The sequence below is a fragment of the Lepeophtheirus salmonis genome, chromosome 6 (assembly GCF_016086655.4).
Source record: "Lepeophtheirus salmonis chromosome 6, UVic_Lsal_1.4, whole genome shotgun sequence".
Lineage (NCBI taxonomy): Eukaryota > Metazoa > Arthropoda > Copepoda > Siphonostomatoida > Caligidae > Lepeophtheirus > Lepeophtheirus salmonis.
The window spans coordinates 22,260,023-22,368,519 of record NC_052136.2 but is presented as its reverse complement, the minus strand read 5'-3'; the positions used below and the strand labels follow the sequence as shown (position 1 = coordinate 22,368,519).

Below are 108,497 nucleotides of genomic sequence, written 5' to 3'. Positions count from 1 at the left end.
AATCATACAGCAGTGTTAGCTCCCTAAGGGTTAACACCATCAAGAAATGAAGGATAATCTCTGCTGATCATGTAATCAAGGCTGAAGCACGATATAAGGCAAGGATCACAAAGGTTATTGAAATTGGAAGAGGTCTCATCAAAAGAATTAAAATACAAGATCACTAGAAACAACTTTACAAATTTTCATTAGATTTGATAAATGGCCATGCTATAAATGTTATAATTTGCGGAGAGTAAGTGCCCTGTAGTCCTGTTAAAAGAAATCATAACTGCTACATAAAGACTTGAATTGATCATGACTAAGTGGAGAACTGGAAAAACAACATTGTTCTTTTGTTTTTTTAAAGAAGTAGTAAGCTGTAATGTATGTAGTTACTTTGGTTTTGGGCTTGACACCAAACGGAACGATGGTCCTCTTGTAAATGTAAGCCCCAAACAAATAAACATTTTACCCTTTAAGACTTTCAAAGACTGGACTTGAGAGTCAGATCACTAACTAAAATGTGTTTCTCAAGTAATTAATTCACATTGCACAAACATAATGCAAATAACACATAAATGTTTGAGTATATATTAATGAGCTTAAGTTTATAGGGTTTTTAAAATTAAATAATTTATACGTAATTTATGAGGCGTTTGTATACTGATAATTAATCACTAATCTCCTGAAATAACGAATGCATCCAATTAACATCTTTTCTAAAAATGAAAAACAACAATATTTGGTTAATTACATCATTCTCACGTATTGGAGTATAATTATTTACTTCTCATGTGGTTGGCTTTATTGTTACTTACAACTTTTGTGGAAGACACTGCTTATACATATTTATATTGATTATTATCATTGAGGATTACCAACTCAAACCTAAGGGCCCATAAAATGGTTTAGAATATGTAATCTTTCAATTATGAAAGTCCCGTTTTCAACTCTCTTTTGAAACCTAACACTTGATTTCCACCAAAAGCTATTAAATCTTGGCATTTCTGAGAACCTTATCAAAATTATTCTTAGTATTTTGATGTTCCTTTAATTGGTCGGATGAAGTCGCATTAATTAAGTACATTTAGTGAACATTATGTTATTATATTTACTCTATCTGACTTAGGAATTGTCTTTGAAACTTATGAATATAAATTATATATTCTTCCCTAGGAACGATTGAGACGCGAACCTACGCATATTGAGCCCGAGAGAATAATTTCTCCAGTTGTATTTTCTCCATTGAGCTACGTAAATTCAAAATTTTATTCTCAGAGAAATAGAAAAAAATATTAAAAGAAGGAAAATAAATCCCCATGGAGGACTCAGGTTCTTGTAACTACAAATGATCGTCATAAAAAGCTACTTGTTACAGATTATTCCGAAACAATTAATAAATATACTTTACTAGATGCATATCCACTCCCCAGAATTGATTATCTGTTAAATATGATTGTCAGTCATTTGGTGTCAAGGCAATTGACCAGAATAGTTCCTATCATCAGATAAACATTGAAAAAGGAGAAAAAATTTACAGCATGAAGTATGAAGCAAATTCTACTAATTGACGAGAATTTCTTTTGGCGTTACCAATGGAGTGTTTGGTTTCCAAAGGCGATCGATTACATATATCATGTCTACTAAAGAAATGATTTGCATATATATGTATATATCGATAATTTAACTGCATATGGGAATTCTGAGGAAGAACATGACAATAACCTAATCAAATTTAGACAAGCTGTCAAATAGTATGGTTTGGTAATTAATGAAGAAAAAAGTAAATGGCAACTATCAAAAATAGCTTTGCAGGGATGTTTAATCGAAGATCAATCTATTCTGCCGGATCCCGTTAGAATACGTCTGGTACACTACTGTCCTCGAAAATATGTCTATTTACATTAAGACATATAAATACATATAAATTTTTAGTTTCAGTAGTTATGAATATTTTTTATCAGTGTTCATAAAAATAATCACCCTGGCGCATCTACAATCTCTCTCATTTAATTTAAAAGACTTTACCTCTACTGTTAATGCACTGCCCAATGTAAAAATTGGATTGAAGATAGATGTGTTTGTGTATGTTACTTTTCATTAATCTTATAGACAGAACTTTGCTGATTTAAAAGTAATGCCGTCATTCTAAAGACAAAAAATGAAACTACACAGAACTAAACAAATTATTTATTCATTATGGCAAAAAGTTGAAACATAGAATTTGGATTGAAAAACTGATATACTTTAATATATTGAAACCTTATATAAAATGTAGTTTATTATTTATAGAGATATGAGAAAGTAAATACATTGACGACATTCAGGTACTTGAAATATAAAAAAGGAAAAAGCTATTTAAATTGTTTTCCTTCTATTTATAACTATATTAATAATTCAATACTTCAAATTTTATTTAAAAAAAAAACAAAAACAATAGTTTCTCAGGTATTTTTAGTATTTTTACTTTAATTAACAATTTTTACATTTTTGAATAAATCATATATATTTTCGATTTTATGCTTCTATTCAAAATAATAAGCCAAACTAATAAAAAAATCAAGGTCATCAATGAAATTGTCCTCAGCCTCTGAATGTCTCGTTAGTGATAAATTTAATTCAAATTCAATGCACTTGCAAAAAGATTGGACAAATTTTTGAGGAGGGCTCTGTATGGTATTCAAAGAACTCTCATCTTAGAAAATCTTTAAAATTTACAATTCTACTTTAACTCCCCGACAAATCATCATTGTTGATATCATTCATAGGTTTGAACAAACACACACCTCATATACTTATGGTTATATGTTCTTCTCTCAGAAATGTAAAAATAATGGAAACAGCTTTCGAAAATAAAAATAAAACACTAACCAGGTTACTAACAACAATTTTTTTGTTCACGATTAAATTCATATTTTTTACAGTTCAAAAGATTAAGTATTTTAGTACAAAGAATGTTTACTATAGCTTAAGAAAAGCTTTATTTGACAGATTTTTACCTATTTATGGTATATACAATACATATTTACTTGTAAATATATAAAAATTTTAAATACACTCAATATTACTGATATACGTACACTTGTAAAAAATATGTATGAAGGTATATAATACATTGAGAAAGTTTGAGGTTCTTCATCCATTTTATACTTTTATCAACCGGTAAGTATATTCCATCACTTTTTTATGGACACACATACCATAAAATAACAGGCATCTCAATATTATCTGGAAAGAATGATGCTTTATTATATGAAATTGTATTTTTCCAAGTTTTTAATATAGTGTTAATAAAACTTTTATTACATGCATTACAAAACACAATGTACGGTAACATGTGTGGGTGAAAAACCCAAAAATAGTGAGATTTTCATAACCATTTAGTAAATTTGTACTTTTTGTTCATAAGTATATTTTTATTTGATAGAATTGAATTTCATGTAATGAAAATATAGTTTTAGGACATTTGCGCCGGGAGAACTCTCCCTGATCTTCACTTTCGCAGAAATCTATGGTTTTTAATTAGGGTGCAGGATTATAGAATGATGAAGTTTGTTTTAGGGGAAGTTGGGTAATGGTGTGGTTTAATTAGTATTCCCCCCCTCCCCCCACAGTTACTTAGATATACTTTGGTAATTTTGCTTGTAACGGAGCTAAGTAAAGTTTAATAACTTATTACTTCATTTATTTAACAAAAAGAATAAATTATGAAATAGTCAAGTGAGAGAAGGAATTAATGGCTGAAACAAAACACGGATTCATTTTTTATGCTGGTTAGGTAACACCCCGTGATAATTATATATTCCTATTGGTGAGCGTCATGTACAATTTGTATGTGCACGTTAATTTTTATATGTTTCATATTAGTAGAGAAGTGAAAATGCACGTATTTTTAAACGTGCAATATTACAATTGCACAACTTACATGTACAAGTAAATTGTACAGCTGTCACTTCGTTACTATTATTGTATCATGCAACATTTCCTCCGAAAAGAAAAAAAAGGTCAAAAAACAGTTGTTAGTCTATTATTACTCATTTATTGTTGGAAATTGTTCATAGCTTAAAAGGAGCTAAATCTACTAATCAACGTTCAGCTCACTAATTAGGATAAGAGAAGAAGAAAAATAGACAACTGACAGCAAAATACGTTTTATATTTTTGTGTTAACGAGGTAACACTGTTTTATATTCTTGCTCACTTAAAAATCAGCCCATTTTCAACTCTCTATTTATAGTATATTTGACCAGTGTTAAATTTTACATGAAACTCATCAATGAGTTAAGTTAGGGTTCATGATTGGCTAATATATATTTTCCGTAAATAATGAAAACTGTGAAGTTTAAGTATATAGTTTTTAATTTGAAGAAAAATTAGTACCTTTTACTCTTTAGCTAGCTTTATCTAATTATTCACAGTTATCCTGTTTTTCATTTTTATCAATACCACTAATAGTGCAAGGGTTGTTTTTTTAGAATCCGTAGGGTTTCCACTATTTAGATTTAGTAACCCGAAGAAAACCTTTAATAGTAAATGATACCAGGGATAATTTTTGGCAAAGCTGGGGGCTGTATATATAACTGTGCAATATAAAACCCGACCCACGGGCTAAAAGACAACTCCCGCATAACTAAGGAGAAAATTGTTTTTGTCAGAAGTTAAAGATAAAAAAGAATTTTAACTATCCTCCTTTATTTTTAACCAAACACTATTTAAAAATAATGGAATTAAAATAATAATATTGTAAATTAGGCCTTTTAGTGATTTAAGTAAATAAAGCACATACATTTAAAAAAGAAATTAATTGTCTGTAAGACAAAAATATGTTGATTACAAGTAATTTCAAGAGTTACATAGGTTTAGTTATAAATAACTTTGTATGTTCAAAGCGAACTAAAAATTAGATTTTGCCTTGGTCAATTATGTTTTGGGCAATTTTTCTCTTCGGACAATTTTCCGCCTTGATTATTTTTCCATTTAAAAGTTATATTTATTTTACAGAAAATTTATATAAATTCTAAAAATATATTCAAATTCCAAGCAAGGATAATAAAGGACTTCTTTTTTACTATTGTTCTTGTGTTAGGATATATACAACATTCTCACTACCAGCTTTTGAGCTTATAAGTTACCACGAAAAAAAACACCAAATTGACAAGTTTAACATCTTGAATATCTGACCTTGAGCTTTATTAATACTCATAGCAAAACTTAATATCACGGGAAACTGAAATCTCTCAAAGTTAATCATCCTCAAACATTTTTCCGCTGGTCATTTTGCCTCGAGGCGATTTAGCTGCATGACATATTCGCCGTCTTCTTATTTATATATATATATATATTTATATATTTTTTATCTTTTTTTTTTCTTTTTCTCCTACCTATATAATTAATCGGATCGAGATACAACATAAAGTTCGAACTGATAATAAAAAACCGGCAAGTATTTCATGCAGCAAAATCTCCTCAAGGGAAAATTACCGCCTGCGAAAAAAATCACGGCAAAATTACTGGTCACGGTATTTTACATTTAATTTTATGAGTTATGTATATAATTAAATAATTTTATGAACTAATTAAATGCTGAATGTCTCGGGAGATTTCTGTAGGTTTAAAACCTTAATAAAATCCTGTAAAATGGAATCCGGGGAGAACAGACCTAGTGTGAATCCACCTTTAGACATAATTATTCTAATATTGGTATTATTATAAATACTTGTATAGTTTTTCTAACTTTAAAATATACCATACTATTATATCTGATTATGAAACATATAAATGCCTTTCTAAATAATTAAGTATAATAAACATGTAAATGCATTGAAATTTAATAGTATCTATTGAGTAGCATTTTGCAAATTAAATTTACAAATAACTGTTTTTTAGAGAATAATTATTTGCAAATTTTTACATTGTTTTTTTTCTTTTAATTAATTAAAGAATATGCAAAAAATGATTAAAAAAAAGGTACATCCATCTAAATAATTAGAGCAATAACGATATTTGTATAACCCACCAAGGAGTGGATTAAATTTGGTTTAAATAAATCCTTGAGACATTATAGAATTTATCACATTTTTTTGGTTCGTAGTATTTGATTATGATGAAGTAATTTGGTATATAAGGAACTTTTTTATGTTTCTTTCCTTTGGTGTTTATTCCACCCACCATTTGAAATATGATTGAAATATTTTGTGTGTATTAATTTTTGTTCCACATTCTATGCAAAGTCTAAAATTATCATATACTTTTAATTTTAGAATACTACTTTATTACTGATTAATTAATTGTAAAATTAATCATCAACAATAACAATAAATAGAGCATGATAATGGAGGTTGAGTAGGAGTTGTCTTATTCTATATACATAGATCATGTCTTGTTTGATATTAATTATTTAATATATAGTAAATAATTATTCTCTTGGCCGTGGAAAAATGTTGGCGACTATAATGAACGAATTGAACAATCATGTATAACTTTTTATACATTTTATATCCAAAACCAAATTATTAATACAATAAGTAAAAATGATGTTAAAGATTATTAATCTTTAATATGACCACCGAAAAAAGCTTCCAGGCGGCGGTGGAATTTGTGGTATTTATGTATTTTTATCTCTGAAATGGCAACCCATTGCTAATAGACAGAGACCTTTAAGGCCTAAATATTTGGTTGTCAGTTCTGCAGACCTGGAACACTACTTGCCACCAGATACTATAATCTTGGGGACTCAAATATGGTGATTGAGTTTGCCAAAACTGAAATTGAACAGATAGTTTTCTTTTGACCATCTCTCTGTCAGGAGTGGTACTTTTTGGGCCTGTAGAGAGACACCACCATCCTCTTTGATCCACTTTGATAAAGTGGACCTTGGGACATTCATGTTCATGTAGAGATCCGGCTGCATTTTAAAGGCTTTAAGGAGTAAATTAGTTTAGACAACTACTTTTGGGGGTTTCCCGAAGATCCTCACATTAATCTACATTTGGCTGTAATAACTGATTTTGGGGACATTCCGGCGGCACACAAGGTTGCAATATACCGGCTTTGTTGTTTTTGTGAAATGGTAATAAACCAAATGTGTTAACTTAACGTAAGCAAAAAGATGATGCTTAGGGCTCTCTGTTGCAAGAAAAATTAATCAAATTATTGTAGTATACACTAAGTTATTAGCATTTAAAAGTTGTCGCTAAATTTTTGCACAACCTGGTCTTCTCTATAGTATACAAAATAATATGATTTTATTCCAATTACTACTTTATGTAGATTAGAAATTCAAAGAGTATAAAATAAAATTGTAAGAAACTTTTCAATTTGTTTACACTGATGCTTATATTATCAAATATAATAATTAATCAAGACAAGAAAAGTTTTATATTTCTAAAGCATCCACTTTAATGCTGGGGTTGATAAACGCCATTAGTTAGTACTCGTGATAGTAATGATGATCTTTACTTGCTGATGTCTAGAGTTATAAGTCCTAAGAACTTTCGTTATTTAAAAAAAAAAAAAAATAGTGAAAATTTACATAATAACCATTCGAATTGGAATAAGGCTTGTGAAAAGACGAAGACCATTGTTCTCATAGTTATATTTTGATTCCAGATTACTCCAACTGTACTGAGCTCTCTCATTTCTTCGTGCTCCTGTAACATGAGCTTAGAGTGACTCTCCAAATATTCTAAGTTGTTTGCCTTACCATAGCCAACTGTCTCTTCTTCTGATACATCCTGTGAAGACGGAATTACTACTTTTGCTTTATTATACGTTTGTTCTTCGATCCATAAGTTTTTTTCCATAATGAATAAGTAATCATGTCCAATTATAATTTTTAACAAATAAGTCATTAGCCCTTCTTCCATTAGAATCACTGTCGTGTTTGTTTATTTTTCTTTTATATTATAATATTAATTATATTATCTACTTTGTCTCTGGTTCAAACTCATTACCTAACTGACCTTTCGATAGTATGCATTAAAATTTGTGGTCATAATTCAAAATCCAACAGAAAACAACTATTCAGGCTTTTTATTGCAATAAATAATATGAACTTAGTTTGATTAAAAAATTCAAAGGGAAGATCAACTTCAAACAAAAATAAAAAACAATAAAACAAAACCGAATAGACCTTATTCATTTATATATTAAGTCGAAATATTCTTTCGGCAAAATGCATTTAAGCAAAATGTGCTGAAGCAAATTAAAGGCAGGACACAAAATCAAGAAATATAACTCTTATTAAATCTTAATTTCTTAACATATATTTCAAATTTGGTGAAATAATTGAATTTTGTGTGTTGAAAAAAATTCAAAATTGAGAACAACCACAGTTGGGAATTGTAAGCCAATCAGAGTGTAGAAAAAAAAAATCATGACAATTGTATTTTATAATATTTCATGTCCACTCTTTCCCAAGAGTTTATTATTTCTACTCTCTCAACGACTTTTGTAATAATTTAACTCTTATATAGACGCTTTCATGGATTGTTCCAGTGTTACAATTTTAAAACAAACGTAGAGGGACTGGATGCCATGGAGTCAAAATATTGAAAGCGTTAAAATCAGCGTTGTTGAATCCCAAAGCTCTTATTTGCCAGCAAAATTACCAATTGTAATTACAGAATGTATTGTTTTGATGTAAGAACACAAGAATTCTGCGTCCTTAATCAAAATTATTTTGCATAAGATATAAGTGTTTCAATGAGTGATAAAGTATTTTAAGATCTTTAGTAAACAGAGTGTTACGACTTACCATCTCAAGAGTGGTGATTGTGTCATCGACAACCCTCTTTTTTGGAGGAGCTTTTCCCATGAAAGAAGGATCGTGTTTGGAAGGTTGAGTGAGCATTGGTAAGGAAAAACTGACGATATTTTTTATATCATGAGTCTGTCATCTGGTGGAAATCCTCCTTGCCCAAGGATACACTGGTATTTAAGTCTTCGGGAACTTCTAAAAGCATTAAGTAATATTCCAATAATAGTGATTGGCGTAAGATTATGTTATATCCAGCCGACTCGGAATTATATATTTTAAAAACCTATTGTCCTAATGAAAAGTCGTTCCTGTTTTTTCAATCCATTATTAATAGACAGAAGACAGACAAACACCCTTTGATTCTGATTGGTGATTTAAATGTAGACCTTGATAAACAGAAAAATTTCTAACCAAATGTAACCATAATTAAGAAATTAATCCATGAACTTAACTTTGTCTGTTTGTAAACTCCAATATGAATGATAATGTTTCTTGCAGGTTGGGAAAAAATTCGTCAAGAATTGATCCTGCCCTAGTCTCGTAAAGTATTCTACATTACCACAAAAAAGGGATCTATAGATTTGAACTTTCATCTGATCACAAATTGATACACTTGGAATTTTGTAGCAATCCTTCTAAAAAAAAATTCAGAATCCCTAATTGGGTAATTGACTCTGATTATTATAAATTAAAATTAAAAAAATAGATTAAGGGATTCTTTTGACTCTACACTGTCCTCCGAGAAACTATATAGAGTATTTACAAAAATTATTCGAGATCCATCATTTACCTTGATCAATAAGAAGAGGAAAGCAGAGATTCAGTTAAAGGAGGATGTTGAAAACATAATGAAGAAAATTTCCTTGTTTATTCGAGGCGAGGGACTTTTTAAACATTATAGGAATTTCTGATATATTTCTGAAGAAGAAATGAGGAAAAAAGTTGTGATAAAAAGAAATCCTAACAAAAGATGTAAAAGTGTGTCGTCAACAAATGAACTATCTACTTGAGGAATTAATAAAATAGTTACTGAAAAGGAAGTGCTAACTGAACTAAAGTCTATGCTCAAATATTTTCATGAGTTTTACAAAAATATTGTTGGGGGCCTAGGAAGGGATTTCCTATACCAAAGAGGGTGAGCAATTGTTCTGTATATACGGAGGAGAATATACTCTACTATATTAATCACCATTATAAAGATTATAAAACATTAGGCCCAGATAGCATCAGAGGGAAGATATACACTTTATGCCCTGAGGACACTACTCCATACCTATTGAGATTGGGAACCAGTATGGAGACAAAAGGGAAGCTTCCTGCTGTTCTTCCACAGGGTAGAATATCTGTGATTCCTAAGAAAGGTTATGGGATAAAAATAAACCATTGGAGGCCATTAACAATTCTAAACAAATCATATAGAATATTGGCCGGGGTATTGGCTAAGCAAATCGAACCTTTATTAAATCGGAAGATAGGTCAGCAACAGAAAGGATTTCTAAAAAATACACACTTTGCTGACGTTTCCAGGAATATAAATTACTTGAATCGTAAATACAGGGGTTTCTGGGTTCGTTTTGTTGATATATGCAATTTGGTCGATTTATACGCAGGTGACATTACGCTTATGATAGAAGGAAATTTGAGTAAAGAATTGGAAAAGAGAGTTAAAATTATACTTTCTGCTTTCGAAAAGCTCACTTAGGTTTCAGGAATTAGTGTGAATTTCAACAAAACTTATATCCTCTCTATAGGTCACTGGCATCCTTCTTTGGATTTGAAGATGGGTGGCTGTGCGGTAGTTAACACAGTTAATATACTGAGCGTTGAATGGAAAAGGGATGGACCCGCTACTTCTAATTGGATAAAAGTCAACTCGAATGCCTGTAAGTGGTGTCTTCAGTGGAGGATATTTAATCTTCAAAAGATAATTGATTTATATAATACCAAATTGATTCCTAAGATTATGAGTAGTCATTAATGGAGGAAGATAAATGGCTTGTTACATTGTTCGATAAAAGGTATATCCTCACCCCCTCCCCTCTAAAGAGACCATAGTCTCAATTAGGAGGAGGACTGGTCTTAGTAGCTAATTTTTTATCTAAAATCTATCTCAAAATTGTAGATAAATATAATTGCAATGCCTCACTAGAAATGGATACATTTTTTATACGCTTCCAATGCTTTTATTTATTTAATGTTTGGCACGGACCTTTCAAATAGTCGCATTCTCTATCTTTCAAAGGAATGGACAGCTGCTCAAAGAATCGTATGGGAAAATGTTCCTTATTTTAATTCAAATAACACGATCGACATCATTTGCCAAAACCTAAACAAAAACCCTTTTTTTAAGAATCTTCGAGACACAAATGAGTCTTGAAAAAACCGTAATGAACGAAAACGTCCTTACTTTCCATGACCTAAAATGCAACCCAATTATTGATACAGGTAAATTCTTCTGGCTGTTTATCATCTTCCACTAGCCTTGGTGCCTAAAATTAGTCATCAGAATTTCTCTTTTCAAAAAGACTAAGGAAATACTCGTTCATTTAATATCTGTTCTCAACCTTGATAAATCCTGGGAAATGAAAATTGTACACTCTTTGAAGATAAATGATGGGAGGAAATTTACAACTCGATTCTTGATAACAGCAAAGCTGCTAAAGTTTTCAAGTCCTTGCAAGACTGTTGGCGAATTTTTAATAATAGTATCCACGCTTTTGTTGTCTGTTCAGTTCTTTCAATAATTAAGCAGTTTATTGTGCTTAATCAAAAATTTATAGAGAACTTTAAAGAAGAGGCAATTAAATATTCTGTTTGGTGTTTCCTCTCGAAGAACTGACATTTCTTAAGAACAAAAGGCAATAAACGCGTCTCATAGTAATTATAAGTCATTTATAGCACAGAAAATAACTTTATACCGGGTTGTTAATCTTAATGATATAAGATCTATACTTATAGCTGCTTCAGCAAGGTACGCTACTTTTTCTTTGAAGATACCTACCTCCGATGGGGCTACGTGGAATTATGCATCTGATTTTATAAAATACTTCTCATAGATTTCCGTACTATATGAAATTACTCTTCAGTTAACTATTCGTCAATATAAATATTAGTGGATGATGTTATCCTTTAGAGCAGTGGGTCCCAACGGGGGGGGCACGCCCCTCCAGTGGGACATGGCAATGTTTTGGTGGGGCATGCGCAGGACATGTTTTTTGAGATTAATATACTAAACCACATAAATAAATAAACAGACAAAAACGATAATGTGAACTTTAGTTTTGATTATCATATTTTTCAGAGAAAAGTTCAGATGGCTTCAATAAATTTCGGTGCAGTTATTGGGCTAATAGATTTATCTACGTAATATTTGTTTAATTGCTACATAATTTTACTCTGCAGTGGCGCCATCACTACGATAACATAATATATACAAAGTGTAAAACATTCCGGGAATCATTATTATCAGAGTTTTTGTATTATTATAAATATACCAATCCAACTCGGCAATTATGTAAATTCAATTATAACTATGAATAGCCTACTTTGTTAATTAATAAATAATTTTATTCATATCAGTAACAAATCCTATGCATAAAATGAGTAGTGCAAGTAACAAAAAAGTTCGTCAATATTCAGAAGAATATTTAAAATTTGGATTCATCCCTTCTATATATGATGAACAGTCACCTTTCTGCCTCTTATGCCAACAATGTTTGATCAACTAATCAATGAAACAAGGTCGTCTTGAGTTGCATTTGAAGGCAAAACATAGTGGGCATGTAAATTCAGATTTAAATTACTTTAAGTCTTTATAGGAGAAGTTTACAAAAAGATCGACAATAAAGTCTCTGTTTACTAAACAAACTGTTAGCGTCGGTCGTACTCTTGAGGCTAGTTATGACATATCTTTACTCATTGTTAAATGTGGAAAAAATCATAGTATAGGAGAGGATTTAATAAAACCATCAATATCAGTATTTCTCAAAACAGTCATGGAAAAAGATGATAACGTTGTTACAGCCATGCCCACTAAGTAACAATACTGTTACTAGAAGAATATATGAAATGGGCGAAAATATTGAAACACAACTTGTCGAAAAGTGAAAATCTAGAAAATTCTCACTGCAAATGGATGAATCTACCCTGAGAGACAGTCAAGTTGTATTGTTAGTCTATACAAGATATATTGATAAAGACGAACATGCTGAATAAATGCTATTCTGCAAATAATTAGAAACCACCACTTCTGCTGCTGATATATATGGTAAATTAAGTAATTACTTACACGTCAATAATATACCTATGGAAAACATAATATCTTATGCGGCAGATGGTACTCCTGTTATGATGGGCAAGAAAAAAGGCTGCCTTAAATTGATGAAAGATGAGAATCCAGAAATGATTCTTGTGCACTGTGTTATTCATAGAGATAACAAAGTGGCGAAAAATATTACTCATCCTCTTAATGAGGTACTACGCTCAGTTATAAAATGTATTAATACTATCAAAGCTAATACAAAATGTGAGCCTCTATTAGAGCAATTTTGTGAAAATGCAGACTATGTGAGACTTTTACTTCACACTGATGTATTGTGGCATTCAAAGGGGAATTGCTTGAAAAGATTCATGGTTTTATATGATATTCTTAGTGTTTTTTTAAGTGACAATCCTAAAATGAACAACCTGCAAACCCTTGATGGTAAATCTTTTGTGAGTTATTTGACTGATATTTTTGAGAAATGGAATATGTTGAATAAACAACTTCAAGGATCAAATAAAACTCTTGTGGATGGGGAAAAATATATTCGGGTTTGTTACATTTATGGAGGTATGTCAAGAAAACATTTCTCACAAACTTTTGGACCAGTTTCATTGGCTAAAAAAATGTAAGGTGCCTGATAATACTGTACTTGTCATTGTGGATCATTTGAGAATAATTGCCTCTGATTTTAAAGAAAGATTTTCTGATTTAAAATAAATTGAATTTCCAACATGGATGATGCAGCCAATGCTGGTGAATATATCTGATGTTTCGATGTAGTACCAAGAAGAACACTCGGAAATGCAGAATGACGAGTCAGTTAAAACTTTATTTAATATAAAAGGGGAGATGACATGGCTTTGTGATGAGACAGAAACCAAATACCCACATTCAACCAACTTTGCAAGAAAATTGTTGTTAACCTTTCCATCTTCATATTTAGCTGAATGTGGCTTTAGTGCTGTCAATGATTTGCTATTGAAAAAAATAAATCAACTGGATATCACTAAACGAGGAGACTTGAGAATTAAGTTGACTAAATTGGAGCCTGATATAAAATCTCTCTGTCATAGATATAATGCACAAGGATCTCACTAACCTACATCTTTAGGTGGGCTCAATTTTTATTTTTTATTAGTTCAATAATTAAAATGATCAAAGTATTATAGAATAAATTTCAGTCAAATATTTATAATTCTGATTTCAGTTCTTTATTATATGTTTGGAATCTTTATTTATTTAACTGTTCTATCGTTTTATATTTTTCTCTTCATGGATGCTATGTTCTTTGGAATTTTCTTTAGAGACAAGTTAATGGTTTTTTAAGGTTCCTTACCGTGAATAACCGTTAATTTTTATACACCGTAAATCAAATATCCCGGAGCATCAACATTTCAGAAATGCATTGGTTGGGCATTGGTTAAAATCGGTAGGGAATCACTGCTTTAGAGATTTTTTTAGGCTATTCTGTATTATTTTATGTTGAAGTTTTAATTTTTTTTTTTTTTAATGAGCATTTTCCTTAATTTTTGTTATGAATAATGAGGTTACATTTAAGGATATTAATTTTAAATTATTATGTTTAATTAAGTTTTTTTTTTATTTAAACGCAAATATTCTTGAAATAAAAACCTTGCTGGTGAGGAAACAAATAAATAACCAATTAAGAACCCTTAGCTGCTGGAGAGATAATAGCTGTTATCATCTCAGCTATTGCTGCCTTCTCTTTGGTGATTCTGGACACATCTGGATTGACATATGATGCTGATGTTATTTGGTGTTACTCCTCTCCTATATGTCAGAAAAATATTTGTACTTTTGAAAGTGAATTGTAAGGTCTTACATAGCTTTTAAAAAGTAATGATTTTACTATGGGGGACTACTAGTACTTTTAATGGTGAATTACTTATTGTATTTTATTTTTATTCGTTTGTATCGATTTATGTTATATATCTGTATGTGTCTTCCAAATTCTGTATATTGACTGATTTATATTCCTTGTTTTTGCTTTGTGATATATGTTGAATGATTTTACAGGTCTTTAGAAAAGGTATAATTATAAACTAAAATGTTAATTCATGTTCAATTTTGTGCGTGGTCCTTCCTCTTTCAATTATTTCTTATATCGTTTGTACATATAAAATAATATCCACAATAACTAAGAATAATAAAAAAATCAATTTTTTTTTGTCATCTTTTCTTCGAGATATTAGATAAAAACTGAACGTAGATTTTTGAAGACTAAAGCTTTTGTAATAATGCAATCAGTGTATCATGATTTTTTTCTACAACAGACATCATTTGATTATTTAACTTATTTTGCCATCAGTTCATATAATTTTATCAAATTAAAAAAAGGAAAACTACATGTAATCATTCCTTTAATAATATCCACCAGGTGGTTCATAGAAATCTGAGCAGTTACTAATTCAATAATGAATGAATGTTGAGCGGTTTAAATTAATTCATATTTCGATATGAATTAAAGTCTAATCAATTAGTAACAAAACAAAACAAATCTGACCTCTCTGGCATACGTACAAGTTGAGAAAATGTCACTTGAACGGTATTGACAAATTTCCATTCTCACACTCAAAGCAGTTGGGCGTCTCCAGGACCACCGTCTACGCTGTTAGTAAGTCCGAAACGTTGGAAAGGAACAAGGGTTCTGTCAAAAAGGCAAAACTGGAATGAAAGAAAACAACCAAGGCTAATTCCCTCAAGATCATGAGGCTCCATGCAAAAGATCTCGGGATTTAACTCCAGATTGTCCATAGAGCTATCAAAAATGTGGGTGTAAAGAACATTGTGAGGGTGGAGAGGCCATTTTTGATTTGTTAATATGCCACTTGGTAGTGTTGTGAGAAATGTTTAGGTAGAGTTGAAGGAAATAAAGACAAAATAACATTTGGTACAAGTACTTTGATCATTCTATCAGTATTGTTTGCAAATTATAATTTATCGTCAATAACATGGAAATGTGGAAATAGTAGAAAGGACTCTGGGAGAAATCATTCAGATGGCAATTGTCAAATCTACTCCCACTGCAACGAAGATATAACTGATGATCCACCAACAAATCCTCAGTTTTACGCTCAGCCATTCGGGAACACACGGAAAAATATATTACTATATTTAGTATTACTTTAACTTCTAAAACGTTTGAATAAAAAAAAAAAAAGGAAAGAACAATAATTATTAATAGCAATAATAATTAGAGTTGTATATTCTAACATTTACTCGACAATAGATATTTTTTGTAGTTGACAATCTCGACAGTGTTTTTATTTTATTTTCCAAAGCTATTACAACTACTATTTGATTCTAGAGTAGAAGGCATCTCAGTATAAAGTAACCAATTGTGCAGTTGCTCATGAATGACACAGAGTAAGACGAATAGAGAATCTACATCAAAGTATTTATTCCAGCGTATCTCCTTCCAAAATTCAGAGTGGGATTGGTATTAATATTTTCTTCCTCTTATCACTGCTTATAGCTAATCTAATGAAGCATCATGACGACTTAGATGCTTTTCTCTGTTAATATATCTTTTAGGTACCAACAAGGAAATACGCTCGCCAGGATTTCAATTTTTTTCACATCACTACAAATTATACAAGTACTGATGCCTACAAGATAGTTAGATTAATGAATATGAATTTTAATATTTTAATTTATTTGTCAATTAATTTTTATGGAAAATAAATTATATCAATAAGTAGAAGACTAAATCTACATAGACAAGAACATACCAATATTTTATAATATTAAAGAACCTCAATAACAAAAAAAAAAAAAAAAAAAAAAAAATAGCATCTGGCTATAGGAATACGAATATATTCATATAAAGCATATTTATAATAGTAAAAAAACTTTGAAATAGAAATAAATTTAAATAAGCATAATTTATAGCACAAAAATACAATTATGTGCATATATATGCTGAATTTCAAATGATTGACGGTGTACACTTATACTTGACAAGTATGACAGCTTTCACTCATAATTATGACATCTTTCACTCATAACTATGACATTAAACTACAACTACTCTGCATATAAAAGTTTAATTAGAACTTTATATTGTATCACCGTTTACATATAACATATATATTTAGTTAGTTATTGCTAATAGTTCTTCGCAATATTTAAAGTAAATTCAACGTTATATCTAGAGTAGTAAATCGTAAGGACTTTGGATATGTAAAATATAAACTGGAAATAAATATATGACAGTTTGAATAACGATTGGAAGAAGAGCAGCACACACATACAAAAAATTATGTACTTATCTCCTCAAAAATAAAATAATGATAATAACAGTATTGAAAACAAAACAAAACAGTGTTTATATGGTCATTTACAAAAACACTCGCACTCTATAAAATGCTGATGATTTACAAACCTAGTTTTGTCTTACAAATACTTTTAGTGTAAAGAAAAATTATACGATTCCGATAATAAAATATAACACAACTTGAATACATGCCCCATGGCTCCATCGTGACCAAACTCTCCAAAAACGTTTTTCTTAGTCAAAATACTGTTGTTTATTGAAGTTATTTTCCATCTTCGATGATTGGCTTTGTGGTCTTCTGTAAGAAGGTGAGGAACCCAAAGTGCTGACCCAGGGATAAACTGTATTATACAGTATTGCGTTGATTTTTTACATAAATAAGGCTATGTGTCTAATAATATCAAAGTGAAATTATATACTTTTCCCTTTATGAAATGAAGTAAATAATCCTTGATGAATATTTAAATAAATATATTTATCATTAGTTAACTATATAAATACTAATCAATAAACAAAGTAAATATAAGAAAAATTAATAATGCAAATATACCTTGATACAATTAGATATAAAAAACGAAATAAATATCAAGACAGAAACAAAAGTTTTTTTAGTTTATTTTGAAGATGATACGGATTGAGATTTCCTTTTTCTGTTTTTGTAGATTTTATTATTACACTCAGCAACAAATATCTTAGCAAAAAGATTGAAGAAATGGAACATTTTTGAATAAAAAAGTTCCTATCGAATGGTTATGATGACAACATACCTTACTTAGCCAAGCCATATCTGGGAAACAAAAAACATTTCTTTGTCAACCTCTAAAAACACAGATCTTTGTTCCGGCACAGATAGTAAAGAATTGAATGTATCTTCACTTCGAAATACATAAAAAATCAGTTCATACATCAATTAAGACTTAAGGACTGCAACAAATACTTCATTTAATCCACAAAACGACAACATTATTGATCCGAGGTCGGCTATTTTGACATTGTTGATCCCCAAGGTCTTTTCTTGCAAAAGACGTCATTTTATTACATAAAAATTGATTTATACATTTCATTCTTTATAAAATTTCCTACACTTAGCCCTTGGCCTGCAGCATTTCTGTGATAACATTGCAAATTTCGTTTGGCGTCTCAAAAATACATTGGGAAATTAGAACTTTTATTTTACGAATACATAAAACAACAACAGCTGAATAATTTTTATTGGCAAAATGTAAATTCGGTAATTTCGTTGGATTGAGCTAAATTAAACTGGAATTCAATTATATATTGGTACATTAATCTGACATACTTATATAGGATTTTCGTTTAAAGAATTTTTCTTGCCAAGACTTAGAAGCATTTAGTCTTTTCATTAGTTCATTTTTTCCCATAAAAATATCGCAGCTAAGTTATTAGTAGTGTTGTGTCGACTCAAGCAATTATTAAAATTTTATCTCGACTTGAGTCTATGATTTTTCACCCTACTCAAATGGTTAGTCCATTTCCAAATTTAAAAAAAAAAGAAGAGTATATTTCATATTTTATTGAGAAGCCTTGATTTTTATAACCTAAGTTTATAAATGTTTTGAGTTTTGTGTCACTATCCCTAAATAGCAGACTTAGGATTTGTGAGTGATCGCTCAATTGCTCAAAAACTGCTCATTTTGGAGAAAATCGCTTTTTTTGTGTGAAAATGACTCATTTTTCTTGTTTGGTATCAAATAAATAAATAAAATTTGGATTCTATTTAGATTACACAACAGATTATTTGATAATTTTTTTGGAGAGATTTTGGAGAGAAAAAAAGAAAAAGTCTCTAAAACCCTTCTTGATTACGTTGGAAAACAATAGAAGGAAAATTATGTAAATGATGAAATGAGGCTTATGATCAGATATGTGAAGGAAAGAGATTCCGACAAACCCTAATGAGAATAAAGGCAAATTTGGCAAAAAATTACTGCTGAATAATCTCCCCCTTGAATCTCACAACAAAATAAATATATTTTTGTGCCAAATTTTTCCATACTGGGATTGGATGTTGTAAAATTTATATTGAATCTGTTAAGGGTCATTGGTCAAAGCTGCCATGTACAATGCAACCTATTTTGAAGAAATACAGAAAATTCTATGTTAATTGAATAAAAAATATAGCCTGATTATTGAAAATTGCTTGCTAGTTTTTGAAGATCCAGCAGCCCTTGGAAGACATTTGTCTTTCGTCCAAGCTAATTTAACATTTTTACTGGAAACTATTACAAATCTTAAAACAGAAAGAATTCTCATTTACGATTCTTTGAATATACTTTCTGAAGCACAAAAAAAGATCAAAACAATTTATTAAAAAAAGGGGAAATACTTCAAAGGAAAATAAGTTCTTTCATTCACAGAAATCCTGATTTCCCATTAATATAAAAAGTTTTATTCTAACTACTAATGTCGACGTTCAATGGTACTTAAGAATCTTTAAAACTACTAATTCTGATCGAATGCAAGAATTAACGGAAGAAAATCTTTATAAATTCTTGATTTGTCGATATAATATTGCAAAATGTATCAATTAATTATGGTAAATTTATAAAACAACACAAATTAGTTTGAAATATTCTTACAAAACTGTATTTTGCTTTAAATACAATTTGCTCAATTTTATTGTTTTTGGTGCTTATTTTTCAAAATTTTAGCGCTCTTTATTTGCTAATTTTGGCTAAAAAAATTGCTCAAAAATCTTAGGTCGACTAATTAGTTTTGTAATCAATTAAAATTTCTAATGAGGTTATTTCAATCACTGACGGGGTAAAACTAAAAATATTTTACATAATTGTAACGAATGGAACTGTTTAACAGTTTCTAAAAATAAGTGAAAAAAAAAAAAATCACCAATAAAATAAATGAACTGTGAGAATACATAGATACTTAAAATTTACTACTTTTTATTATATTCATTTTGAATTTATATACTATTTTCCCCTTAATTTGTCAGATAGAGTTGCACTGGTTAAGTATAAATAAACGTTATAGTATTGCAATTACTCTATTTGATCTAGAAATTGTCTTCAAAGTCAGTATACATTATGTATATTTACGTCTCTAGGAGCAATCTAGAATAAAACCTATGGGGATTGAGTAATTATGTTACAAAAAAGTTCAAATTCTATTTTTTCCTTTTAAACCTGTTTTATCTAATAGATAATGGTAAAAAATACATTTTGATACCAAAATCATGTCTTCAGCTTCAATGTTAAGGAAGTTTGAAATTTTATACCCTTTTTTCGTAGTGCTTATGTTATAACCTACATCAAAATCTGTGATCTAACTAAATATGATATTCCTATAAAACAACACAACTTTCTTAAATATTGAATGAAATTTTCTTGAATTACAGAGTAAAGATTATATTTTTAAATATCTGCAATTGAATTGCATTATATGAAATTTGAGCATAGAAATATCTGCCCACGCTCTCCAGACAATTAAGAATAGTTATTAAAAAAAAGGAGAGGTTAAAAATTAAGACAAAATACTCATACTAATACAGATTGAAGCTGCTAGTGTCGGGTCAAAATTGATGTACGTCGCATAAACAATATTTTTTTAAATTTACAAAATACTTGATGAATTAATGTTTTAAAGTCCGTGATATCTTTTTTTTAATCAATTACACTTTATTTGTAATTTTATAGGTTATCTTGAGATAACTTATTTTCCAAAAAATGGTGCAATTAAATGCAGTAACAGATTGAAAAAAATGATAATAATAAACTGAGTGAGAGATTAAGAATTTATCTACATTTAATATAAATTGAATTCGCCAATTTAAGTAATAAACATCCAGCATTTTGCAGGAATCCCCAAACAACCTTCTAGACTTCTGCGCATGCCTCCTGCAAAATTTTTCCTGTCTTACATTTTGTAACATAACTACATTGAGTTCAAGATAATAATTTATCACAAGCGCACTCACCGTATACACATTGTTACTTGTATTGTATCACATATTAAAAAAAAAAAAAAGTTAAGCCATTTTGTGCCAATTCTTCTGAATTGTGGAATTATTATTCAATAGATGTTAAGAAGTGTTGACAGCTAAACAAAAGCAAAATCTAATTCAACTAATCCACTTTCAAAACACCGATTATGGGGAAAGAAAAAAAAACCCACATATTTTTGTGTTAGTGAGGTACTGCCGTGTCCATTGAGCTATTTTGCTACATTCTTTTCTAATTTATCGATTTGGTTCGTATGATTTATTCAATCCACTCAAGTTAATAGAACACTAGTTATCAGTGTGTTATATTCGTCTAATATTTTTTCGTTGAAAATATACTCTGTTCATGGAAAGTTGATATTTTCACTTTGGTATTCTTTAATTTATGGATAAACTGTACTCGTATGTGGAATAATACATTTTTCACCATAAAAGAATGCCTATTTTTAGCCGTCATATTTAATATAATATACCTACAAACAATGAACGCTAAGGATCATATATCAATTATTTATATTTTCTTCCTCTCACACTTCTAATGGCTTTCTCGTTTTTTAATGTAAATTTATGTATGTACATATCTATGTAGAAATTAAGGGCTCTTATAGTGTGTTTAAAATGACAATATTTTCAAAAATAAACTAGTAAATTTTAAAAATGACAATACCTGAATATTTATAGATAAATGGTCTATAAAAACTGGTCACAAAAAGCTATAAATGATTTTAGTGTTGTCACGATACTAATAATGTTGTACAGGTTCAGGTATCAAAATAGACATCGGTATTTCCGTACTTTTTCGACAACAAATTTAAAATTTCCAAAAGGTAATTCATAAACCCCTACAGGAGTGTACATGGGACTTTTGTTTGTATTGGAGACTAAATCAAGTTAAAATATTAATGAAACAAATATGTTCACTCATTCACACACCCTCATTCCAAAATGACTAGGGATTTTCAGTATATTCATTCATGCACTACAATGGCAAAAAGAAAGACATCTGGCTTAAAGTTGGTGTGTGTTCTTCCAAGAGATGCTATTAACTAAGCATAACCTCGATACGCATCCGTAGTGCATCTCTCGCACTTTGCATTGATTTTTGAAACGACCCTCGATGTATGTCCCGCCGCTTTATAAAAATAAGATAAACAGAAAATTAACATGGCCATCCTGACAGTTTGAATTTTTTTTAAGGAGAAAAACAGTTTAGTTGTCATGTCGTTTTATTAGATCAGTTGCAACCAGCCGTGAAACGAAGAAAATAAACATAAATAGGTCTCAATTCTAATCCTTGTCCGCTTATGTTTAACTCCCCAGCAAACCCTCATTGTTATTCTTCGCCTTTCATGAGCACAAGCACAAGTTATTACTTTATACTTAGATGTTCTGTCTTCAAGAATTATAATAACGACAACAGCTTTGGAAAATTAAAAAAAAATCCTATTCAGATTATCAACTAGAAGAAGCTTCTCCCGCTTTTTGAGAAATATATTATACACCTTTAGACATATTTTTAGAATGTGGGGAGCATAAAACTATAATATTTATCTACAGAAATCCCACTCCTGACAATAAAGAAAGTATAACGATTTTTATGGTGCATGTAGACAATTTTAGGCCTTTTATTATTTAAAACGAGAATTATGAATTTCCATTGATATATTTGTCGCCCCTTTCGCTAATCTCTTATGTAGTGACTATCTCAGAAATTTGAGAACTTTTTTTAAAGAAGAGTAGTTGTATTTGTTTTAAGGGGGATCGACGACCCAATTTTTAAATGACGTAGTAAAGGCCATCCATATACCGAATCCAATAAAGCTACGGACGTGAAAAAATACAGCGAGTGGAGTATCACTGAATTTTTTAAATTAATTTTACAGTAAATATTCTTACAAAATCATGAAATAGAGCAAACAAATACGCCTTTTTAATTGTGTTGAAAGACAAAAATAATAAACAAATTCGGAGGAATAGGGCAGTAGAAGGGAAAAAATCACATACAGAGATGGTAATTTTTGTTTTTGTTTACTAGACTAGGTCTCTCTAGAAGCTAAACTTGCTTTCTCCGCCAAAACTGTTTTGAAACTTCTGCACACATAGCGTATCGTTGTCCTAAAGTAACGCCATTAGTACATCTCTGTAGTTTAAAAATAGAAGAAAGCCAAGATAATAAAAGTTGACTGTGTCATAGGGATCGGTATCAATTCTACAAATATTTTCAAAGTAGAAGCGATTCTAAGCAAAATTGAAGAAATAATTGACATTGCCATCTATTTCTGATTCTAATACATTCATAAAAAGTTGTAATAAGGGAACTCGATATTTTGGGAACCTTTGCTGAATAAGGAGAACTTTTACTTCTTACCTAAGATTTTCCATAACCAAAAATCAAGAAATAGAATGAAGAATTCCAATTTTTTTTAAATAATTCAATCTTATAATCGGTAAGTTAACACTTTATTTTTTCCATTGATCTCAATGTCTGGATATAAATGACATTTATAATTTTTTTAATGGCAATTTGTAATATCACGTAAATTATATTTAGTTGTAATAAGTTAGAAAAATTTGTATTCCTGTTCGACTTTGCAATGTAGATTATGTTCGAGTGAGATTTCTTTGCAGTTTTTTCTCTTCCTCCTTATATATTTAGAAAAGCTGCATTTTACATGGATAAAATAAAATTTTAGTTTAAAATTACTTTTCTAAAAAAAAAGAGAAAAAGTTCAACAATATAATTATACAAACACGATAAAAACGATGGAAAAATTACAAGCAGATAAAAACAAAAAAAGACTTATTAATTCTTCCACTTTTATGGGTTTTAAATGTAAATTTCTCTACGATAAGAGTCTTACAATTTAAAATGATATAATCTATAGCTTTACTTTTATCTTTTCTGGAGCCTTAACTTTTCTTATCAATATTCCAAAGAGTAAAATTGGAGAGTCTGTTTTTTACGTAACTTCCTTCAAATTGATTAGATGAAATTATAAGCCACTGTTGTTATGTGGAGTACTCATTTTTGAGCGTGTTTTTAAAATTTAGTACTACATAACTATTTAATCCAAGAAATTACAATTTAACAACAAGCGTACGTAGTTGAAGCTCTGTACGTGATTTAAAAAAAGAAAAATATATATTTTCAGTTTGTTCATAGACGCCTAATAACTCCAAGAAATGTCTGGTACTCCTGTTATCAATAATAGCATTAATATTTTGTCTTACCAACCTATACTTTTTTTAAACATTTACGGTTACCACCATTTAGGTAATATTCCCTAAATCCCTAATCATGTAATAACAGGGACCTCCAGTTAAACTTCGTCAGTATATATGTCATCTATGATAGTAAATTGCATTATTTTTCAACAATTTTTTGTTTAATTAGAAAACCCTTTTTTTAAACTTTTCATATATTTGAATGAAAATATCCATATTTTGATGTTAATTATAATACCTCACGCTAATCTGCAAATAAACACATACTTCTAGTATATGACCCTATAGTGTAAGTTAATGAAAAATTGTTAAAAATATGCGTATACAATTTATTTTTTAAAATTATAACATGTCTTTAGATTAACCTAGAAAGTTTTTATACTTTTATTTTGTACTAAAGAATATTCGTGTGTATAAGTTCATTAGACGGCTTCAAAATGCATTCATTGGGAAATTTTAATTAGAAAATAGTTTTTTCGGTATTGGGATCAGTTTAAAATAATTTAGATAAGTTAGGGATGTTGATATTGACATAACTGCATTGCGGTTAAATATTAAGGAATTTTTTGTTATAAAAACGACATTTCAGCGTTTTTATACAGGGTTCGGAAGCAAAACGTGGACTGAATGACTGATTTTTAGAAAAATGTCAATAATTTTGTTTTTTGATAAATAATTTTTAATTTTTTTAACAAAACTTTGAGACACGACCATTCTGAACATGTTCACTCAATATGGCCGCCCTCAGTAGCAATCACAGTCTCAACACGGTGGCGGAAAGCCTTGCAGGAGTTGATGATGCACTTCTGAGATAAGTTGCTCCACCTCTTCACAATGGCGGACTTCAGGTAGTCCACGTTCGGATGAGATGTCTGGTATGTCTTCCTCTCCAAAGTGCCTCACACAGAAAACTCCAACGGGTTCAAATCCGGCGAAGATGATGGCCACATGTCCTTGGGCCAAAAATTAGCCATGTTGTCGGCGCAGAACTTCTGGTATTTGGCCGATGTGTGTGAGGTTGCACCATCTTGGGTCCACACTTAGCTGTCATCTGGGTAAGTGGCTTTGAGCCATAACAGTATGATGAACTTCAGCACCTTGTAGTAGGCCTCCTGGCCAATTTTCTCCCCGTTGGATGCAACGAACCCCAGGACCATTGTTTGGGCTGGATGTTTTGCACGGAACACCCTCTTGACATCCTCTGGTGATCTCCCAAGCCAACAGTCGTTCCCACGGTTGTAGACCTGGTCCAAGGTGAAAATTTTCTCGTGAGAGATTTTTTTTTACTGTGGATCCATTTGCCTTGATCCATGCACGAACTTTCTTGCACCTCTGCAGTCTCCTGTTCTTCAGAGTGTCCGTCAATAGGTTGCGTAGGGTCCTTGTGTAAGAGGACAACCCTAAGTCTTCCTTCACAGTACTTCTCATTGTCCCCTCATTGGTCTTCTTCTTCAGGTACCACGAAACTCAGAATCCCTTTTCAACTTGTCTTCCCACTTCCTTCTTTCCTTGAGATGTCTTTTTCATCTTTTTTCATGTTGGCCACCTTGAGAATGAGGCTCCTGGAACACTTCACAAGGTCTATAATCTCTGCCATCTCAATTTTGGCATCTAGAAGGTCTGAGATCCTCTGCCATTTTGCTTCTTGCTCACTCATGATGAAAGATTTGAGAATTGTTTATTATTGTTTACTTATGTACAAAAGACGGGAGATTCGGAATATACAGGAAAAATTACAAAACCTCCCTACTTTAATTACATAAAGGGCATTTATTAACAGTCCACCTTTTGCTTCCGAATCTTGTATGGCTCAGGTTTTCTTTTATTCGTTGACCTAATTTTAAAATTTAAAATAAATTATAAGGTTTTAATGAAATTGATAATTGTGTTCTATTAAAAAAAAAAACAATAGCCCGAGTATTTCTATAGTGTGGAGACAAAAATTTCAGTAGCATAATTAAATTACGAAAAGCATTATTTTTATACAGTATTTCTTTTCATAAGCAATCAACACGCCGGTCAAGAGATTGGTTGATTCTTGACAATAAAGGCAGTGTCCATGGCGTACCACACAGTCATTATGACAGTTTGGAGCTAATCCAAATTTGGATGAGAGGTGCGGCAGTCATTCTTCTTCAAGTCTATCTAAGCAACTTTAGGTCAGGGCCGAGTGAGAGCTACATGAAAGAAGGCCAGAAGTCAGACTTGTTAATTGCCCACGAAGTTTAACTACTTTTTAGATTCATGAGGTTGAAAGGAACTTCATGATATCTTAGGCACTCTGGATATAGATGCCAACGGTGTCTGATGCCTTCTTGGCGCGGAGGAAATCGCAGACGTGTCCCTATTTTTAATATTGCTCCGAAAATTTTACACTTAGAGGCAGGGGATATGAACAAAACTTGTTTATTTTGTTTCAGCAGTCGTTTGGTTGCGTAATAAAACTTCGTTTTAAAAATAACAGGAATAAAAACGTGATTAAATGATAATGCAAGTTTTGGATCCCCCACTCTGTATACTAATATGCCAATAAATTTCAGATGTAAGTAAATCCCTGACTTTATATGACCATTTAAGTTGGTTTTGTATTTATCAGATTAATTTTTAAGTCAAATAACAATTATTCAGTTTTAATCAACGCATTTGTTGAATTTTAATCATCAAACGACAAATAAAGGAAATATGAATACACTACGATTTGGCATTAAAAAATACCCAGTTATGACTTTATTGATATATTGACAAATAACTTTATGGGCAGTTCCGTTGTCAATGGACTTGTCTAATTACATTGCTTTATTAAATAGCAATTATTCAATTGCCCAAAACTCTTATAAGATTTTGAATTTTAATAATCCATCAACAAATAAAATAAATCTGTAAGATTTAACATTGCTAAAATGTTGCCTTCATATTCAACAATGTCTCTGATACTTATCCCCAATTGTGTGATGTGAATGTCAACATATCATAAATTTTATTTATCTGCTTGATCTTAGACTGTTCTTAATACGAAGGAAAGGCTGTGTTCAATTTAAAATACCATTATGACTCCATTTTGAAACAGTCTAGTACACATTGAAATATTGTAGAAAGGAATTCATGTACAAAATAAACTAATAAAAGTTTATGGAAACATAAAGTTGTTTGCTCGAAAATATATGTATAGGATTGAATAAATACACAAACATAAATGAAACAATGCTGTTGAAAGATTAGAGTTTGCTCGAGTAGCTTATATAAAGTATATATAATATACAAGGCTTTAGGAACAAAAAAAGAAAGTGCATTGGAGAGACAAGTTGAGGAATGCAACTAACTTACATCAAAAGTTAACAAAGGAAAAATCCGAATGAACTCCTAAGAGTTTTATCATTAGACCAGTTGTTTTAAAACTTTTTAATATGTGTTTAGTAGGTCTCTGAGTATCTCGGTTTCACAGGATTTCTGGAGATATTACGGCTAAGAAAATCCCCAAGTGTTCATGCATTTATATGTTGTAATTGAATACAAATTTTCGGATCCGGTTGTTTATTTTATGATTATAATTGATAGGACGATTCCAAAAATTTCCTGATGCCGATTAATGTAAAAATCCCCCAAGTCTGATTCTTCTTTCCATTTCTATTGCCACATATAAAAGTAAGTTTGGTCCAACCTAGGCTTCACAACGTTCTTTGTCTTTTGCCTTTGATATCGTCCTGGTTTTTTTTTTTCAATTTTTTATATAATTATCTTATTTTGGCTTGATTTTAATACTGCAATATGCAAATAATGGACTCATCTTATAAGCTTTCGTATTTTGTACTGTCTAAAAAAATGGAGAAATGTTACAAACACAGTTTTGGTTAGTAAAATTATATATAGATTCTACTTGCTCAGACATAATTTCACTCCACCGAATTTTTCAGGATAAAATAAATACAAAATAATATAATCTCGTCTTATTGAACCAAGAATGCATCGTACACAGACTCTGTACAAAAAAAGTTGCACATTGGTTTTATAAAAAAAAGGAAGGTTTGTTTCTTATTAAAATGTTTGTTAAATATATGTAGTTGCATCTCAAATTTTAATATGTTTTTAGGAAATACATACTAATTTGCAACAACTCATAGGCAAGGGAAGCACTTGGCAACTCGTGGTAATATTTTTGGTAGTTACACGGTCTTGAAAGCACCCATGCATTTGCAACTGGGTGATTGTTAAAGACTTTCACGGCTATTTAATATGTATAGTTTCCAACAAAATTGTGTCAAATTTCAACTTATTTTACATCTGCAATGAACAAGTTGAAGAGTGTATGTAAGTATTAGTATGATGTTGAATCAACACACCCGACAAATGGGTATTCAGTATCTTCAATGTCACGACGAATTCAGGGTAGGGCGGTTGTTTGTTTCAAGGGTCTAGAATGTTATAATCTAGTAATTATAATGGTACCTAAAAGATATCTTAATATTGTATTAAAATAAGTTAAATAATGTAGTGTTTTGTTATATCCATAAAATTTTATGGGCCTTCTTTCTTTTGTTGCCAATGTGAAACAAAATCAATTATGTGTAATATTTCAAACCTTTCATAATTTTTCAAAATTCATTTATTCTAACTTGTGAAACGTTTTTCAATTGATAAACTTTTTTCCAAAACAAAAAAAAAAGAAGAAAATTAAAACTTAATTCCCTTAATCCATCAACATCCTGATTTTCATGAATATATACCTATGTTTTGATTCTGCAAAAACCAATAATTTATTATACTTAATATGGTACAGCATGACAACGAAAACCATCAAGTTATAAAAAATTGTTAATGAGTATAAGAACATAAATAAATCAGTCTAATTATTGTGATGGTATTTGACTTGATGACGCAAATAAAAGTACTTTTCTTCCTAGAGGCATATATACTTTTGTATACCTAATACTTTGATCACTAACTGATTAACAAAATACATAAATTATATAGTAACTACGTTACAATAATTGTAATACTAAAAAAAATGTCAAGGCATATCGAGCTCAGACGAATTCTGTTCTTTTTGGATTTTCTTATCAATACATTCATATATTTATTACTGTAAGGAACATAGGAGACAGTTGCAACAGATCCCAGTTCACAAAAATCAAAAAAGCTGCAGTCATAAAATTGACATTACAATTATACAATACACTTGTGCAGAAAAATCAATAATTTTTGTATTTTTTTCTTTGAGATATTGGATAGAAACTGATTTTGAGGAGTAGATATAGTTTTGGAGTAGCAATATTTTTGTAATGATGCAGTTAGCTCTTTATTGTTTTTGCGGTAATTTATAGGGTTGTGTTGGTTCTTAATTTGGATCAAGGACCGCGGTTCAGTTTGGAACTGTATCCAGTACATTTCTATTTATCGGTCCTTAAAGAATGTAAAATGGATCAATTGTTACGTCATTGAGGTTTTCCCCCTTTTTTAATGATTAAATTATATAAAAGAATAAATTATATAACTAGTGAAAAATATACAAATATGTTCGTATTATAATGAAAATATAAATATATTTTTTTGCAAAATATGTGCCATGATCTTAATACATATCTCATATATCTTATTTGCTTTAATAAAGCATTAATATTTTTAGGTAAAAATCCAAGGACAATCTCAAAGACCGACAGTCCTAAGACAGCACTGAAATAGACCGAATAAATAAGGACTGACACTTTACTATTAGTTTATATCATTTGAATTATTCATTATTTTGCATAAGTTGAAATGATTTTATCGAAGCTTACTCAGGTAGGATAAATTTTAGATATTGTGTTACGATGTGCAAAGGGCTACGCTGCAAAAAGTTTAACAACTTACTTCACATTTTTTTTAAATATTTATATTGAAGCTTCCTATAAATTATATTTATAAGCCATAATAGGGTACGAAGAATGGTTAGAAATTGAATGTATCAGATCTATAGTACTGATCATATTTTCATTTTATGCATTTTCTTTTAAATCCAAGGAATAATGGTTAAACTTATCTCCCTTATAAATTTGTTAATTAAAGTAAAGATGAGATTGTTTTTATCAAAGGTTAAAGATAAATATGAATTTTAATCATCCTACTTGATTTTCAATAAAGCGCTATTCAAAAAAGGGGAAAAAATATACAAATGAAAGCATAATATTGCAAATTAAGGCTTTTAATGATAAAAGTAAACGAAGCAAATACATTTTCGAAAAACTAAATTGCCTTTTTAATTGTTTTTGATTTAAGACAATATCAAGAGTTACCTGGGCTAAGTTAAAGTAATCTTATTTCCAAAAATAATCGCCTTTGCTTACCATATCCTATTAAAACATTCCATCACCATCTGGAAAACGACTTTGATGAGTATAAACCAAAAAAATAAAAAAATGCAAATATGACATGAAGAATCTTCGATTAATATCCTTGGGTGGTTATTAAAATATGTTATCAAGATGATGATTTCAATAAAATGTACCCAACATGTTTAATTCAATGCCGGATCTAGTTAAAATGGTCATAAATGCAAAGGTCGGACATATTGACTACTATTATATGTTATATTTTTACATTGACAAGTTGATTTTTAAACAACAAAATATATTAAAATCTATTTTCTCTTTTTTCCCCTTGTTCCAACTAATGCACACAAGAATATAGATGACATTGTTATAGCTTTTGTAAATAAATGTTTTACATTTTTCCTTCAGAATTATATAAACAAGGTGACTATATATAAGATGTGTCTATAAGAAACTTGTAACACAATTTGGTTGACGTTAGCGGACCACTTTTTGAGGGCTTCACAACGGAGCCAAGTTCAGTTTTACTGACTAGTGTCAAGTGTTAACCCATATCTTTCCAAGAATAATATTTTCTTCTAGAGGTAGTAGTCGTATTTGTCATGTGGCAACCTTTGAAAATCAATCAGATGTGTACTATTTTTGTTTCCCAAAACAAGGTTTGAGGCTCCAGGGACGTAGGGTTTCTAAGCGTAAGAGGTCTGACAATGTCAATATAAAAAATGCTCGTGTTTGTGAACAAAACTTTTCTCCTTAGAATTTCTGAAGAAATCTCAAAGTGGAGCTCTTAAAATTGAAATGCAGGAAAAAATCGAAAAAGGGTGCATTCCCATCGTCCAATATTCCAGGGAATAAATGTATTCCCCCAGAGATCGACATACAAAAAAAATAATGAAATAAAGTTTTTAGTAGCAGAAATATTAAAGTCAAGATTGTCTGGAGAATATTTTCTCTCGATTTCGTACTTTGACAGGAAGTAATGAGCACCCGTCTTCGGTTGAGGCCCTTAGAAGATTAAAAGTTATCATGATTGGCAAAAATCATAACTTAATCCTGAGAAACCCAACAGTTGAGGAAGAAGCTAATAAAAATGATCAAACAGCTTTAAGACATGATGTCCAAATTGTAACAAAATTTTTGACTCATGACTTCCCTGAATGCACAATTAATCAGGCTAATAAATCATATGAAGAAATATTAGATGGAATTAAAAGTGAAAAAGTTTCGGAACATTCTGAAAATTTAAAGACATTTAGCATTCACAAAGACGTCCATAGAAATGAAATGCTCCAGTAAGAATGTTTCAAAAGCTTTCAGAATTCAAAATTCGCTCAGGCCAGGATCTTGCCTACATTCCCGGATTTTTAGCAAAAAAAAAATCAAATATTTTTATCTACATCTTGGACAGAAGCAAGTGTTACAGAACTTTACGCACAAACATCTAATTCTTGGATTATGCTTGTTTCTTAGGGAGGCCTTACCGTAGTTTGATTAACGTACATATTTTAGCATTAGTTAATAGATTTAACGTTAATTATTATGTAAATTCTCTTTAGTAACTATATTTTGAGTTAATAAGCAAGAAAAATTAATCATAAGAAGATAATGATATCTCAGAGAAACTAATAGCAACATAATATAATTTTGAAAAGAGTACAAATATTTTAATATATACAGGTATATATTTATTTCATAATTTAAGGTAATAATTTTTTTTTATATTTTGTTTGTTTGTTCATCTTCACTACATTCTCTTTAAATACTCCAGCTCATCCTATCTTCCTTCATAGCGTTTTTCTATGACCATTAAATCTTGCTGAAATCTTTCCCGTTATCAGGAAAGTTTGTAAGATGAACTTTGATACTCATCTAACATCCAATAGCTATTCATAGCTATCTCTTTACTAACTCTGTATAGTTATTTGCTTTGTGATTCACCAGCAAATTATCAACTACATCTTTTTAAAAAAACCAAGCATTATTTCTTTTTTTCTCATTTTATTGACCAAATCTTCATCCCTGATGAGAATTCGTATTTTTGATCAATCATCTACACTTTTCTTTATTTTGGCTGTGTAAGGTTTATAAATTTTAAAGTGATGTAATTTAAGCATTCTCTATTAAAGGATACAGTTTTGATAAATTGTTTAATGAGCCCTAGTTTTATGTGAAGAGATGAGACAGTAATTTTATCCCTGTGAAATAGTGGCCCAATAATGATTTTTTTTAATCTCCAGGGTTTAAATTTTTGTATTTAATACCAATTAGTTCTAACCCAATGTTGGTTTGTAGCTCTGCTGTCCAATAAACATTGAAAACAGGGATGTTTTGTTAATCCACGTTGTTGGCCAAGAAGAAAACACAGCATTTTGAGACCAAAAAAAATGCCCAATTGTGTATATCATATTGAATTATTTATAAAATATTTTTAATGTTTCCATACACTTTTCGTATATTCATAAATTAAACTATCCAATAAAATTGAGCTGTGATATAAAGTGAGTTATATTTACATCATTAATCGATCCTAAATGTCTTTCATTTAAAAAAAGTTAGAATAGTGTCATAAAAAATATATTTTTTTAACCTTTTTATAGACTGCAAATATTTTATAAAAATTAGAACTATCTTCAATTCTCTGGTGTACAAAAATATTATTTAACATTATAGTTTAAAATTTCTTTATCAGATAAAGGATTACAAATATAAAATATTCATATGTCTAATCTAATAACATTATTATCTAAAATCAATAAAATACAAACCCATAACATTAAGAGCAAATTTGCTTTTAAACTAACAACTGGCTCGTTTTTTTGCTCTTTCTAAAAACTTTGAGTATTTTCTGCAAAGTCCGAAAATATTTTGATGTATTTGATGAATAATATCTAATGATATCTGAGGCCCAGTCCCAAGCTTACCGAATCGTACTAGGGATCTTCAATTCGAACGCACCATATCTTGTGACCGCCGAAATGGTAAAAAAACACGAATATCCTCCGCAACCACAGGTTATTTTACAGTTATATTCTTAGAGACTAATTAGAATGTTAATCTATATAGGCTTGGTTTCATAACTTTTAATAATTATATTTTATCTGTTCTTGAAACTTTCTCATTCAAGTGGTAATCTATGTGATGGTAAAACGAAACAAGTCAATGCTTTTGTCGACATTTTTGGAATTTAGGGGCAGAATGAGTTATGTTGAATTTATTTTAAGAAGTTGTATCCATTAATTGATAATTTTTGTAACCTTAATCTCAAGCTAAAAAAAAGACTTTTCAACAGGAAATGGTTATTATAAAGTTCCTAAGAGTTTGAGAATGATCAAGGTGACCTTTTTATTTATTGATTGTGTTGAACTATTAGGCATAGCCTTTCATACCTTTCCAACTAAAACACAGAAAAATATGATTGTATTATCACGACTGGGCATGGAACCAAAGGAATTTTACATTATTCACAATAATATTTCTGACCACAATATAAGACAGAAAATGAGATAGTTATTTAATTCATTAGTTCTACATGATAAAAAAAGCTATAAAAAAATGAGAACAGTGATTTCCAATATCATAGTTTTTAAAGATATGGGAAATAAGCGTTGGATGTAGCTAAAAATATGGAGTTGTGATGAAAAAAAAAAAAAAAGATTTAAAATACGACTTTAGGAATGTGATGAAGAAAAAAACAAGATAATGGAAGGGAGAAATAGTCTCTTAAATAAAAATTATTGTGAAACAAAATCTGAAGTTAAAAAGAAGTCGATCGAACAATTTAGGAAATGATTTTATTAGATGATAAAGTCCCTTAGCTTTCGTCACATTTCAGGATATTATATGAGTGGCTATGACTCCTATAAAAATGGTTAGTTATGACTTAAATTGTACAGATACAGAAACTGTGGATTAGCTATTAAGTGTACAAAGTGTATGCTAGATATTACCAGCTTGCCGATTGCATTCGAGAATGCATACCATCGTTCGTTAGAGAAACTAAGAAACACTTCTCAAAGAAATAAATTGTACATGCAATAAGAAGATGTGATAAAAAGGGACAATCTTCTGGCAAATTGCACTTATCCTACAAATAACTATTTTATTGCATCCTTATGATGGTTCACTTTCCGTTGTATATAAATGACAGTTTGCTTATCACTATACCCAAACAAGGAAAGGTTAAGAGATTCAAAAGTAATTTGAGACCAAAATACTCTCTAAAACATTTTGTAATTTAAAAAAAAAATACAATTGTTGAAATAATCAATAAAACTCTACAGGATATGGTGAAAAACTTTAAGTGAAGATTTATAGCCAATCAACGATTTCAAGACATAATTGCAAACTTACAAACAGCTTTGGGAAATTTTCTATAATTTTATTTGGAGAAGGCGTTCGACTCTGTCTCCCATCTTCACATTATAAAAACCCTGAAAGGCAAAATATTTTGAAAGATTTATTATGATAACTGTTGCTACAATGCTTGTTAGCTCCAATACATGTAGTGATTCAAGAAACACAGTAAACATACAAGTTTTTCTAGAATTCAAAACATACGACATAGACATACTTACGCTTTTACATCGGAGAGTGAATTAAAAGAAAAGCTCGCTGAGACAAAAGTCGTATCTATAATAATAATGTGATGTGAATTATCACTAACCAAGATTAAAAATATTTTGTAGTTATACAGTAAACTAGTAATAGTTATGCATTTCTAAGGTATTCAGCATTGATTCAAAATTTCATCCTTTACAGTCTAACAGAAATACATACTAGTGGGAGTACTAGTCATTGCCTGGAGTTATTAAGTGTTGAGGAACTTTGTTTTAATAATGTGGATATGTACCCTACTTTCATGTTTTTTTTATAAATTTTGGTCGAAATTTTATTTCCACATGATTTAAATCACCTATTTTTCGACTCAACTCAAATTTAAAAGATCCAAAATTGATTCCATAGTATGTGTAGCCTGTTTGATTTTTAATCACTCACCCTTTAAAAAAATAATAATATAGACGCATTATAGTTTAAGTTATAAAACTTTTGTTTAAAAATGATATCCAATATAATATTTTCTGAACTTTTAGAACTCGTTTAATATTAAGATCAGACTTCATTTGTTTTCTTAAAATGGTGAATATTTAATTGTTTAACATGTTGTATTCATCGAAAGGTTATAAAACGTTGAAGGCGATAAATGGTGATATACATTGTCAATATAATAGGCTCTACCATGTGTAAATCGTTGCCATCATAAAAAAAAACAATTAACTCTAGAAGGCCGAAAAAAATGGTCCGAGATGAACGAAAATTTTACGTATTGCATAATTAATACTCCTAAACACTTTATTCTAAATTTTGAGTGAAATGGAATCATAACTTTCCAAAATATTGGCACGTAGATATATCTACGCATTGGTCGTATAGACATAAAAAAACACACTAATCTAGGTAAAACAAATGTTTAAGCTTTCTGTAATGCAGTACAAACTACACTTTCATATACAGATACAGATATCTGTATCTAAATTAAATACCCCAAATATTAAAACAAATTTATATAAGTTTTTTTATATTATTTTTTTATTGAATCTAATATTTTTAAAGCATTTTTGATACAGATCAACTTCACATTCATCACAAATAAGTGGAGTTATCTCTTTGCATTCTTTGCAAACTTTTGCTTTCTGTGTGTGAATTATCCACTAATCTTTTCTGTCAAATCTTGAAAGACCAGTCTGTTTTGATGGTAGTTGCTTCTCTTTCAAATTTGATGTTCGTTAACTTTTGCAATAATTAATGGCTAATATTTGAATAAATTCATTTAATTAATTATTTCATTTATTATTTTTATTCCTTTTATTTTTATTAATTAATATGCTTCATTTACTGTCGATGACACTATATAGGAAAATATTGGTCCCTACAATTTTTTTTTTTTTGAGAAGCATTCTTATTTGATATGTTCCCACATCCTGATCCAGTGTATCAAAATAACTCCTATGGTCGTTATAGTTTTTGATACAATAAGGTTCAGAGATATTATGTATTACTTTTTATCTGTCCCATCTTCGTTTCTTTGTAGACAAATCTCCGAAATGTGTGGCAATATGGAACTCTTTGTCATCATTCCAACGAAGAAGAAAAATGGTGCCTGATGAACGAAAATCATATTCTTTCTTTCTTTTTTATGTGATTATGTGTGCCAGCAGTGGCACGCGTGCCATAGATTACCTACCCCTTCTTTAGATAATAGTAATTCCAGTAAATAATTGATAGTTTAGTGGTTGTCAAAAATAATTTTATATATTCTATTTCGTTGAAGTTTTACTTTCTCAATCAATTTTAAAACAACTTTTCCTCTCATATAAATTTTTGAGACATTCTTCTGTACACTTTGTGGTTCCTTAACTAGATATAAATAAAAAGAATGAAGATACCCACCCCTCAAACACATTGCCCGGTTAAAACCAAATCCTACCGCTACCACATATATATTGCTTGGCATAATGTTTTCAAAAATATGGGATCATACTTTCGTCAATTGAGACATATTAGGGTATTTTTGCATATTTTAAATATTTTTGTGCTAAGTCTACCAGTTAAAAATAAATAAAGTTATAACATTTTATATATTTTTCAACATAGTATTATATTTTCACAAATTGTACTTTTTTTAAGGAACAAACAGCCGAAGCGTAGATATATCTACGTGAAAAATACTTTGGAATAAATGAAAGAAGAAAACAAATCAAAACAAAAAAAAATCTTTAATTGTTGTATTATGATTAAAATTTAAAATGACAGATTTATTCCTATAAGTTGTAAAAAAATATATAAATTATATTTATGCTTTTGATAGAGACGTACAAGCACTAAATATTTGTAAAGATGACATTTGTGTAAAAGCACGAGGGAAAGACTGAAGTAATACATATGGTATTACTGAAATTAAGACCATGGTTAAAATTAGCTACCTGTTAAATGATTTTGATAGGAAAAATGAATTACTACTATAAAGAGGAGAACCTTCCACATTTAAAATAGCATTAGTGCAAGGAAAATATTATAGTTATATTTAAATTCATGAATATTTTTTTTTTATACGTTTACTAGCCTTCGTTAGTCAATATCCGTTTTTAAGTAGTTAGTAAACATAGACTAAAATGATTAAAAAATATAAGTTTTTTAAATTACTTTAATAACAAGATTAAATTTGTGATTATTAAAGTTAAGCTATTCTAATTAAAAGATTGATGAAAATCTTAAAAAAAAAAAATTATTTTAAACAAATTTTAAGAATCGAAAAAGTATTAATTAATTTTAATATATGATAAGAGTTCATATTACATACGTATATCTTAAATTGAAAAAAAAGAAAGGAAATTTACCATTCCTATATTAAAATTGCAAAATTTAATTGTAATTTGTTAAGAAATACCTTTATACTACAACATATAGTTACATTTATTTTAAAGCATGTTTAAGGAGCATACTAAAATGTTCCGCAATAAATTCTGTTTAATAGAGATTTGAAGCAATTTTATATAAAATGGGGCTCAGAAAATTTAAGTTCACTAACAAATAGTTGAAACTGTTAACAACAAAGATACCCAATAATTTTTTTGTACATCCAAAAAACAAAAAAAAGTTATAGAAAAGGCTACAGTCTAAAATTTTATGTACAAAATTCATTGTTTTGTGGCATTTCTTCTTAAAAATGGATGTTTCTTGAAAAAATTTGAAAAATTATTCAAAAAATGATAGGTATTTCAGTAAAACATTAACTTTTATGAATCAAATTGCAAATATGCAAACGAATGTCCCAAAAATTATTGTATCTAAGAATTTCATATACACTGAAAGAAAATAAAAAAAGAGAAGAAAAAAAAAAAAAAGTAGATTCAATATTGAATGAGCGTTATTTACTTTTATTAGTTTGTCAGGGCTTCAAAGATGGCGCTGTGTCGCGAGGAAATAATACAACTCCAAGAAGCATAAGAGCCAATAGCGTATGAGTTTTGTTTACTGAATTGTAGCTTGACACCCACCTCTTGAATATTCATGAATCCTCATCCCCCCCGTTATGTTATTATATAATAGAAAAATACATAAGAAAGAGAAACCTACCTCATAAGCTTCATAACTCAATAAGCTCATAACCTTTAATTGGTTAGATGGAGTTGCACTGATAAAGTATAAGTAAACCTACAGTATTACATTTACTCTAGATAACCTAAAAGTATTGTGTGACGTCCATATACATAAGGCTATTTCTTTCTCTAGGGATGACCAGGACGCAAACCTACGCACACTGAGTTCAAGAGAATTATTTCTCCCGAGCACCGTGTCCATGTTTTTGCTAAAAAAAAAATCAAAAGTTAATAGCAGGTGTTACCCGGCGTTGTTCGGACCAAGGAGGAAGAGGGGAATCACATTGAAAATACTTCTATATAACACATAGACTAATAACTATAATATGAATGTTTTGTTGTTGTCGAAAAAGATTTTGAAAATTATAATTATCTTGGATTCTTCACACTATATCAATCGGGTTAAATAAGTTTATATACAAAGCCTTATCATAGCCCCCCAAAAAAAAACTCTTATTAGAATGCGAAAATTCAAAAATTCAGACAAGTTCAAACCAGGATTTTTAACTTCGGGCGTTATTTGAATCATGTATCTTAATTTCGGACACCATGAAGTAGCAAAAATATAAAAGAAAAATATACATACGAGTGCAAGTACTGTTTGAATATTTATCTCATGGGGGATAAAATTCAAAATACAACGTACCTACTCTTGTACCTAGGGGAATTTCTGATTATTTGGCAATCCTTGAGATAAAGGATCTCATATTATTTTATGAGAACGAATAGAAGGAGAAACAGACACACGGTACATAAATTAGAAGAAGAAATTATGAAAGAAGAATCCTCTCTGCTCCTTTTGTCGTATTTATTTAAATTTATAAAAAGATCATATTCATATACGTGTTTCCAATACGCCTCGAGAAGGAATATAATGTACCCAGTTCTGCGATATAATAAATCTATTACATGAATACCTCCAATATGCGATTCGATATTAAATATCTACTCATATTCAATCTCTTGCCAAGTATCATATGGAGTCTCTTCGAGTCTGAGTAGCTTCTCTTCACCTCATGGAACCTTAGAAAATTATCAACTTTTCAAAGATGTGCTATATTTCTCAGGTCTTGTGTACACCTATCGTCAACTCTAAAAAGTTAAATCCTCATTTTTAATACGTGTCTAGATTCTTTTATGTCAAAATTTATATTATCCTTATAATATATTGGATCAATTATGAAGAGGGATTGTCTAACTCTAAATCCTTCATATACTTCAACAATCAAGAGTATTTGTAATCATTTGTATTCCAAAAGATGATGTTGATGTATTATCCTTTTACGTTCTTTGTTTTCATTAATCAATAACTAAAAAATACTTAATAAAGCACTTTCTCAATTGGATATCTTTGCATTACCATTCTTCTAAATCCAATTTATCCTCTTTGTTGAGACAGGCTTCATTAACTAACTTGGAGTATTCATGTTCGATTTGGTTTGACTTATTAATAAGTAAAAATTCGTTGGACTACCTTGGAATAAGTGATTGCGTCTCTATAACTCAATGTTTTTAAGAGTACAAAACGTTTGGCTCTTCCATGATTAAGGAACTGACAACTAAGAGTTTACCACTTCGTTATTGCAAAATTCAATTTTTCATTGATTCAATTATTAAAGATTTCATTTCTAATTGTCTATTTATAGTTTTATTAATCAATTAAATTAATATTATATTGTACAATTCATAAATGAATTGGGAGAGATGGAACATAATATAAAATAAAGAATCTTTTGCCGTCTTTCATATCTGTCCCTCAATAAAAGGTCTTCATCAAAATGACTTCAAGATTCAAACTCTCCACTTTGACAATGCTCCAAGTAAAATTGTTACGTTAATCCAGTTAAACTTAATGTTAGTATGAGCACCTATTAGGGGGTTCAGAACAATTATTTATGCTTGAACACGAAACGCTGATAATTTCCCAATGTTATGAGTTGGACTGAAATTACTCGAACTCTTAGAGACTCCATACGATACTTGGCTAGTTTTAATTCAGACAGAGATTTAACCGTCAATCAAATATGTATTGGAGGTATCCATGGAATAAATGACATTATCTCGCCGAATTGGATCCATTATATTCCTTCCCGAGACAGAGTTGAATGCACACATATAAATATTAATTTATCTCTTTTATTAATTATTTATATAATTGAAGGTAAGGCGTAACTGAGTTTTATGTAGCGTGAGTTTGTTCCTCCTTTTCTTCTTGCTGATCAACATTTGAATATATTTGAATGATTTTCTTTCTGGTATGTAGCTATTTAGAGAACTATTTTTTATTTTATTTAATATAAAACAGTGTCCAATAATGTGAATTTGTCAATTATTTGGTTCATATTATCAGATAGTGATTATTTCGCAAAAAATATGCCAAAAAGCAGCAAATAAATAAAATACTTATGTCAAAACTCCTATTGAATTCGAACCTGACAATTTTGTTCTCTTATAATCAAAGATAAATGAAATTTATTCACCTTATGACACTCGAGAAAATACTGCACATTATTAGAGCCTCGAACTTTAAACTTTTGTTTCTCATTTTTTATTGGAAATGACGATGGAACATTCAAAAATCACTGGTCTTGAGTACAAAAAATAGGAGTAGACAGTAGCAGATAGTCAAAGCTATTCTTTGGAAAGATAATTGGGTTGAGTTCCTCGGACTCAGAGAGACTCCGTAAATCCTTTGTTGGAGTTAGAATCCGCAGAAGGGAATAAACTATGAATGCAATATTGAAGAAATCCTAGGAATTGGTATACTATAATGAATTGGATGCAATCTATTCCTTCCTAAGGTAGAGTGGTAGTATGGATTATAGATAAGAATCTAGAATTTGTGTTCCCATATTATGAACGAGGTTTCTCTTCATAATTTATTTTTCTATTGGTTAATGCCAAAGAGTTTGTTGTCGGGGGTAGTTGTTTATATGAATATTGTCACGACACTTTCCTGATAAAATATATTTTTAGCTTCCTTATGCCCTATTAATTAGTTGATTTGTTACGTATATGTATTCTGTGTGTGGATTTTAAACCCTAAAAAATGAAGGATAATTAATATTACAATTTATTTTCCAAAATTGATTAAGTTTTTCACAAATCTATAGTGAAGTCAATTACTCTGAAAACGAATCACCTGCAGCTTCAACTACAACAAGTCTCCAACTTGGCCCTGAACCTGGAACTGTCCTTGATGATGTGTTGGGCAATACTTCGAGAATGGAAGCCCAGAAAGAATCAACAATTTTATATATAAATTTATTGGATTATCTCTCCAAGACGCCCCAGACTTTGTAGTCCAAGGTGCTCAGATCCTGCGAGCTAATAGACCACATTTCCTTTTCGCTTTTGCCTTAGTAGGTATAGATTGAGTTTTTTGTGTTTTTATCAAACACAGGCTCTAATAAAAATTACTACAACATTGGTTACAGGTTTATAAAACTTAAATGAAATATATAATTGTAAAAAAAAGATGAACGTAATAAATGTCTTACGAAATTATAATAATTATTTATTTATTTATATGGTATTATCGGATTATTAATAAATTAATAAAGTTCTTTTAATACCTGAAGACATTCATTTTATGAATAAATTATATAAAATACTTTTGGGATTACTCATAGAGATAAAAAAAAAATATTTTTTTTGCGATAAACTAATATTAATTAATTATAAGTTACATGTAAACTCTAAAAAGAGGAAGGTCCTTGGGCTTGCTAGCCTCCTTGTTGTGCAGCCCTAGCTTTAAGAGATGTATAAAATTCTAATTTTCTGTAATGTGCTCGTCTAATTGAAAATCATTTAGTACATATTAATTTTAAACATAGAGTTAAATTATATGATGTATTTTCAATTCTCAGAAAAAAAAAATTACTGAAAAAAAATCTGCAGGTAGGGATATATCAGAAGAACAATCTTCGATAAATAACGTAATCATATATATCTACCAATGCCATTATCATAAATCAATCTGCTATAATTTAAAATATAAATAAAAACTGAGATATTCTATCAAAATATTAATGAAAATGATGCACTTTAAAATTTGGAAAGTTTTTCAAGGACCGAAATTATTGACGAGACGGGAATGGAAAGCATGGGACGTGTGACGTGATTAATTTTAAGTCTGATATTAACGACGGATGCCAACTTCAATAGAGGCATATCTGCACTAATCAAGTATCAAAGTCTACTTTGCTGTTGCTTTTATCTACTCGTCTTATAATTTCATTAAATTTTGATTAATTGCTTATAATATGCATCAGTATTAAATTAATTAATTATCTACCTACATCAGGTTATCATATAAAAAGTTATTATTAAATTCCTTTTATAGTGTTTCAAGGAATATGAAACTTTCTTTTAAAATAAAAATATCCACTTATTTCAAGATGCTGTGAAGATTTTTCACTTTTTTCCTTAGAAACAAGAAAAATAAACTTTAATCAGATAGAAGATATATTTTTCCATTAAAAAATACTTTATATATTCATATTTAAAGTAAATATAAATCGCATTAGAAGATTAAATGACTGAAACTATTTCTTTGCCATAAAAACCTAAGTTGGAAATTTCGATGTCCAAGTACGTGAGGAGTAGACATAGGGACTCGAATAACTTTTTATGACTTTTATCTTCACTTGAATTAAACTTAACTTTCTTGAGAATTAAACTTAATATTGTAAAAACTGTACTTGACTTGGGACGTAGCTAAATGGAATAGCTGGAAATTCTACATCTTATAATAATGAATTGAAACTTACTTGTGACTTGGTTCTATGTCTGATGAGGATAATTCGATTTTTGACGATACATTTCCTCCACAAAAATATCTGTTTTCTATTAGAAATTATCTTTTCAGTCTCCAGTCTTAAAATTGTACACATATGAAATATTTAAACTTCAAAAACCTCAATTCATCCATAAAATTCGATCTAGACCATATGTGTCTATGTCACTGATTCATACCGAACTTCTTTAAAGAGCTGTATTAGTTCGGGCCAACAAAATTTTATCGGTTTCAGACTGTTATAAAATTTCAAAAGTAAAACGAATTATTTCTTTTTAAAAATTCTTTGAATTTATATGAGTATTTTTATCCTATCGATTTCCAGTAAAATAGTAAAAATTATTCAAGTATTATACAGTCAACCCGTATTATGCAGTTACGAAAGAAACACGGAAAAAGTGATATCTTAAACCAGGTTGGATATCGTAAAACAAAAATAATGTATAAAAGACTACGATAAAGGAAAAAAAATTCTTCTGGGCAGTGATGGAATATATTCATTCTCAGACAGAGAGGGAGGGGACAAGTCTGGAATGGAGGGGGGATATTCCATTCAATAATTTGCATATTTTATTTATTAACTCATATACACCAGAAAAATGGATGGACATGCTTTTCGAACTGAATAAGGATCTGGACAATTCTTTTTTACTACTGCAAGACCATCTAGCTAAAAGGAGGACAGTGCAGATTGGTATAGTTCCTTAAGGCTCACTTTTTGAAATAAACAAAGATGTAGTCTATTTTTATTTCAGCAGTTTTCCTTAATTTTCCAAAATTGATTATTGTATGATTTAAAGCAGCTGACTTTACGTATTATGAATTAAAAAAAAGTATAAAATAGGATGTTGATTTTTATATTAATTTATATGAATCAAAGGCTTTCGTATAGAATTTGTGTCATTTCATACTCGGTCATTGAAAAGATTATTAATACAAGTAAAAAATATTCGATCTCCTGATAATGATTAACAGTTCGCAACTTGGAAAATACAGTTGATAACCCCACGCTTTAAGATCAAGGAAGAAGTTGAATCCATTATAGTTTACCAATTTCTAAGGATCGACATTTGTATTATTAGTAGAAGACCCGTAATCTTTTCTCTATAGTGAGCCTATTTTATACTTCCAGCAAATGGCTGATGGGGGCCTGCTTTAGAGTTACCACCCGAAAGAAGGAGTTAAGATATTAAATTTGACCTCTGTCTCTCTCTTATTCTAGTGATAAACGATTCTTTCAATGAGGAAGGGTTTTTTGAGCTAATAATTGAGTGGAATATGGCTCGTATCGATTTCAAAATAATTAAAAAGTCAGAAACAGAATGACACTTTGGAATGAACTATGGGCTCTTGCTCCTCACTCATTCTATATGATTAATAAAAATAGCCTAATAATCATTATACAGTCGGGAGTTATTTCTGAAAAAATCCATCCGTTCAAAAAAAAAGTCAAGAAGGAATAGGAGGTGCCCGTTATTCTCTTGCCATGACAGCCACCAATTCTCCTAGTTCGACAATTTTTTTTTGCAATAAAAAAATATATTTCATTCCGTCTTGGAGCCTTTTTAATCGTAGCTGATTAGAATAATTGACAAAAAACAATCAATCTGAAAATTACACAGTACACAAAACCAGCAAATATCTTATTCTATTTATAAAAAAAGGTCAATAATAGTACTCTTCTTTTTTATTTAAAAAATGGGAACTGTGATACACTGATGGAAGTAGTTTCCTAATGATTTCCTATTTATCCTTTTGGGACTTTTTAAGCATTTGACTAGATAAATTTATTACTTGAAGGATCCGGAGCTTTGAGATTATTGATGAAAGCTTTGAGATTTCCTGGTTTTTTAAATGTAACCCTTGGTGGAAGATTGAAGATTTGTTGTATTTTGTATTCTCTTACGAAATATGTTTTCCAGTGTTTCTTAGAAGCAATTGGTAACTGAAGGTAATACAAATGTGAGGGGAATTACTTCTCTATTACACTCCACTTTGATACTGTGTTTGATTGCTTCTTCTCTTGCAATATCCATGGTTCTTTTGAGATAGTGTTCAATAGCTCTTCCAGAGTAACTTCAACTCATCAACATCTCCTTCAGTTCTACCATTCTTTTGTTTTCATTGTTCAAAAATAAATTTGTTTATAAATTGAAGAAACTGTTTTAAATTTTACTGGGGTATACATTGTGACTAAAATCTATAATATCTAATGTCTTGATGTTATTTTGTGCAAATGAAGTAAAATAAGTCTTTTAATGTAAAAAGAATGCTTTAATTTTAAAAATAAAAATGTAATTCATAACTTTTATAATTATATTACAAAATAAGAAATTTTATATTCATATGTAATTATACGAGGGTGTTCCGAAAATATTATGACCTCAACATGAACATGGAAGCACTTATATATTAAAGCTAATCACATCTGTTGTCAGTTACTTAACAAAGTTTCCGCCATTTAGGACGCGCAGTTATGTTACAGTTGTTTTGAGTGAGTTGATGTGAGTGTTTTTGAGGAAAAAATGCTGAATTTTTTATTTCATTTTTCAAGATAGTGAAACACATAGCACATAATAAAGTTAAAATGCCAAAAGTTATATTGGTCATAAATACATAATAACCATATAATTATAATAGATGAAAATGAAATGATATACCAATTAATAGTAGGTAATCACACTGAAAAAAAAAGGAAGAAAGTGAAGGAAAAACAAAGGAATACCCTTTAAGCGAAACAGTTAATCAATTCACTAAAGCTCAATTCAAAATTAAATTTTTTGAAGATAAAGTATGAATTTAATATAATTTGATTTAATTTTTCAGCAGCTTACTGAATAGTTTGGAAATTAAATGCAGATTCAAAGGAATAAAAAAAAATTATGAAATTGATGAAGTGTATAATATCCCAATTCACTAACTACACTAATATAAAATGATAGCTGTTCTCAGTTAAACTAATACAACATCATGGCAGCTAAGCCGCTTTTCTCAGAAACAATATTTAAATTATCAAGGTTACCACATCATTTTTCTGTTTCTTTTGTAGAAATGTCATATTTTATTCACTTCTATTGATAACAAACCAACCTCCTCTCCAAAATTTATTCAAGTATTTCTGTATTTTTTTTCTAATTTAAAGAAAAAGCAATTTATTAAGGGTCTAAAATTGATATGAAATCATTAATCTTGTGACTATAGAACAAATTGTAACAATGACTTTTATCATACTACAAATAACAAAACCAACCACTCATTTTGGTAGCAAAATATATCTTGATGATTTATGTTTAAAAACTAGCTCTATGTCCATAAAATATTATGAGGTTATTTATTATAATATGCCTATTAAATTAATCCATTTCAACCAACTTTTGTGCATTACATTATAATTTGTTCATATTCTTAACCATTAATATATTCTACATTTGTATTATAAGTACGTATATTTCAGAACATATTTTTTATGTATTATATAATGAAATATTAGTTAAGATTATTCAATTAATCTTCAAACTAATATTCCATTTATTTTTGCTAAAACAAATAGATTGTGCGAAGCCAATATCAAAACCAAAGGTGAATTATTTTTTTAATCATCACCTTCCATCTCTTTTTTTTCTCATTACAATGAATAACTAAAGAATTTGCATTAGAAAAAAACTATAAACATTTTTCTTTAAAATTATACCTATAAAGATAGATCATTTCTTTAGCTTTTACTATGACTCTATTTGGAAAGATGTGAAACATTATCCAGACAGTATTAAGAAAATTCATAACATTTGTAATAAACTTTAAAGAAAGACTTAAATTTCCAAAGCAATAAAACTTTTATAGGACAAATAAACTTTCTAAAACTTCGAATGTCCATGTTTTAAATTTTTTTAAACATGGACATTCCTATTCTAAGGTATGAATCCCACTATGTCTGAGGCAAAGTTCCATATCTGTTCATAGACTCACGGTATTTTGATTCTAAAAATAATTTATATTACTGTGGCATCGATTAAAATATTTAGCTCTAAAATTGAGGGTTCTGATTGACTAAATGAAAATAATTTTTTGGGCAATTTATCCCTGAGAATTTAGAAATTCAAAATCAAGTGCCTTTGTTTTTTGGGCCAAACTCCTTTTCACAGCTAATCCAAACGAATATTGGCCAATAAATAGTTTGACTTAATGTTTTTCAGGTTCTTCATATTTAGAGATAGCTATGCTAATAAATTACAATTCCGATGAGTTAGGGGACCAATAACTTGTTCGAACAAACATCACATTCGTAGAATCAAGAAAATCGAGTGTTCTCTTGCTGGTGTGACAGGGTGTCAGGATTTTATGTCATATCCAAAGTTGCTTGTTTATGATGCTACAGATGAAGCCTTTGGTGAGCAGAAAAATGATCTATAGAGTACGGTGTTGACCTTCAGGCCCTCTCTGAAGAATAAGGGCGGTATAACGTGACCATCCCTACATACAATGCTAGGAACCATAACTTTCTGGGGGTACTTAGCCTTTATGATCCTAGGAAGTTATATGGACTTATTTGCTAACCATATATTGTTCTTCGAGTTATACTTCTGGGTTAGACATAATTTTTTAATCATCCGAGAGGAACCAGACAAGATCTTTCACGGGACGCTTCTGCTTTGCTTGATCAATGCCTTAGTTTGAGTGACACGAAATTAGAAACTGTCCCTTGAGACGTGCATAACTGTGTTATCTTATGTTTTCATTGATTATTCGATAGACAGATACACGCTACATCGATTCTTTCAAAATCATCAAATTTAGTTTTCACCATCCTGTTTGAGACATTTTCTGATTTTTTGGACGAATCAGGTAGTGCACCTAATTATTACTTAGTAAAAATAATTAAAGTTTTTGGGTACTATTTTTTACCACCATGTTTTAACGAAAATAAAAATTACTTAAATTCTTGTTATGTAACTCCTCTCTATGGCCTTGATGTGACAGAATGTCACATCAGGGCAATATAATATACGTATATTTTTTTCTGGTTTTTATTATGTAAAGGTAGACTATTTATTTACAAAACAAAATTTCTCAATTTGATAATAAATATCAAAAAGGAAGTTTTTGTATTATTAAAAATATCAATAAACGTTATAGCTTCATATTTATATATATACAAAATATCAATATCAATTACAAAATAAAAAGAGTACTTTATCACTAAAGTATTATTTATTCTTTACGCAGCATATATGTAGTAACAACTCTTACATACCTATTGATCTGGACCAACTCCTCTTAAGATCTTTCGAAATACTGGAGATGCTCTATGTGAATTGAAAGCTTCCGTGAGAGGAAAACGACACATCAAAACTAAAAAAAAAAAAAAATACAGGGGGTTTTGAGATTGAAGGAATGCCCAAATGTTAATGCACATATTGTAGATAATCATGATTTATTTCATAGTGCAACTGTAGAACATGCAGGATATGTACTAGTGTTCAAGAAATTATTTGAGACTTTGCACTTTTCTTCATAATTGTTACTGCCCTTTCATCTAAGAAATTCCTTGAACCTGATGAACATTATCTTGTCATTTGATCAAATTGAAAATACTTAAAGCATAATTAATACATTTTGTGATTTTTTGTCTTAATTATATAGATATACCTGCATCAAACTTTATGAATTCTTGCCATATTTATTAAATTTTCAATTGTGTATGTGCCAAGGTATTTTTATTTTAGTTTTTAATTTGTATTTATGTATAGTAATATAAAGTTAACTTACAAAAAAAAAAAAAAAAAAAAAAAAAAAAAAAAAAAAAATACACACACATAACGTTTGACAATATCAAAAAATAATTGCATAAATTAAATATAAATTGTATAAAAAGCGCAAACCTACAAGAAAAAAGAAAGATACAAGCAGATAAAGAGAAACAAATAATTAAATAATAGCTACAAAATTGAAAGGTTAAGCAAACACTACAATAAATAAATAAAGAGTACAACACATACAATTGAAAATCATTAACAATAAATGCACTTTTTATAATGTTTGTTACATTAGTCCTTATTATAACTGAACCCCTCTTTAAATGTTGCCACGGTTGTACTCATTTTGTTTTATTTTTTCCTCTTAAAGTGGAATTACATTGGGATGAAATAGATATAAAAAATAATTAGAGGTCTATCATTAAAGTTGCAATACATATTTCCCTTACAGCTTTCAAATGATATAGCAAAAAATTGCGGCGTTTTTTCTCATTTTTCATTAATATTTATTCTAGATAGTGTTGTCGTAGTCTTCGTAAATAAATATTGTTAATTATCTCTATTCTATTAAGATACATTACCTTTGTTTGTTACTACTTCACTCAATAGTGATGGTTTAAATAATCATTTTTTGAAACATACAACTCTTTTAATATTTAATAACATTTGATAAAATTAAAAAGATATAAATGACATATAGTTTTAACTGAAAGTTACATAACTATATTGTGTATACTTTAATCTGTAGTAATGAGTGATTAATTAACCACGACAATCCTCAATAGTAAAATATACGTTTTAAATTAAATTAAATTCAAAAAAATTAAAAGGAATGATAATATAAATTTTATTATAAACTTTTTTTGTTAAATTATGAAGGTAATAGCAAATATTTATGTTAGTAAAAACAATAATACCATTCAATGACAAGATTTAGATATATTATCCAATAAGTATTATTTTCTATATAGATATTTTTTATTATATTCATTATGTATTTTACAAGAAATTTATTACTAATGCAGTTAGAAAAATATTTATCAAAATGTCATTATAATTGCATGTATATACTTCATATAAGTCTTCGGACAAATTGTCCACCTAAAACTTCTTAAAAAGGTTTATTTACTCATAATGGCTCGTAATTTTGGTCAAGCTTGAACTTTTAGCCACTATGTTTATGCTTGAAAACCTTCTGATCTCTGCAGATGCGCTAGACATAATATTTCAAAACACTCCAAAGACAATGTACTAGAAAGCCTCGATTAAAAATCACTGCTTTATATGCTTCTTAGGGATCCAGCAGTACCGACATATTGACAGTTGAATCGTATATAGTAATGATCCGAAGTGGACGCAAATACTCCCCTATAGATAAATGTTTGGATAGTAACTTCATCATAGGTATCAGCGCGTGACGTCATTATCAATCAATCTTTCCAATTAGTAAAAGAAATATTCTTTTAAGTAGGTCAGCATAAATAATAATGGACAATGCACTTTTTGATGAAATAGAATGTAGAGTTGTACAAATTTAATTTGGGGCGTTCTAAAATTTGATACGTTTTTCCACTACCATTAACATGAGTGGGACGAAGGGATTTCAAATATTATATTATAAACTATATATTACGACTCCATTATTTGATTTTGACATCAATGATGTCTTCGTGATATTACCTTATCGGTCCTTAATTTATCTCATGCCTTCAATGAAGGTGTCTTTCTTTAGTATTATTGTGTTCATTAATAAAGTACACAATAGATTTTATCAAATTAAGTTTGATAGAAAACATGAATATTTTGTTACAAAATATGTGTTATGCTTGTGATAAATATACATATACATTTTCTTTGGCTCAATGTACTATCGATATTTTTATAAAAAATGACTAGTCCAATAAACTGATATTTTCAAGAACCGGACTGAAGAAATTAGGACTGACACACCACACCTATAAACTATATTGTTTAAAAGTAAAAATAAACCGTTAACTTTGTAAATATATAGGGAGAACTAGTTTGTGCACCAGCCCAATCTCTAGACTATTGAACATTCATTTATGAGCCAAATTATTAAAGTTAAATCCATTCCCTTTTCTTCTCCATGTAAAGATTTTTGGGACTTTTGTTTCTAAAATAACATGATGATTCTGCGTCATGAATGAATAAGTAAAAGCTAAGGAAATGAAATCAACAAAATTCCTTGAGGAAAACTTTGGAACAGGTTGTGGAAGTATAGATAAATACTTCTTTTTTACCTGAGAATGGCATTACTATTATATATACAGGTGGGGACCCAAAACTTACAGTAGCATTGAATTACAATTTTATGCCAGTTTCACGACAGTTGAATCCTGAACAAACAAGTTTCTTTATCCAATGTCTCTATGTGTAAAGATATCGGAGCAATAACAGATAAGGCAAAGCTTGTGTGATCTTCTCTGCACCAGTGTCAGCAGCATGAAGGCTGAAAATACCCTTTGCAGCTCCAGCAAGAGCAACCTATCATTTAATGGGTGTGTTGAGGCTGTTACTGCTTATAAATAACATATTGAATAGAATAGTATTTCAATATATATTGCAAATTGGTTTTGAGTTTTTTTTCTTGATTTCTTAAGAAAACATTTTTGTCTTTTAGCCATGCTCCAGCTCGTTTTGGGTCCCCACTCTGTGTATTATGTATATGTTTAGTTTTATTTTTTTATTTTATTTGATGAAATGGCCATACTTACATATAGAATTAATGGATAAGCCCAAAAGAAAAAAAAAAAACCTCATTTCATAGATATATACATATAAGTTGATTCACATATAAAACTTTCTAACTATTTCCATGTCTTATTTATGAGCCTAGTTTATACTTTTTTTATGTATCTAATGGTATTGAGCTTTCTATATTTATTGGGGGGAGGGGGCAGATCTAGGTTTTTTAAACATATACATATTTGAGTGTTTTCTGTTTTGGATTAAAGCAGTATAGTTTTTTTTTTTGAAAGGCATCTAGAAAATTTTATTTACTAAATTTCATTTACCTCATTCGGCGTTATTTTTGTTTATAAGGTATTATTTTTCAAGTTATATGTATAAAAGTTTTTGTCTTTTCTCTAAAAAACAAACTCTATTCTCATGTCATTTTTGGCACTTTTAATTCACTTTCTAATTTATTAATTCATTTGGCTGGGACCATTTTTGCTACATATGTTTTAATAGCTTTAATCAAAATTTCCGTTCACAAAATATCGTAGTTAATGTTATTTGTATAAACATTTAATGAATTTTCTAAAAATATATGTATTATGTATTGTATATACATGAATATAGATGCTCCATCTTCAGAACGACAATGAAAAATAAATAATTTATTACATTAATATAATTTGTAGTCTACAAATAATTTTGTCTTGAGATATGTTAAATGTAATATAAAAGCCTATAAAAATACAAGTGATGAAAAGTAATGATCAAAGTTTCTAGTTTTGACGTTAAACAAATATTATATGATTAGAAATATATAAATTGCTTGTTGGCAAATTTCTTGTGGGATTATTCACCGTGTCAAAAACTCACTGTTGGGAAAATTTGCGGCCTAAAAATTTAATATTTATAAGAAGGTTGTAAAAAGTTGTGCTTCCACACTTTTAGAAATCCTCTATGCCGAATGAACAATTCACCAAATAATTACTTTGCTAAGCGGATACTGTCGAATGAATATTTTAATGAACCGTCACATTTCTCATTCATGCTGTAATAACATGTAATTATGATTTCCATTCATGTTGTACAAATTTTAAAAGATAACATGTTTAATTATTTACCGCATATTGCAATTATAAAGTGTTGATCATTTAATAATGGATTGATTAATGTAATGAGATTGCTTCCAAAGAACTGCTATCATTACAAAAATGATGACAGCTGTTCAATAACTAAAAAAATTAATTGGATAGATAAAAATTCTTAAAAGAAAAGGAGTAGTTAATAAATCAATCAATGATTGAGATTTAATGAACAATGCGAATGAATCAATTGTCAATTTGTTTTGAACTCTGATGTACCTGGTAAAGTTCTGATTGAGATTTTTTTATTCTAGGGTTGTTTTTGACTAAAATTATCGGAAATATATTTGTTATTTTTATTCAGCAAAATGTCCATTCCGCAATATGATTTTCTGCAAAGTGTCTTAAAACTTCAAAAAGAGTATTTTGATCAATTTTAAATTATTTTTCCGTAATTTGATTGGAATATTAGTCCTGATATGCTAATTCTGATATGAGGGGATTATTTAGGGTCTATTATGATAATAACCATATACAATTATACTACACTGACCTCAGAGATTGTCTTGAATCTTCTTATAAAATATAAGGTTTACAAAATCATTCTTATTTCAATATAATTTTTCAAGTGTTTCTTAGACAATAATAATTAATCATATTTTTTAATCTAAGATTTATTTATAACAGAGTTTCTTATATTTATTTTGAAAATTTTGCACATAATATTTACACCATTCACAAATAATGACAAATGTTATCCTAATACACGCTAAATCCTCCTTACAGATCAACCATAAAACATCAGGAAGTATATATTCAAACCAAATTAAATTAAAAGGTCTATAAATGCTCAGGAATAAGTTTTTTAAAAACTTATTATTTATAATAAATAAAAGACGGCGAATTGTGCCCACGGTAAACGCTTCCACAGTGAATTTGCCTGATACCAAATTACACGATCCTTTAAAAAATTGTCTTTCAAATACAACTTTCCATTTCAGTTGTACTTGTCAAGTTGACTGCGAATCTGTAATTTAATTTAAAACTTTATTCGCTATGTCCTTAATTTAGGTAAAGGACATTTTTCTAGAAAAATTTCTATTTTAGAATTTCCAATTAAAAACACGGGAAAAGATTTATAAATCGACCAGATTCACATCAGTGGGACTTACAAAAAATATGCCCTAAGCGAGGAATATGTCCTAACTACCTCCTCGGGATGAAGATTCATTTCTGTTTCATCGCTTTTGGGATGAAAAATATTATTATGGTGAGGCCTGCAGGGTGTGTAGTCCAACCTTCCCTAAAAAAGGAGTAGGTTATTTAAATGGAGCAAACGATATTTTCTCCCTCTTGCATGTTTGCACCAAAATCATATGTAGTAATGTTGTACTATTTACATAAAATAACTCAAAAAAATAATTGTAGGGCATATTATACACTATTCAACAATTTTCTCTAAATCATTTAAATAATTCTATAATAATAATTATTATTTTAATTTAATTTTGTTATTTTTTTTTTGTTGACTTATTCTTGGCATATGATATATTTTTTTAGTTTTATGAATCTTGCTATAATACTCATTTTTAAAGTCTTTCATAAAAATATTAAACTAAGTGCCAGAAATTTTGGAAACATAATAGTCTAAATTATTGTTGTAAATATTATACATAAATTTAATATTATCAAAAAAAACTCACTGTTTTCATGATAAATAATTTCAATCATAGATATAAATATATCTTTTTGATTAGCAAAATTTAAAAATATTCTCTGGCGTGTTTTTAATTTTGTGTAATTACTTGATATAGATTCCAGGAAATTATACAAATTAAAAAAATAGAATCTGAAGGATATACAAGTCCGGCTTAATTTATCATATTGATGAAAGAATCTTTCACTGTTTGAGACTCATCATCCATAAATCCTTCTTCAAAATTAATATAAGGAAATTCTTTAAGTTAACAAAATTTGGATTGACAACAGTTGCGTGACACAGATTTTTTGAGGTTTCTAGCTACATACTCACTCATAAAAAATAGTAAATTTGAATCAAGTTCATCACATTCCATTAAACATCTAACATTGACTGAAGATTTACCCAATTTTTCTTATTATGGGTTGGATCACCTTTAACCAAAACTTCCTTAATATCACTTATTTTACCTTTAGAAAATTTGATAAGTGACTTCACTCGAATATTTTTTTGCCCTTCCAAGTAACTCTTATCAGACAAAAAGTAATTTGCACCAGACAACTGTCTATATCTTCGAATATAAATTTGTGGTTTGCACTGTAGTTATCAAAAAGTGTTCCAATTACTAAGAATCTATATAAAATTTCGGAGTTGAGTTTGCTCAAAGGATTGAAGCTCACAACGTCTGCATAATTCCCACACCAACTTTTAATCAGAAATGTTAAGAAAGTTTTTGAGGGAAATTGTCAAAAGCTTTGCTGAAGTGAATTGAAATTATTGCTCCAATTTTTTTTCTCATTTTAAGGGAAGTAATAGTTGACTAAATATTTTGTGAAATATCGGCAAAATCATTTAAAAAAAAAAGAAACTTTTTTGTTCTGAACCAAACTTTTTGTTAAGTTTAGGCTCGATTTGTTTTGCTCAATCAATTGCTAAAATTTTGTATGATTTATTAAGTATTAACATAGGCCTCAATTAACTAAGTGATGTAGTACATTTTAAAACCGAAGGGAACGCATAATGTAGATGAACTCAAACAAGAGGACGACATTTTAGATCATATATCCTTCAAACGTATTACGTCTGGCTGTAGAACGAGAATATTTTTCATCATAACATGTTAAGTTCTCCGTTCTCTCCTTCCTCTGGTGTTGAATGAAACTTTTCTTTTCATATCCATATTCCTGTTGATGTCATCTGCATATGATCTGCACATGTTGTAATTCAATGGAATTTGACTTGACTGCATTGGAAGCTTATTAAAATGCATCATTTTAAAAAAAAGAAGTCTAAAATGAACGATAAAACTAGTTCTTTTACAATTATTATCTATTCACAACTTTATCCGAAGCTTGGACACACTATCTACATATATTAGGAAACACTCACGCTGATCCTGATTTTTTTTAAAGTTTGAGTGGAGTTTCCTTGCTATCTGGCGACAGCCCCGAGTCTGTAGTGGACATCATAAAGGAAGATCCTAACATGTTTCTGGTTGATATAATGTAATCGCTTATTTTGAAAGGTTTTTTCTTTTTTGGGGGTTTTGGCAATTCCTCGAGCCCATCTTTCAATCTATTAGAAGGCATAATTTTCCCTCTAGCATCAGTAAAACGGATATCATTTTCAACGATTTGTGAAATGGAACATGCAGAAGTATAAATTACGTTTCGTTACGTATATTTTTCTCCGTTTTTATTTGAACAATTTACCAGAGACACTTCGCCTATATTGGACAAATCTTATCCCATTATATCAACATTATCTTCTTCACCTGGGAACATCCACTTTGCTTGTCCGCCTCATCCTCTTCTGCAGTACAATTTTCTAATACATTTGATAGACCGTTTTTGCCAGTTTGTATTGATAAAGGAGTATATTCAATAATTATTCTCAATTGTCTATGTAATCTCGATACTTATCAAATCCATTAGATCATTTTCTCACAAAATGGCATGATTTCTAGTATTTTGCACATTATATTTCTTGTCCTGCATAGTTCAGCCTAGTTTTGAACCCTTAATTGGGAGAAAAACAGGTATTTCAGATATCAAAATTACCTTCATCATAAAATTCACATTAATTATATCGTTAAGTCTTCTATCATGGAAACAGCACTCCTTTGCTGGGACCGCTACTTCACCAAACTTCTGGATATCATCTTTAATATCAATAGAGGAAACGTCTTCATATAGAATTTCCCTTCTTGTCTCTTCCCTGGGCCTTAAGACCTTTTATATTTCCTTTTAACCCCTTGAAGTTTCCTTCAGCTCTTCTTATAATAAAATCATCTTCTACATGAGCTAACGCCATTCCTATCTTCATAGGTTCCTTTACCTCTACAATAATCATATTCTTATATCCTAGACAAATTCGAATTTCCCGAATATTTCTTTGATCAAGTTTGAGGATTTCAAATAAAGTGTTTTCTACATCTTTATCAGATGGTCTATTAAGAAATTGGCTAAATATTTTAGATCTATAATAAACCTAATTCTATTAAATTTTGCTAAATCCTAAATCTTTTTCAAAGCTTGTAAATAATTTGAGTTGGACCTTGTATTCCCATTAGAAAAAACATCCATCTTTAGTTTTAGTTAGTTAAGAATTTATTCCTGTTTACCATAGTACATACATACATTATAAAATTTTATAGATTAGCATACATTGCATAACTATACATACATACGGCAAATAACACAACCACACAAAGGGGTATATATTCTACAGCGGAAATTGATCGTAAGTCCTACTTAATTTTATAGCTAATATTAAGTATGTGCTTCATTTTTGTACATTTCATTAGTTTAAGAATACGAAGATCTTCATCCTCTTTTTGCATAGCTTGGTATCTCTCATATGAGAGCGATGAACACCTGTTTGTTAATAAGGTGTTATACGCTTTGTAGTTCTTCCATGAAAATATTGCACTTGTATTTTTCCATTTGCTCAGATGGGCCACAAATGGCCCATGCCTATGTAGGCTTAAAAAAATAAGTTCATGTTTTGACACAAAGGTTTAACACTCTTTTATTTTGGTTTCTTCAATTTGTGATTTGTATGTTTCGTCCTTTGATATTCCTTGTACCTGTTGCACCAAACATCGAAGAAGAAATCACCTTCTTTATGTGGCTAAGAGGCACACCAACGACCAAACGGTTTTGACTTTCAGTACCACTCTTTGTAAGATATGTAGTCCGTAAATTCTTTTCCTGAAATATCTGAATGGTCTTTGCACCAATCGAGGTATATGTTTATTTCCCATTTTCCGATGTTTAATATTTCTTTGCACTTCTTAAGTGTATCACTTTTTGTAAACAGATTTAGAATAACAGCTATTGCCAACTGAGAATCCTATCGAATTATTACATTTTTTGATGGCTTGTCTTGGTTAAGATGAGCTACCAGTGATGTGATGTGATAGTGATGGCGATGATTTCTGTTTGCAAGACCAAGGCTTCGTTATTACAGATGTTGATGAATTGACATGTCACCTCAAGTGTCCATCATGTACTTGTGTTGCCTTTTTCATCTTTGGATGTGTCTGTAGATATGTTTCACGGTTGTCTCGACCTAGATATAATTTTCAGTGCTATAGTCACTTACCTTATTCAATTCAACTTGATCAAGTATTTTATCGCAAAGGAAACAATGCTTCCAACCCCTTGGAAGATCACTGACCCCTCTCAGATGCCCGAAGAAAATACCTTATTCTTCATCTAGACTTCCTTACTTGCACTTGTATGTATAGGGCAAGGGTAGTGATGCCTAACACTGCCTCTTTTCCTATTGTTGGTGTTGATCGCAGGGTATGTGTGATGCCAAAGAGTGCTTTTCTCCGAATGGTGGTTAATTTCCTTATTTCCAATTTCTTCGCAATAACGGTGTGTCCCCATACAGGACACCTATAGGTAATGATGAGTCCTCGTAGTTTTTTTTTATCGAGGTGTTCTGTCCAAGTGAATTCTTGATCATACACCACACCTAGGCACTTCATTTTTGTTGTATTTTTGATAACTTTTCCATCCATATTTAATTGGGGAAATTATTTAGATCTTAATTTATATGCTTTTAAGAAGGATATAGCACTTGATTTTGATGGATTAAATGTGAGACCATTTTTCCCTCATTCCAGAAACAATTTCATAGCATCCTGCATCCTATTGACAAGGGTACTAGGATGTTTACCACTAATTAATAGAAGGAAATCATCTGCATAACCTACAACTTGGACTACACCTTCTTTAAACTCGGTTAAAAAGTGTATCCATCATTATATTCCGCACCTGTGGAGATAAAACTCCCCCTTGAAGACTACCACACGTTGGATTGACGTTGATTTTTCACCTTTTAATTCAACCGTGACTGTTCGTGTGTTGAGAAGGTCCTTATACCAAGATTTAATATTTTCTGGCATTCCCAGATTTGTCATTGCTGAGTGAAATTGTATGTAATCAAACGTACCTGTGGAGTCAAAACTTACTGCAAGTTCGACCTTACCTCTAACACGAAGGGAGTTACATTGATATGCAACGATCTAAGCCAGTATCTTGTCGTCAATATATTCAGTAACCCTTCTGATGAAGCTGGAAAGCATTTTTTTCCTCTTACATATTCTACACCTCTCCCCACGAGGCTAGCATGAGATGTTTATCGTTCAAGATAACTTTTTGGACGAATTGTTCCAAAATTTCATCGCAAACATAGATCAACCGTAGTTTGTTGGTGTAGCGGTGACCTTCATACTTAGTTGCCACTTTTATGGGGAATAAGAGACGTATATAGTTTGTGTCTAGTATTTTTATAACCTTTTACCCATCTACAAGGCAGATGTGATCACGATTTTTCCTTAAAATGGTGATTTCTGTGGCCTCTTAAGCAATTTCTGCTTATAGAAATTTACACTTAGGTTTCGATTGTGGAACCTCTTGTTACTCAGCAGACTTCTGCATTGAACTTTGAGGCCTTTTGAATTGAGGAGTTTTGTTAGAATGACCCTCCCGATGCTTATGTCCTTGCGAAAACAATTGAAAATCACAGAAAAACACAATACACTTATTCTTACTTCACAAAAAAGAAAATATAATTTAAAAAATACCAATTTTTTTTTGACCAAAATATAAAAGACGCCGTTAAGTATTCACTTGCTAAATTTTAGAATGAACCAATAAACCAATTTCCTTGCTTACTTCGGAGAAAGAAACTATGATATATAAATACATAGAGTGTTTCTTTATTCTAGAGATTAGAACATTACATTGAAGGTGGAGCAAAAATATAATGAGATATTACAAGAACATTTAAGTATTTGGTCTCGATAAATATCACAAGGAAATAACAGAAGGTTAATAGTAGAAATATATATCCAACATAATATTTTTGCATAATATAACTCCCATACAAGGTATAATTGAAAAAAATATACTGTAATGATTCATGGTATATAGATGAATAAGTTGTAGTGACTTACATAATGATCTCCTCCCACCTCATCCCTCAGTCTGACGAGCGGATAAACTTTTACACTGTACCCCCCTTTTCTTCCAGAGTCCATGAATGAATTCAGAATATTTGTTTTGGCTGTGTAGTCACAGGTTTTCCCAATGGCTTCATTTAATTATTTTATGTTTTAATGTATTTGTATATTGTGCTAGGATGAAGCGAGTGCATAACAAATTTGTAAATTCTGACAGACGACGCTCAAACTGTATAACATGCATTGTATATAGACCTAAAAATCTCATTTTTGCATCTATATTTACCTAGAGCAAAAGAAAAATTGAAAAAAACTAAAAAAACAACTCCTTTTGGATTATTTAATACACCTATTCATATTTTTTGCGAAATAAGTACTTTAAGTTAAGATACCATGATTATAAAATATTAATAGCATTTTAAAAAACAACAACTATTTAATACTAAAAATTGAATGAAAGTTTCAAATAACATCTTGCTCTAATTTATACATAATATGTTTATCTTTGTATATTTTGAAAACGGATATTCATTTGTTATCCTAAATAAATATCTAACAATAAATCATTAATCTCAAACAAAATCAAAAAAAAATGTGACTAATAGTTTTTTGTCACTTGTTCCAAATTTCATTATTTTTGTACTCATGGAATATTAAACTAAAAGGCCTACATTACCTCACGAAATGTACAAATAAAATTTTAGTCCAGCGTTGCAGATGCTAGATTATCTTTTATGCACCCTGAAAAAACAAAATAGACCATACCCAAAATAATGGCCGGAAATTAAAAAAAAATAAAAGTTGGGTTAAAGTTGAATTTGATTTTATGATTGTTTATGCCGTCCAACATAATATTTATTTTGAGGATATAAAAAACATTGCATGATGATTTGAATGGGTATAAACTCCTGAAATATTATTTATAAACTTGCAAAAATATTTTTTAAAGCAAGTTTTTCTATATTTTTAAGGGAAAAAAGTAGCTTGAATTTGTGACAAGATAATGACACATGTTTTTATTAAATCTATACACAGCACTGAAAAAGGTAAAACTTGTTTGAACAAAGTTCATACTAACTTTACTGGTTTATAAATTTTAATACCTATTTGAAATAAAAGTTTTATGGATAAATGTTTCTATTACATTAGTATTTTTTTTGTGCTCATTGGAGCATTATTTTTTTCTACTTTTTCAATGACTATTTTATTATATGTTTTTATCTTGTCTATAATAAGAAATCTATAGCTTTTTGGCTTTTTTAAAATAAATACTTTAAACTCAAAAAGAGAACTTTTAGTTCTCTAACTTAAATACAACGGAAGTTTGAAGTAAAAATATATATTTTATTTTCATCTTCTTTTGATAAGAAAGGCAATATATGACTGTAATTTATCAAAAGTTTTATACTTTATATATTTTTGTAAAGTTCAATAGGTCTCAAGTGACCAATTTAAAAGACAGTTTTCAATTATATCCCTTTGAAATACACAATATATATTCAGTGCTCTTTGAAATAATTTTTTTAAAGTGGTTTAAGTGCTATTATTTTGATTGTTTTTTGTGACAGTGTGTGCATAAGGACTCATTGCATCTTTGTCGGATCTTGAGGGTTGCATCCTATTATCTTATTATTAAATAAGAAGGTAATTAGGATCCCTAGGATCTATTGCATCACATCATACGTCTTCAAAAAAAAATAAAAAAAAAAAAAGGGGAGAGAAGAAGTTCTTATAATTTGATCTATATTCAAAAGAATCACGCTAAGAATGTCAGGGCGCCCGCCTGATAGACCATCTGAAGGGACCTCGCATACTCTATTCAAGAGTTGTTCAATAATTTGAAGGCGAATGAAGAAAAGACTATTGACTGGGAAAGAAGATATAAATGGGAGGTATTTGTTGTTTTACTTGAAGATGATGCAGATAAACCCTTTCGTTTAGAAGGATTAAAACACATTGATGTTTATGAAATGGCGATGCTCTTTGGATTCAAAGAGCACGAAATTGCCGGAGCGAATCCAAAATTTGGGTTAAATCAAGCCGGATTTTATACAAAGTTTCCTATTGATGTAAGAGGAAGGCTTGAAGACCTTAAGAAAATGCACTCATTTAGAGTTAAAAATATGGAGGGACCCTTGTTAATGTAAATATCAAATTAAAAGGAATTGACAAAATTGATGTTATTACAAAAAAAAAAAGGTCATCATCACAATGGTTAACACCTTCAAAAGAGTTGATGAAGTTAAAGCAGTTGAATGGTTAAAAAAACTTGGAGAAGTAGTTGGACATTACCCAAAGAAGAATCCAGCCGATGAAGAGGCTGAGCGCAAATTCAAAGAATATAAAGACGTATGGAGAGACAGTGATTACGTTGTAGAAATTATTACTGACCCTGCCACCATACCACAGATAGTTCCATTGCAAGGATGCCTCATTAAGTTGAAATTTAAAGGAGCTAAATTGCAGTGTCAAAACTGTTTTGGCCTTGGACATACAAAACATGGCTGTAACAACGCCAGGTTAAATGTTCAAGAGTACGCTAATGTGCTAAATATGCTATTGCAAGAAGCAAGGCAAATGACTCCCTGTTAAGTTCACCACCTATTCCGGATGAAGAAGTTCCTCAAGAGGAGATTATTTCTGAAGCAACAGTTGGATTAGAATCAAGAGAAGAATCATCATGTCTCGAAAAAGTAGTACAAACGTATATTGAAAACTCTGATAATGTCCCAGAAATGACATGTGAGGAAGATATTAGTGGAGAAACCAAGGAAGGCCCTAAAAAAGGATCTACTTGTGAAGAAAACCGTCCTTTACTTGAGGAAAATAACGTTGTTCCCTCTGAGGTACCGAAAATGATATGCGAGGAGGATAATAGTGGAGAAACTAAAGAGGACCCTAAAAAAGGATCAACTGTTGAAGAAAATCGTCCTTTACTTAATGAAAATAACATTGTTCCCTCGGAGGTAATGGTAGAGAATATTGCCTCAATTGACTCCGCCTCAGCGAATACAATTGAAGACAGAATAAAAAATTCAAAAAAAAATAATATGGACTCATCAACCATTGCATGCAAGCCAAAAAAACCACAACTAAATCCTGACCTCATTTTATTTTCTAGGACAAGGTCTGGTTCGGTTTCAAAAAGATTTTCGTCAACTTCCGGTCTCTCCCCACAGAAAGAACAAACTCCAAACTTAATTTTACCTTATTTTTAAAAAAACTTGACGTATGTGAAATCATTGGATTTTTTAACCCAAAGGATAGTGTGTCTTGGAGAAGTGGGAAGAAGTCTTCACGGATCGATTTAGCTCTTGCTTCTTCTTCTATCCGGTCAAAAACAACTAATGCACTCTATCGCCCTCATCCTGGATCTGATCATAAAATGATTGAAATTGATATTCAACAATATCATTCAAGGAAACGTTTTAAGACCCCAAGGTGGGTAGTGTTGGATAAAACTTTTATCAAAGAACTAAAGTCAAATTTGACTCATGGTTTTAATTCTACATTTAATGCAATAAAAATGACTAATTTGTTGAACTCTAATGTTAAATTCACAACAATACGATTTATTAGAAGAAAAAGGAAGAGAGCAGTATCATTTGAAAAGGATCTTGAAGATATTTTGAATAACGGATCTCTCTTTTTACGCTCAATTACAGCAAGCTTCTGGTCCAGATGACATTGGTGGGAAAATTTTCACCCAATGTGTAGATGAGGTTGTTCCCTATTTAGTTGAACTGGGGAAGTCTATGGAAATTCGGGGGAAACTTCCAAAATCCATAACAAGAGGCCGGATAGTTATGATCCCAAAAAAGAGTGTGGCTACCGATATCAACAATTGGAGACCAATCACGATACTCAATGAGAGCTATCGCATTCTTTCCGACGTTCTTGCCAGTAAAATAGAACCCATTTTGGACTCCAAACTTGGGAAAGAACAAAAAGGCTTCCTAAAGGGAAGGAAGATTTCAGAGATTTCAAGAAATGTACAGTCTGCTGTTGAAATTATACGTAAAAAGGGAGTTTTTGTGCAATTATAGCTGTGGACTTTAGCAAAAGCATTTGATTCTGTCCTACACAGTCATATTTTGAAAGCAGTTAAAATACTTCTTCTAAAAGAATTCTTTAATCCCATTAGAGCTCTTCTATTTAATGGCACATCAACTATTTCGATGGGGGAAGGAGAAAGCGACCCAATTACCTTAAGAAAGAGTTGCCGTCAAGGTTGTCCTTCAGCCCCCATATTATTCGTTGCTGATTTAAAAGATCTTGGAGATTCCATTATAAAGAAATTTATGGGACCTCGAGACATATAATCGATTTGTATGCCGACTACGTCACAAAGTTGTTAGAAGCTAAGTCGGAGGCTCAATTAACTAGACGAATTGAAGTGCTTTTGAACTACTTCAAAAAGTATGAAATGAGGTCCGGTTTGAAAATCAACTATAAAAAGACCGTTGTTCTTCCTATTGGTAAATGGAGCCCATGTAAGGCTATTTAAATTGCCGGATGTTCAATTAAGGACACAGTGGAAATATTGAGAATTCTATGGGATTCAAAAGGTGCCTCTTATTCAAACTGGACATTCCTAAAAAAGTATGTGTGTTCTTCCATTTACCAATGGAGAAGTTTCAATCTTCAGAAGAGGATTGACCTATACAATTTCTTAATTATTCCTAATATACTATATAGGGCAACAGCTATTCCCTGGCTCGCTGAGAGAGCAATTGAAGAAGAAGAGTCCTGGCTTAATATGCTTTTTCATAGGAGCTATTTACCCTCAATCAAACGACCTAGATCTCTTGTGGGTAGAGAATTATCTCTGCTCTCAAGAATACTGCCCAAAGTCTATCAAAAGTTATAATTGACCTTTCAAGACATCCAGAGACTAAGTGGCGAGCCACTATGTCCTCTCACCCGATGTACACATGGGTTATGCTGGGAACAAATTTTATAAATGATCACTTGGTGGAATTATCTCCATCTTTAGCGGCAGTACATAGGATTATTTGGAAAGGAACACCCTCATTTTCATCCACCTCCACCATTGATGTGGTGCGACAGAACTGTAAGAAGAAGTTTTATTTTAAAAACCTCGTGGAACCAAAACAATTAGAATGGTTAGCTTTATCGAGGGGTATTATCTCCTTTCATGATTTGAGCAAAAACTCAATGTTCAACTGTGGGAAATTTTTTTATCCACTAAAGAGAGCCGCAGACAATCACATGATGCCCATTCCATGGTATTTGAGAATGTCTTTTGCATTAAATTATAAGGAGGAAGCTGACAAAATCTGCGACAAGTTCTTAAAAATATTGGGCCTGCCCATTTCATGGAAGAAGATAATCATGGGTTCAATTTCTAAAGTAAAAGATGGAAAGCGATTTACTTTGCAATTTCAAATATCTTCAGGATGTATATTCTTCAATGCTCCTTGCAAGGACTGTGGAAAATTGTTTAATACAATTATTCATGCTTTTGCGGACTGCCCTTCACTACATATACTGAAAAAATTCATATTGCTTAACATAGCAGGAATAAGTGATAAATTCGTGACTGCTATTCTTTTATTCTGGCTCACTTCAAATATTTCGAGTGCTCCTACAAAAACTCTCGCAATAGAGTTAGCTCTCTCGAGCTGTAGAAGTAGGATAGCAGAGAAGCTGACAGAAGACGACCCAATCCGAAATGAAGAATTTAGAGCTATTTTTATTTCGACTGCTGCAAGATACTCTGTCTTTGCCATTAAAATTCCGGATTATTCTAATCTAACGTGGAAGTACACAGGGGATTTGATACGCTACTACCCAAATGGTTCGAAAGACAATATGACGTTTCTTCGCCGTCTAATACGCATCCACAGACGGTTTAAAAAGTTTTGTTTATCTAATGGTTAAATGTTGTTCTTTTTGTCTCCATCCTACTTTTTTTTAGTTGTATGATTTTAATAATTTTTATTCATTTGTTTTCTACCAGATCATTTTACTAATTTTATTGATGATTTTTATGAAATGTGATAAACGACTACGGAGTATTTTAATTATCTTTTGACTCACCGTGCTAATTAATTGTTGTATTGACTTTGGTTTAGGGATTTAATTATAAACTAAAATGTTTATTTATATATAAGTAACTTCTCTAAACGAATAAAGTCTTTATATGAAAAAAAATAAAATATGAGGAACTTTTTGTTGAAATTGGACTTTAAAAAAAGCTAAGAATAGAAGATTTGAACTTTATTTTACTCTGATATATAATCGTGATTATAATAAACGAAAAATGACTTATTTGAGAACAAAACAAATACACTCTTTATTCCAGGTATCAAGAGTTACTCAATTTTTTTTACTAACTATAATTTAGGGGTCGAAAATCAAGAACTAAATTTTTTTTAGTATTATTGCCTATATATCATCCTAGAAATCTAATATTTAATGTTTATACATAAAAAAGAGATATTTAGTATTTTGAAATGAATTTCTCAAATCCATTTTATTGTTAAAATTGAAAACATTCTTATTCATATTGAAAGAATGGAGTTTCTACGTTTTATAATGCAAATTGAATTACAACAATTTGCCACACACTCCACAAGTTAAGAATGTTAATTTGATTTATGAAACTCAATTTGGACCAGATAAGGTCTTTTATATAAAATTTACAAACTTTTCATCCTTTTATTGTTAATTACCTTATATAATTTTTAAATTGACCTTTTTCTTTAGAAACCCCAAGTCTTTTTATTGGCTTTTATTCATAAATTGCATTCATAGTTAATTTAGTTAAGTGACATTTTTTTAAAGAATCAATTTGTAATCTTTCTGAAACAAAATTAGTCTTAGTGTGTACATCGAGATTTTTCGAAATTTATATCTAATTTAGCTATCGACCTCAAATGAAAATGTGTTGATTTTTAAAGGCTCTATGATAGTACATATATGTCCCTGTTCGGAAGTTTAAGTTTGAATTGATGAATAATGCATTAAAAGTGAGACATGCTCCATCTTAATAATTTTATTTTTGAAATAAAAATCCAATGAAATATTTGATGGGGACGTAATAATTTGCATGCGCAAACATTATATAATAAAAAGGAATGGAATTATTCGAATATTTGCATATATATGCGTTTCTAAAATGTATATATCAGACAAATATGTAGGGGAGATGGGGAAAAATTGCAACATTGTGAGCTTTTGGTTCAATTATGCCGAGCTGCTTAAACTCATACACTATTCCCATAGATAGGGACTGTCGCAATAGTAAAAATATTTAGTGAAAAAGTAGGAAAATTTGAAAAAATAAATTATTTAAGGAATAAATAACAAGACCTACATGGTGTTGAATTATTAATTTTACATAGATTATAGTGGATTAAAATAGAATTAGTATAATGTATGAGAGGATTAGTTTACGCTCACAAAACTCTTAAATAGTGTTGTTTCAGGTCTTATTTATTTGGTCCAGTCTTGTCTGAGGACCGGTCCTACGGAATGTCAATACTAGAACTGATAAAACAAAAAGTTGAGATAAGGTCATCAAGGATCAAACTCTATAACGTTGAGGACAGATGTGCAGGACTGAGCTGGACGATACTGCCCTCTTCAGTCCTAAATAAAGAGCGACACAACTTTACTCTTAGAGATCTTGCAAATAATATTGCTATGAAGCGTATATATATAGAATATATGAAAAAGTGCAACCTTTGTTGTAGCTGACCCCTTATTGCTGATTGCTGCAGTAGCTCAAATTTATTTTAAATGACTGAGTTTTGAAGTTGATAATATAATATTAACAGATGCCAAAGAAAATTAATCAATTAGTCAAATGATGTAAGTTATAGAAACAGGTTATATAACAAAAATTATGTTTCTTCCAAAGATAATTTTATTCTTCAAAATCAGTTTTTTTCCAATATTTGGAAGAAAAATTGAAAAACTTATTGATTCTTTGTTCCAATAATTTGCTTTATGATACTGACCATCCTTAACTGTAATTTTTTTGCCCCTAGTTTTTTTGATATTTTGATAAAAAGTAAATGTTGCAACTGTCCCTAGTCTCCCCTAAATTAAGTATAAATGTATGCAAGGAGTTTAAAATTCATTTCTATAAAATAATTAATTGAAAGGAAGATATAATTTGAAGGCATATGGACGTCATTAGTAAAATAAAAAAAATATTCTCATTTAAAAAAAGCACTTTAGAAAATACATTAAAAACTATCAAACGAAAAAATACAGTCATTTATTAAATTAGAGTTTTAAAAAAATATAATGAAAAACATGATAATATCCATGCATTAAAAGTTAGGCTTTAAAATGGTAGAATAAATGTCAATTATACATTTATTTGTATGTTTTCCAAAAAGTCAAAGCTAAAAAATATATAAACAAGAATTTTGTGCCATAAAGTCTTTCTCCCTTGTGTTTTATGGTTACATTATATATAATAATAATTTTTATAATGGGTGATTGATTATCTATAAAATAGTTTTTAATATTATGTGTATGAAATGTAAAACTTCTTAATTAATCTCTATCGCCAAGGAATAATTACTCTATTGTGTGCAAGGTAAAATCGTGGAATTTACTTTAAATCAATCTGGATTACTTTAGGGTGAATATTTTATAAAATAATAAGTTGTGTTAATAAAATTAGGGACTATTCCAATTAATAAACTGTAAAAAAAAAGCTTTCAAAAATCAACAATTTGTTTACATGGAGGGGAAAGGGCAAAGGATTTCTGATTTTCTCCATACCTAAGTGAGTGTCGAAGATATCATAAACGTGGTAGGGTGCTCCCAGAGTCTTGTTGACAATACAAAATGGTTGAGGGTTTCATGTCTAACCTTTGAGAGGTCCCCAGAAAGCGGTAGACACTGTAAAATTGGGACCATGGAGAACGTGGACTCGACGATCACCATAAGTTCGGCCAAGTCAATGAGACAGCTAAGGCTCTCAATGTCAGTGGTTAGACTATGAGGAGTTATGTGAAGGATTTGGGGAAGGCTTCTTATGTATGAAAATATGAGCAACAAAAACCAACTGAATAGAAAGAGAACAGAAATAGTTCACTTTCTTAAAGCATAAACGTCAGTTTAGCCACCCTTCTCCCCAGACTCTTTCTCCTTGCGCTACCTCTCACCAAAATTTGGATTTTGGAAAATATTCAGGTGAAAAACATTTACTTTATTATTCGTGATAAACTATTTATTAGTTTTTAATTAAATGAAACACCTAAATATTCTTTATAATTTTTTTTTTTTGCAAAAATAAAGACTAAGGAATCCAATGCACTAATGACAAAAGTAATGTAACTATGTACTTGCATTTTTCCTTCTACCAAATTTGCTAGAACATTCTCCATCACTCCAAATGGGTAAAGAATAAGAATGATGCAAGAATGTCAAATGAATCAAACTAGTTCACTACGTTGACCACTTCGATAAATTAATAAATTAAAAGAGTCACTTTTAAATAATAATGCCTGTTTTATAAAATACATTACAAAATTGAGACTATTTAAAGCTTTTGTAATAGAATAATGATTACCAGCCACTAAATTATATAGAGATTGTAAAAAATAGTTTTCAAAAAATGCCTGTGTTGGACACAAAAGTAGACCTTAGGGGTTATAACGATCATTTTCATGTTTCTCGAGGTAAAAAAGTGAGATACGTCATTCCTCTTTTCTCGAAAGGTGCATATTGATAAAAGGAACTCTTTCAAATAAATGAAATTGTTCGAACTCCCCCTTACGCCCCCCCAGTTTTTTGCTTAAATGCTTCCGTATGAAGCAAAACTTTTTTCGTTGAAAGAAAATTAAAAAAAGTATTAATAAACATTATTACTTAAATCAAAATATTAAAAATGTGTTTACATTTTTTTTGTTACTGTAGTACACTGGCTTTTATCGAGCAATATTGTTCCTCTCCCCCATCACTTCACTGTTATAAATAAATTACGCATAAAAAAGAGATTTACTTAAAAATATCTGAAGTAGGCAATATTAATTTATCCTTTAACTTTTCACTACTTCTGGTAATTATTATGTTTGATGCACTTTTCATTACATTTTAGGATAAGTGAAAGTTATGTTGATTTAAGTGCTCCGTTATTTTTCATTCAAATCATGCATACAAGAAATTCCACAGATCATTTTATAATTGGCCAACCCACACCTGCATATGACCATTCTTCTGTCCTCCAAACATGTGTTTAAGGGTTTGTTAAAAGTGAATCAAAACCTTAATCAGAGTCGTCCAAGAAAATGGATGAGATCTGATGCATACAGTCAAACAGCGGAACTGGTCATTTCTGTTTGGGAAAGCTTCAGTCTCCCGACAATAAACAAATGTATTGTGACTAGAAAAATAAGATGTCTTGATTCTACTGTCAGTCGATTTTCAAAGATGGTTCTAAGATGGAAAGTGCCTAGAAGAATGTGATAAGCTTTTTGATATATGTTTTTGGCAATGCTATGAGAAAAACATTCATAGGGAAAATTGTAGCTGCCCTAAAAAGATTCCTTTGAATGAGTGGCAAGCCTGTATTAATCAGAAAAATAGAACTGGGATGTTAGGACCCATTTCCAGGACTGGGACCAAACAGATTTTTAGAAGTAACAAAAGAAGAAAAATTGAATAAAAACAAAAGGAGAAGGAAGGAAGAATGTTAGAGGAGAAAGAAATAATTATTGATAACATTGACATAAAAACAAACATTTTATAGAACATCAAAACAAACATTTTATAGAACATCAAAACAAACATTTTATAGAACATCAAAACAAAAAGAAAGTATCATTTACTTGCAAGAGTTCATTTTATCAATATGCAACTTTCCAGAAAAAAGGAATGCCGTATCTCACTTTCTGACTCATATGTTCATTCTAAAAAGTAATATGGTAATAAAAAGTCAGTCTGTGAAATATTCATACACGTAATATTAAGGTTTTTGTACTTTTCAATTTTTCAAAAATAAAAAATGAAAGGTTCTAGAAGGATTAAACAACTCTTAGCTACATCGATTTTAATTTGAAAGTTTGTATAATAATATTATTTGTCTTTTCTAAGATTGGCTTTATTCAAACATATCATATAAATTAAATATTAAAAGTACAGGTTTTCTACAAAAAAGTAAAAAAAAATTGGAATTTAAATAATATTATTAATGCATCAACATTGTCAACTTGCTCAAGTACTGCTTTGATTCATTTTTTGATATGAGTCTCATGTTGTTCCTTCGATCCCTAGTCCTAATAATAATAGAATAAGATATAATTGTCAGAGTATTCAGTCACTATTTTCACTCCCCTTTAAACAAAGGGCTGTGGAGTTGGATTTGCATATTTTGGCGAGGAGTCGAGTCGTAGAATTTTACAAAGTTGTATTCGGAGTCGGAGTTGTATAATTCTAAATAGTTGGAGTTGGAAGAGCTAAAGAATGGTTCAAAAACAGATACCATCTAATATTTTAGTATTTTATGACGTCACATACACTGTTTTTACACATTAGGACGATAGATTATCCTCAAAATCTGTTTATTATAAATCAATTATTTTGCCCCCAGTTAAACATTACTTATCTCATTGCTTACTGACTCACATCTCTTCAATATAATGTGCCTAATAAGGGATAACTAATAAGTAAACGAATTCTGAAAATTTAAATTATAATTCTCGTTTTCTCCAAGTCAGGAATAATATATTTAATTTGATTCTTGTACTTTTAACTATTATTACTTTAAGAGAGAAATCGACAGTTTTCAATCATTTTAACGTCAGTGAAGGTGGTAAGAAATATATGTGGAAGTTTAAAGTCATGAGTAACAGTGGTGTTGAAGATGATGAGTTTGGCCAAAAGATATGCGGATATACGGGGTTTAAATCAAATGCGCCTTCAAAAGTTTCAAATTTGAAAAGGCATCTTAGCAGATTACATATGGACACTTCAAACTAGTAGAGAAGGAAGATTCTCAAAGATTTAAGATCAATACTGTGTATAAAAAGAGAAAGCATAATCTTTGGGAAGTGATCAACTAGAAATCCATTCCTTTATGAAGACAACTAATGTTAGTATCCAATTAACCAAAAAAAAAGTGTATATCCTTCATTATAGAAATGGTTGAGAAAAATTCAATCCCTCTAAGATTTTTTTAATTGCAAGCCTTTCAAGATTTCAATAGTGAGCTTACCAAATACGCTTGGAGCGTCTTTAGACAGAAGTAGGATCAGATCATTAATAATAAAAGGAGTGAATGATAAAAACAGATCCCAAAAAATCTAATTCATGATATAATTATTTTTTGAAAATTTATGCCTGTACAAGAATTAAGTCAAAATACTGAACAAAACACTCTAGTAAATCTATTACGAATATTGTTTTTGATATTATGAAAAGCTATGAATTGAAGAAAGAGTAAATTTTGGCAGTTGTAACTCATAATGCAAGTAATATGATAAGTCACTCATAATAGAAATACTTTTATTTTGGGCTGTTTTTCTGGTCTTGACAGAGGAGTTCTCCAACTGAGTCACTGGGTCCTCTTTTCCCCCAAATAGCCAAGATTACTTCCATGACAACAATTATCTATTTCTGATCCTTCTGAGCCTAACATTGTATTGATCAATATAGATAGTACACTCCAATAATGGATTTAACAACAAATTGCAGTTCCCTCACGTTCTTTTTTTGTTTCCGTGCTTTTAAACCCAAATCTTAAGAAGTATGTTCACAGTGGCGAGCCAACGGTAGTGGTCACAGATCCTATCTCGAACAAAGCTATCTTTTCAGAATTTTTTTAATCTACATGCAACCTTAATTAATTAATTTCTGTTTATTTGTCGTCCGGAGCAAAGAGACTAAAAAGAAAAGAGGAGGGAACATGATTGAAATTAAGAGTACACAAAAACTATATAAATGAATTATATTCAGGATTTACGTAACCTCGATAAAAATGTAGAATATAAAGAATACTTGTAGACGATTAGAGTTATTTAATTTTGTTTGATATAATTTTTAGAGCACAGTTATGATTCAAATATTCTGAATTAAGGTTTTAATTAATAGTATACGTTTCTTGTTTATTCTAAAGTAAAATAAATATCCCTGTTCAAAACGTTGACTTGTATTAAATTAGATTAGACGAATATTGGTCAGAAGTCGTGATATGGCAATGAACTCCACAAGAAATGAAAAAGCGTATATGCAAATTTTAGAGGAATCAGAATTAGAGATTTAAAAAAACTAACATTCTGCTTAGATAAACACAACGCCTCTTTTCCTTATAGTCACTTTACCCCAGAGTACTTACCATAATATTAAAAGTCTTAATTAATTCCTGAGGTGCCGCATTATTTAAGAGTCTACTTTAAACAACAGCGTTCTTCAATTCAAAATTATAATTCGTATTTGTGCATAAGTGAATAAATAAAAACTTAGCTAAAGAGTAGAATAGAGTTAAAAAGAATTAGTTGAGCCTGAAATTTTCTGATTGCGCTTCTAAATATAACAAGGACATAGGAGGAGTTGTTTTCTTTAATGTAATAACAGGTGGAGGGATAATTATAGGAAAGAATGAGTGGTGGCTTATAGTTACCTGGTTAGAAGGGCTTCTGCTATTTAGGTTTGGGTGACTCATGAAGGCTTGAACAAATGAATCTCTGTCTTATTTACAATTCTTCTGTCATATTGTACAATAAACCTTGATATAGCATATAAAACAGACATTCTTTTACTTTTTATTCATTTTATTTTTCCTTTTTACGGGAAAAATGGCACCAAAAAATATTTTAAAGGTTAATCAAAGATTTGAGTGTTTAAAAAAATAATTCATTGAATTTTACAAAAACATTTTTTTATATTAATAATTTACCTAAAGGATATACATAAATGAAGTATTAACTACAGAATGAAAATTAATTCCCTAAGGCTCTATTAAAAATTATTCAATATACAAATAAATCCTTAACAAGGCATTATAAAGATAAACAAATCATTTTTAAAGTTTCAGGAGCTTACTGAAAAATATAGGAGATAAAATGTAGATTCAAAGGAATAAGAAGCACTTTTATAAAATTCGGGCGGTATAATATCCCAATTCACTAACGGAGGGTTAAGTAAGCCCTTATTAATTAATAGTATATTGGTGATTATTAATCGCAGGAGTTTAAACGCACGAATCAGAAGTTCAATTACCCTTATCTACTAGGTAAAAAAAAAATATACAAGCATTATTGTAGCCCACAAAATTACAAATAGGCTCTGGCTCACTACTCTCTCCTATATTTTTTGAGCATACTCCCGCATATGCTCAATCGGGCGTTCATTTTAAGATTTCCGATTTTTTTTTATTTATAGAAAATGCCTTTCCTTTAAAATTATTATAAGCGGATAAGTTATTATATCACTTATCTAGAATTCTAAACAAGCTCTCACTCATTTTTTAAATTAACAAACGCCTCTTTTAAATCTTGGGCGCATCGTTAGTGTTTTTTCCAAACCCCAAATCATTTTAATTTAATTTATTTAAAAGAAATGAATAAACCTAATAAAAAATAACTAGCTTACATTCATACTTTAAAAATACCATATGACAATGATGTATCTGTATATATATATGTTTTAATAATGACATTTCATTTAAAATTTTACTTCAAAAAAGTTGTACAAACAAAAACCGAACAATTACCTAATTAATATTAATGATAGAGACAGAATGAATAGTCAAGCCTTAAATCAAATAAGATATTGCACAAAACACAAAAATAAATAAATAATACAATTATATAAAATGGATGGCATATGAACATGTCTAAAAGCTATTGTAGATAGTAAAGAATGGGAATGGATATCTTATTATACATTTAAGTGATTATTGTCTAATACAATAAGGAAGATCAGTATTAGAGTAATATAAAAAAAACATAAAATTAATACAATTGTACCACATATACGACAAAATTGTATTTCCAGAGTGTTTCAAAATTTCCAAACATTCTGAACATTTAGGTGTGTCCTGTTTTTGAGGTATTTTTTCTGCTTAACTAAAGGGTAGGTATTTAAAACTTGCTGTAGCATTTAATTACAATTTTACCACCGTTATTTTTAAGTACAATGTTTCAATACGCAACCATAGGACAGCTGTAATAAAAATAAATAAGTTTTTTTTTTAATCAATGCCTCTAATTGTAAAAATATCGGAGCAACAACAAAAAAGATCATTCGTGTGCGATCTCCTCCGTGCCGTTGGCAATTCAAAAAGGCTTCGATGACGCTTTCATCTCCATTCTGACTGCCTACAACATAAATAAGTCCATTAAAGCCAAGAAGAACCAAACCTTCTACAGTAACAATATAACTAACTTCTTCCCACCTCTTTGTGCCCCTCCTTCTCCCCTGGCCTCAACCACCTGCACTATGTAGATGAATATGTCTGATAAAAAAAGTCTACTGCACCTGTTATTCAAATTTGGGTTCGCTCCGACTTGCCATCATGACAGCATGGTACAAGATGGACACGGTCTCAATTGTCAATTTATTTGCCCGCGTACCGAGGCAATCACTGATTGTGAATGAGGACATATTTAATAAAATTTCTGCTAAATATATTTTTTGAACATATGACAAATTTGTATTGAGTAGTATTTTCTTGATTACATAAAATCAGGTTTGTTTGAAATTTCATTTACTACTACTTTTTTTTGGATCCCCACGGTGTATATAAGAAGATATTTAAGTACCACACTAAGTATTTTTCTATTGCTGGGAATTTAAAAAAAAACGTTCAGACGTCTTTTACCATGCCAATTTTTATCATAATTAATTTTTAGTTCCATTAACTAACATTACGTAAAAATTTGTTTCTTAAAATAATTTTAAAAACAACGAAAAAATTTGAGTGTCTCATAATAATGTAACATCGCTATTTCTCTCCCCTTTCGAAACTCTCCTCCACCCCCAAGGTAATCAGTCACATTAAAATAAAAACATAACAATAATTAACAAATAAAATCTAGGTCCAGAGCCCTATAATAAGAGTTGCAACAATAAACTTGAGCGCCACCTCCCGTCAGCCTTATATAATTACAATTGAGGCCTTAAACAACTTAAGTTCATTACATTGAAAGTTGATAAAATCTGATAAAATCATTACCAAATGATAACATCATTTATATTAAAACATAGTACGTATACATAGTATTACAATTTTGGTGTGTTCTCGTAAATGTATGAGCTGCGGATTACGAATATAGTGACTTATAAGAAAATGAACTATGTCATACATTTAGGAATTGACTATTTTATCATTCCAATAGCCATTTTGGTATTAGATTTTCTCGATTTTTGTCATCTTTTTTAAATCTTTGATGATTGACCTAAAAAGGATTTCCACGTTCGAAAATGGCTCCAATTTTTTTTAGAGCAGTTAACTAATCCATTTGAAGACATATAATTTCGTAAGAATATCAGGCTGGTCCAATCACTTGTCGACTTTTCTTCATCAATATAGAATGACTTGCATTTAGTATAATGGGAATGAATCTGAAATGTTTTACCTAAACAATAGCCAATCAAATAAGAGAAGAAATTCATTTCAGCTACGTCGAGAGAATTAACAAAAATGAATTCAATATCCTCAATCTTTTCGTCAAGTTCGTACTACACATCAAAAAATAGTCATCGAAACCGTCTACCTATTTTATTTGCACTATGAAATATTACATGCATAAATTCTTTCATCTTCTACATTTATAATCAAAAAACAAAATAAAGCGTCAAAAAAGAGCGTCAAACTTGAAAGAAGATTATCTAACTTAAAGATTTATTCAAATATTTTAGATGATATTTCATTATTATTCAATGAAACGTCAGACAAACCATCTTCCTCAGCGATATGAAATTAAAATGATGTTACATTTGTCCAAGAGTAAAAGACAAAATTTACGCGTAATGTATATTAAAAAATATATTTGCAAGGTAGATATGCTATTATTTTTAAGTGCTTAGACTGTAGCAAAGATTCCATAAAAAAAAGATTTATTATAATCAATAAGACTTTATTTTTATTTAAAATTAAATATATATGTATATATATTGAATAAAGGAGCTAATTTCAATAACTTGGATCACATTGGTTAAACTGAAGGGTATAACATTAAAAATATATCAAAAAATATATTTAATCTGCAATAATGAAATAATAGACATATGATGTTTCAGTGATTAGGAATATAAACACTCTTTATCAAGAGTATAAGACACTCAAAGGTATGACAAGATGAAAATAAATTATTGATAACTTAGTCTCTACAGATGAATTTTAAACATGACGATTACACAATTAAAAATATTAAACTATCATTACAGAATATAAATCGAAATTTTTAGGGCCAAAAAAATTCAGGAGATGATGATGCAGAGATCTATTATCAAAACAGAGAGTAGGCCCAGTCTACAAGAGCTACTTATAGCGAATATCCTCGTTGACTAATTTGTTCTCAATGTGACTCTTAGAGACACCTTCCTCCGTGACTTTACAGGGTCTTCATTGATGAGGTCCTGGATGGTCTAGACCAGGGTCTCACTGCTAGCGTCATTGTGCCATCAAAGCCAGCATTAACGCCCCCAGGGACTATATACTTAGGGTAGAATCATACAAAGTCTTTAACAATGTTCACAGATATTTCAATAACAGCGCAATCCAAATATTTTCCCTTCAGCCACTAATTCCAGTTATTTTAATTCACAAACAAGATATAACTTGAAAAACGACAACAAATATTAATCCCTTTAGTAATCCCTTTCTATAGCTACTAATTCTAAGATTTAAACTCCAGCATCATATTGTTAAGGGTATTTTAAAATTAGGATATATTTTTTCGATAAATTGTAATGATACAAGTATTTTAAGCATTTTAATTGATATTTACTTTTGCAAAATTGCTGAAATAGTTAAAATAATAATGCAAAATTTAAATGATGTAATCGATTTTATCGTTTGGTTGTTTATCACATAATTAAAACGTTTTATTTTTGGGGTTTGGAAATTACCCAGTTCACTAAACGTGCTAGAAAAAAGGATGTTCACTAACGGAGGGTAAATAAACCATTTCTACAGTTTAGATATAGATTGTAAGTACTAAATGCTAAAGGAATATAGAGAGTTTCAGTGGTCTTTAAATATATATTTACATTAATTAGAATAAATGAATTAATAAATGGAATTAAACATTGACAAAGGAATAGATATTCATATTAGTAATACAAATTAATAAAGTAGGAGCCGGATTCTCATTCTGAATTTGAATAAAGGAATATATGATTTTGTATTATTAATATTGTTTGATAAATATCACTGAAGTTTATTTCTACAAATTTACTACATTCAAAAATTCGTAGAAAGAGTGCATAAGTCATTTGTTAAGTTCTCATAACTAGTCCTGAGATCCATTCAGAGTATGAATTTCCAGTTTTAGATATATAACTCTGGTGATTCAAGTCCATTGAGTGGCTACGTAGTATATATTTACATTTATTAAAACAAATAAATTCATTAAACATTGAGAAAGGAATGGATATTAATATTAGTTATACACATGAAGAAAGAGGCAGCCAGATTCTCATTCCTAATTGGAATGAATTAATATATAAAGTTGTATTATTAATATTTTTTACTAAATATCACTAAAAACTATTATTACAAATGAATTTACATATTCAAATATCATTGTATCAAATTATGAAAATACACTCAAAAATTGGTTGAAGGGGTATGTTTATAAGTCACTTGTTGAGGTCTCATAACTTAGTATGATATGTATTGGAGGTATGAATTCCCAGTTCTAGGTATATAATTCTGGTGATTCAAGTCCCATGAGTGACTACATAGTGCAACCTGCTTCCTACTCTTCAAATAAGACATAAGATTAATGAAGAGACGAGGAAAATCGTTCTCATCTCTCTAGATTTCAACTCTAGGTTGCTCAAAATGTACTGAGCTGTACATTTTTCCTCCTTTACATCTCTCATATTCTTGTGCTCTTGTACGATTCGACCTTTGAGTGCCTCCTCGAATCCTCTCAATGATTTGCCTCACTACATCCAACCACCTCTTGTACCGATAGATCCTGGCTCACAACGAGGAAGAAATCACTGATCTTGCCTAGTCTGATGCTATGCTTATTCATCCCACCATGAGTCTTTTCCAATATGAATAATCCATCACGTCTAAAGTCTAATGTAACTCATTGGGATTTTGATATGTTTATTTTCAGCCGTGACTTCTTTCGAAAGTTGTCAAGTATACTATGAGGCTTTGAAGCATTCTCCGTGATATTTTTCCCACCAGGGCTGACTTTACAATCGTCCACAAAAAGTATATTGGTAACTATTCCACCTCCAACGACCATTCCCTCAAGGTTGGCCTTCATAATTTTTTGGAGACTTTCTATGTAAAGGAGGAAAAGTAGAGGACTTAGTGGTCCCCCTTGCCTCACACCTCTTTCCAATCTTATTTTCGGACCACCCTTTATATTTTAGTCAACGCCACACCATCTAATGTATTACTCACTGCAGAGCAAAATATTTGAGGAATTTTTTTTTTTGCCAGCTTTTCCATTATAAAGAAATGCTCTATCGAGTCGAAAACCTTCTCGAAATCCAAGCATATAAGCGCTAATTTATCTCAATTTTTTTCGCTCGTCCCACTATAGATCCTAAACACATGGTTACACCCTCTATTTGGCGTATGGATCGAAAACCAAATTTTGTGTTGGGAAGAATTTTTCCTAAAATTGGTTTTTAATCTTTCACATAAACAACTAGAATAAATTTTATATCCTATTTCCAGCAATGTAATGGGTCTCCAATTTTATATTTTCCTGCCTTCGGATTTAGTATAATTAACCCTCGTTTTTCCTCTCTCGACAAACCTCTTCTGAAGAAATTATCATTAAAAAGTTCTGTCAAATATCTAACAAGCTCTGGGAACTGTCTATAAAATTCTGCTGTAAATCCTGAGACACCGGGCGCCTAATCAGTCTTGAGCTTTTCTGTTATAAATTTCCATATTTCTGATTCTTAGTCAGCTCTTTGCTGTCCTCGTCCAAAAGTATCCATGATATGTTAAAGTTTCTTGTCTTGCCTATATATGGGATGTAAATAGATCTTGATAAAACTTTCCAACATACCCATCTATCTAATTTATATTTGCATCGTCATTATTCTCTATCTTGATCTCATTTATAATATTATTGTAATTTGTTTTCTCCATATGTTTTAGGAGATTTAAATTCTTAGAATTTATATTTCTATTTAAATTTCTTGGTCGTACTCGCACTCCTTTGGTTATGAATTCGATTAGCCTCTCCAGTTCATTGCAGGCAAGACAGTCCTGTTTGTTCTCAATAAGTCTCCGCAGACATTTTTATCCGTCTCTTTTATGATACATATGTTTATTGTGATTATATGGTTGTATAAATATTCATTTTCAAAAACTTTAAAGTGTACCTTGATTTCGAAAAGCAAATTGTATGAGCAGTGTCCATATTTTACTAGCATATACCGGTGGTCCATTTAAATCTGAACACTAACCAAAACAATAATTAATGAAGGTTGAGTGATTGAAATTAACTCATATTTTGAGATATTAAAGCATGAGCAATTAATTACAAAAGAAAACAAACCCGAGCCTTCTCGTAGCTTACGTACAAGTGGAGAAAGTGACACTTGAATGTGATCGACGCATTTCCATTCCTGCACTCCAATCAGATGGGCGTCTCTAGGACCACCGACTACGCCGTCAGAAGTCCGAAAAGTTTGAGAAGAAGAAGGGTTCTGTCAAAAAGGCTAAACTGGACCATGTACAGAGAACTATAAAAATAGCGGATGGAAACAGCTTTGTGAGAGAGGAGAGGCCACTTCTGACATCAAAAATGAAATAACCCCATATCATCCGTAGCAATACTCTTTTGTACAAGTCTTTTTAGTTCTTTTGAACTCTTTTCCGGCACTTTTGGCCCCCAAACAGCCCTGACACCCCTTCCTCAACTACACCTTTTGTGTGCATGTCGAGGTGAAGGACAACCATACAAATACAACACAAATAACACGGCCATTAAAACCACTGTCAGCCAGCACTGGGTCACCATGACAGTTGACTACATCTGAAGTTGGTGCCAGGCCTTCTGCTGCTCCCTAGGATAAATGATTAAGAGAGCTGAGAAACATCTATTTATAATATTGATTTTGTTCGAATTATCTTCTTAATTAATAAATTATACTTTGTTGATGTTTAAAACTAAAAGTGTTCAGAATTTAAGTGACCACTCGGTATGTTGTTTCAAATGACGATAAAATATGATATTTTGAACTGTTTTTCACCCACTATATTTTCTCCACATTAGCTGTGTGAACTAATGTTTTGGAAATATGGCTTATATGATGTAATGTATATTGTTGGCCCATTGCAAAAACATACCAAATGACAAAACATAAGTTTTAGAACAGAGATGGAGATTATGATTTGAAAAAAAAAAAATATATAAATAATAAAAGTCAATATCTTTTTCATATTTCAGAAGCAACAACTTAAGCAGACTACAAAGTGCAATTTACCAATTTTGTGGGAAACGATGGTATCTTCGATGTAGTGTTGCGTTCCTTCAGAGGAATTATGACTATTTTACATAGAATATTAGTTGTAATGGTGTGCAGTCCATATTATTAGCTTTTAAAATATATAATTATAACAATGTTTTAGTGCATTAGCTACATATACTAATATAAAACAACATTCTTAGTCAATTGTATTATCTCATATATTTATAAAATATTTATGTTTCCTTTAAATGTAAGCTTTATTATAAAATAAAAGCTAAATATTTCAGTGCTGAATTTAAAATATTTTGCCCTGAAGTCACGGGAAGATCTTAAAGAGAGAAATTGGTTTTTTTTTGCCATACCGAGTTGGAGACCTCGTTTCATCTATTCTACGAATGTATAGAGGAAGAAGAGATCTGAATGAACTTTGAGGCAAGACGGAGTCCCTCGGATTGACTCAATGTAACTTTTCTCGATATAAGGATAGGTGGAGGATTGAGTGCCTTACCTCTAAAGTACAAAGTATAATATATGCAGTGAAGCAATAGCACAAAGAGCTCCCTTTGTGGTTCCATGATTACGTCTCCCCGTCAATTACAATTCTCAACTCACTTTCCTGCGATGGCAAATACTAATATACAATACTTGTAGAATGTTTACTAATATAATGAATTGTTAGAACTAGCTCAAGATCATCTCTTCATGCATTGATTTATCTATCAGATCTCTAGATTTGCTGGTTTTTCTTCTTCTTTTTTTTTTTGTGTTGTTGATCTAACATTAATTAAACATGCAAGTGTCGTTTCTTCTTCTTACCTAATTTTTTTTAACCAGAACATGATTAAAATGTTTCTGTTGTTTTGTTAATACATTATTTGGAATGAATAAATATATTAGGAAAAAAAGAAGATATTTTTCCCTCAAAAAATGTACAATCTTGTAAATGCATTTTATTAATTTGGTATTTATAACATGTATACATATGGAATTAAAAACTTAGAATATAGTGACTAGATTATCTTAATTATAAATACAAAAATTTGAATCTCTTAGCTTCAATATACAGTTATCCAAATATTAAAAGTTAATTCTCTCAGTTGATCTTTTGTCCGGATAGCATTTTTTCGCGATGGTTCACCGCTATGCTGTAGAAAAGATAACTTTTTGCATCCCTCTCTGACACCTTAAATCTTTGATGTCAATTTGGAGTATAAGATAACTATATTTGCTTTATATATTGTCTTAAAAATCATATAAATAGCATGAAATATCTTTTTTATCTGCAAAATTCCATTAATACGGAGTTTGATACTTTGCAAAATTAAAAAATGTCTTAGTTAAATAAAAATTGGCATTTTAAATTTCTTATGTCATTCAAATTTAAAAGCTAGAAGATAAATATATATTAATCTAGGTATAGAAATTGCATTTAAAAATTTATGAGTGTGAGATGCTTTCGACAAAAACATTATTTAAAAAAACATATACAATAAACTCAGTTTTTTGACACATCACATTCAAATTGGTATTGAAAAAGACGTTTTAAAATAATAAATTTTGACCTAAATATGGTTATTCTTTATTTATTTAGAGTACTAGTAGCATGCCAATGGCATCAAATACCTTCAATTTTAGAAGTAAGGATTTTTACGACCTTCAAGAGGAAGATCATAGGGCAATCAAACACAATTTTACTTCCAAAACAGGACACTCTAGTGTAGATGTATTTATCAGGTGGGACAAGACCATCTGAAGAAATGTTATAAAAGTATATACTATTAATCTTATTGTGTCTACAAATCTCATTGATGATTTGCATATTTTATCATTGATAATATTTTATAGTATAAACATTATTTATTATTCATAATATAACCACAAAGTTATAAAAAATAATAAGTGTAAAATTTTCCATCAAAACTATGTTCAAAATAATTGATTTGTATGCTTTATTTTGATAGCGATTGTAATTTGTGTAACATAAGCGGTTGACAACCACTGCTTAAGTTTCTTTAAAAAAAATTATATTACATGGTAGATTATTTTTGATTATAATGAATGGTTTACATTTATAGAAGGGTTACTTTAAAAAACTTAAAATAAATACATATTTTGAAGATACTCTTAATATTGTGCTTTATTAAATCAGGTATTTTTTTCTTTCAAGAATGAAAGGGTTTGTGAGAGTAAAATTTTACTATTTATGGAAAAATATTGACTAAGATAGGAATTTTTGAAAACATCTTCTTCTTATGTTTGTTTTATTTATTAAACATTTGCCTGCTCTTCTCACTAAAGTTCTATGTTTTTCTATTGGAAAGATTACGTAGATTAAAATATTATGATATGATAAGATTATTCTCTTTTTATATAACTCTAGTTAAGATAGAAATGAGTATTTCAAAAGGTTGCCATGGTATTTTTATTTGAGAAATTGAGTTTTAACCCATTCACATCAATATTTAGAAAGTTTACTTAAATTATTCCATTAACTTTTGTATAAATAAATAATAAAATAGCAATACTTACTTGAAATGATTCATTAAATATATTGGGAGTGTTTTAATGAGTAAATCAAGAAAAGATAAAATTTTAGATAAGATAGAGAAGAAGGAATATAGGGAAAGCTTTAAAGCCTCATTCGATGATATAATTAGAGGGCTGATTAATAGGATGATAGGTTATTCCATATTGAGATGAAATACAATGGTTACCAAGTTCTAACCTAATGTAGTTGATAAGGTAAAAAATCAGAAGAGAGAACATTTTCCTTTTGTAAGCAATCACTGGGGAAGTCCAAACATTTTTTGTTCCAGTTTACTCATATACTTATTATAATGCAACAGGTAATTGAGATTTTATTATCAAGATTTAATTGAGTATTAAGCTTAAGGTCTTTTCATATTTTACACCAGCCCAAATACAAAAGAAATAAATAACATTACTGCTATGGTAAAATATCTGATATATAGATTTAGCAGCACAGTTTTTATAAGATAATAAGTTAAAATATAGCTGTACCGAGGTACAAAAAAAAATAATAATAATAATAGATCCATTTTTTAGATCTATTAGTGACAATGTTCGCTAATATTAAGCGTACACTTAAAAATAAGGCGCTGACAAACATCTTGGCAAAATTCTATTTATTACTGTAGCTATAGGCGTATTAAAACTAAAAGAGAATTATTTATACATTAAGGAAAACTTGTTTGAACAGTAAGACCCCTTGTACATCGAAATTTAGCCAAATATTCGAATATTAATTTATGTTAATAATTATTAAGATTACTACTATAAATATATACTGAATAACCAATCTTACCCTTTCTCTCATATCGAAACTATGTTTTGATATGGTTTCTCATGTTAATCTTTTGATGTTGGTAGACCTATACATAGATAAAAGAATCTACTAAATGGAAAATATAAGTTTGAAAACTTTGATATAAATGTACTGTTTGAAAATATAAATTTATTACAAAGATATTATCTACGATCGACATTATTTTCTTTTCTTTTTAATGATATTTTGGTTCATCTCAGATATTAAAAAAATGTTTTATGGTTATTAGGGATAGAGATTTTAAAGGATATATTTGAATTAAGATTAAATGTTAAATATAATGTGCCTTTAAGTTAGATAAAGGTTTCTTTTATAACCTGATATCTTTTTAAAACATACATATGTAAAATATGTAGTGCACCTAAAGCTTAAAACCAAATGGCCAAACGAAGACCACGCAATCAATATTTGTCCAAATATAGTTAGCAAAGTGATAACTTTTTTGTTCGCTAGGGATTCAAGTATACTTGAATATTACTCTATATCAAGTGGTGCATTAAAATATGAATATTTTGAATTTTAAACTTCAACATGATATAATTTATTAATTAAGAATAGAATTTCAATAAAATTAATACTATAAATAGTTGTGTGTCTGAGCTTTCTTAATCATTAATGTAGCACCCTGTGTAGAAATGATGGCATCTAGACGGCGGCAGAAGTTCTTGCACCCGCTGCAGATGTAGTCCTCTGTCATGGCGTCTCATTGCTGATATTACAGATGATTTTAGGGTCTTGGAACTTAGATGACAGACACTGCAGCCGTTCCCGTTGATATGCACCCAAAATATGTAGTCGAGGGGGCAGGCATCAGGGCTGTAGTGGGGCCAAAAGTATAAAAAAAGTTTAAAAGAGCTTAAAAGACTCATTCAAAAGAGTCTTGCAACGGAAGAGATGGATTTATTTCTTTGCTGGTATCAAAAGTGGCCTTTCCACCCTCGCAAGCCTCTCACCAGTCATTTTTTGATAGCTCTCTGGACATTCGGATGTGAAACACCGGGAAGTCTTGCATGATCCCTCATAGACTAGAGGGGATTGGACCTTTTTAACTGAGCTTTCTTCCTCTCCAAAGTTTCAGACTTGCTGACGGTGTTCACGGTGGTCCTGGAGACTACTTGGAGTGCGTGAATGGAAATTCATCAATTACGTTCAAGTGTCATTTTCTCGACTTGTACAAAAGGTGGAGAGGGGAGAGCTCAGCTTTTTCTTTTGTAACTAATTGTTTATGCCTTAATATATCGAAATATGAACAAATTTCAATCACCCTACGTTCATTAAGTCTAAACTAGTAAGTGTTCAACTTTCAATGGACCACTTTGTAATTTTTAACTAACTAGACAACCTCCATGAATTAACAGTTTTAATGTGATTAAAAAAGTGAAATCTACGATGGGAAGAAAAGTTTGGATTCGTCCTGAGAAAAAAGATAACATGACGTCACCTGCGGATTAACAAAAAGTGGGATCTTGCACTGGAAAATATATTAATTAGACAAATAATCTCCTCAAGCTAGCAGGAACTCTTCTTCGCTAACAAAACAAACAAAAAAAAAAATAACAAACAATAAAAGAGTTACTTTTGTACCCCGCGAGGTGAATAAAATAAAATTTTGTCCCTTACAATAACACAAGACAAAAAATAAACTTTGTGCAGATTTAAAAAAAAAAATTATCCGTATGTAGAAAGATATATTATTTTTCTATGGATATGTTCACCACCTTTTTCCTTACAGCAGAGATGTAAAAAGTCCTTATCCTGCCAATCTAAATCAAATCTCAAGTGTTTGCTCATAAGACAAGTAAAGTTTAAGTAGTTGAATATTCTCAGTAAGTACAGTTTTAGTCCTCAGAAAATAAAAGAAACTTAAATGAGTACTTTATATCCACAGAAAATTTGGAATGTACCTTGAGTTTAAGTTTTGTTTCGAGTCTTGGGTTTTGAGTCCTAGACCCAAACTCTCTCTTAAACTCCAATATACGTGCAAGAAACACTCCTTGTAGGTTTCCATTCTTGTGGCAGTGTCCAACATGGTCATGTAATTTCTTATCAATGCATTCGCCAGGTTCAGGGCCATGCTGGAGACTGTAGTCGGAGCTAAAATTTCTTAGTTTGAGTGATTTACTTCACTATAATGGACCCCGTCATGTAGGAGCAAAAGATTTGGGAATTGATAAATTCTAATATATATGATCTTGAAATTTTCTAGATTTAAATCTTCCCAAATTGTTTACGTATCAAACTCCTCCAAGGTAAAAACTCAACCCAGCTTTTTAACACACATTGCATGTGCATAAATATATAATATTCCTTTAGTTCTATACATATAAATCTTATCCTAATGTACATAAATTTAAACGAATATTTTCACATGTCAATATTATAAATTCATTTATTTTCTCAATGACGTGTGAAAGAAAAAAAATTATTTGTATAATTTATATATTTGTTGTTAGGTTATGATATAAATCAATAGAATGTTTTCAAGTAACCTCAGCAGTGTACATGTCCTCCATTTTAGAGACCGAAAACAACCCACTTTTATAAGAATAAAAACTAGAGATCTACCGATACCAAAATTTCAGCAGATTCTGATACTATCTTTATGGACGATTCCGATTCAAATTCCTTATTAATACCATGTAAATAGGGATTACATTAACAAAAGCAAAATGATTTTTTTTCATGTTTAATTTTTTATTAATTCAAGGCTTGACATGAAAAGACATACAATTATAATTATAATACGTTGTAAATATTTTGAAATTAAAATTAATTAAAAAGGTAAATTCTTCTCCGTACTCAGGTGTAAATTTATTCTTGGTTAGGTTATATATGTTATGTTTTCTCTCACTACTGAATAAACTTTTATTCTCAAAGGATGGACCTGAATTTTGTTAAGCAGGTCTATTATTATTGTACTTATTATATGTCAAAAAAATTATGAAAAAATGGTTATATCTGGGCCCCTACAGGTAGGAGCCATTAGTATTACACAATACTATGATTCTCACTACCATTTTATTTGAACATTTGAAAGAACTTTTGTGTTTCTTAATAATGTATATAAATATGTACGCACATATATCGTTGGAATTGGCATTATTGATCCGATTTTGATACTTCAAAAATGCGGATTCTTGCTGGCAATCCCCTAATAAATACATTTTTTCATTTATTTTAAGATAAATAGCAATCTATTGAATGTTAAAATGAAACCAATAAATAAAAATAGTATAACTTTGCTGCCTATCCAAATCTAATACCTTATCTATCAAACACTAAAATGTGTTAAGAATAGGTTATCAAATAAACTCTTAAAACGAATATATATTTCAAAATATTATCATAATTTTCTCCTTCCTAATTGATTAAAATAAATAAATATTTATATCAATCTATCCTATTATATTGGGATTTTTAGTGAATATGGTTTTGATTTAATTAATATACCTGTTCATCAAGTTCTATTCAAGCAGGTGTTGATTTTTTCTTATGTTTAAAGAAGTTTCATCAAGAAATATGGAACTAAATTTCCATTTTAATTTAAAAAAAAAATAACAATGTGCCTCATAGATGGTTTTGCTTTCAATTATGATGGCAGTTTATAAAAAAATAGATCCATCATTTTTTAAAAATTATTTGTCTGTAAAAATCTATCTGTTTTGGCGAGGCTTAATTTCATATGCAATGTTTCTCTCTGGTACGCATGAGAAATTGGTAGATCAATTCCTTCAGAATGGTTATCATTATATCCTGAAGACACAAGCCATTCCTTCTGGACAGAGATTAATTGGAAGGAATTTTGTTTTTCAACAAAACAACGACACAAAACTTACAAACAAGCTGTGCAAAAACTTCTTGGAAAAGAAAAAAACCTCTGACATCTTATCTAGTATGCAATGGCCAGCTCAATCCCCTGATTTGGACCCAATAGAACTATTGTGGGAACACATAGACAGAAAAGTTCGGGAAAAGAGCACCACAAGTAATTGGAACATTATGAAGAATGCTTGGAATGATATAAGACCTGCTTACCTTGAAAAAACTAAGAGTAACAATGTCTAAAGCCTGTAAAGCAGTTATAGTGGCTAAGGGAGGATTTTTTGTTAAAGGTAAAATTTAACCCAAAATACTTTGATTTTTTACAAATGAATCTTTATATCCATATTGAACCATAATTTTTCTTCATTTTAATAGCCTAATTACTAAGTTACCTGATGATACAGTCATTTGTAGCTGGAAAAATAAGTAAAGTTCCTTTTTTCCAAATTTTTCCATGCCAGTGTATATAATATTAAATTAACAATTTGAAACCATTGATTTATAAATAAGAGTATATAAAAGTACCCTTTGTGAGTTCAGGATACTTAGAGTCAGCTACTTTAAATCATACAAGGGTTAATTCATGAAAACAGTAGAAAGGGAAATACAATATTTCTTTGCTTATTTCAAAAAACAAGTCGTGGGAACAACAAATGCGTAAACTTGAGGTCACAAGTTTGTATGATAGCCATTTATTTAACTACGATATTGTCATATAATTTTTTTAATAATTTAGCAGGAATTTGCGATTTTTGAGAGGTCATTATTATAAAGGAAGAAAGTTCGATAGTTGCTACCTGAATTTATGGTTTTATATTTTCCAAAGCGATTATGATTATTATAATATTCTTGAGGAGTGAACATATAGGTATAAAGTAATCACTTGTACGTCAAATACGAAAAGTAGGATGCATGATTTGTTTCAGATATATAAGTTATAAGTCCTCATGACTAAGATTAGAATAGGAAAAATTCCTGCCTCTACCTTTACTAGATGCGTAGTAGGGCTTGTGTTTATTTCTTTCATCTCCTAGCTACTCGCAGCTGCTTGAATGAAACGTCAAGTCAACTAAGCTGCTTTCCTCCCAAACATTCTTCAAATTGTCGAGGTACCACGTTCATTTTCTCTTTCTTTTTTTGAAAAAGACCTGTGAATAATATTTTATCCATCCAAGGCTGCTATTGATTTTTATGATTATAAAGATGTTTTCATAAGAAAAATAAATGAATATTTTTTATATAATCTATGCTGCTTACTCCTTTATTTACATTTAGTAATATTTTTATTTTGTATTTTATAAACATTTCTTCTAAGAAAACCTTTTTTAATGATATATCGTTCTTCTAGGATTTAGTCTATTAAATATTTGATGTTAATAGAATATATGATTTATATGGTACTTAATTGGAGAATAATTAAGGGTCATAATCGTGTTTTAATGGTAAATTGATGAGTCTGATTGATCCATTAATCATAATCAAAAGCAGATAATAAATTTATTTACATAGTACTTGCTAAAATTCTTATCCAATTATACAATACCCAACAATAGTGGACATCATTTTTAAAAGCTTTAGTGAACTCGGTAAAAAATAAAACGAATTTAATGACATGATAAGGTGTTGAAAGATTATAAAAATTGCGTCATTTAAATTTTGTATCATCTTCTCACATAATACATCCATTTTGCACCCTAAATGTCAAGTAAAATGCTAAAAATACTTGTTTGCATATAAAAATAAATCTTTATTTCAAACATATCTTAATAAAAAAAGTTTGGGCTTTCAACAAGATTTCATTTGTTATTCTTATAGTAAAAGTATTAAACTAATTTTATGCAATATTCATTAGTTTATGCGATTTTTTAAAATCAAATTAGTACGCATAAGTTGTGGTCAGATTGCGTGTATTATACAAATAAGAAATTGAATATTACATTTTTGTAGCTACCGTTGTACACCTCATTCCTTACTTTGAAAATAAGAATAATTCAAGAAATCAAAAGGAAAATTAATTCATTAAACTTCTATTTAAATTGTTAAATAAACGAATACATCATAAACAAGGCACTATCAAGATAAATCAAGAATAACAGATAATCAGATTCAATGCTAATGTGAATCCCTAAAATTATTGACGATAAAATTTAGATTCATAGGAATAATAATCGATTTTATAAATCTTTAGGTGTATCCTGCAAATATGAAAATATGAATTCTTTAAATGTTTTTATTACATATAAAATTATTTTGGACTTAGTAAAATTCATATTAGTGTCAATGAGCTATATTTTTTGCCCCAAGCACTAGGTTCATTCACTTGTAAAGTATATTTCGACTTAAACTAAAAAAATATTGTACGTTTAAAAAAAGTTGACCCTATTAACGACTTCGTGTCTGGGTTAGAAAATCAGTGAAGTGCCTGATTAAGTTGCAAAATTTTTTACTTCTTATGCTTTGTTTTGTTGTGAATTTTTGTCCAAAAAGCCCCACAAAAAATAATTAACTAATACCAAGTATTCTGCAGAATCATTTTACAAAAGTGCCGAAGTTAAAATAAAATTGTATTTAATCATGCTCCAAAAACGCTCTGGCTGTTGGGGACTGAAAAAAAGTAGCATACATATGTTTAGTAAAGTATTGCAATGGTATCACAGATCAAAAATTAGCTCAATCTAAGGAAGTGTTATTGTTAGAGAGGAGAATTGCATGATAACATTTAATTAAATTATCTACCAACTGTTATGAGAGTATGGAAATATACAAAAATTCGGCTCTATCTAAGAAGGATATATAATGGAATTCCTCCGTTGCAGTTCTAAATTTAATTTTAAGAACAACAAGGAATTATGCTTATAATTACATTAAAAATATCTTTGCTACTATCCATTATTCATGAGCTCATGGGATTACCTTTTATAGTTATTAAAATTAAATAATGATGATAGTAGCTTCTGGAAGTAAAAAAACATTGCTCAGATGGCAACAACAAAAAAATTCACACGCTAGAATATTACGGTTCCATCCATAGGTTTTTATGAAAAAGTGTACAAATATATGTAAGATAATTATGTACATTGTCTACTTTGTATGTATCTAGGAGGAGTATCCGCCATTGCTTGGAGTTATTAGGCGTCGACAAACACTTTTATATATATATATGACACACCGAGTTTTAGCTACAAAAGCTCGTTGCTACGTTGTTATTTCTTGGATTAAAAAGCTATATTAAGCACACACTCAAAAATTAAACGCCACAGATACTTAAACTTTGCTTTATTAACATTGACATCATATATAAAAGTTTGTCTGGAGAGAAAGAAATACACTTTATTTTCCAAACTTGAGGTTAAAATATTTTGCCTTATAGGTAAAAAGGATTTACAAAAATAATATCCCTGTCATACTTTCAGCTATCATTTAGTATCAATGTTATCTTCTATTGTAAAAAAGTGGTTCAATCCCAATATATATCTCAACATTTTAAATAACCGATTAGCACCCTTAATAATATTGAATAATCTTCAATCCACATAACCCTATTTGTGTAGGGATTAAGCTATAAACAGTAATTTCTATATCAACCTATTCTAAAGTTTATTTGATAAAAAGTCCATACGCCTACCTATTATAAAAAAAATGAAAAACTTACTTTTACCCAACATTTATTATGGTATTATTATATTCAAAATTTATTTCTTGTCAATTTTAGTTAAATTATATAGTTCAAAAAAAAAAAAGATCAGCAATTTGTATGAAAGAAAAAATAGATGTAATCATTTCCAAATATTTTCCTTTATAAACCTTTGTACACATCTATTGTATATATCCAGTGCCAAAACTATAGCTGTAACCGCCCGTTACAAAATATTTAAGAGTACTTTTTTCGACTTGTATAAGTTGTAATTGGCCCAACTGTATTTTTAGGAAAGCTAAAGTTCTTTTCTTTCTATATATTTTTTTAATACATTATTTTCTATTAGGAATGATGTCAAAAGTAGGAAACTAAAAGAAGAAGAATCTCACAGGAATGGCAAAAATATCATTCTCAAGATTGTAGACGAACGTCTAAAGACTTCGTACAATGTAAATAATTCCATCAACAATTTGAGCTTTCTTCAAAGTAGAATTGAAGTTGTTAAACTCAACAGAAAAATATATTCTAACTCGAGTGCCATTTTGAAGACTAAAATAATGTCCGATTCAACTATTTCATTCAGTTAACTAGTTATAGAAACAAATGTCAGTGAGGGACAATATGAAAGGATGTGAATGAAGACTTTGGCTTGAATAGTTACGTTAGGGTATCCAACACCTTATAACATTATCACGTGTAAGAAAATGGAAGGAAAAATGCTGGAAGTCTTGATGTTCGAATTGATTCTAGGAGGATTTGCATTGTGCCCCTTTTGCCTTGTGATGTATTCGCCTTGTACGGTTTTACCTTGCATCGTTATCACCTTGATACTTTTTTGCTTTTGATAATAATAGAACGAATACTACTTCTTCTTAGTTTTATATTTTTTTAGTTGATTTTTTACTGTTGTATTCCAGCTTTGATATATTGGAAACTAAAAGGTAACCAACCTAGACAATTACAATCCTTCAAACCTTAATACTTAGGATTCACAGAATTGAGAAGAAATCGCGGAATGCTACTACTACGGTCCGTTGCTAAGAATCATTGGCATTCATATGCACTATACGGTCCATTTATTCATCAAACTACCATGAAGAGATATTGAAATCGCTACATACATCAATGATTGTACTAGAGTTATAGATCAAGATGGAGACATTGTCCATAGAAGTCTACGTGCATTTGTGAGTGTTGACAGCCAATTTCAAACTCAAATCGTCGAGTACATAAAAGAGATGAGACATTGAACATGGGCGACTATGAAATTCTAAGGAACTTAAGCAAATCGTGCAATTGGTTGGCTAATCTTCCTAACACATCAAATAAATGGAATTATCTCTGATGGGTAAGAATTTATTAACTTGTGTCGGAAAACATCACGTTTCATCCTTAATTAATTTCCATTTTGAAGAAATATGAATTGTGTAGATGAACAGTCAGAAATCCCTTTCCAATGTATAATACAATAAAGTGTAATATATTAATTTTTTTTCTCGCCCTTTTAAAAGATACCTTATTGAATCATTATTATTAAATCAATGAATTTTAACAATTTTATATAATATATATAACTTGGGGTATGATTCAGAATAATTTATTGGTTCTAGTTTATTTATATTCAACTTTAAATGTATAGGAGAAAGACAGGATAAAAAAAGTTGTCTATTTTAAAAGAAATTCCTTAATATCATCATCAAGGGCTTTGAAAATTGTATTTCATGATGATTTGTCCAAAGAATCATTTATTGCATGTATGAACTTCGTTTGGTTATGTATGAATATATCATCAACTTACTGTCTATACAAAATCTCCAAAGTGTTGATGAAATCCTCCTGTTTGTTAGTTTCTTAAAAGCTTTAAAAAAAGCTTTTTTCTCCAATACAATAAGCCAAAGGAATGACATTCTTCATTAGAAATTCCATTTTTTCCTCCAGTAATTTAGTTTTTGTCAAAATATATTCTTCAGGAATTTATAATGGCAAATCAGAGTACGGAATTCTAGGTTTTAATAAATTCATAGGAATAGCTAATGTCCTGTCCGGCCATTTTTTAACATTTACAACTACAAGAAAAGCACTTGTGAAGCTAGATGTGTGATAATCGTTTATTCCTATTAAAGGGCAGAAATATTTGTCTAAAAATGTTTTCCCATTATAATACTCAATTAGTGGGCATTTGTTATTACACAAAATTTAGTAGATGCATTTTCTACTTCTTCAACTAAACCTTCAACACAATCCATTTTTGCTGATTATAGTATAATTTTGAAATGATACCGAACCTGCGGTCTGGCAAAAACTTTGAATGATTTTGAGCAAGAAATATAATCAAATGCATTACAAATGACCATGTATGCCACAAACGCCATTACCATGAAATTTTTATTCTGGCCTCTGTTAAGGAAAATCAAATGAAGAAAGTGGAGAACTTGACCCTTTCTTACATGTTTCTTTTAAATATTTTATAATAAGATTATATAGACTGAGAACGTTAGCAATCAAAATGTACCTGTTTAGCCTCATCAAACATAAATATATTAGACGTTCCTAATTCTTCATTATCAAAAAGATAAACTATATATATTGGGAAAAACTCACTTTAATATAAATGAGTTTTTCCCAATTGTATTGACGTATAAGGAATTTATTCATTTCAAAAGAGTCCATATTTAATAATGTAACAGATTCTTGATAATTTTTCGTGTATTCAATCCGTGAATTTTTATCTCTAAGTATAGTTTGGACATCGTGCAAGTGCTCCTTAATACATTTATTGATTTTCAATGTCCAATCAACCAAAGGGTTAGTTTGTAGATATTCGCTGGACAACAATGTCAATTCTTGTGCCACACAGATTTCCAATGACGCATGAAAGTTTGTATACTACAATATTTATCGTATCCTTGACAAAAATATGAGTGTTTATTCTTATTACATAAAACTTCCCTATTCCAATGACTTGGGAAACGTATGGCTTTGAGATCATAATGAGATGCAACTTTTCCCGGCACAAAAATATCATGATCCTTCATTAGGTTCTCCAGAAAATGTGGACTAACTTTTCACCTTTCCTTTTTATCTTGATTGTACATGTTATTAGATGGGTTTTATGATGTTTTTGTAGGAACCCATTTTTTAAATAATGAGTATATAGTCTCTGAACTGTACATTTTCCCATAGCCAAAAGTAAATAAAAAGTTTTCAGACAAACTCTCTGTCCACTAATTTGGAATTTGATCTTTTGATCTTACTTGTTCAGGGTAGCAAAATGTCCTAACACATAGGGGATTCATGACTCAATCGAGGAATAGAGACATTTCTAAGCATTGATCTCGCCAATATGAAACGTCTTCGTGAGAGCGGAACATTTGATTTATAGACGTATTTTGAATAATATGAACAATTCTTCGGTCTATCTCGAGATTGCCTACTAGAGTAGAGTTGAGTGTCTATAGTCATATACTTCTTATTTCTAATTAAAGAGGATCTATTTGGAGACTTCTTTTTTCTTTTTCGGATAACTGTGTGTCAATAACCTCATAGGATAAAATTGACTCCATCAAAACCTCTTTTAAAGAACAAATCAATGCGTGAGGATATTTTTCTTGAGTGGTTATCCTTAAAAAAATGGTGGGAGAGAGATTGAGCATTAAATATCCAATGTCAATGAAACCAAAGGACGATATTATTGAGGTTAGTTCTCTGGTACCTTTGGGATGGTATAAAATTGAGTTTGACCTAAAGAATCTCTTTACATTAAGATTAATGTTAAAATATTTTCCTGTTATTGTTGGACTGATGGAGATGATCGACGTTAGTCAGCTTCCGAAAAAATCAGGATACTCTCTGTTTGGTCCATATATACTAATTATATAAAACCAGAGCTCTGATAATCGCAATTCGCTTTTATGAGATTTCCATCAGAACATCATAATGTAATTTTGTATTCAGAATCGATTTAATAAATAACAAAACATTTCTCTTGGAAATCAATTTTAAATTGTGATAATATGCAAACGATTCCTAGCAGGCTGGAATTGAAAAGTGCCTTTCCAAAGAGCACCTTTTATTAGTAAATATAACTATGTCAGGAAGGTTAAACTTAATTCAATAGTTTCACTAGGTCTTTTTTTTCAACATTCTTTATTTGGGTTATATATTATGTAGAACATACATAAATATGCAAATTAACAATCATGATAAATATTTGTTAAAATTTCTTAACACCCTTTTTTAAATACTTCCATGATTTCGTGATGTCGTTGAAAGGTACCGGATTTCTTCTCCTTCAAAATTCCATGTCTCACATCCTGATTTAGGAATTTTCATTGTGAGAGAGACATAGGGAGCTGCAGCTGCCAAGATGACTCTCAACTCATCCTCACGAGTAGGCTGATAATTAGTTAGTCGGCTGGCAATCAGGGCTTGACAATTAAGAATGGACAAGTCCAGAGTGTTATTATATAGCTTTTCACAGTCCTTACAGGGCTTAGTATATTTAATAGAATCTCTGGAAATTTGTAACTGTACGGTAAACTTTTTATCGTCATTTATTCCCCTCAGAGAAGACACTATTTTTCTTGTCCAATCCATAGGGAGGCCCAAACGCTTACTATACAGCTCTCAGAGTCCATTCACAGCTGCATCAAAGTATAGGGGGCCATCTTAACGTACCACGGGAATTGCATTACATGATATTTTGAAGAACTAACAAGTGGAAATCTTATTCAAACATCGTTGAGCAATTCTTCCAAATTTACATTATGAACTGTTGAAATATCTCGTGTGATTGCGTGTTCTTCTAAAATTGAGGGGTCCTCTAAATTTCTAAAAATTTATTTATATTTTTATCGAATTATGACCATAGGCATTTATTAGACTGAAACTCATCCCATTTAAAGAAATTTGAATTTTATGCCAATCGCTTTTGTAGGAGAACTCTTTAACACAGGATTTTTTTATTTTATTTTCTTTGAAATAAGAGTCAAGATCTATTTCCACTAAAAAAAAACAATAAAATCTTTTAGGAAAGTAAATGGGACAGTTATTATAGCAAGAAGAAGAGATCTCTCATTTAATACCCTGAAGACAAACGATGTCAGGATCTATTGACATCAAATGATTCATTACTGCATGTCCGGATCTTCTATCTTTACCCCCTCTCGTATTTAAAGAAATTATTCTATTGATGCCCGTATTCAATTTTTGTTCCTTGGAAATTTTATTAGGAATGAAGTTCACAATTTGGGTCTGTATTTTTTTGTTTCAATGCTTCCTTTTATAATAACGTACAAATATTAATAAAACGATAACAGGAGTGGTCCACCAACTATCAAGAAGCAACAGACTCAGAGCTCTTTGAGTGTTTCTTTTCTCTTACAGGTGAAAGATATGTATCCGGCTTACTTCTTTTTCCTACAGAGGAAGCACGAGTATGACTTTTCAGAATTGTATGGACGTCCAAATGATGCTTGGATTGTTTTTGTTTTTTTTGGTTTCTCCTTTCTCCATCCTTCGTTTTATTACTTTTTAAAAGAGTACATTTGTTTCCCTTATCCGAATAATCGGTATGTACTTGTTCTACATAATCATTTGCCGGATCGTTGTTTACTCCGGAAGAATTATTTTGATCTTTTTCTTCTATAGTTTGGGTCTCACAAACTTCTTCGATTTGTTTTTCGGATGGAAGGTCTTTATTAATTCTGGAAGACTTATCTTCCTTTTTGTCTTCTACCTATTGGACTTCCTTATTCTCTTTAATTTGTACTCCTGATGGAAGACGTTCTTGCATAGTCTTTTATAGAGCCCTTTCATATTCTAAAGTTATAAGTCGTTTTTCCACATTTGCCTCACTCACTCTTTTGAAAGAATTGATAAGCATCACAAACAATTTCTTCTTTATATTAATATTAACCTTGTCAATTCCTTTTATTTCGATAGTGACACCCTTGATTGAACCGTCTATACTTTTTTTTTCTTCATCACATTGTGTTTTTTAAGTCATTAATTCTACCTCTAACGTCTATAGGGAATCGAGTATTAAAAACAAACTTTTTGCTGGGCAATCCTGTATATCGGACGTATAAATGACACAACGTGTTTGGAGATTGCAATCTTATTTGTAAGAACTCTACTTATAATAACATTGAAAAAACAAAATACTTTTGAAATTTTTAGGTTATATGACTTAAAATGTTTCATGGTTTTACAACAGAAAACGATATGAAAAATTTGTTTGTTAACACATTAGAAGGGAATTAAAATAAGCACACTCATATTTAGTGGAGAAAAGCTATTAATTAGGTCAATATTTGCTCGCTTATATGGAGTTTTTTGTAAGGTTAATTCATAATTAAGTGTTTCATACTTTTCTAAAAAAAAAAAAGAAAATGAGTGACAGTTTGGTTGTATTTATTTGTCTTTTATAATTATACTTATTGGTATTATTTTTGGTAATGCAAAAAAATTGTGTCATCATTACATGGTTTTAAGAATTGAGAGTTTTTCGGATTGTATTTATGTTTATAGGTCATAATATCTCTTAAGGACTAAATATAAACTATATTTAGTCAGTTATGCTGATTTTTCATAGTTTCATCTTCAGTTTTGTTTCTTATCTTTGGTTTATATCATTAAAAGCAAACCATGGATGTTATCTTATCGAACATAAACAAAATAACAATACAAAGTTTCAAAGCACTTACTTTCTATTATTAACCTATTCAAGGATATGTAATTAACAAATACTACTTTTTATGTTAAATTTAATTCAACTTTTTTTATAATCTTGGACGTTATCTGGAGTTTTATTTTAAGATATATTCATTTGTAAAGAAGTTCTTATTTATGAGAAAAATAAAATGTGTATATTTTAGTTTGTAGTTTACAATATATGAATCCTTTATTGAAGATTTCCTCCGACCTAAATTATGAGTCGTTGTAATGTACTTTCAATCAGAATTTCTTAGGCTTTCCCCTAAAATTGACCATTGAAGTTCTTTCTTTGAATTCCCCTCTCCTCTATTAATCAGATAGAGTTGTACCAATTAGGTATAAGTAGACATTTTAGGACTACAACTATCTAGGAAATTTAAGTATATATAATATTTGTGGTAAAAAATCCATTATTTTTATAGATTCGTTGGGAATTAAAACAGTGCTTATATAACGTTCGGACTTGACGATTTCCATTATTTTATCCATATTTTCGACCATTGGTCTTCCAAAGCATGATAAATCTTTGATATCAGTATTACCGGCAAAAGAAGTCAGGAAAACAAATACCCACGTGATTGGCATTTACAGTATTAAGACTATAAACATTAGTCGCATTTTCACCCACACAGCTTGTATTTTTGGCTTTTTCGAAGAGAAACTAGAAAATATTGTTGTTTTTTTTTGTTAATATTCATCATTAAGGCACACTCTAACAAAAAATGAGCCAAACAATTGGAAAACTGTAATTTTTTTTTGTAGTATAAAATCTTATCTTCCTAACACCATCTAGAGTATATCGATCACACTTTTACAATGCAAGATGCACATTACTATATAAAATTTAGATTATCATATATGTTATTATTTTCTTTACCTAATCAGAGAGAGTATCAAATGTTGATCTACTTTTTCTTGAAAATTTTCAATACCCTTTTTCCTTATAAAATAATTGAGAAAAGATGTGTAGCCACACTTTTGAATCATGTATCTACTTTATATGAATAAATAACGGGGTAGAAAATCAAATTTACGCCTTTCACTTTTATTTTTGACGTATAATGACTATATTAGCGTGTTAAAGACTAATAATGCTCATTTAAAAAAAGCTAATCGAGTCTAATATAATGCTTCGAAAAGCCATAAAACTAATCCTTCATATACATACATATACTCATATTTCATTAATATCAACAAATATAGTAAATACGTCAAATTAAACTTTACAATTATCCTAAAAATCGACTATTTCTGGAACTTACTAATAAATTTGGAAAATATTAGGCTTTGTTAGAATACAAAATAAAAAGACGGGGGTAAATATTTGATTACTGATATCTTAAATAATCGATTTTGGAGTGAAATGTTTAAAATAGACTGTTATCTAGCATATGGAAGCTAGACCAAGTGTTATCTTTTGTCCAAACATGTCCACTCTTACATTCTTTTGGGAGTCTGCAGGACTTTATTTTATAAGTCACCTAAATTATCAGTTATGTATAGGTTCAGTCCATTTTAAAATCAACTCAACATAAAAGTAAATTCAAAAGTAAAGAAAGATAAAAAAAAAATATTCTCTGGGATTAAGTAAATAAAGCAAATTTATTAATATGAGACATTTCACATCAAGTGTAATGCACTGAGTTAGTACAGTACAACTCATAGTTCAATGAGTTTTTGTTTGTAGTTTGTACAAAAAAAAATTGTATCTTCATTTAATCAATGTAGACCAATATATTTTTTCTTCAGACCTTTAGCTGTCATGACATTTTATTAGATTAGCTGCGACCAGAAAATAGAACAAGGAAAACACAAATCCTACTCCGTATATCTTTCAAGGACATATGCAGGAAGTACTTCGACTTCGATTATCCATTTGACTCTATTCTACTCTATAAAGGATTTATAGCTAAAACTCCCCAAACAGTTCTTAGTATTCCTCTACGTATTTCATGAAAACACGCACTGTTAATTCATTTATGCTTAAAGGATCCCTCTCAGATAATTCTAGAATAATGATAACAGTTTTGTAAAAAAAGAAACACTCTTCAGATTTACAACTAGAAAAACTGAAAAATATCGTATGCATAATGTCGTATTTTATAGAATTTTACACATATAAATATAAGATTACAATAAAGCCTTTTATATGTTTCTAATAAGAATGTACATACATTCTGAAAAGGATACACTTTAAAGAAAAAGTACAGTTTTTTTCATCTTTTAAATTGGAGAATATTGCCAAAAGGGTGTAAGAGGTCTAAAAATGTTGTAGATAGAGCTTTGTGTATGCCTTTTAGAAGAAAAGACCATGGTGTAGTCCAAAAAACTTTCTCCAAAAAGAAGTGTACTCTATGTAAATAAAACTTGACTAATTTTATTAGAAAGTATTATATCCGTCAGTATCAAAAGAAAATTAGTACAAATTGGATTTTGTAAAATGATAATCAAATAGACCAAATTGCTTTAAACCAACGAAACTTGTCCCGAAAATACATTAAAATGAAAAGAACCTATGTGAGCTTTTATGTACATATGTATGCAAGAATAAAATTAAAAATATATGCAATTTTAATCACATTGTTACTATATGAAGTACTTTTTTTCCATTTCAGGCACTATTTTCATGATATATTTATTATGTATTTGATTATATTAATAATATTTCTCAAAATTTGTTTGTTCCACTCACATTTTTTTTTTTATTCAAACACTTTTTTTTGCACATCCTTCAAGGCAAATTCCTAATTTATCTTAATTATTCAATTTCTATTTTTTTCTGTTTTTTTAGCACTCTATAGGAGTTATAATCAGTTTTATTGTAAAAAAAAATTAACTTTTCTTTGCCATTTGATTGAAATGGGGATTTCCTAATTGTATTACCCCGGAGACATTAAAGTTAAATATATACCTCAAAATTTATGATTTTGTGGTTCTAACGCGTTCGATCCAAACGATTAATCCTTTTGTATTCTTTTTTGAATTTCAATCATTGATTGATTTGTTGGTTCTACTTCATAATTTTATATATTTATTGGCAGTCGTCATGATTTTTGATAAAAGTGGTTCTAATAGGAGTTTAAGCCATTTTTTAAAGAATCCATATAATGAAATAAATCAATTTATACTTTATTTTTGCAATTCTTAGTAAATAATTCAACATAATATTTTTTTAAATTGGAGTATAATGATTAGAAATTATAATTATACAGTATTGCAACATGAATCCTCCTCAAATGTACAGTATGTCATGAAATTAAGGTCCTCTTTTTCAAACACACAAAAATGAAAGTAAATTAAGCAAATTAAAGAAGAAAACATCAATTGTTTAACATACTGTATGTATTATTATTATTTTGTCAAAGTTTTCATTCATTAAAGTGTTTGTGCATGCATTTTAAATACAAAAATAATTAAAATTTGATTATTTCGTTAGAAATTTAATAGATTATTTATTTCTGATCACAATCCCAAAACTCACACTTTATTATAAATTGAAGACATACAAATGCCTAATATAATATAGGGCTAAAAAATGTAATATTTTAAAAGTTATTTGAAGAATATTTCTGTATATATACAAACCATAAATTTTGCGATATAAGTTAATTTTCATTTTTTCCTAGTTTAAAAAATTAAAAATGGCAAATACTTGAAGACTAGTTTTATTAACTTTTTTGGCTTTTTGAGATCGAGGTTTTAAGTAAAAGAAAAGAGAAGTATGGTATTATTATTAAATATGGATATCATTATACAAAAATGAGTAATATTTATTAAGTGTGAAATCTTTTTTTTTTAATATGTTGAAGTTCTAAAAAAAGGTCATATCTAAAATTTGTCTTTCCTATAAAAAGTCTTTAAAAACATTATGTCAAAATTGTCCTAACTTAAGCAATTTGGTGACACATTATTAGAAAATGAGGATACAACAGTAAATAAAAAGTTAATTATAACATCTTTTATCTCTGCAACGCGTTTCAGAGGTGTCTACCCTTACCAAAATTAGAGGAGGTGTTAAACTTGACGATTTTAAATTAACCCTAATAAAGCAAGACTTTTAATTCCTTTTAATACGACGAGAATGGTGTGGCCGGGATTGTTGGTTTAATTTTGTGTATTACTTTATTTGTTTAGATTCTTTTTGAACACTATATAGTGATGTGTTGGTAATTATCTTCAATTCGAACAAGTATTTATTCTTTATTTTCTCTCTTCCATCCACCTTAGCTGTATATAGTTAGTTAGTTAACCACTACATACGTACGTACGTGCACACTTGTATTATTAGTTGTATTTAGTGAGTAGGGACAAGGATCTGAATTTTATTGGCTAATTATTAGTATGTTTTTATTTTAATGATACTGATTGCCTTAGGGGCGGAGGAGATGAAAGGGGAGAGAAGTAGGGATGTTAAATTATTACGAGTCACTCGTTAGTCATAAAGAAATATGAATCATAGCATGTTCTTTTAAATTATTTATATTTGAGTTTTATATCATCCCTAAAAATTTGCGAAAATTGATTGTTATGGAAAAAAAGAAGGATCTTAAGCTATGTTTGTATGCTTAAGCATATATTATTGTGTTTTTAGAAAATCTAGTTTTAATTCAATCACGTAAAAAATAGTATTTATAAATAAAGTTGTGTTGATAATAGATGAAAAAACAAACAAAAAAACATCACCGTTCCAAATATAATGATTTTAAAGTTTGATATAACATATTAGAATTGTATTAATTGAAAAATATAGAGGCTCTAAAATGACCCTATACGTAGTTAAGCGTGATTGTTAATTTTTTCCATGAACGTTTTTAGCTCTGATAATTTTGTCTCATGGATATTTTGCCAGTATGACACATATGCTGTCTGTATATATTTTTAAATCATAGGGTTGAACTTCACCTTGACTATTTACTGTTGTACCTCAGATATAGATCAGAGGAAGAAGGAAATTGGAAATATTGAGGAATTAAAAACGCAAAATTGTTTATATGGAATAAGGAGAAGACGTTATGGATTCGGGATCATATGTATATTTAAAAAAAAAAATCATTTCCTTATGCCACCTTAATCATAGATATGAGCTTAGTTGAGGCTTGAAGAAAATATAAGAAAATCTATGGATAGAAAGAAAAGAAAGATTTGTACCAAGGGTAAATCTCGAATCAATAGTATAAAAGCATAAAAAGTGGGGAATATGTCATGCAGCAAAATTTCGATGAGATTAAAACTTTTACTGCAAAATTGCCAAGAGCAATAATAAAATGTAATAAAAAATTTACGTAGTTAATCGTTTAAATTGATATTACTGGTATTGTACCGAAACCTACAAGGGTGGGTGGAAATAAAATTATTTGACTCTTTACGAGATTTGGCAAACCTTGATTGACTTTGGTTAAAATAAAGAAATAGAGAGCAGTTATTTTTCTCTCTTCTCGTAGACCTTCGTTTATACTGCTTGGAAGATAAATTAAGAAGGAAAAAATCGGAAAATCATTACCACTCTCCTTCAATCTCAAAAGAACTCAAAGGATATTGCAGCCATTTTTAGGTATTTCTGGTAACTGCCTATGTCGTAAATAATGAAAGAAGGATAACCAACCCTTCTCCACAGCTCAAGGAGGTGTCAGGAAGCGCAACAGGGACGAGGCTTTTATGAGGAAGCTGAAGGACAGAATTAACACTGACCTAACGATTTACTAGATGAGACACTCAATTGAGGTGGACGTACCCAGGTCTAACATGCTGGGAGCAATCAAAGAGCTTTGGAGGAAGTCATAAGTGAGGCCAAGAATGCAAACACTCTATTATAAATCATCCTTGAATTTTTTAAAGTTTAAGTAAATCATGAAATTGGTGTCTGGAGTTGTATTGTTTTTAATTTGTAATAAAATAATAAACAGTTCTCAGATTGGAAACGAATATGCAAAAGGTATTTGATTTGCTCAACGGTTAAGTGAGTGTCAAGGAGATCATGAAGGTCGTAGGATACTCTTAGAGTTTCAGATCAGAGTCTTGAGAGGTCCCTGAGCAGCGATAGACGTTGAAAAATTAGGATTATAGAGGACGTAGACATGGCAATCACGAGAAGTCCAGCCAAGTCGATGAGGCAGCATGACAATCCTTTCAATGTAAGTGATTGGACTGTGAGGAATTATGTGAAGGATTTTGAAAAGGCCTCTTATGTATGACAACATTTTTAACTGCTTGGATCAGAAAGCAATGCCAACCAGATCCAGAGTGGACATAAATAGTTGAATTGGTTAAGCATAAATATATTTTTGGCCAGCATCCTCCCCAGACTGAATTCCTCGACTTTACTATTTTGAAGGTAGTCGAGAAGAGAGCCTGTGCTACCCTTCACCGAAATTTCGATGAACTCAATGCAGCAGTAGAATGCCATGTCCGAGGCCTTCATCAAGAAGTGCTACAGTTCCTTTAGGCCCAGGTTGTAGGCCATGGTTGCAGCCAAGGGAAATCATTTTCAAAAATAGAAAGATATCTTTAGGAGTCTGTGATAAAGCCTCAATGCTGTAACCCTTTTCATTCTTGCAAAAGTTAAGCCTAATTATTTAAAATCAAAAATTTCACGATTTTACCTTGGATACTGTACAGAATTAGTAATAGGCCCAAAAGTAAATAATTTGCCAACTAGCCCTGGTCTCCTCCTATTTATTCTTTATCTATGTATAAATACAATATACTGTTTATCTGAGAAAAGTATATTATAGCCCCAATTCCTTTGATGATCCACCTCTTAAAAAATATATTACTATCTTTAGATAAAATTGTATAATAGTAATATATCAATGTATGCACATTGATGCAGAAAAAGAAATCACTTGTTGACTATAACACAATAACGATTAGCGATATGAAAAAAAAATATATCGATATAAAAGATATTGTCAAGACCACTTATACAAAACATGTACATCGAAGGATATTTTATCAACAGAAAAATGCATGAAATATTATTTGTAATCCTGAAAGTTAAAGATGATAAAAAACGGGAGAGGATAAATCAATTTCCGAGGTAGAAAAATGATTCATTTATATTGATCATGACACATAGATGGCGCAATATTTTTTTAATTCACCTCATTTCCAGTTAGTGCTAACCTTTAAAAGACGGCTGGAAATTTTGCTATAATAAAAGGTTTATTGTTTAACTTGATGACTATGTTGAGGGAAAAGATATAACGTTTAAAAAAGTGACATTGAAATGATTATGTTACTCAAGATCGATATTATATCGATCTTGAGAAAAACCAAAAAAAAAAAAATGTTTTCTTTGTTAAGCACGATACTTTTAAGCCCATGTGTAATGTAACTTTCTTTACACAATATAGCAGTTTCTTAATCTAGAGTATTTTTTGCATTTAAAAAAAAATACACATTTAGACCAGTAAAATTGATTGTTTTACCAATAATTCCATAATTTCCTTATTTTGTTTCTAAATATATGCATCATGGATTATTTTACAAACTTGGATCTTCTTTTGACAAATATATTTTCTAATATATCTTTCTCGGGATTCCTTTATTATTAGTTATCACTTTTTTTAGTAATTATTAGGAGTATGGATGTCCAACCAGTAGCCCGCTTAATGTTCAAGTAGTAATTTTTGAAAATGTTATACGGCCCATTAAAATATTTCGAGTGGCAATGTGGGCCATTATATTAAGAGTTTGGCCATCCCTGATTTAGACTATGCACTTTATGACTGTTCCTTAGTTGATTTGGTTAATAAATTGTTTTATTTATTTATAGTTATAATCAAGTTGTCCAGTTACTTTTCAATCGTTTTACATAAACTTTGGCATTGATAAAACCCATAGAAGTGAAATATGAAATTTCAGAAGAAGATGAATCATTACTAGATTTGAAAATACTTTAACCACAAAGCTGTTATTTTTATTGCCGAAAATGTAGTCGAATAGCTACAACAACAGAACTGGGGTATTGCCAAGGAGATCCAAATTGCAATTGAGAGTTGGAGTTACTGCAGCAGGGGTTTGATTTTAAAAAAATTGATGAATTTTATGAATCTCTAAAATCAAGGCTTATAAATGATTACGGATACATAACTGAATTCCCATCTGAATTCCTGAATCTGAGTGTGACAAACCTCAAAAGGTGGATTAAAGATTTTGAAACACTTCCTGGAGTACAAAGAGATATCTTAAAAGTTATTGACAAACAAGTTGAAGTCAGTTAGGAGCCAAACTATGAATATGGTGCCCTGTGTTTTGATGAAATGTCATTATTCAAAGAAGTGACTATATGGCAAAGAAATGAGCAAATATTTTATATCAAAGCAGTGTCTCTGGTACTCCAATATCTTACTAAATGAAAACAGCAAATTTATTAATCATTGTAGATTTTTTTAATTATACAGCTTACTTATTTAATCATGATAACAGCCACCATTTTAATATTCCTACACCCATATAAACAATAGAATAAGGTAATAATAAAGTTTTTATTATATATTTTGTATTTCCTTATCTTCTCTTCAATTCAACTATTTCCTATTCAATTAGCTCCCTTTGCAAAACCTTTATTGTATTGAATTATAATATTTTTGTTTCATCTTTCAGGTCATTATGGTTCGAGGTTTGATTTCATCTTGGAAACAAGCGATCTTTTATGATTACGATAGAGCAATGCCCAAAGATTTGTTGTTCGAAATTATTTCCGAGTTTGAAAAAATAGGAATCAAAATATACACAATGGTTTCTGACGTGGGAACGAAAAATCAAAATTGTGGAAACGGTTGTGGATAACGGGGGATCAAATGTCATTGGTAAATACAGCGGATTCCAGTCGTTCAATTCACGTTTACGCAGATGTTCTTCATTTAATCAAGCTATTAAGAAATCCCTTCATCGATGATGG

The 108,497-nt window shown here is 30.0% G+C and overlaps 1 protein-coding gene across 1 annotated transcript; it reads left to right on the top strand.

Moving 5' to 3' along the window:
• Positions 1–13,044: 13,044 nt before the first annotated feature.
• On the top strand, positions 13,045–62,611 carry LOC139905696 (protein FAM200A-like). The gene is made up of 2 exons (XM_071889340.1): positions 13,045–13,551; positions 62,309–62,611. The coding sequence occupies exons 1-2, from the start codon at positions 13,045–13,047 to the stop codon at positions 62,609–62,611; spliced, it is 810 nt and encodes a 269-aa protein (XP_071745441.1).
• Positions 62,612–108,497: the final 45,886 nt, after the last annotated feature.

Excerpts from the sequence above, each read along its gene's own strand:
- LOC139905696 (XM_071889340.1), top strand. The coding sequence starts at position 13,045 with ATGGAAAACATAATATCTTATGCGGCAGATGGTACTCCTGTTATGATG. Across the intron at positions 13,552-62,308 it reads ATGGGGAAAAATATATTCGG|GCGAATGAAGAAAAGACTAT; the intron begins GTTTGTTACATT and ends AATAATTTGAAG.